Below are 101,017 nucleotides of genomic sequence, written 5' to 3' on the forward strand. Positions count from 1 at the left end.
CACCTTTTGTTTACTGTAGTTGTTCTCTGTCCTCCCCCAGAGGAAAGAGTGACCAGAGAGGTGGGTGGGTGGGTGGCTGAGGACACCCATACCAGTGGCATCCACAGCTCAACAACAATTGAGGGGAAAGGAAGACCAAGTGTCTGTTTATAATTTCCAAAATAGCATCTTGCTGCAGGGGTAAGCACTGGCGCTGGGTCTTACTGTGTGGCGGGACGCTTCATTCGCCTTCAGCAGCCCTAGAAAGCAGGGTCTTTATTCATTCAGCAGATGCACCATCTCTGGTAGTTTGTTAGGAGACCCCAAGCTGGGTGCTTGAGCAGCAGACTGATTGTGTCTTACAGCTCTGAGCTTGGAAAGCTGAGATCAGATGAGGCTGGTTTCTCCTGAGGTCCCCTCTTTTGCTGTGTAGACAGTCACCTTCCTCCAGTGCCTTCACCTGGTCCTTTCTCAGCTTCTTAACCTCACCTCCTAGAGGGACACCGGTCATCCCGGATGAGAGTGTGCTGTGCCTTGACGTCCCCTCTAGTGTAGCTCCATTCCTAGGTACCGGGAGTCAGCGCTACAGCTTGTGAATGTGTGGGAGGGGAACACAGGTGGGCACCTCACGCTGTCACACGGGGAGCTGTCATGAATGTTGTGGCCACACCATGTACAGTTACAGGTGCGATCCTGGGGCCACGTGTGCCAACGCCACTGGGTTTGACGTGGTGCTGCCCTGAGACATTTGAACTGAGACCTGAGAGAAGGTGAGGTGAAGCAGAGGAGGGAGCAGCAGGCCAGGCAGAGGGAACAGGTTGTGCCAAGAGATGCTAATACCTGAGGAGCCCGAGAGAACAGAAGGCGGCCAGCAGTGCAGGTTGTGTGAGGAGGGAGGACGTGCAGGGATGGTGCAGCCTTGCACCAGATAAAAACCACCCTGTGCTCCCTGAAAATGACAGATCCCAGGCCACACTCCAGGTCTCTGAGTCAGACTCTCCCAGGGGAGGGGGCTCTGGAATCTGCATTCTTCCCCCGAACATTTTTATTTGGAAAAATATTAACCCTCCAGAGAAACTGAAAGCAAAGGACAAGGAGCACTTGAATACCCTTCACCCAGATTCACTACTTGTGAACATTTTGGCACCTTTACCCTTTTCTTTTCCCCTCCTCACCCTGTCCTCAGCACGCATCTCCCAAGGGTAAGATGTGCACCTTTTTCTTTGTCACCACAAGACACACCATATCTCAGAATAGTAACATGAACTCATCATGCCGTCTCACAGACAAGCAAGAGTTCAATTCTCAATGCTCTACAAAATTTCCCTTATACCTATTTAATTTTTCAAGCTAGGATCCAATCAAAAACCACACATCAAGGGGCCTCCCTGGTGGTGCAAGGGATTAAGCATCAGCACTATGGAGCAATCCACAGCTACTGCAGCATGGGGCTGGCCAGGGAGCTACCCACATGGTGCAGCAGACCTCTCCTGTCTCACCCATTGCTCCCCTCAGCAGTGCATTTCAGTCAGTCTGCCTGTTTTGCTCCCCACTCTGTCTCTGGTGAATCCTCTCACCACCCCCCCACCCCACACCTCTGGCCTGTACCCCAGCTCTTATATGCACAAATAAATAAATTTAAAAAAAAAACCCATACATATCGAAATATGTTTGTTATGTCTCTTTAATTTCTTTTAATCTAGAATAACTCCCCATTAAAAAAATAAATATCAACTTTTTAAAAGAGTCCAGACTCTTTTAAATGACCCACATTCTAGATTTGTCTAAATTTTCCTCATGATTAAAATCAGGTTGAGTATTTTTGGTGAGACTATGACATAGACGGTGGGGCGTGCCCTGCTCTGTGTCCCTTCCAGGCTAATGTCAGGGACTCCCACTCTTGGGCCTGCTGGGCTGGCCACGGAGTGAAGGTGGAGATGGCTGGGTCACTCTGTTGTGGAGGGACACTTCCCCTTTTTAATTAGTAAATCATCTGTGGTGCAATATTGTGAGCCAGGCAAACATGCTGTTGCATATCCACTTTTCACGGAAAGCTCTAACATCTGTTAATGACCCTTGTCTCCTCAATCAATGATTATATTGGTGATTGCAAAATGGAATCTGCCCCAGGTGATTTTTCTACTCAAGGAGTTTGGGGAACCCTGGTTCAGGCACATGTGGGGACACAGGAGAATGAGGAGCTGCTATCAAGTTGGCTGGGGGTATTGTGCATTGGAATTGTGCATTAAGATGCATAGTCGTAGGCTCCATACTGCACAAAGAAAGAGAAAGGTGCTAAAGACAGGCCTAGAAGGCAATGTCTGCATGCTTCCTTCCTCCTCCCCTTCTCCCAGGTGAGATTCTGTGCTTCCAGAAGCTCGAGAAACACAGACTTTGGTGAGCTTAGTCTGGCTACACGTTGTATTTTCAACTTACCTGGAGGGCTTTTGTGATGTGCATCTATGTGTGTGTGTTTCAAAATAAGTACCCACTGCTGGACTCTGATCCAGTGGCTGGGGTGGAGCTGGGCATCAACACCTTTTAAAGCTTCTTTTAAAAGCTTCTTTTAAAGCTTCTTTAAATGGTGATTCCATGTGCTGCCAAGATGGAAAGATGAAGCGTCACAGGCTAGCAGGTTCTCTCTAAGCTGAACATAAAAACGAAAACCCATCTCCCCAGCTTTTAGTGACCTTGAAACTCACAGCACCATCACCGTGCTGTTCTAGGCCCCCAAATCTGGTGCCCCATCCAAGTCTCAGAGGGGGGTCCCCACTGTGTGCAAACAGGTCTGATGGTGCTCTTTGGGGGAGTCACAAAAGAGGCCAACGTAAGGTCACTTCCCTCAAAAGCGTGGGGACGTGGGAATAAACACACACACACAAACAATGGGACTTTAACAGACCAGGAAACCGATACTCTGGAAGGGAAATGGCTGCCCTGGGGCTTCACCACAGAGCCAGGGCCCCTGCCCAGATGCCTGTCTTCGGCTGCATTCGTTTTATATGAGCCCACACTGTACCCTTGGCATTTCCTGTACTCCTGGGGGTGGGGCCTGGCCCAGAGCCAACGTCTTCACCAGCAGCACCAGCCACCTTCGAGGCTCCCTGGGGCCAGGCAGGGATTCAGTAGTTGTTGGTGAAGCATCGCAGCTAGCCAAGCACCTGCAGGGATCACGTTCTGTGAATGTGGCTCCCTCTGAGGCCACACTGGCTCACCTTTTCACAGACTCAGGCGTCTGTAGACCTTCCTTCTTCTGGACCTCTTGCCTCACATCTCAGCAACCTTATAAATCACCCAAATTCTACCTTTAGTATAACTTGGATGAGCTGACATGAGTGGCAGTTGACTTAGTCAACCCAAAATTATCCAAATATTTATTTAATTCTATAGTTATAAGCCTCAATGTTTCTAATTTTATATGTTGGGGCCAATCCATTTATCTTCAGGTTCTCAAATATTTTCCGTAGCCCATTAGCATGTTTGCTGGTCTTGGGTGTTATCTTAATGTCTACTGGCCCATAAATGACCAAATGGAAATAAAGGGAGGAACTTACCTCCCTGTGGATAGGAGAGAGGGCTTGGAGGACATGGTGAGTGTTGCTTTTGTGGGCCACATTACTGTCTAGTTTTTTTTTTAAATAAAAACTTAATTGAGATATAATTCATATACTGTATGACTCTCCCATTTAAAGGATGGAATTCAATGTTTTTCAGCGTATTCCCTAAACATGTTTAGTATTCAGGCCGTAGTTGTGTGACCACTACCACAATCAATTTTAGAATGTTTTCTTCATCCCCCAAAAGGAACCAATATCCTTTATCAGTCATTCTCCATTGGCCCCAACACGCCCCTCTCAATTCTAGACAACCACCACTCACCTACTTTCCATGTTTATAGGTTTGCCTATTTTGGACACTTCATACAAATGGAATTATACAATATGTGGTCTTGGTCTGACTTCTTTCACTTAACATGTAGTTTTCAAGGTTCTCCCATATTGTGGCAATTATCAGTACTTTATTCCTTTGGTTGCCAAATACTATTGATTGATATGGCTATTTCACACTTTTCTATCTACTCACATTTTGATGGATATTTGGGTTGTCCTGGGGAAGGCAATCCAAAGACCGTGTCCACCTGTTGACCTGGGAGCCTGACTGGCCATTGGAGCCTCCTTGCCACTGCCCCCCAGAAACGTGCTTTTTACTTGTCCTCCACCCTCCTTGCCCCCCTGATCTGAGGAGCTGCCCAAATATATATCCCAGAGATAAAATGCATTGCTAAGACTACCTGGGTGGTGCGTGTGATTAAACCCACTTAAAGCCTCTATCTAAACTTTTAATCTTGGGGGGCAGTTGTGGAAAACTACTTGTCTTGCAGTCATGCAAGACAGAGGTGCTTAAATGAGCTTCCCTGGCTATCAGAGCTGTCACCTACCTGTATGTCACCTACCTTCTTCTGTCCCTTGCCCTGAGGACCAGGGCCAGTTTCAGATCAACATCTTTTGGTTTATTATGAATGACACTAGCATGAGTCTTGGTGCACAAGTGTGTATGGGTGTGTTTTTATTTCTCTTGGGTATATTGTATGCTGGATCATACAATATCTCCATGTTTAATATTTTGAGGAGCTGCCAGATGTGTTTTCAAAGCAGCTGCACCATTTTATATCCCCACCAGGTTTTCAGTTTCTCTACATCTTTGCAGCACATCTTATCACCTGTCTTTTACTTGCAGCCATTCTAGTGAGTTTGAAATTGTGTTTTACATGGTTTGGATGTGCGTTTATTTTCTTATTGGCTTATATTTAGTGTCTTATGTGTTTATTCATCATTTGCATATCTTCCTTGGAGAAATGTCTATTCAGATCCCTTGTTCGTTGTTTAATTGTTATTTGCTTTTTAATCATCAACTTGTAAGAATTCCTTATGCATTTTAGATAGAACTCCCGAATCAAATAAGGATTTGCAAACATTTCCTCCTATTCCATGATTATTGTATTCATTTGCTAAGGCTGCCATAATAAAATACCACAAACTGGGTAACTTCAACAACAGAAACTATTTCTCATGATTCTGGAGGCTCGAAGTCCATGATCAAGGGCTTACTGGGTTTGGTTTCTCTGGCGTCCTCTCTCCTTGGACTGTAGTGAATGTCTTCTCCGTGGGTCTCCACGTGGTCTGTCATTTGAGGGAGCACCCTTGGTGTCTTTTCCTCTTCTTACAAGGACACTAGACATATTGGATTAGAACCCACCCTAAGGACCTCAGTTTAACTTAATTGCCTCTTTAAACACCTTCTTTCCAAATACAGTTCATTCTGAGGTATTGGGGTTGGGACTTCAACATTGTGACTTTCAGGGGCACACAATTAAGTCTTCTTTCTTTCTTTCTTTCTTTCTTTCTTTCTTTCTTTCTTTCTTTCTTTCTTTCTTTCTTTCTTTCTTTCTTTCTTTCTTTCTTTCTTTCTTTCTTTCCTTCTTTCTATCAATTTTTTAATTTTTTTACATCTTTGTTCATTTTTAAACAATATTTGCTTCCCCCCACCCCCTCAGGTGTAGTCCCATAGAGTTTCCTTCCCCAATGCACCTGTGCACCATCACCTCAGTCCCCTGTGTGCCTCCCTCCCTCCCTCTGATCCCTCTCCCTCCTCCTCCCCTGCAGGATGTCTCTGATTTATAATTGTCTGGTTTTGCTTTGTTGTGTTTTGTACTGTTATTATTTTTTTACGCTGGTGTCTTATTTGGTTCCCCCTAATGCCCAAAAATAGATGAATGGATCAAGACTATGTGGTATATATACACAATGGAATATTATTAAGCAATCAAAAAAGATAAATTCATGCCATGCGCAGCAATATGGATGGAACTAGAAGGAATTATGCTCAGTGAACTAAGCCAGAAGGAAAAAGAAAAATATCGGATGGTTTCACTTGTAACAGGAATATAGGAGAACCAAATAAGACATCAGTCTTTTTTTATTTATTTATGCATATAAAAACTGGGTGTAGGCCAGAGGTGCAGGAGAGTGAGAGGATTTCACCAGAGACAAAGAGGGGAACAGAAGAGGTAGATTGATTGAAATGCACTGCTGAGGAGAGCAGCAGGGTAAGGCCAGAGAGGTCTGCTGCAGCCATGTGGGTCAGCTCCCCCGCCAGGACTTGTGCTGCAGTGGCTGTAGATTGCTTCACAGTTTTGAGACTTAACCCCTTAATGCTACCAGGGAGGGCTCTTTTCACTTCTTGATGGTGCTCTTTGAGGCACAAAAGATTTAAATTTTCATGAAGTTCACCTTATCTATTTTTTCCCCTCATTGCTTTCACTTTAGATGCTATATCTAAGAAACTCTTACTCCAAGGTAACAGTGTATGCCTATGTCTTCTGAGACCTTTACAATTTTAGCTCTTAGATTTAGTCTGATCCCTGTTGAGGTGATTTTTGGATGTGGCATGAGGTGGAAGTCCAACTTCATTCTGCTTGTGGAAGTCCAGTTATCCCAACAGCACATGTTGTTAAAAAGACTCTTCTTTCTCCATTTAATTACCTTTCCACTATCATTGAAAATCAGCTGGTCATAAATGTAAGGGTTTCTATCTGGACTGTCAGTTTTACTCCATTGATCTAGGTCTCTCCTTATAGACACACAACACTGTCTGGATTACTGTGGCCTTGTAATAAGCTTTGAAATCAGGAAGTATGGCAAGGTATACCATTTTCTGAGTGTACCTTAACTCTGGGTATCAAACACTGTGAGATATGAGTAAACAGCACAACCTGCGGGTTTGGACCCACGCTCCCTGTTATGGGAACACACACTCCCGAGTGCTAGCCATGCCTTGGAGACATGTATTCCCGCCCTCTCAGCCCACAGCTCTTCATGACAAATCAATGGAAGCATTCTACAGAGAACAATGATCCCCTTGGGTTATTTTAGACATCTCTTTAAGTCTTCCCCACCTGCTCTGCTCTCTAATTGCTCTTTCTGAAACAGTGTCATTCACAGCTGGATTATTAATGAACTCAGAGGAGCCAGAAGGCAAGTGGGGCTGGGACTTGGGGGGCCTGGGGGGCTGGAACTAGCCCAACTGGGAGGTTTTCATTTTCCTGAGAGATGTTCCTGAGTTTCCTTAGCAAACAGGAAATCACTAACTCAGCATATGCTGTCAGCCCGAGAACACTGCTGGCTAGTACAGACCCAGAGCTCTTCAAACAAGACTGCTGGGAATTAAATTGACTGGGTAGCGCCCCAAACCCCCAGACCTAAACCTTGTCAACCCCTCCCCCCTGCCTAGGGCTGTAATCTGGAGGCTGAGAAAGCTCAGGAAACAAGGCCCTTTGTGGAGAAGAGAACTCTATTGTGTTAAAGCCAATGTTCAGCCAGTGTGGATTTCAGAGAATGTTTTGGGGTGGATTTTCCCCCTTTGTTAACTTTCTCTCCTGGGTGGTGGTGGTGGGGCGGGTAGGGTCCTCTCAACAATAACTTGAAGATGCTTAAATGCATTGTTGTGTAAAGAAAAGATGGAGCTGGGGAACCAGAGAGCCAGGCCTCCAGATTTGGGGGTGGGGTGGGGGACGACTTGCCTTCGCTGATAGACGCCATTGGGTGTGTTTGGCTTTTATTTTTAGCACTAATCTCAGGGAAGCAGCCCCTTTCTAGATCTTGCACTTCTCAGGCAGTGACACAAGTCAGCGAAGGTAGACCACTTCCTTCCTTCTTCGCTTCTACTCCTTTCTTCCCAGAGAGAGGAAATGATGTGAATCCACATCGAAGGCCACAGCCCTCGCTGACTGCTGCCTTCTCCCCAGCAGGGAGGCGTCTGTCCCCACAGACCTGTCCCCAGGTCAAGGCCTGGCCGGCTCCTGCGCATCTTAGGAAAGCTTTGGGTCGAGTTGCACGGGCTCTCAAGGTAGGGGACTCCAACCCCTGGCACAGGTACTAGTTCTGCGTGACCTTCAGAGGGTTACAAGTCCCCTCTGGGCTTTATGAGGCCAGTCCGTTAAATGGGGGTAGCAATACAGTCCTGGGCTTCCCCATTCCGTGGTGGGGTTGGGGCAAAGCTTAAAGAAAACTCTTCCAAAGCCTGGCCGCGTCCCACCCGCCTTCAATTTTCTACAGCTCAGAGGAGGGGCCCCACCCCTAGGCGCTGGGACCCTTCCCGGCGCTCCCTCGCCAGCCGGAGCGGGTCGCGCGCCCGCCCCCTTCCCGGGAGCGCAGGCCCCGCCTCGGGGGAGGAGCCGCGGGGCGGCGCGGAGGCTCCCGCGGAGCAGAGCCCGCTCCTGTGGCCGCACCGGCAGCTGCGGCTCGGGGACCGGCGGACGGAGCAGGGCCGGGAGCCGCCCGGGGCAGGGCTGGGAGAGCGGGTGAGTTCCCCGGCGGCGCCGCCTCTCTCCCGGCGCTCTGCGCTCTGGCAGGGCGGGGATGGAGGAGCTCGGCCGGGTGCTGGTCCCAGCTCCGGTGATCTGGCTGGGGGTATAGGTCGGCTTGGCCAGGGGCCGGCGGTTTCAGATAATGGAGGGGGGCATTGGAAAGGCGGGTACCGGGGGCGCAGGACCGGGCAGTCGGGCTGGGGTCGGGGCGCACTCGCGGGTCCTGCGCGCCCATGACAAGGCCGGGGTAGGGGTGCCTATTGACAGGTTGTCGACTGGGGCCGCCAAGGCCCGATCTGGGCACAGGCAGGGGGCCTTAGACTGGCTGGTTTGGGGCTCTTGGGTCGCCGTCTGCCCGGGGGCGCCGTGCGCGGCCGCGGGAGCTACAACCCGCACCGAACACCCCGGGCGCTCAGCCTCGGGTCGGACCTGGGGGCGCCGCCCCCTCGCGTGGCGGCGCTGATTCCCGGGCTCGCAGCGCTCCTGCCCTGGCGGGAACGGTCCTCAGGGCGAGCGCCCGGGCGCGTGGACCCTTTCGGTACCTTGATCTCTCTGACAGCGCCGGTCGGTGCCCGGGAGACGCCGCGCGGGGTTGCTCCCGGGGTGAGGCGCGCGCGTCCTCGCCGAAGGGCCGCTGCGTGTCTGCAGCTGAGCCCCGGAATCCCGCGCCCCCACTCCCTCCCGAGGAGCGCGCCGGGCGCCCGGGGTGGGCAGGAACCGCAGCCCGCACCCGAGAGGTCGCGCGGAGGGGTCTCTCCAAGGTCAACCGCGGTGCCGGGGCTGAGCCACCCGGAGCGCCTAGAGCGCAGACCCGGGCTGGGGAGGCGCTCGCTGCTCTGCCGGCCTTCTTCCCCGATGCAGACTCCCTCCCTCCGCTCCGCCTCCCCCAGTCCGGACCCGGCTTCTCTGGGGATGCTGATGATGCAGCTGCCAGCCCGGGCTGACGGCGGAGCCTGGGGGAGCTTTGACTGGGGCGCTCCCAGGAGGGCCCGCGCGCAAAACGTGGGACGCGGTGCTGCCTGGCCCCTCGCGAGCGGAGGGAGAGAGATGCGGCTGCTGGAGTGCTCCTCGGCGCCGAAAGCGAGAGGCTTGCGCGCCCATGTGATTGGATTCCACATAATGGGCCCCTGTTCTCGCTGTTAGAAGCGCCCACCAGCTCCCCGAGGCCCCGGGCACCAGGTGCCGCCGCTGAATCGCCCTCTGTGGACCCGCGACCCGGAGGTACCATGCGCCCTTTTCCGCAAGCCTCCCTCGGGAAGGGGCCTGCCAGCCGCCAGCCGCCTCGGCCCGCGGGGGTACTCCCCGTGCGCCCTGCCATTTCCTGCGGCTGGTGAAGTGCCGAAGAAAACCCTCCTTCTGGGTGCCCCCGCCCCACCCCACCCCCGCCTTCCTCTAGGTTGGTAATAAAGCTTCTTAGCTCTGTCAGTGACTGCTGCCCGCCCGAGGGCAAGGCACTTGGCCTCTCTGGGCCTCCACTGCCTCTAGGAAATGAGGTTTCTAATCTGGCTGTGGGGAGATGTGAGGGGACCCCTGGAAGCGGCTTGGTGCAGTGGAGCTGGGCGGGAGGGCTGCTTCCAGGGAAGCGCGGGCGCCTTTAACGCAGGGTTCCAGCGGGGCGTGTCTCTCTTAGACTCGAGCAGAAGTGGAACCCTGGTGGGTGGTTCTGCAGGGCCTGGGGGAGTTTCCACATCTTCCTCCCTCAGCTCTGTCCTAAAGAGCCAGCTTGCAGGCGGCTGGTGGGCGCCGGTGAATCCTTTCAGCCGGCTGCCGGCTCACAGGGCCTCCCACACAAGTCCCGCAGCCCCTCTTCTCCCACCTGCCACCCAAATCCCAACTTCTCACCCCAAGTCCCTAGGATTTTGGGGACCAGCTGTCAACCAGGCTGCCCTGGACCTTCAAACTTTGCACGTTCCTGGCTCTTGGAGCAGACCCAACAGTGTCCTCCGTCCTGGGATCTGCCTGATCCCTCTCCTGGTCCAGCTCTTCCCAGCCTCTGAAATGTTTCTTTCTACCCCGCTGTGCTTCTCTGCACTGTGACATTCATCTGTATGCTCGGGGCTCCTTCATCCTGGTGCTCTCTGGATCTTCCCTGGCCTGGAAGGACATGGGAGGGCAGGCCCAATGGATGCTCAGACTTCATTCTCTCTGGAAATTGCTGCTGGAGTGGAGGTTCCATTCTATTCTAGCTGTGAAGTCTGTTCAGGAGCTGAGCCTCAGCGCTAAGAGGATGCTGATGCAGGAAGATGGGTTTTTCCCAAAGGCAGCCTTTCTGTTGAACCACTTGAACCCTTTGGAAATGAAGTCTCCAGGTTCTTCCCCCAAACCAGTTCCATGCGCAGAGTGAACTTTCTCTGACCATAGGGAGTTGCGGCTAGCCTGGTTCCGCAGATCACAGAAGGCTCACACCTGGATTTCTATGCCTTGCTTGGACGCTCAGGGAGCTCACCTGACCCAGGCCACCCCGAGCCCCCTAAGCTTGCCTCCCATCCCCCAATCTAACTGTTCCACTTTCACCCCTGCCTGTACCAGGACTTGAAGCACTTGGTATATAGTGGGTCCCACATGGCATTTCTCCAGCAGAAACCAGGACAAGCTTCTTTATCCCAAGAACACCTTAGAGAATGGCTTCAGGAGACGCTTAGAGAAAGTGACAAAGTATAAAAAGTCAGAACGTTAGACTGGTTTAGTTGGTCTAACTAAATGATAGGTCTAGACTGGAAAGCTCTGCAGCCCTGTGTAAAATATTCACTCTCTCTCTCTCTCTGAGTCCTGTTTTTCTCTTCTGTAAAATGGAGCAAAAGTAGCGCCTACCTCAGAGGGCAGTGAGGATTCTGAGACCATGTTTCGTAGGAAGCGCTTCGTGCAGCCCTTGGCTCAGGCAGGGGTGCAGGAAATGAGACTTGTCGTTACCACCATTTCCTCCTTTGTACTGGCTCTCAAAGGTCCCACCACCCCCAGTTCCGGGGGCCTGTAACTATCAAGACAGGGAAAGTCCCTCAGCTGGGGGCCCTGGCTCCTGGGAGTTTGAGTCCAGTATGGCCCTGTCACCAAGATGTCTGCGACTTAGCCTTTCTCAGCTGGCTGCCATTCCTCTGGAGTCATTCAACAGACCTTTGCTCTAGTCCAGATCTTGTGCTTAGCAAGGGATTTCCAGATGTATTTCTTGCTCTCCGGGAGAGGGAGGCCTGGAATCAGACATCGAGGACACGCTGGGTTAACAGCTTCCCTGGCAAGAAGAAGGAGTGAAGAGGGCGGTGGGTGAACAGGTGGGCTCAGGTCCACCAACCCAGGATCATTCCTGACTCTGCCATCTCATCACTGGTGGTGATAGACTGGTGGTGATGCCCTACCTCCCAAGCAGATAAGCTCCCTACTTTGGGTGTCAGGGTGAGAAAAAAGGAGAACACATAGGTAAACAAACAAACAAACAAACAAACAAACAACACAGCTCAGTGTTTCTAGATATGTCCGTGCTGGCAAATGTTTATTGCTGTTATTATTAATTATCATGACCCATAACTGGTGGGCAAAACTTGCTGCGGGAGAACATTTGAGCCCTTCAGAGACCACTTTCCAGGTGGTAGTTAAGGGAGGGGTGGGCAGCCCCAGCAGAGAGAACAGCTTGTGCAAAGGCACAGAGGCTTCAAAATGCTTGGTGCCTTTGTGGGTGGTGGGCAGGAGCTGCAGCGGGAGCACCCCCCACTCCAAACCAGGGCGAGATGGAGGCAGGGGCTGTGGGCAAAGCCAGGGAGGGAGGCAGAGACCATTCTGCCACCTTCTTTTGTTTGTAGCACCCAGAAAGTCCTGGATTAACTCCTGTGTGGGAGGATGGGCTGGCCACCCGCGCTTGCCAGTATATCAATACAGTAACTCTTCCTTCCTCTCCTTTCTGCCCTGGAAGCATAGGGGTCCCCTCCTTCTTTCTGAGATGCTTTTTCTCCATCTGCACCTGTTGCTCTCTTCCCGGGATTCAGGTTTCTCATTTGAGGGAAGGGGATGTGGACAGAGGAAGTAGCCGGGTGCAGCCGCCTGTGGGTCCTAATATTGTACCAAGTGCTTTTCTGGATGCTGGTCACTGTCCAGCCACTTTGCTTGCATTACCATTGATTGACCCCTCACACCAATCCCCTGAAGTAGATGCATCTGTCCCTGTTGCACAGAGGGAGAAACTGAGGCACTGAGGGTGAGGCATTTGCTAAAGGGCATGCCTCCTTTAAGTGGCAGGCACTCAGGACTGGGGCACCCCGGAGTTGCTGTGTGCTCCCGTACCAGCTCACTCACTCACTGTGAAGATCTATAGCTGACTGCAGACTGCCTGGTTTCTTTTCCCCTGTGTCCCCTCAGACACTGGCAGTAGGCACCTTGGAGATGGGTCACAGAGGGCTGTACTCTGTTTTTTGGGGTGGTCCGTGTGCAGGCCCTTGGTGGGGGGAGGTGCTCATGGGCATCTCAGATTTCGAGGCTTCACTCCTTAGCTGGCTAGTGTTTCATGTGTGTGCTGGACACTTTGCAGCTTGATTGATGGGGCAGGTGGCTGCTGAGCTCCATGGTGACCCCAAGAAGGAATGAGTCTTTTAGGATGGCTGGTCAGAGCATCATGTGACCACATACCCTCCCTATTTACAGAAGACATCGAAACAAAGGCTTGGATTTCCTTTTCCAGGGGAGGCAAATAGGACCAGTGTTCAAATTCTGCCTCTAAGAGCCACTGACTTTTGGGTGTTGGGCTTTTTCTTCTTCCTTGACTCTTACTTTCTGGAAATACAGACATATACCACACGTAACTAGATAGAGAAAAGAGAGATACCATTCAGAGTTGTTATAAAGATTTGTAATCATGCATACAACACCTGGCTTCCCAATCATAGGTAATATTGTGTTATTCACACTATTCTCTTCTGTGGTAATTATCATAGTTGTCATTGTATGGTTATTTGCAGTCATCACTTTTTTAGGCTATTTCACCCACTAGGCCAGTGGGTCTCAACTGGGGACAGTTTGGCCCCCCAGGGGACACTTAGCAATGTCTGGAGGTATTTTTGGTTGTCACAACTGGGGAGGTGCAGTTGGGGGAGGGAGCTACTGGGTAGAGTTGAGGGATGCCTCTAAATATCCTACAGTGCCCAGGACAGAGCTCCCACCCCCCAATAAAAAAATGAATTGGTCCCAAATGTCAGTAGTGCAGAGCTTGGGCAAGCTGGCCCAGGGTTCTAGGCCCATAAGATCAGTGAGTATGTCTGCTATATCCTTGTCCCCGATTGCCCAGCACGATGCCCAGTACATGGGAGACAATCGATATGCATTAAAGGGATGAATGAGGACTTGGAAGGCCTTTCGTCCCCTGGAGTCCCAGAGGTTTGGCTTGAGGGACACTCTGAATGGACAGAGGAGATTTAGGTGAACCTGAATGATGAACAGTCAATTGGTAATTCAGGCCAAAGAAATTCAGACCAAGCGCTGCTTTTCCTTCCCAGCAGGTGATTGGGGGCCAGAATGATCTGATTGTGGCTGTGAGCATTTCTGCATTGCTCAGGTAGATTCCAGACCCACCTTTCTGGGCAAGTGGGCTGGAGCTGAGGAATGTAGGTGCTGACAAAAACGCCCATCAGCTGGGCTCCTGAGACTTGCCAAGTGGGGCGCAGCTGCTGTGAGCTTCCTGTTTTTTTCCCTTTCTGGTGGAATGAAGGAAACCCACTGAATGGCTGTTTTCCACTGACATTTACAGCAATGTGATAGGCCTTGGATTAATGAGGTCAAGCTACAGTGTGAAATGTGCCCGATAACTTGAAGCCCGGCCAACAGGAAAACATCGCTTGTTTTCTTTGGGTCATTTGATGTCTTTGGCCAAGGAAGCGGGGGTCACAACTCTGTACTAAAGAAGGGAGTGTTTTATGCCCTGGAGTTATAAAGGCTGCAGTTTTTGTCTCTTTTTCAATTTATTTTAACCTGGACTTTGAAATAAATAACTCGTCAAAGCAAAGGTTCACTGTGTGCCGCTGCTGAGTGTGGATTGTGGGAGGATCGTGAGGTTTTTCCAGGTCTCTTTGGGAGTTGGAAGAACAAAGGTATTTGGACAGGTTAGAGGATCCCATTGGTTAGCACTTATTCTGCTAGGGAGGTGGGATCTAGGACTAGGACTTGTTCAAGAGTTATCTTGGGGTTCCTGTGAGATGTAGAATCAGAATCAGTAGGTCTGGGCCCGAGTGTCTGCACTGCTAAAAAACTGGATAGCAGAGGCATTCTACTGGCTTGTGCTTTGAATAGGAGGGGTCTGAAGAACCCCAAGTCTACAAGAGAGGGGTCCCTGGTGCCATCCACTCAATAACAAAAGCAAACCTGCTCGCCTTGCCTGTTCACACAGCCATCTGCCCTGCTAGCTCGTGGAGTCGCTCAGTCCCCAGCGGCGTCCGGTGGTTCTCAGAAACTGCAACTTTCTTAAACAAAATGACTTATAACAAAACAGGCCCTGATGTTCCCTTCTGCTGGGAATAATCATTTCTCATAAGGAGGTGAACAAAATGACTTTATGGCGGGCCTGCTGTATTGACTGTGTCCCTTCTCTGTGTGTCCAGACCTGGAAACATGCTTCCAGAAATGAAACTCAGTGTTGCTGGGTCACTTGGTTACCCGGAGTTGGTCAGACAGATCCCTCCAGTCTTTGTCCAGCTCACCTGTGTCAGAATTGGCCGACATGGGGAGTGGGGGGTGAGGGGGGTAAACTTGGGGGTGGTGGGGGTGGGGGCGCTGAGAATCTGTATTTTTAAAAAGTGTGCCAGGTGGTTCTGATTCACAGCCAGGCTGGTGGAAGGAAAGCTGGGAGGAAGAACTGGAAGCCAGTGGAAGTTAATTGCTTGGCAGGGCCTCTGTGAGGTCCTCCCCTTGTCAAGCTCTGTACCCTGCAGGGCTGCATCTGCCGGGAGTGAAGAGTGCTTTTTTTTTTTAATATTAATAATAATTGTTACCATTTGGTACCTATTATGAGCCAATTGCTGTCTATTTAACTCTTCTGGTCTCCCAGCAACTCTGAGAGGTGCTGTTATTGCTGCCCTGATTTTACTGCTGAGAAAAGTGAGGTGCAGGGAGGCTCAGTGGCTGGCCCTGGCTCACATGGTTAGTAAGTGGTGGCAGGGAATCGAATCCAGGACATCTGGCTTCCAAGTCCTTGCACGCAGTCATTACATTCTCTGGCTCTTTGGGTGAAGTGCTGTTGTGTTTCATGGGTCTGTCCCCATTCTAGAAGAACTTCCCAGTGGCGGGGAAGGCTACCAGTGACCTTGACTGACTCTGGAGTCAGAACTGGGTCTGATCCTTGCCTGTACCACTTACTGTAACCTTGAGCAAATTACTTGCTTAACTCAATTTCCCCTTGTGTAAAAAAGGAATAATAATAGCATGAGATGATGTGATTAACCATTTAGCCTCTGCTTGGCATGAATTATCAGTAAGTCAGCCCTGGCACTCATGGATGGCTTCAGAGCAGGGGAGAGAGGTGAGCAGATGTGTCATTATGTCCCTGGGGGCTGGCTTAGTTGTTATTTTCACCAGGTTACTCATGTGTGTTGCTTGCCTAGGCCTCCCTGGCCTTTGCTTCTTGGCACTGGTTAGAGGCTCCTGTGTCCATGCCAGTCTAGTGAGTTCTCAGAATTGCTTGATTCTCAGAACGCTTCAGTGTCTCAATTAGAACTGACTTTATTACCTGACACCTAAGAGCAAGTAAAAGACACACAGTCTCACACTTATTCCTTTCAAGGCTCTTGGCCCTTCTCAGTAACTATCCGTATCTTCTGGAGCTCTGTCACCATCATCAGCTCCCACAGGGGCTGGACAGGAAGCAAACATTGCCTTATAGACATTGCTTATTGTTGTTCAAAGAAACACAGAAGATTCTCCCCCAAAATTTCATTCTTTTTTTCGCTTTTGCCTGTAAAATCAAGCTTTGTTTTCTTACTGCAGTATTTTATACTTTTTAATTATAAGAGAATACAAACTCATTATTAAAATTCAAACAATGGAAAGCAAGATTTCCACAACCATCATCCCTAACCACTTATTCCCTTTTCCCAGAAGAAATCCCTGAATAATTTAGGCATTTCCATAAATTTCTTATACACATACAACCCTGTAGGCTTTTACATGTTTATTTTTTCTTTTTAGCACATCTACATTCTACTCTTCAGAAACTTCGTTTTCCATCTCATTTAGCCTAACACACATCAACACGAATAGATAAATATGTGTTGTGTGATTGTTCAGTTATAAAAACTTACTGTGGTTTATTTTCTAGCTCTTGCTGAGAGTAAAGATTGTTTCCAGTTTTTTTTTTCCATTTCAAAAATACAATATGGCAAATCCTTGCTTGTACTGAGAGTATCTGTATTCTGGCGTGACCTTGTCCATAAGAAAAATCCCCCGCAGTGAGAACTATGACAGATATTTTCAAATTGCCCCCCAAGAGCCCAATCCAATTTCTGTTCCCTCAGAGTATGTGTGAATACCTGTTTCCCCACTCCCTGCACCAATGCTAAGTATTAAATAAATTTAGTTTTTACCATTCTGATAGGAATAAAATAGAATGAATGTTTCCGAGTGAGGTCTGCAGTAACTCAGATTTATGACCTTTCAGATTGTGCTTGAATAGAAATTGTTAGATAGTCCAGAACTACATGTTATCTGACTTTATGGAATTAAAGATATAAAATTGAACCAGTTCTGCCCTCAGGTTGATGCCTATTTCCTGGAGGGAGCAGACATATGGACAAATAAAATAAAGGAAGGTGGTTCACATATGCTAGAGGATTGCATAGTGAAGCTCACTTTTATTTGTTCACCTGTCTTCATGACTGTCACAAATGGGTGCCTAGAATACAGGAGACATGATATTCCCTGGGTGGAGGAGAGAATGCGTACTTGAAATCCTCAAAAGAAGACAACGTGATCAGAGGCAGAAAAATCATGCAGCCTACCCCTCGTGGGGGCAGCAGAAGGGATGGGCAGTTGGGAAGGAATATTTGGAATTTGTCTCTTCCGTGGTTTCCATGTTTACTAGTGGGAGGTGGTGCAGAAAACCAGCTGAGTTTGCAGCTGGTGCTGATAACTGGTTGCTTATACCTGGGCACATTTGTACATTAGTCTAGAAAGCGTGAAGACAACTGAGGAGAAGGCTGGCTTTAAAAATCTACCACCTTGGAGCTCATAGAGGTTGGGTGTGGTTGGCATGAATAGGTGCTTACCCTGGGGTGGCAGGAGGTGTGGCAGAACAGTGCCCATTATACCGAGTAGATGCACAGAATGGGTGTTCAATGAATGAATGAGCGTCAGAAGTGTCTCTGTCTTGTAGAAGGGCCTCTGACTCACAAAGAATAGATCCATTGAAACAGGGGGCATGGTCACTTGATCTTCCCGCCTGTGGGGAGCCACTCCTTAGCTATACATATTCTCAGGACACCTGTGCTGCATCTCTCTTCTTTCACTTAGGATATCTTGAGAACAAAACAAGGCAGAGAGCAGTTGAATAATGGCATCTATCATTTTGCAAATAATTGCTTAAGCAGGGATGCAATATTTAGAGCCAATTGCAAAGCATACAGAGTTATAAACAGCCAGTAAAGCCAATCCAAACCAAACCCATTATTTCATGGAAGACAAGGCAGGGCTCAGGTGAGTTGTGTCCTGTGTCTGGCCCCCATCCAAGTGCCCATCCGCTCCCCCCCCCACCCCGTCCGTCAGATCTACTTAGTTTGGTTTGATACTATAACTCTGATACCAAGTAACTAGGACAAGTCACTCCTTGGGACAGAACTGATGGAATAATCTCATTAATTTTCAGTCTCTGTCTCCTCCTGTATACCTCCTCTTATTTACTGAATGCCTACCTAGTACTGGGTGTCTCTATGGCAGGATGTATAGGTGAAGACCTTATATCCTTTGTCTTTCAAGAGCATCTAGTCCAATCGAAGAGGCAGATCTGAAACTCACGATCATGACAGTTTTGAGTGCCACAATAGAGAGGTGGTCAAATGTCCTGGACTGGAGAGGAGAGAGAAACCCATTTGGCACAGGGCAGATAAAGAACAAGGGCATCACAGGAGCATTGCGATGTTTTGTAAATGAGATGCAACAAGTCAAATGCTGACTGTAGGGCCTGGAAACAGCATAAGTAAGGTGAAGAGTGTGGTATAGTGAACTGTTTGGACTTTGTAGTAGAGAAATATGGGTCAAATCCTCATTCTTCCATAGTTGTGACTTTGGGAATGTCAAGATGAATCTCCATTTCCTAATTTGTGAGTAAGGATATGATACTGTTTCTAAAGGTTCATCATGGAGATAAAAGTTTAGTTGTGTGTAGTACCTGGTTCATACTAGAGTTTCAGCAGATGGTGGATAGCATCTTGGAGATGTGACACCATTAGACCTATTTGGTGTGGCTGGAAAATGGAATGTTTAATGGGTTAGGGGTGGAGAGGGAAGTTAGAATGGCTGGAGATAAAGCTAAAATGTCAAGGTCAGGTACTGGATGGTCTGGACTGCTAGGCTGAATAGTTTACACTTGACTCTGTAGGCAGTGGGGCAGTACTAAATGCTTCCCTACACGAGACATATAGGATCAGACTAGGTTTAAGATTGGGAATTCTGCCAGTGGTGTGGATGGTGGGTTGAAGGTAAGAGATGGAAGTAAAGAAACCACCTTGGAAATGCTGTATTCCGTGTTTCCATCTTGGAAAGCCACAGCTCACATTAGCCTAGTTAAACCCTACAGTCAACTACTACCTGGAGAGACAGATTAGAGGAGTGGTGAAGAGCATGGGCCTCCATGTTAAAGCCAATGTGGATTTGAATCCTGGCCCTGCTGCTTACTGACTGCATGACTTTGGGCAATTCCGCCACCCCACTGAGCGTTAGTTCACCCCCCTATAAAATGAGCATTAATGGTACCTTTTTCATAGGCTTATTATGCAGACACGATAAATGTGATAGTGTAGATTAAATGAGATAGTGTAGACACAGCACTTACTTACCTTTAGGAATGTAATAAATGTCCAATAAAAGTTGATCATTGTAATAAAAATATTTATTTGACCACGGAACCCCTTTTTCCATGTAACACCTATTAACCTCCTCTGGAGCTACTAGTGTTCTACAAATTACATCCAGCTTGAGATTTTCTGGAGAAACAGCAGCACTTTCTGCTCCAAGAAATAGTAAAGAGGTTGCCAAGTTTTAACACAGTGGTTCTTGGATGCACATTAGACCCACCTGGGGAGCTTCATAAAATTTCAATGCCTGGCTGCACCCCAGACCAATTAAACAACAATCTCTTGAAGTATGACCCAGACATCAATACATTTTTCTAATAATTTAAGGCAAAACATATATAGAAAATTACACATTTCCTACATGAATGGATTTTTATTCACAAATTGAAGATGCCCCTGTACCCATTTCCTGCTCCACAACCAGAATATTACCAGTACTCCAGAGCCCCTCTTCTCTCCCCTCCTGTTCAGCCCCCTACCATAGTCCTGATTGAGAGGTTTGTTTGGTCTGTTGTTGAATTTTACACAAATCAAATAATATTGTGTGTGTGTGTGTGTATCTTTTTTTTTAAAAAAAGATTTATTTATGCATGCAAGAACTGGGGTACAGGCCAGAGATGTGGGGGTGGTGGTGAGAGGATTCACCAGAAACAGAGTGGGGAGCAGAATAGGCAGATCTTTCTGAAGTACACTGCTGAGGGGAGCAGTGGACAAGTCAGGAGAAGTCTACTGCGCCATGTGGGTAGCTCCCTGGCCGGGGATCAAACTTGTGCTGCAGTGGCTGCAGGTAGCTTCATAGGTTGGGTCTTAACCCCTTGTGCCACCAGGGAGCCCCTGTCTGTGTGTGTCTTCTTTTGGTTAATACTGTGGGAGTCCTCGATATTATTGGGTGTGCTCAATCTCACTGTATAGTGTTCCCTTGTGTGAATGTACTATGTTTTTCCCCCAGACTGCTCTTAGTGGGCATTTTGGATAGTTTATGCTTTGGGACTATTACGAATAATGCTGTTAACATTCTTGTAAATATCCTTTGGTGAATGTATATAGAAATTTCTGTTGGGTATATTCCTAGGAATGAAATTGCTGGACTATAAGGCATCATATGTTTAGCTTTAGAAGATATTGCATTTTTTATCGCTTCTTGGCCTTTTGGCTAAGATCAAGTGTAGAAGATATTGCATTTTTTTACAATGGTGATACCAATTTATGATCCCCCTCAGTGTGTAAGAATTCTTGCCAACAATTGCTATTTTCCTTCTTTAAATTTTTTTGGCCATTCTGGTGGATATATAGTAGTTTTTCCCTGTGGTTGTAATATATGTGCCCAGCATCTCCAGGTGATTCCAATGTGTAGCCAAGTTCAAGAAGTTCTTTTCTAATCAGGTTTTGAAAAAGCAAATCACCTGTTAGTGGAACTGGAAAAAGATGTTATAATAACAAATGGCTCCCCAATGACTCTTTTGGAGGTCTGTACCCATAGTTTTTTATAGACCTGATCTGTTTAATAAGCCAGTGGAGGTTGTTTTTTGCTGTGAAAGGAGAATGTGGAGGTGTATTAAACTTGACAGCCTGCCCCTCATTCCTGTGTGCTTTATGTGGGACTAATGGCTCGTTCAGGAGTGATTTGGGAGCTAACATGAGGAACTATGAAACCAGGTAAGAGGCCACAGCAGAACTTTAATCTCTTCCTCCAAGTTAAGACCTGGAAGAGAAGGGAGGATATTAAAAGTGACCAGCGGTCTATATAGGTATTGTAAGGTGAAAAGATCTGAGTCTTTGGGATTGGAGTTTGAGATTTTGTGTCATATTTTTGCTCCCAACGCCAGCCCAGCACCTGACACTTAGAAGGTGTTAAAAATGGTCATAGAAGCCAATATTAGCATGATTGTCCCTAGTGAAAAGCATGACTCCTTTGGATGCAGAGCAAGGTGTTGGTGGGAATTTAGGTGATCTGATTAGTAGTGTGGGGCTTTCTTTGTAAGCTGAGATTTCCCATCTGTTTATTTATTACAGGCATATTTTCATTTTCATCCTTAAGTAACATTATAATAGCTGCTTTCAAATCTTTATCTGTTAAATCCAATATCTGGGTCATCTTAGGGTAGGTTGCTATTATCTGCCTTTCCTCTTGAGTTTGGGACCCATTTCCCTGTTTATTTTTTAAAAAGTTCTAGCAATTTTGGGATATATCCTGGACATTGTGAGTGAGACTTGAAGAGACTCTTGATTCTATTATGTTCTTCAGAAGAGTAATGAATTTTTTGTTGTTGTTTAGCAGGCAGTTAACTCAACCAAACTCAGACTCTTAAACTCAGTTTCCTGCAGGCAACAGCCAAAATTTTTCTTATGCTCTTTCAGCCTTAATTGGGCTACTTGGAGTCAGAATATGGGGCTACCATTCTGTGAGTCTTTTCTGTGATGTGTCTCCTTGCTTTCCAGATGTAGTTACCTGAAGTCTTTCAGAGAGTAAGAATAAAAGCTTCTATCCAAGTTGTAGCCACCATGTACAACATTGGTCAGAGCCTGCCCTTGGTTAAAAAGCTTTCAAAACACAAAAGTCACCTGGTGCTATTTCTTCCTTTGCTATTTCTTCCTGTGTTGCCTCCCCTCCAGTTTCTGTCTGCATGTAGAAGGGCAAAGCTAGTGCTTTCCAGTAGTGTATGTGTGTGTGTCTATAGAGTTTACAACAGTTATAAATAAAAGGGACAGTACCAAAAAAAGCTCCTCTGCTAATAGTAGGAGAACCTTTCTGATAATAGTTTTGTTCATTGTGGGACCCAGAGAGTCCCCCTACTTCACTGCCTAGCACATAGTGGATTGTGAGAGGTACCAATTGCTTAAATGAATGAAGTTTTAAATTAATAGTGCAAGTGAACTAGGGGAGAAAATTGCCAGAAGTAAACCCTGAAACTAGCTACTTATTGATGCTATCAGGTATAAAATAGAAAGGGTGTTCAGTAATTTGCTGGGGAAAATGATGAGTGAGAGGATTGAAATGACGAGAAGGCATCAGAGATCTACATGTAGACTGAAAATAGCTAATACAGGGAACTTCAAGATAAATTCAGTGACAGCAATATCACTTTCATGAGATTAAGTCTGTGACTTATGGAGAATTTACCGTGTTCAAGGGGAATAAAGCTGGTCAAAGGGGAAGCAGGGGTAAGCTTAGAGTTCTGTACACCCAAGGGCAGCCGAGGGGGGGGATCAAGTGAAGAGACTTTGGCTGGAGATGAAAGAGGGGCGGAACTGAAGTAACATAAAGGCAGTCTACTAGAACTGGTTCCTCTGCACGATGACCTGGAAGGTCACAGACCCAGTACTGTGAGACTTCAAAGCCTGTGCATTAGATGGAAACTTCATTTAGCAGGATGCAGAGCATCTGGAAACTTTCTGACTTATTCTACTGACCGTTTCATCTCTCAGAACAGAGAGGACAGTCGCTGTTATGAATCTGCTTTGGCAATTGTAGGATGAAGTGAAAAAAAAAAAGAAATTGTTCACTCAGAGAACACTGGTCACAGGGGGTTGAATCCACAGGGGCTTAAAAGGCAGATTTTATGAAATTTAGGATGAGATACATATATTTCCTGCCCAAGCCTCTAAACATAATGTCGGCTCCAACAGTAGGGGAAATTATGACTTTAATCAAGTATCCCCACTCTGTATAAAATTTATTCTCCTACAAGGATGCCTTGCTTCCAGTCCTGCTTTCATAGGCCATCTCCCCTGTCTGGCCTTTTTCCTTTTATTTTCAAACAATGGAATATTAAAAATATTTAACCATCATAGCATAGACTAATCTGAAGAGATGCCAGCCGCAAACAACTGGAACATCAGTCCTATTTACCTTAACATCTTGGAATCTCAGTCTCTCTTTGAAATGGGAAAAATACCTACATGGCAGAGTTGGTCCAACAATTTCAAGAGATGTTTCATGTAAAGAACCTGACACCTGGGAGTTTTGCTGGGCACAGAAGCTGCTGTAATCAGCCTGGGCTCGTTTCACCTACACATTTCACAAGTTCTATAATGCTTGCCTTTTGTTTCATTAAGCATATGTCTAAGTCTGGACAGATTTCAAGGAGTATTTGTTCTATTATGAATTGATCTGTCTGGTTTCTTAGTTGAAATGTCTTCTTATTTCCCTGATCATTAACACTATGGATTTTCTGAAATCTTGCATTTCATGAGGAAACTCTGTTAAAGCACTTACGTTTCTTTAAGAGATTCCCCAGTTCAGTCTTCTCCTTTTATGTACATAGCCTTTGCAATTAGACAGACCTGGATCTGAATCCAGCTACACCGTTACTGTCTGTAGTTCAGCGGTATCTATTCTCTGCATTGCCTTAGTCCTTCTCTTGCTCATTCTCCATCCTCCAGTGTAGGACTTTCTCCTCCAAGTCCAATGTTCTTATTTTGATTGTCCTATTTCCTTGGAATTATTCTCTACACCTCAATGAACAAGTGATTTTAAAAGCTTTCTAAAATTCCCTTCCAGCTAGTTCAGAATTGGCTAAGAACATCCTTGGCATAAGGCGAGGAGACGGCTTGCTAGGGATGTCTTTGAGGTATCTGAAGTCCAGAGATGGATCATGTTAGGAAGCAGCCCACAGCCCCCTTCCTTCTTTATGTTGGCAATGGTGTGGGACTATAGGTACTTGGAATGGGTGAGATGCAAGGGTCCCCAGATCTAGATGGAGATGCTGGTTGTAGTAACTTTGGTGCTTCCCCTTCAAGAAGGGACCCCATCTGGTTATAAGAAGAATGCTTATCTCCCTCCTCTCCAGGGACAGGTTTGGAGAGGCGGCAGGCAGCTGCAGCGCTTGCCATTCTTTGCTTGTGTTGGCTCAGCATACTGCTTCCTAAAACCTGGATGCAATCAATTGAGAGGAATTGAGTAATGATGTATCTTTCTTCATTCTACTCATTAGGTCAAGTTGTTGGAGAAATTCCTATTATGACCTAAGCTATTCTTCATTTTTATCTACCACTGAGGCCATGGTGATTTTTGTGGTACTCTTTGGATGATATACTGGGATTTGAGGGACCCTTCCACACATTCTGATAACTTTCTAGTTGCTTGTATTTAAGATCCAAATAGGACACAGGTGAGTATTGAAATCCTGGTTTAGGCAAATGTAATGTAGAAGAATTGCCTACCATTGTATTTGTAGCTATTCCTTGTCATGCAGACATTACTTATCAATCACAGCACGCATGCCTCCTCTTATCATACATAGCCTCATAACCCCTCCCTCACAGTGCTCCAAGTAGCCATCACCAACTTAAGAGCTGGCACAACAGAAGAAAGTCTGGCCAAGGATGTCATGCTCAGAGAAGGAAGCAGAGGAGGCAAAGATTTCTCCAGGCTCAGCCATGGGAATGGCCAGCCCTGTTTTTTAAATATGTAACCTAGGTGGGTGTTCTGTGGCTACAGGTGGCCTCCTTTGGAAAACGATCCCTCCAACAGCAAAGGGAGAGTTTTCTTCTTGCAAAGGTTGGGGGTGGACCACATTCCCCCAAGCCTAGAGAAACAGTATGTGTAATTGGACTCCCATTTCCCTGTGTTTAGCTATTACATAAGCTTCTTTAGAAGACTGGCTGTTCAGTTTAGCACTGTGACTGTGACTGACTAATATGTAGACATCATGTCAGCTTTGTATGTGTCCCATCCTTGGCACCTTCATTCTGTCCCCAGCGGCCTCCCCCACACTGGCATTCATTCCCGCAAGTGTGTGGGCCTCTGTGGGTTCAGGTTCAGGGGGAGAAGCTCGGTGTGGAAGACTGCTATGTTCATGTTTTTTTTCACCTGTTGGAGCTGTGACATCCTTTGTTTTCTTGGAGCTCAGCCTGAGAAAGCTGTTTCATACTCACAGGCAGAGTGAATCCCAAACATCATCAATATCTACTTGGAATGGTCCTCACAGGCTGTCTAGCCTGGTGGTTACCAGATGCTGGACTGCAGACACGTGGTAGCATGCTTGCTTCTGTCTGCCAGGCTCCCTGCCTGCTGCCCTGCATAGTGGCCACCTCACAAGTGGCCATGGAGGTCCTGGGGGTGAGGACCTTGGCATTGTGCCATGGCTGGACTTTGTTGAATTGTCAACATTAGACAGTTTTTCCTCGTGCCAGGTTGCTCCTGCTTCGTCATTTTGCCTGCCTGTCATCCTAAATCTGCTCAGAACAAAACTATTTCTTTCCATCATGGTTTTTGTGGAAACCTTATATTCTCATTAAGGTCCAGCCTGTTGAGACGGAAGTCAGCTGGGCTATTATGATTATCACCCCCATGCTGGTCAGGTCTCTTCCTAAGAGAGCTCAAGATGCAATTGATGCTTGGTCGCTCATTGTTCTTGTTGAATTGTGGTTCTTGAATCCTGCTGTCCTCCCTGGCCCTTCCCCCTTGAAAGTCTTTTCGAATTGGGTCATAGTAAATGTGCTTCAGGAGACAGAGATACAGCTAGGAGAGGAGAGTGAAGTCCTTGGGACCTGAGACCCACCTGCAAGCCTCTGGTCTTGGGATTTAAGACCCGGATGTGTATCTGCAATGAGTGTCACCAAAGTCCAGAGGCTTATCCCAGGAGGCACAGGACAGTCAGCTCCACAAAATCCCATGAGGACGGTGTGGAGGGTGACCAGGTTCATTTCTAATTCAGCTATTTGGAGCACCAAACGCCCCAGAAATCTCTTTGCTCATGAGCATCTTTGCACTGGGATGGGAGTGGGGGCAATAATGTCGTTATTTGAAGAAGTATGTTGTGAGAGGGGCGTGTTTGCATCTGTTAGGAGAGAAAATGGTCCGAGTGAGATCCAAGGGGGCGGGGAAAGCCAGTGTTGTTTGTTTTGCTTTCCTTTCCCGCCTCGTGCTCAGTGGTACAGGAAGCATGAGGAGAAAGCACTCGCGGCCTTCCTCCAGGCTGCTGCCAATATTGTGTGGAGAAGAATAGCTGAAGAACATGAAAAAATATCTTAACATTTTCTTTTAACAGTGTGAACTTTGAGACACTGTCTGACTCATGTTTGAAAGTCTCTTTAATTTGAATTCACCTTCCTTCGTGTTGTTTTTCTCAAGGCGCTAGGCTCCGGTCCAAAAATGTGTCATCTAGCTCTTCCCCTGGGATTGAAGAGTGGCAAGACCTGGGACCCTGCTCTAGCTCAGGGGTGGGGCTGCTGTGGGAACCCCCTTTGGCCTTTCCGCCCTCCCTCAAGGCTGACTCTCAGCGCGGGCCTAACAAGCCATAGCGACACTGTACAGAAGCCAGTGGAGGTCTCTGGTAATATGCCCCAGCAAGAGGCCACTCACCTTGCTTCAGGCAATGGTTTCTTCTTGGGGTTCCCATTCCTGTATCCCTAAAATCATCATTGTCTGCTAGTGTGCTTTTGGCTACAAGTAATAAACTTGATCTAATTGGTTTAAGTAATATAGGTGGTTTTGGTGGCTAACACCTTGTTTCTCAACTCTGACTCCCAAGTATTGGATTCATCCAACTGCAAGCTTCTGGCAAAGCTGGTGGCAAGATGGTCTCCAGCAGCAACTAGGGTTCATGCTTCTACTTCACACAGTAGGAAGAGAGAGCTTCTGATTGGGCCAACTTAGGTCAGATGTCTTCCCACAACCAGTCATTGTGGCTGAGTTAGGCCATTGCTGATGGGCTTTGATCAATCAGGACCCTGCAGAGTGATAATGGGGAGCTCACACAGGTCAGCATCCACCTGTGTCTTTCATCAGACCTATGCCTTTCCTCCTCTCTTATATTCTGCCAGAGGCATACTCATTCTCCAAATAACATTTGCATAGTCTTCTTTTCATTTTGATGGGGGAGGGGTTCTGTAGTCCATCCTGTCCACACACCCCACCCCCACCTGCTACCCACCCCCCAGGACTTTCTGATCCTTTCCTCTCAAGACTCAGCCTTGCCCTGCACAGCCTTCTTCCCCAGGGGTACACTGGCTCAGTTTCTTCCCTTTGGGGGCAGTAAGGGTTAGTGGGTGTAGCAAAGGGAATCAAGCTTAGGTGCTCAAGAAGCAACCAGCAGAGAATCAAGGCTCACTCCAACTGTCTGTTTCCCCCACACTGAGGGTCAAGTGCCTTGACCTCAGGCTTTCTGCTGCCCCAAATTGGGCTGTTTTGGTTCAGCTACCTAGACCTCATAGAGCCATTTGTTGGAAAAATTAAGTACCTCGTCCCCTTTCCACTTGATTTTGATATCTCATGTCCACATATTTCCGGGACCACCTTACCTGGACGTGGCCTCTGGAGACTCCTCCTACTCCTGCTGGGAAGGGCCAGCCCTCCAATGACTTGCAGCCCTACATGCCCTGTTTACTGGAGGAAGATCCTTCAAGATGTTCCTATAACACTCCACGTTCCATGTCTCCATGGAGTTGGTTTTCTCCAGATGGGTCCTCCTTGGGGATCTCCTGGAAGTGTTGGTGATGGCATTGCTCTTCCAGGTCCTGGCAGTTTGGGTTGTGCCCCCATTACTACCTGGACCTTTCTTTGAAGTGCAGACAGGTGCGCTGGGGTCTGCACACAGGGGGCCAGCCTGAAGCCTACAGGAGTCAGGACTTCTGTGGGCTGCCCCAGCACCCAGGCTGCTGCCCTATTGGGGGGCTGCCCTGCTGTTGTGTTAGCAGTACAATGCAATTCTTTAATTAGACCAAGCAGGGTTTTCTCAGCTGGGGGTGGGAGGAGGTGTGTGGGTCTATTGGGGGAAACTAGGTCACCTGAAAATCAGCAGTCAAGAGGGAGCTGTCCTGGAGCCCCAGCTCTAGGGAACCCAGAAGGGTGAGGCGGGAGGGGCCAGTAGGGAGAACAAAGTCAGAGAAAATGTTCTCTGGCCCCTTTTATTGGCCCTTGGGAGGTACTGTCCTCACCTTTCTCCAGGGGGCTGGGCAACTGCCCTTAATTCCTTTGCCGGGAGTAAACAGCCAGAACCAGTGAGGGCACTGCAGAGTGCCTTCTGTCTGTGTGGGGCCTGGCACCGAGGTTCTGGGAGGGAGCACTGCTTTGGGAGTCAGGCCGAGGGTTCCAGTTACCACTGATTCTCTATCCTCTTGTCACCACTTCCTTTACCTCTGTTTTGTCATCTCATCAGTGGGCAGGGACCATACCTGTTCTGCCTTGCAGTGTCCCTAGTTCTTAGCACAGTCCTGGCATGTGAGACATGCCCAGTAAAGATTTTTCAGATGAAATAATGAGCTCATATGAATGCTTCCCTTCTAAGACTGTTGCCATTGAGGATCTTGGCAGGTGGGCTTCCTAGATGTCCATCGCTTAGAATTTTTGCCAATACTAAGTACCATAATTTAAAATTTATTTTTTTTACCCCCTTTTCCACTGAAGTAGACAGAATCTAAAAGGAGATTTTATATCACTACCATAAATAAACAGTAACTGTGAAAACAAATCCACAGAAAACAAAACAACGTTATTCCTTGTATCCTACACATTTGCTTACCCAAGGCATGAGTGTGAGGCTGGTTTTCTTTGTTTACTAGGGAGACTGACAAGGTTATAAAGATGTTAACAGACTATTAGCATTGAACTGACACTTTCTTCTGGAGAAAATCTGATAGATTAAAAAGGAAGTAAAAAGGGCACGACTTACTCAGAGTCCATGTTATATGAAGCCTGGGTGTCCTGTAATTTTGAAAAGTCCCTTGGAGTGGCTTCCTCTGCCACGCTTAGGGAAAACACGTGCTGGGATGGTAGCTGGGAAGTTCTTTGAAGAGGATTAAGTACTTTCATGAACAATGGCAGTAATTGGGATGTTTATTCTTATCTTCCGTGTTAGCTTGTTGTTTGGTAGCTCTCACTGAATAGGTAAACAGTAAATACTTGATAATGAAGAAATGAGTATCTATGTAGGAATCTCAGGACTAAAAGGAATCTTACAGAATGTTCAGGTCCATTTGACGTAGTGGAAATTTTATTCTCCAGTGAGCAATGGAGAATTGGTCATCTTCTGAGACAGCTACTGGACCACAAACACGTTCAATTGCTTGTTGCATGATCCTGGAGCTTGGCTGTCTGTTCTTCGGGTGTGCACTGATGCTTCCCTGGACCTTGGTCATGTTCAGCATAGGGCAGACTTACAGGCAGTCTTCTCTTTCCTGTGCTGATCGGACATGGTGATATTTGAAGACTGCTGTCTCATTCTGTCTAGGACAGGACTTGCAAACTCAGGTGATCATAGCGGCAAGCGATGCTGGTTAGTGAGGAAAGTCAGGTGGAGCAAGGGAGGTAGTGGGACTATGGTAAACTAGAGGGTAAGTGCTCCATATGAAGGGGCCAGTCCTACTCCACACCTGCTAATTGTTGCCATGGGTACCCAGCGTGGCCAAATACTGAGATGTTCTAAGAAAAGCTGAAAATCCTATTTGGATATAAAATCTTCAAGTTTTAAATGTTACCAATGGATTCCAATATTGCAAAATATTCTTTGGACCAAAATGTGATGTGGCTCACAGGGGGTGCTTTGGTGAAGTCTGACCCACAGCCATGAGTTGCTCACTGCGGCCCCTGAGACTTTTTTTCTCTTTGGGTCAGAGGATTCATCTTCAAGTCATGTTATGTGTGTTGTTCTCCAGCATTCCTTCGTGGAGGGCAGTCCCTCTGCAGGCCTTTGATGTAGGCCAAGCTCCTTCTCAGCTGTTGTCTGCTGCTCTCACCTGGTGAATTCCTGCTCACCCTTGAGAATCAGGAAAACCTATTCTGGAAAACCTTTTCTGATAACCCCAAGCAGACTGACTTTTGTATTTTTTTCAGCAGTGTGATGTTGGGTAAATTGCTTAAACTTTCTGGGCTCAAGTTTCCTTACCTGTAAAATGGGGATGATAACAATATCTACCTCACTATGTTGTCAGGAGGATTAAATGAATATATAGACACATCCACAGACTGACAAGGATTTCCTAGAAGGCAGTGCTGGTCCCTGATTCTTTTCTGAATCAAGTACCCATGAAATGTTTGATCCTTGAATTGGGGGAAAAGGAAATATGTCCTCTGTTGACTTCCAGTGAGTTCTCACCATCATGAAGATACAATGTGGCTATGAATTCTACTTTTCTGCATTCCTTATTTTTAAAGAGGCAACCAAAAGTCTACCTAAAAAAAAACACAAAACAAAACAGTGACAACAGCAAATGCTGGCAGAGAAAGTAGATCACTTACACATTGCTGGTGGAAATGAAAAATGTTCCAGTCACTCTGGAAAATTGTTTGACAGTTTTGTATAAAACTAAACATGTAATTACTATACAACACAGCGATTGTACTCTTGGGCATTTACTCCAGAGAAATGCGAACTTCTGTTCATACAAAAACCTACACATGAATGTAATAGCCCCAAACTGGAAGCAACCCAGACATTCTTCAAGGAGTGACTGGTTCAACAAACTGGAGCATACCTATACCATGGAAAACTAGTCAGCAATAAAAAAGAGTGAGCTATTGATATCCAACCACTTGGATGAAGTCCAGGGCTATTCGGAGTCCCTCTGTGATAATGTTACACAGATGTAGAACCTGGGCCAACTTTCTCCATCATCCAACAGCCCACAATTATCCTCATGCCTTGCCTGTGGGGTCCCAGATGTGCTGCATTTACATGGTCCTGCTCTTCTTTCTCTGGGCTTGTTTCTCTTTTCCTACTAGGCATATAATTTTTGGCCTGTTCTTTTTATTCCTTGAATAGCCTGGGAGGAGGAGACAGCATTTTAGGTGTAGGAAGTCCAGGGCTATTCGGAGTCCCTCTGTGATAATGTTACACAGATGTAGAACCTGGGCCAACTTTCTCTATCATCCAACAGCCCACAATTATCCTCCTGCCTTGCTTGTGGGGTCCCAGATGTGCTTCATTTACATGGTCCTGCTCTTCTTTCTCTGGGCTTGTTTCTCTTTTCCTACTAGGCATATAATTTTTGGCCTGTTCTTTTTATTCCTTGAATAGCCTGGGAGGAGGAGACAGCATTTTAGGTGTAGGAAACCAGGCTTTGGAATGTTCCAGTTGTTCCAAATCTTTTTCTCTGCATCTGCGAGGTTTTAGGGTCTGTGCTGATTTGAAAGCAGAGACCAGTTGGTTTCAGATTTTGAAAATCTGTCCAAGAATTAGATAGAGTAAGAGATGTGACTTTTTAAGGTTTCCAAAGAGGAAAACTTCAACTAAGATTTTCTACTCAGTTTCGGCCATTATCAACCTCAATACTCTTAAAAGTTAAGGACCCCAAACAACTTTTGTTTATGTGGATTATTTCTTGATCAATGTTTATCATTATAAATAAATGCTGAGAGGTTAAAAATGGCATTAATCCCTTTAAAAATAATAGTAAACCCCTTATATATTGTAACAACGTAACAATTATAACAGTATCACAATAAACCCCTTATATGTTATAACAACAACGTAACAATTATAACAGTATTACACTAAACCCCTTTTATATTTATTATACCAATAGCACAATTAACTCTTTATATGCTGTAATAAAATAGCAATTATAACAATATAACATCTTATAACAATATCACAATAATCCCTTATATGTTAGAACAATATAACAGTTGTCACAACATAACTCCTTATATGTTCCAGCAATATCACAATAAATTCCACATATGCTATAACAATACAATATAACAATTGTAACAATATAATTGTTATATGTCATAACAATATCACAATAACCCCTTTATGTATTATCATAATATGACACCCTTGTGTGTTATAACAATAGAATCACAGAACAGGGAAAATTTTATGCCCCATGGAGCTGTTGGCTAAGGCTACAGTGGCAATCATCTGGAAATACACAAGGGTATCACATCCACAGGCTGTGCACCTTAAACTTACACAATATTATAGGTTAATTATATCTATTTTATTTTATTATTATTTTAAAAATTTATTTATGCATACAAGAACTGGGGTACAAGCCAGAGGTGTGGGGGGTGAGAGGATTCACCAGAGACAGAGTGGGGAGCAGAACAGGCAGATTGCTTGAAATACACTGCTGAGGGGAGCAGCTGGTGAGGCCGGAGAGGTCTGCTGTGGCTTGTGGGTATCTCCCTGGCCGGAGATCCAACTAGCACTGCAGAAGCTGCGAATTGCTTCATAGTGCGGTGCTTAACCCCTTGCGCCACCAGGGAGGCCCAATTATATCTATTTTAAAAAAGAAGAATAAATATGAAAATAGAGAGGGAAAGCATTTTGAATCTGGGCCCCGATGACCTAACCAGACCTGAGCTTTGATGCTGACAGGCCTGTCCATCTGTGTCTCTGCTCCACAGGCCCCAGGATGAGGCCCCATGCCCACAGGAGCCCCCAAGCGCCCCTGGCCCCAGGCGCCCCGTGCTAGCCCCCAAGGCGTGGGGAGGCGCGGTGGTGATGGCCAGTCACGTGGACCTGCTGACCGAGCTGCAGCTGCTGGAGAAGGTACCCACGCTGGAGCGGCTGCGAGCTGCCCAGAAGCGCCGGGCCCAGCAACTGAAGAAGTGGGCCCAGTACGAGCAGGACCTGCAGCACCGCAAGCGCAAACACGAGCGGAAGCGGAGCACCAGCGGCCGGCGCAAGAAGGTGTCCTTTGAGGCCAGCGTGGCCCTCCTGGAGGCCTCGCTGAGGAATGACGCTGAGGAAGGTAGGCCGCGCTGTTCCTTTGCTGCCAGCTGCCCTGGCCGTGCCCCTCCTGTGCGGGGTCTGGCTTCCAGTGCTGCGCTGTGGAGTGTGAGCAGGGTGGGGCTGGCACTCGCACAAGTGCCAGCCTTGGGCCTCCAGTTGGGCCTCCCCAAACATCTCAGAAGTGGATGTTCCTAGGGAATGCTCTGCATGTGCCGTAGGCTTTTTTGGGGGAAACAAAAATGCCAGCTTTTGGCTAATGAACACTATGACAATGTTCCTTCCCTGTCAGAAATATTTACTGACAACCTCCTTTCATTACTACACCGGTTATGGTGGCCCAAGTTGGATCTGGGTTCTCCTGGCCAAGAGTTCAGTACTCATAGGATCCTGTATTTCCTAAGCCCCTTCTCTGTGCCAGGGCACCCCTTTGGGGCTGTCTGTATCTCTTCATTTTATTGAGCCTTCACTGCAGGCATAGATGGTTTAGAGGGGGCTACCTCCATGAGCTGGAAAACCAGCTTTGTCAGACACTCCTGCCGTGGCTTATATAAACATTCAACTAGATAAAACTGGAAAGTTCTTAGACATGGTCCCTCAGACTGTGCAAATAGTACAATAGGCTTTATTTTTATATTTTTACTATGTTTTATTTGATTAATTTCTATATTGAAGTTAATATATATAGGGTAGAAACATAGATGCATATATGCAAAGTTGTCTGGGACATTGTCACTCTGTGAAACAAATGAAAAAATATAAACACATATACACACTCATAATTTGTTTCCAGATTTGATGGATATCCCATATTTGTACTTTTATTGAATTATATTATTACTATGTGTCCCATCATCCAGCTATCACAATATCCAAGAGGCAGGTATAATACTATCCCTTTTACAGATGGAGAGCAGAGTCAAGGTCAGAAGCCTCAGGCCTTGTAGGTTTGCTTTGGGATAAAAGAATAAATGGAGGAACTATGATGGGGCGGGAGGCTTTTCTCTGATCATGCTCTTAGGGGTCACACCTGCTCATCCTGCAGCCGAGCTATGATGGGTCCTGTGTTCCCCTCAGCAACCTCTGGTCCCTTCTGTATGTGAGTCCTCTCTGGCTGCCTTGATGGGCCTAGCAGTGTTTCCTGGTGCCTGTGGCTTTTTTGTCTCTGCACACCCTCCAGACACTTGCTGCTAATGCAGCCTGTGAAAGAAATGAGGGTTAGTAACTCTTACAGTTATTGGGTTTTATGTATGTTGCTCCTCAGATTCTAGAAGGCTCCATCTCTGGCCTGGTTACAGTGCTCTGGGAAATGAGCTCTGGAAATGAGAAGCATCCCAGAACCACTCAGCTGGAAACAGCTCAGCCCAGAACCCGGGGTGAGCAGCCCCCGTGAGAGAGGCATGAGTCTCAGGCTTGGGGACATGGCCCTGCCAGGCTCCTGCCCACGTGTGATCTGCAGGGTGACGTGGCGGGCCCACCCCACTCGGTGGGCGGCTCATCATCATGTCTAATTTTTGCGGTGGGCGTTGGTTCATCAGCTCTTCTTTCACCACCTTTTACTCTCCTTCCCTGACAAAGCCCCAATTTCCCTCCCAGAAGGGGCTTTTCAGGGGCTTTGTGAGCCCCTGTGCACATTGGTGCCCCCCAGCCCCTGCCGGGACCCCACTCTGCCAACTCTCTGAGTCTGGTCAGGACAAGCAGTGGACTGGAGCCCTCAGCCCTGCCATTGACCTTGAGTGGCTGGTTTTACCTCTCAGGGTCCAGGTTCTTAACCTGCGCATGGGGTTTTGAACTTGCCTTGTGGAAGGCGTGGCAAGATTTAGGCAAATTTCTGGATGTGACAGCTCTTTGAAAAGTTACTCTGAACCCTGCACTAGCTCGCATCATTTTAACAAACTTTTCCTGTGTTTTTTTTTAGCAAACTTTAATGTTTTTAATAACTCAGTTATACAAAAGCATATTCATGTAAAAATCAAATAATAAAAGTGTTCAGAATAAAATTCCCTCCCTCCCTCCCTCCCATGATGGTTAGTTCGATGTGTTTCCTTCAAGGCATTCTTCTCACTTAACTAGGTATTTGTGAACTTGGAAAAATATGGAGTGAGTTGTGTTTTTGGTTTAGTGTTGTCAGCAATGACTTATTAGATGTGCTATCCTGCAATTTTCTTCTTTTTCACCCAGTAATATATTTGGGGAGGCACTTCCATGCTAGTTCATGTACAGTGGAAATAGTAGATCTGCATGGTCCCCCTTAACAGCTGTGCAGTATCCAATACTGTGGATTCACCAAAGATTTTGAACTAGTTCCTATCAATGGGCATGGAAGGTTTTTAATTAGTTTTGCTTTTGCCACTGTGAATATTTGTTGATCTAGGACAGGTGTGGGAAAATGGAAGAGATGGAGTCAAGTGTATGTGTATTATATTTGAATGAGAAAAGTGCTAGACCCCATGGGCTGATCCCTTGGCTCTGGGGACAGCCAAGTTAGGGTGAATGCCAGGGGTACTGTGGCCTGTACCAGGCCATGAGGGTGGGGTGAGAAATGCCTCTGGGGGCCATAGGTGGCTGGGTTGGAGTAAGGGGTGGTGAAGCTGCCACCAGTCAGCAAGCAATCTGGGTGGGGTGAGGCTATGCTCAGCTTTCTGGCAGGACAACAGTGCCTGCTGCTCCCAGCTGGCTGGCATGGCTTCTGCGTGCTGGCGGAGCTGGTGTTGGGGTGGCTGCTGGGGCGTTAGCTCACAGCGGGATGGAAATGTGGGATGGCAGCTCCCCCGCTCCCCTAAGCTCACAGCAGCGGCTGAGTCAACCTCCTCCACCTGCCAGGGCAATGTGAGTCGTTTCAGAGAAAGACTCACTCAGTATCCTTCCCTGGTTCTGCACTGCCTTTAGACTAACACCTGGACACTAGGACCCTTGTTGGCTCTGGATCTGCCTGAGGTGCCTGCCTGCCTGGCACCTCACCCCCACATCCTCACCCCCACACTCCAGTCCTCCAGCTCCCCTCGCTTCTTGTGTTCTCTTGTCTCCCCACTTTTGCAATTGCAGTTCCCTCTGTCAGGGACACTCTTCCCCGGACTAATATCTATCACCCTGCAGGTCTGGGTCCTGTGCTCCCTCGTCTGTGAGTCTTTACTATACCCCACTCCCAGCACTAGTTAGAGCAGTAAATCAGTATACAGCTGAGAGGCAATGTAGGGTCATGGCGAGGAGCCTGGACTTGGAACTATTTCTCCAAGATTCCAGTCCCTGCTTTGCTTTATGCTAGCTGAGCAACTGCAGAAAAGCTACTTAACTTTTCAGCACCTCAGTTTCCCCATCTGTTAAAATGAGGATGATGTAACACATCGCCCTCAGAAAGTTGTGCTGGAGTTAAATCAAGTTGACAAATGTTGAAGTGGTTTAGTAATAATTATATAAGTGATATAAATTGTTATTCTGCATTATCTATTATTTTATACTTATATAATCTATTATTATATAGATTCTGATTATCATCATCATTATTACTTACTGGTATAAAGTGCTTAGTATATACCAGGGAGCAGGATTTATAGCTGTTATCTCAGTGAATCCTCATAGTAGCCCTATGAGGTCGATAGATCAAATTCTGTTTTAAAATAGCTTTATTAAGGTTGAATTTACATATCATAAACCCACCTATTTTAAGGGTGCAATTCAGTGTTTTTCAATACATTTACAGAGTTGTGCATCCATCACCGCAACCCAGCTTTAGAACATTCCATCACTTCAAAATGAAATGTCATGTCCGTGTGTAATCATTCTGGCTGCCATCCCATACTCAACCCCAGGCTGCCACTAATCTATTTTCTGCCTCTATATAGTTGCCCTTTCTGGACATTTTGTTTACACAAACTCATGTAATTAATAGGTGATCTTTGTGGCTGATTTCATTAATTTAGGATCACCTGTTCAAGATGCATACTGGTTATGGTATATCCCAGGACTTCTTTCTTTTTTTTGTCATATAGTATTCCATTATATGGATATACCACCTTTTTTTAATCCATTCACTGGTAGATGAACATTTGGATTGTTTCCATCTTGGGTTTTGACGAATCATGGTGCTAAGAAGACTTGTGTGCAAGTCTTAGAGTGGATATATGTTTTCATTTCTCTTGGGCAATTAGCTAAGAAAGGAACTGCTGGGTCATATGGCAAATTTATGTTGAACTTTTAAGGAAACTGCTAGATTGTTTTCCAAAATGGTTGTACCATTTTATATTTGCAAACCTCATTTTATAGATGAAGACCTTTGCTTTGCCATTTGCTAAGATCTCACAGATTGTGTCAGACCCAGGACTTGCACTCAGATTGGTTTTCTCTGAAACCCATGCTTTTCACTACACTGGACCCTGACCCTCCTGCTTTTGTTTTCTCCTAGAAAACAAAAGAATCCTTCACTTGTGGTTCTGATCTATGTCTCTTTGGGCCCTAAGAATCCCAGGGTTTCTGCTCACCTCTGGGGCTCTTTGTTTGTGCCCCCACCTCCCTGCGGGACCCTTCATCCCTAGCTGTAACTTCTTTCCAGTGATAACTTCTTTTAAAACCACTAGTTCTCAGAACGTGTAGAGTCTTCTTTGTGGAAAATGTTCACATTAAAAAAAAAATGAATGATTCTTCTATAATCTAAATTTAACTCTTCAATTTATTCTCATGGTAAAGGTTTTTAAACTTTTTTTAAGCAGTGGAAACTTTTCTTAAGTGAAATATGCAGAAACCCAATATGTAAAACAGATGAAAGAGCTATTCTGGCTGAGGTGGGCTGGGGACCACTTGTCTCCCCACCCCCACACACACATACACAAACCTTTCCCTGAGCCCCAGGTGCATTGGCGGACACCTGGGCTCTTCGAGGCATGCTCAAACCATTGACTCATCCAAAGGAAACCAACTCTGACTTTGGCTGATTTTGAAAAGGGAAGTTTCTTTTTTCCTTATAATAAAACTAAGGCATTCTTGCTGTAGAAATTTTTTAAAGTACAGAGAAAAGAAACATTTTGGAGAAAATAAAATCACTCATTTCTCCCATCAAACAGCAAACATTGACAGCATTTTGGGTCCTAACAGGAAGTTGTTGGTGCTTTCATGTGGGCTAATTTGAAGAAAGTTTAATAAAGAGGCAATTTATAGAGTTTAGAGCAATTGTCCTCAAATTTTTATTTGAGAGCTGGGCCTCTTTCTGTTCTTTTTTTTAAAAAATTATTTTATTTTATTATTATTTTTTAAAGATTTATTTATTTATTTATACAAGCACTGGGTATAGTCAGAGGTGCGGGAGGGTGAGAGAATTCACCAGAGCCAGAGTGGAGAGTAGAACAGGCAGAGTGACGAAGTACACTGCTCAGGGGAGCAGCGGGCGCAGGTGAGGTCTGCGCGCCATGTGGGACCCTCACCTGGCGGCCGGGGATCGAACCCGGGGGCGGGGGATCTAACAGGCGCTGCAGAGGTTGCGGGCAGCTTCGCAACCAAGGGCTCCACCGCTGCGCCACCGGCGCGGCTGGCCTCTTTCTATTCTTAAGAACTGAGAACCTCTAAAAGCTTTTGTTTAACTGGGTTCTCTCTACCCATATTTGCCATATTACATATATATTCACTCATTGAAATATACAGTAAATCCTTTCTCTGTTGTATTGGCTCTCTATTGCTGCATAGCTCATGAGCTCAAAATTTAACAGCTTACAACAATAAACATTTACTGCCTCACATAATTTCTGTGGATCAAGAACCCAGGAGCGGCTTAGGTGGATGGTTCTAGCCTAGGATATGTCACGATATTTTGGTCACCTCAAGGTTTAACTGGGACTGCAGGACCCATTTCCAAGATGACTCATTTACATCACAGCTCTTCACAGGGCAGCTCAGCTTCTTGCCATGGGAGCTTCTCCATGGGACTGCTTGAGTGTCCTCTCAACGTGGCAACCAGTTTCCTTCAGAGTGCATGATTCCCCACCCACAGGCAAGGAAGAAACCTTGCCTCTCATGCCCTAGCCTTATAAGTCATATGCCATCACTTCTGCCATATTCTCCTCCTTAGAAATAATACACAAAGCCCAGCCCACACTCAAGGGGAGGGGAATGAGGTTCCATCTCCTGAAGGGGTAGAATTTGTGACTACATTTTAAAATCACCACACGTGTTAACATAAAAATTTTTATGGAAAGTAATTTTTTTAAAACAAAAATAAAACCCCAGGATAATAGCCTTCGTTGAATTTTTTGCAAATCTTTTAAGTCTGGCTTAATAGAAGATAGCTGGATTCTCATATCTCTTCCGTGTTCAATCCATTGTGATGTTATTTTGCTTGAAGTAAATGAAGAAAATCTTACCTCACACAGATATGTAGTTGGGAAAGAGAAAATATTTTAATTGACTTTTGAGATAATTGTGGATATTTTTTGATACCACAATCAAACTCAACAGGTGGTAGTTTCTTGAAGGTTAATTGCACTGTGGAATCTAAAACTATGTCAAATTTTAGCTGCTTTTACTCTGTCACATTTAAATTTATTTTGTGTCTGTCTTGCATTTTGAATGGCTCTTTACCCATTCATTCATTTTCAATATAATGTGTTCTATTGGAAAATATTTTTTTGATATAACACCAAAATATAAGCAAAAAAAAAAAAAAAAGCAAAAATAAACAGCTAAAAATGCTGTGCAGCAAAAGAAACAATCAATAAAAGGAAGAGACAATTTCTGGAGTGGGAAGAAATATTTATAAATCATATATCAGGGCCTCCTTGGTGGCGCAGCGGTTGAGTGCTGGGTTGCAAAGCTGCCTGCAGCCTTTGCAGCACCGGTTCGATCCCCGGCTGCCGGGGAAGGGTCCCACATGGTGCGCAGACCTCTCCTGCTGCCCGCTGCTCCCCTTAGCAGTGTACATCGTCATTTTGCCTGCTCTGCGCTCCCCTCTGGCTCTGGAGAACTCTCTCACCCTCCCGCGCTTCTGACTGTACCCAGAACTTGTATAAATAAATAATCTTTAAAAAAAATCATATATCAAATAAGGGATTAACATCCAAAATATGGAAGGAACTTAGTCAACTCAATAGCAAATAAACAAAAACCAAGCCAAACCAAAACAAATCCAGATATCCCAGTTAAGAAATTGGCAGAGGACTTAAACAGACATTTTTCCGAAGAAGACATACACATAACAAGCAGGTACATGAAAAATGCTCAAAATCACTAAGCATCAGGGAAATGCAAATCAAACCCACAATGAGATATCACCTCACACCTATTAGGCCAATATTAAAAAAAAAAAAGGTTAAGTGTTGGTGAGGATGTGAAGAAAAAGGAAACCTCTTGCGGCTAGGAATGTAAATTGGCACAGCCGCTATGGAAAAATTGAAGTACCCTGTGATCCAACAACCCTACTTCTAGGTACATATCCAAAGGAACTGCAACCACTACCTTGTAGCCATATCTGCATTCCAGGGTTCATTGCAGGACTTTTCACAACAGCCAAGTGATGGAAATAACCTAAATGCTTATCCACAGATGAGTGGACTAAAAAACAATTTATATGTGTACATAGATTACACACACAGTCATGGGCAACTTAACAATGGGATGTGTTCTGAGAAACACATTGTTAGGTGATTTTGTTATTGTGTGAGCAATATCGAGTATAGTTACACAAACCTACTGCACACCTAGGACTGTCTATTGGGACTGTTGTCCTGTAAGTGGTCCCTTGTTGATTGAAACATCATTTTATGACACATAATTCTATGTGGCATATCTATAGAAATCCTATCATTTACAACAGCATAGATGAAATGTGAGTTCCTTATGCTAATTGAAATAAGTCAGAGAAAGACAAATACTGTATGATTTCATTTATTTGTGGAATCTAATAATGCTTAACTCACAGAAACTATAGTTAACAATAATGTATTAAATGCTTGAAAGTTGCTAAATGGTCTCATCACAGAAGAAAAGCTATGATTATATGAGCTGTTAACATGGATGTGTTAACGAACCTTGTTGTGGTATCATTTTGAAATACATATGTATATTGCATCATCACAGGGCACACCTTACCATCACACACAGCGATATATGTTAGTTATACCTTAATAAAACTGGTGGGGAGAGAAATACAGTGAGTAATGCAGATCTTCTAAATGTTGACATGTTTCATTATGTAATATAAAAAATTTTATAATTTCAACACTAATCTCACCAGAAAATTCTTCAAGTACTGGGGAACTGTAAGCTCCCCAAGTTTTCTGAAATTAACTTTTTGCTTAAAAGTTCAGTTTCTATCGGTGGTAACAAACATTTTCAATTGTGACTCTCCCTGTTCATTTTAGTGAAAAAAGCCAGATAAATAGTGAGGTCTAAATAACCATTGTTTGTTAATCACTCTTTAAATAAAGTTGGTATTTCATGAGAGAGGGGACCAGCTTAGCACACAGTTTTAAACAACTGCTCAAATACTACAGATTGACATAATGATCACACTTTATGTATAATTAGAATCATATAGTATGTAGCTTTACCACATTGACTTCCTTCACTTAGTAATATGCATCTAAGGTTCTTTGGTGTCTTTACATTACTTTTCTGTGCTAAATAATTTTACATCATGGATATAACATCATTTATTCATCCATTCACCTAATGAAAAGCATCTTGGTTGCTTCCAAGAAGCAAATTATTCATTATTTTGGCAATAGTGAATAAAATTGCTACAAACATGTCTGTAGGTTTTTGTATAGATGTAAGTTTCCAACTCCTTTGGGTAAATATCAAGGAGTCTGATTGCTGGATTGTATGGTAAAAGTATGTTTAGTTCTGCAGGAGAGGCAGAGGGATCAAAACAGGGGAGGGAAGAGCACAAGAGACTATGGTGATGGTGCATGGGCAAATTGGTGATGGGAATTTTACGGGGACTACACCTTAGAGGAGAAAGCTTACACTGTACAAAAAGGAAGAATGATATAAAATACATATACAGTAATTTTTTTAAAGGATATTTAGTTTTGTAAGAAAGCACCAAATCATTTTTCCAAGTGGCTGTACCACTTTACATACCCACCAACAATGGATGAGAGTTCCAGTTGCTCCACATCCTCATCAGCATTTGGTGTTGTCATCATTCTGCATTTTGGTCATTCTAATAGGTGTGCAATGGTTTCTTGTTTTGATTTGCATTTCCCTGATGACATATGATATGTGCTTATTTGCTATCTATATATCTTCTTGGTTTGATTTTTTTTTTAAATTGTGCCTATGACACAGTGAATATAATGATTTCTAGCCAGGTCCACTGGACTGACTCTGCTAAAACAACAGTGATTTTACCCACCACTGCTTTTGTAGTTCAAAAGCATAACAGTGCAAATGTCAACACATGGAAAAAAGCAAATAACATCTTTGTGTTAGTCTGAAAATAGTTTTGACCTTGTGAATACTGTCAAAGTGTCCTGGGAATCACTTTGAGGACTACTGGTTGATAGGGACCAACAAGGACTCATGTCATACTCTGGGGCTAGTAAAAATGAGGAGTTATTGCCCACTTAGGCCTGAAGGGGCCAAGGGACGGGAACCCTACTGAGGGGCTGTACGGAGGGGGCTGCCTAGCAGGAGCCTGGCTGTCCTCCCATCCTCTTCCCATGTTTCCCATTACCAGAGCCAACCAGGAAGCAGAATGCAAGGAAGCCTTTGATGTAGTCCAAGTGGGTGGGCTTCCCCAGACCAGAAGAATGGTGGATCTGGAGGGACAGATGGGGGCACACCCAACCCAGTTGTCTTCTGCTCTTTGTATCCACACACAGGCACAATGTGCTATGTATTTAAGAAGTAAGTTTTGCCCTAACATTCATTTGTTAACTCCATAAAATTAGGCGGCTACTCTGTGCTTTGAAGAACCTGAACAAAATAATGTTATGAGTGAAAACTGGAGTGGGAGACCATGGGTGAGTTTTGATGTCAGGGAGATGTCTCTGAGAAGGTGATTTCGGCTGAGCTCTGAATGTGAAGAAAGATTCAGCCACACGGGAATCTGGAGGGAGTGTATAGAAAGCCTGGGATGGGAGGGAGCTTGCTATGTCTGAGGTTAGGAAGAAGATGGCCAGTAGAGCAGGAACCTTGAAGACTGGGGGTGGGGAAAAAGGGGGTAGGAAATGTGCCTTTAATGGGGTTGAGATAAAAACCCAGCAATGGGTTTTGAGTAGGGAATCGTGATGAGTTATAGGTTGTGAGAGGATTTTCCTGGCTGCTAAGTGGAGAATAGACTGTCTGAATCTATTCTCATGGGAGCCTGATGGGAGCCGGGATCTCATCAACAGCTGTGACAGTAGCCTAGGTGAGCGCTGTGGCTGTGGCCTTGGAGATGGAGAAATGAGGAGGTAGAGCTGGCAAGTCTTGCCAGCGGCTGATGAAAGTTTTGTATTAGCTCATCTAGGAAGCAATGTAGATAGAATAAAGTAGGGCCCCAAGAGAGAGCCCTGGGATACCCCAGTAGCTACATGATGAGTGTAGAAGAGAAAAGGAGACCAACAATCTTCTAACAGGGTGGGAGAGAGAAAACTATGATGGTGTGGTATCTCAGAAGCCTGGGGAGAAATTTTTAGAAGGAAAGGCTGTCAAATGTTGCTGAGAGGTCAACTATTTTGTTTTTATTTAGTCTTTGGAAAAGAGATTTTTGATGACTACTTTATACATTCCTGCCTGAATGTAATGTAACTTATGGAACCACTCCCATATTGAATTTTGAGGTCATTTCCAATATTTGCGAATATGTTATGCCAGGGTGATTATCATTGTATAAAAATCTTTAGCCATAGCTTTGATTATTAGAGTAGATTCCAAGTGGTTCCATAGATATGAGGACATAAACATTTTTGTAAATTTTTAGTATAAATGACTTGTTTGGTCACTAGAAGGGTATATCAGTTTATTCCTCCTTCAGTGGTGTGTACCAAGCCTGCCTCGCCACTGTCTTCATCAACACTGGACCATGGCACTAAAAACGCACCTTTGCTGAAAAATTTGACATTTGGAAAATAGTCCTGTCATCTTCATACGCATGCAACTGCGACCTTTGAGCTTCAGAACTTACTCATTGTACTTTCTCTGAATTGTCTATTTGCTTTTGATTTTTGTTTTATTTGTGATCAAATGAGTTATCTATTTTTGGGTCCATTTTTTTCTACTAGTGTGTTTTTTTTTTATTGATTTCAACATCTGTGTTTGTGTGTGAGAGAATGAGAAGGAGAGAGGGAGACAGTGAAAATGGAGGGGGAAATGTCAACCCTTTGTGGTCATGTGTACTGCCAATATTTTCTGCATTGTGAATGTGTATGCTTTGACAATTTGTTTATAGTAACTGTTTCACATCATTTGGCCATTATTTTCCATAAGTATGTTGTCAAATTCAGTTTTCTATACACTGTGGTGTTCCATTTTCCTTACTATTAGATGTACGTATTTTTAAAAATTTATTTTTATGAAGAAACTAAATATTTCCTCAAAAAGATTCAATTTATTATTGTTCTCTAGACAGACCTGAAACAAGCCTGATCTAACTTGACTAACTCATTTAAATACCTTTGCTCAGTGACAACTTGTCTAAAGATACAGTTACATAATTCTATCATACAGAAATATATTTTTTAAATGCCCCGGAGTTTTAAATGTTGTATAGTCAAACCTAATGATAGTTGCTTTTTTCCATTACTTTGTTCTTTGCTTTTACCCTCTAAAACCCCTCAACTGTAAACAAACAAACAAATAAATAACTCAGTAGTCAAAAACTATGCTGGAAGCCAAATCTTCCCACCTTCTATTTTTTTTTAAATAAAGTTTTATTAGAATACAACCACACCCATTTATTTGCAGGTTGTCTGTGGCTACTTTCACCTACAATGGCTGACTTGGGTAGTTGTAACAGAGACCAGGTGGTTTGCAAAAATGAAAGTATTTACTCTCACCTTTTTATAGAAAAAGTTCTCTGACTCTATCATGTTTCTAGTGGCGTATATTACCTGTCCTTCTGGATTTTTTGTGACTTATTTTAATAAATTAAACATTTAATCCTTTTGGAACTCATTTTAGCATAGAGTAATAAGTGAAAATCTGTTGGTCTCTCTTTGGTTTCCAAAGAGTTATCAGAGGAGGATGCATTCCTCTTCCCAGTGCATTTGTGATGCCACCTTCATTCTCTGGAGCCTTATCTATAAAGAAGGGTAACTTGCCAAGCTCTTTATTCTGTGCCAACAATCTGTTTTTGTGTGTTACATACTGTTTTGGTTCTGATAGCTTTATGTTGTGGCTTAATATAAGATAGAACAAGTCTTTTTTCATGTTGCTCTTCCCTTTCACAACGTTCTTGGTTATTTTCAGCTGCTTACATAATATTTAGGCCCTTTTGGTTAAGTTTTTCCTCCAAAATTGTTGGTGTTATCATTTGTATATAGAGTTTCAGTTTTTCAAGGTAAAAGAATTCTGGAGATGATGATGATGGTGATGGTCACATAAATGGAATACCACTGAACTGTATGTTTAAAAATGGTTAAGATGGCAAATTTTATGTTATATGTATTTTACCACAATAAAGGAAACTGAAAAAAATTAGGCAGGGACTGGAGGGAGGGGAAAATGGAAAATGATTGTCTATTGATGCAGTTTGAGAAGATGAGGAAGTTCTGGAGATGAATGTTGGTTATAGTAAGAGAATAATGTTGATGTACTTAATGTGAAAAATGGTCATTTTTATGCCATGTTTATTTTGCTTCAAGTTTTAAAATTTGGGCTAAACTGGTATCTTCATCATAATGAATTTTCCTGAGCTGGCAAATGATATATGTCTCTATTGGATTTTTTTATGTATTTGAGGAAATTTATATTTTTTACCCCCCTATATAAGTCCTGTTTAAAGGAGAACTTTAAGTTTTTATATATTAAAATTTTCTATCAAGTCACTTTATTGAATTCTCCTTTATCTCAATTTTTTGGTAGCTTCTTTTTTTAAAATTTATTTTCTTATCTTGTTCATTTTTATATAATAATTGGTTAGTTTTTTGAGGTTTTCTGTATGGATTTGCAGATAAGCTTGCAGATGATGAGGTTTATTCCAGTGTTCACTGAGACTGTCCTGCCCATATCTTATCTGCTCTTCTCTTCTCTTCAGATTAACTACTCCTGTTCCTTTTAGTGACTTTATGAGATGTGGTTTTGAGATTTGTGAACATCCTCTGTTTTGCCTGTATCTTTCTCAGAGTTGGGTCTGTCTCACCCCAGCCTGAAGGAACTGTCAGCTTGTTCACTCTTGAGGCGATCTATTAGAATGGCCCAGGCTTCCCATGGCTCTTTGGACAGCCACTGTTGACTCACACTGAGCTTATAAGAAACTTAAAGCCCTCAAGTCAGTTCCCCATGGTGCAGTTATATCTCCTCCATTCTGTCCTTATGCAAGTGATTTTTCAAAAAAGCTATTTGTTGAAGCACATATTTCAGACAGAAAAGGGCAAAACTGGTTGCATTTCCATGTGTTGAGCACAACCATCAAGAGAACACTTTGATCAAGAAACAGAACATCATCAACACTCTAGAAGCCTTCCTGAACATGCAGGTGATTTTCAACATTGAAGTCGAGACTCTAAATTCATCTTGTTGAAGTTTGAGTGCATCATCCACCTGTTCACATAATTTTGGATTCTTGAATGATAAATTAAGACTTCTGTGTTGCCGGTGATATGAATCCAACTCAAACTAACTTAAATCTGTGTGGATACAGGAGGCTACTAAAAAGTATCTCTGAGTGGATGACTGTCCACATCTTGAAGTGGATATCCTGCCCTTCTTGTAACCCCCCAAAAGGAATAAATACTCTTCTGAATAGTGTCCCAAGTTCAGGAAGATCAGAATTGATCTCATTGGCTAAGGTTTGCTACATACCTACCTCTGAGCCAATCACAGTAGCTAAAGCAAGGATATAATGCTACGATTGTTCTGATCTGAGTCCACTCCTGGAGTGAGTTCCTCCCAAAACACTTGGACTGATACTTTGGAGATATGTTGTGTCTACTCCAATGAAAATTGGGGCATTGTCACCAGAGGAGGGAACATAGATGCTGACCAGGCCATAATTAAAGCTGTCCACCTCAAATGAAATGTTCATTAGCAATTTCTACCCCATATCATTCATAGGTGTGATGAACATTTACCTTCTAAAACAAAGTTATTCACTAGAACCTTTTTCTGATGATGGAACTGTGCTGTTCAATATGGTAGCTGCTAGTCACATGTGATTACTGACCACTTAAAATTTGACTAGGATGACTAAGGAACAGAAGTTTTCATTTTATTTAATTTAAAATAATTTAAGTAGTCGACAGTGAGAGGCTAGAGGCTATTATATCAGACAACACAGTCCTGGGCCATTATTCTATCCCTGATAAAAGTATTGTGTAGGTCATGGCCAAAAATAGAGCCACGAACTCATATTAATATGTCAAAGTCAATCATTACACATGGGGTAGTTGTTAATTGAAATGAATTAAACTATAGTATTATTTGCATTTGGTTTGTGGGAACAAAATGATAGTCTTCATTATTAAAAAAAAATAGAGCCTTTCTTTCCTACAAAAACTTGGAAGAAGATTCCCCTGAGGATTGAAGTATAGCAAAACAACAGCTCTCATCCCAAGAGTGCCCGCCTGTGTCTATGCAAATGTCTCTTTTAAAGTGTAGCAGAACATGTCATGGAAAGGAGTAGAGATATGTGCACAGATATTCATGAAACACACATTGGGCACCTTTAGAGCAGCACTGGTGATTCAGCAGAGAACAGCAAGCTGGATCAGGCCATGTCGGCATTGAGAGTCTTCAAAAGTCCCTTGGAAGAGTGCACTGCATTAACATGCTTAACATTGGCTAATGTTATTATGAAGAGAGTCTGTCAAGAACAGATGCCTAGGAAAAAGGAGGCTAGGGGATCACTTATGAGCAATGCTATCTAAATAGTGTCCAGGGAGAAGACAGCATGACCAACAACTTTGAAGATTACCATCCTGTTGCTAAGGACAATCTGATTATGGAAAAAGAGACTTCAACCTATCTTGACCTAATACCATTAAACATAATGATTATGTACCTCCGTGCAATATTCTGATTATCATTTGGCTTCTCAGCCAGGTCTGCCTACAGATGCAGAATGAGTCAACCATGCTTAAATGAATTTCTAGCATGCAAAGTAATTCTCTCTCTCATATGAAGAAGCCATGGTGATTTTATTCAGTCTCATATGCTTGGAGAGTATGAGACTGCTCTTGGGAGAAGAAACATAGGTTGGTAAACCATGGTCAGTCACCAAGATGATGTTATCCTGGGGGAATCAGCCAATTGGAGCTCTCTGGGAACCTCCTCAAATCCAAAGCCCATGACATTCAACCAGCATTTATTCTTTTTTTTTTTTTAATTTTCTTTCTTTTTAAAAAAAATTTTTTTTTAACCAGCATTTATTCTTGCTGTCGGAGTCTAGAAAGTCTTGTTTCCTGGAGTCTAGAAAGTTCCTATCTTCGATACCTCTCAGTCTTGTGACCCTCATGAGAAACGAGAGGAGTATTTCTGGCATGATTTATTGTTGCTTGACTTCTAGAGATCACTGATACCCTTCTAATAGAGTGAGAAAGTGGTCAATATTTCTGTTGAAAAAACCCAGAAGCTCTTTAAATGCCTGAAACCTAAATCCTTCTCTCAATAATCACCAAAACAAAGTCATTAAACAACCATGTAGAGGAAGGCTGGAGTTTGAAAAGTAAGAAGAATGTTCCAGAATTTGCTCAGAGTATTGCATTACCCAACATTTCTATCACATAAATTGTGCCAACAAACAGAGCTGGTGCCACCACCAGGATTTCTGACTACCATATTTGACTGATGAAGTTGTGTTTGGAGTAGAAGTGGAGACTAAGAAAGGAGAAATGTGAAATCTTCTAAGTCAGGGAGAGGGAGATGGTACCTTTGTCATTTACATAGGAACAGCTAAATGAAACTCGAAGCAGGAAACCAGCGTTCTCTGTCCTCCAAGAGAAACTCTAGGACACAGGCTTTTTGGCTTAAGGACCCCAAATTCCCTGGGCACTCCAAGAGTGCCAATGGCAGTCCTCCACTGAGTCATTGTTGAGAACTATGCTATAGTGTGTGCTTGTTGTTGCATGAGAAACCACCCTGAACCACTTAGTGGCTTAACACAATTGATTATTTCTCAATGATTCTTTGGATTGACTGGGAAGTTCTATTGTGGATTTTGCCTGGGTTTATGCGTGAAGCTGTAGTTAGCTGCTGGGTGGGCTGGTCTGGGTGGTCCTTCATCCTGGGCTTCACCTAGCCTGGTCTAGGGGTTTCAAGAAGTCTGCTTCAATGCACAAGCATTTACCAAGACTTTGCCAGCACCATATTTGCTAATATCTCTTTGGGCAAAGCTAGTTGCATGGTCAAACTAAGGGTGAATGTGGGAGGAGTCTATCATCACCAGGGTATGGAAAGGCAGGATTTGTGGGGTCATTATTATTACAGTCTGCCATACATCCTAGACTTTTGATTGATATGGGAATTCTAACAAGCCAGTGAGATTACCCTGGGTATGTTGTGTGGATCAAACACTCTGTTTAGCTGTTGATGTCTCTGGAATGTCTGGGATGTATTGTGTGGACGAAGCACTATTACCAGACTCCTCTGTTTGGGAATCCAAGACCCCATGTTGGCCATGTCCAAGTTGACTCTGGACCATGTGGCAGTCAGAATTCAGTGTTGGGGGATGGTGCTTATGCTATAATTTCATTGCTTATTAGCTGCATAGCCATGACGGTGATTTATGTGATTTCATAATATTATGTTGACCCCTCAGTAATTGGGGTTAAAGTCTGGATCAATGTTGAAACAGAAACAGGAATAGAAAAATAATCATCAGCCAGATGGAATGAATTATTAGTTCACAGATGCAATGTGCTCAATAGATAAAATCTTTCAAAACCTGGATGACAAAGGAGAAAGTGAATTGAAGGGGGCTCTTGATGGAAAGGGTGGGAAGTTGTGCAGAGAAGAGTAGACTTTGGAAATTAAGAACACAGAGTCAGACAAAACTGAAGTTTCAATCCCCATTTTGTAACCTTGGGTGAGTTACTTCGTCTCTTTGTGATCATATTCCTTATCTGTAGAGAATAGCACCATGGCAAGGGTAGGTGCCATGAAGATTTATAGAGAACGAGGCTGGCAGCAAACATAGTCAGTGTAGCTATTACTCTCCTTTGCCATGAACCTTAGTTACAATGGGCTAGAGGCAAGGTGAGCATCTCTTTCTAATCTTTCTGCTTACCCTGACTGCCATCACTATCCCATTTTTTTCTATTTCTGTTTACTCAGTGCTAGCCTATCAGTCATTTACATAGGATTGTAGTCACTTACAATTTAGTGTGAAAAAGTTAAAACTTTTTCTATAGCAATTTTCATCGCAAGCCAGTGGGAAGTAAAAGGCTTTGGTTATCCCACATAATGTACTACTTATAGCCTGTACTTGGGGGCCCTCTCAGAGTCTCTCAGACAAAAGGACCTGTTCCCTGAAAAACTTCTATTAGACTATTTATTGAGACCTTAGAACTCAAGGTGCCTGGATTTCCTGGTTTACATGTATCATCTCTTAACATAGCTACAGTATCCATTTTGCTTGGTTTGAATATTTAAAACCCATCTATAATTGTAAAAACCTTTTGGAGGAACCCTAATTAACTTCTTGAAATTGCTTTCTCGAACCTTTTGGATTTAATATGATCTGTTCCCTTGTTATTAAAAACAAAAAACAACAGTTATTTCACAGAACTTCTTCCAAGTTTCTTGGCACCTAACTTTTTGTCAAGGAGACATGGTGGCCAACCTTCCCCTGAATGGGCTTGGTTTCTACATAGTCATTCCTTCCGGCTCATGACTTTCTTCTCCATTTTCTGCCCACGGATGCTGAAAATAACTTGTTTTTTGGCAAGCTTGGGATGAGATTCCTTATGATTTAATCAGATCCATAATGAAACTCCCAACTTTTAGGAGAAAGCGTCATGAACTGCAGGGACGGTTAAGTACAGGACCCTGAGGAGGAGCCTCTTGCCTCAGCGTCACATCTGGAACCAGGAGAGCTGCCACCATACAGTGCCCCCCAACCTGCCTGGGCCTCCAGCATGGTGGTGCTCCTGACTCTGCCTGGCAGTTTCTGGGCCTTGGAGCATGTGCACTGTGCCCAGACCAAAGACCTCAGAGATAACAGACAGGAAACATTCCATCTTTAAACATCAGCTGCTTGGTCCAGGAAGACAGTTTCCTGCAGAGATGTGTATATATAGACAAGGACAAATCTGTCCCAACGAAAGCCAAACTCTTTTGTTTGTTCTAAACTTGTGTTAAATTAGAAGATAATAACTGTGGATAAAATGAGGGTGAGAGAGAAGCTGGGGCGTGGCAGAGTAGCTGGGTGATGAGCAATCATCTGAGTGGGTGACGGGGAGTTGGATGGTGCAGGAGCAGGTAAGGTGATGGGAAGTAGTTGAGAGAGAGGAAGTAGCTGGGCAGGGAGGGAGTAGCTGGAGAATGGAAAAGTAACTGGACAATGAGGCACAAAATGGCAGCTATGGTGTCAGGACAACAGACACGTCCCAGACCTGGGATGGGAGGGTCAACCTGCCTTACTCCAGCCTCCTTCTCTCGGTCACTTTCTTAGGTCTTGCTGGTGAGAGACAAACTCAGGTCAAGTCTGTAAACTAGTGAGGTGACTGTCCCTGGAATGAAGACTGAGGTTGTGGCCGTGGTGGGTGGGTGAGATCCTTCCCGTTAGGGAGGGGCTCTCTCTTCTCTCAACCCTGCAGAGTGTGGGTAGGTTGCCTGGCAGAGGTCTTGGCAGAACTCACACATGAACTAGCCCCCCACTGCCATGTCATCACCATCATTCTCTCTACCACCTCTCACTTTGCACCAGGCACGGTGCTAAATGTCTTTGCAGGCACCATCTCATTGCATCCTCTCGACAGTGTTAGGAGAGAAACACTCTTGGTGGCCCCATTTTAGAGGTGGATAGGCTGCACCTTAGAAAGTTCTAGTGACTTGCCTGGGTAAGAGGCAGAACCAAGACTGTCTAAGATCACAGCCTGTTTGCTAAGCCTATGCCACACTCATGGATTCCACCCACATGGAGCATTTGTCCCCCTTCAAATGCCCAACCCTTCCCATTCCTCATTTAGCAGCACGTAGCAAGGTCTGGTGCAGGTAGAGCACCTTGCTTGAGTAAAGAGCCTGGGAAAAGAGCCCAATGCCCATGGCCCTCACCTGAGGGTAGATGCACCCACCTAGCAGTCATGTTCTACACCTATTCCCAGCAAGGTCTGTCAAATTAAGTCCCAATTTAGAACCAGGCTTCCTAGGGTGCACCCGCCACTGGCAATCAGACCTCGTTTGCATGGAGACATTTATAGTCGGTGGTGAATTTCCATCATCTGTATAGGATGAGACATAGGAATAGAAAGCTCCTGTGTTTGGGAAGTTTTCCCTTCTGTGCTTTCCAGCATGTCCTGGGACGGATGCCTTGTCAAGAGGTATGCCCAGCTGGCGTTTTCAGGAGCTGTTTCTGACACTAGGTGCTGGGAAAACATTCCATGACAATAATTTCAGGCTGCAAAAAAGTTTTTCAACTCAAAAAAGATTTACATTTGGGTCCTGAGGAGCCTGACTGTTCTCTTTATCTCATGAAAACAAGGCAATCACGTTGTCATATGTGACGCGGTGCCTGATTTAATAAGCGGCTGGCTCTAAGATAAGCCATTCACTCCGGGAGGCTCTTGGTTGGTGAGATTGTTTTCCGCTAAAAGAAGCTGAAGGTTAAGTGCTAATTAATGGAGGGGGGTGGATTTTATACAGATAGATCGGGAGGTAGGTTTGGGGACATGTCAAATACACCATCTTTGGCTCTGCAGCTGAAAATATATTCATAAAGCCCACACAACTCTGTAGATTTCTTAAAACTCCATTTTTGGCAAGGGTATTCTGGTCTTGGTGTGCTCTGGCTAATGGCAGCTCTGACTCACACACTCAGTGCCTGATGTGGCATTGACCCAGGTGCCTCTCAGGGCAGAGGGGATGGGTCCAAGTCCCCCCCACCATTGATCCCACTGGTCTTTCCTGGGGACCACAGCTGGGGGACCTCAACCAAGCATAAGGGCTCTGTCTTAGTCAGCTCAGGCTGTCATAGCAAAATGCCACAGACCAGGTGGCTTAAACCATAACAATTTTTTTCCCCACAATTCTGGAGGTGGAAGTTCAAGTTCAAGATCAAAACCACTAACATGGTGGTGAGAATTCTGTGAGGATTCTCTTCTGGTGAGGATTCTCTTCCTGACCTGTAGATGCTCATTTTCCCATCTGTCTTTACAAGGGAGGTGGAGAAAAAGGAAGTGAGTTCTCAGGTGTCGCTTTATACAAGGGCATTAATCCCATCAGTCCTGGGCCCCTCCCTCATAACCTCATCAAAACATCTAATCATACCTTTCTCCAAATACCACCTTCTCCAAATACCATCAGATTGGGGCTTCATCGTATAAAGGTGAGAGAACATAGTCTGGTCTAGTCCACAGCAGGCTTCTCTGTTGTCAGTCGAGGAGGCGGGCTGCATGGGGAGAGATGTGCACTTTGAAGCAGTGAGGCCTGGCGGCCAGTTCCAGTTCTACTGCTCACCTGCTGTGTACCTTTGGAAAAATCACTCAGCCTCTTTGAGTCCCAGCCTCTTCCTCTGCAAATGGAATAATCAGAGATATTGCAGGACATTGGCCTCTGCCTGTCCTGGTTCTGTTCAGCTGCAGGTCAGAGTTCACCTGGTACCTGAGCCCATCTAGACCTGGGCAGGTCTTAGGGGAAGTGGTCTGTCTCACTGAGGGGGCAGAATTGACCTGCCCAGTTTCAGTCAGTGAGATGCCTGGGATGGGCTGGGACAAAGGTTCCTGTAATGTCATGGCTCACCTGGAGGGCTAGACTCTGCCTCAGTTTCACTCCTCAGTTTCAGCTCCTAAGGAGTTTGCTTAGAAAACCTTCAGCCTGATTTTGATCGGGACTGTGATCTTCCTGGGGGTGGAATGTGCCCTATGCTCAAGCTTCGCTCCCCCTCCCCTTCCCAGCCAGCCTGCATCCACCCTGTGGGCCAGCTGGGCACCAGGGCTGTGGCCCCTGGCTGCTGCAGTTCCTCCTCTGCCATGGGACACCTCCTGGTCTCATTCCTGGTTCAGGGCACCCTGGAAGGCTCATGCCAGCACTGGTCAAACCCAACCCTCTTGGAGAAACAGCTTCAGCCAGCCCATACTGGTAGGGCTCCCAGCGTCATGGCCTCCCACCCGTGGCTTCCTGCTCTCTCCCGCAGGGCAGGCTGTGCTGTGCTGACGCCTGAGGCCCCAGAGAAGTGGTGGAGAGTGGACAGTAAATGTCAGGCAACCAGAGACCCTGAGCCAGGGTCTCCATTCCTGCTGCTCAATGGAGAAAAGAGTAGTGTTAGCTCTTGAATGTTGAGCTGGGCCTGTGGGGCCCAGCTGTACAGCGGAGGACACTACACCCATTTTACAGAGGAGGAAACTGAGGCACAGGGAGGTTCAGGGACTCACTCAGGTAAGTTGGATTTTGATTCCAGATCAAATGAATGTCAATATCTTAACTATTGCACAATCACTTTAAAAAAGGGGAAAGATAGGAGAGCAAATATATGGAAGCTATACCTGGTACCTGGAGGAAAAGTGAGGTGCCCCTGTGACTCAGATGTAAAATCACTGTCTGACTCTTTGTCTAGAAAACTCTTAGTGTAATTGGTGAGACTAAGAGGGCAGGAATAAGTGAGTGTTCAAGGAATCAGAAGAAGGGTGAAGAGGGTGTGCATGGTCACAAGGGTGGACTTGGCTCACTGGCAGACAGTTGGTCTGGGCCTGGGCTCTGAGTGCTCTTGGGGTTCCATTCCCCACTGTCCTGCCTCCCCCAGATTCCATCAGATGTGGCCTACAGAGCCTGTTTGCTCTGCTTCCTGGCTCTAATTCAGCCTCCCAGGTGTCCTGCTGTTCAAAAGTGGGAGTGTGGCCGGTGGCCCCTGGGAGAGGCGGTGCTTGGTGTCAACAGATACCAAGGGTCTTGCCAGGGTCTTGCCAGTTCCCTGGGCCTTGGGACCTCTGTGGCACTGGACCTGGAAGCAGAGAGTGTTTCTGGGCTCTCCTGGCTGCAAACCAAGCCTTCTAACTATGGTGATCCCCAGAAGAGCACCAAGGTGTTTCCCTGGATGCAACTTGCCTCTCTTATTCTTATAAACCAAAGCACAGAATATGAAAGGTGTGGAAAATGAGAAGTTCTCAGAGGCGACTTCCTGGTCCTGACCTAACCCTGGTCTGACCACAGAGACCTGTCGCCTCTACTTCCTCTCCGTCTGTAAGGGGGCCTTGGCTGGTGCTCTCTGCGTCAGCCCAGACGTCCTTTGCCCACAGGTCTCCCTGCACCTCAGGGAGCTCTGTAGAGCAGGGTCCCACTGTGTTAGGCTGAGCTGAGGGCCCAGGCTGTCCATCCTCCCCCAACCCTAGCCCATACCCCCTGCCCCTGTGACTCGTGTGTGGATGAAGGGGAGACCCAGACTCTCTCCAGCCTCATGACCTCACTCTGCCTGTTAGCTGTGACCTGGGCAAGCTTCTTTCCTGTTTGCACCTCAATTCTTCCATGTAGACAGAAGCAGTAACCATCATAGTCACCTCAATGAACTTGTGAGAATTAAACAAAGTTGAATTTGTGAACATAATGAGAACAGCAAATGGCATATAGTAGCTGCTCAATAAAGACATTTCCCCGTCTTTTCTGTACAGTGACACCAGAGTTTTTATTGAATAAAAACTTACCCAACAAACCAGCAGTTCTATGCCCAGGTATCTGCCCAAGAGAAAGGGACACATATCCACACAGAACGTGTGCGTGAATGTTTAAGCCGTGTTATTCTAAACAGCCCCACAGTGGAAATGACTCAGTGTCCATCAGTGATGACTGATAAAGCCAGATGTGGCTCACGTGGACTATGGAATGTTGTACCATAAAAAGGAATGACCTGTGAACAGCAGGATACTCGGTGTATGATAGTTCATTTTTTCGTGAAAACATGAAAAAAACACACCAAGTGAAAGAAACCAGACATAAAATCCACATATTGTGTGAGTCCATTTGCATGAAGTGTCCGTCAAAGGCAAGTCTGTAGAGACAGAATGTAAATTAAATGTTATCAAGTACCTGGGATGAGTGTGGGGGTGAGGAGTCAGTATTCATGGGGATGGGGTTTCTTTTCAGGGCTGTAAAGTGTCCTCAAGTAGATTGTGGTGATAGTTATACAGCTCTTAGGTACAGTAAGAAGCAACAAAAACTCTTTAAATCATACACTTCAGGTGAGTTGTATGGTATGTGAATTATACCTCAAGAATACTTAAAAATGAAAAATTGGGAAGGAAAAAGACTTTCTGGCACTTGCTCTGCGCCGGGCACTGAAAGTGCTTTGCAAGTACACACCGCTGACTCCTGATCTTTATGAGAAGTGCTGTTATTATGCTGTTTCTGCAATTGTGGAAACAAAAGCACAGAGAAGTAAAGGAACTTGCCCCAAATCAAGTGGCCGACCTAGGATCTGAACTCGCATTCTGACTTGTGCCTTCACCCCCACACTAAGTTACCCCCTTATTGTAGCAATCAGAGGTGGGTCTGTGCAGAACAGAGAGGGAGTCACAGGCCTCCTTAGCCCAGACTTGTCAACTCCCGGGTAGGCTGAGGCAGGGAGCAGTGCCAGGGGCCCTGGGTTCTCACTCACTCACTCACTCTCTCACAGGAAGACATGCAGACTGCACTTCTGGTGTGTGGGGAGACAGAGGAGAGAGGACTCTAACCCATCAACACCTGACCAACACTCCTCGTTATACTTCTTGAGTTTCCCGTCCCTACGTGCCCAGCCTTCTCTGCCAGCTCTCACTTTCACTCACCCTTTCACCTACAGCCTCTCCCCACTTGTCCTCAAAGAGCAGCCTGTACCCTCAGCTGGCAAAACCCCCTCAGCAAAGTGGAGGCTTGCCCCTGGGGTTCTCAGGTCACCCTCACCAAAAGTTCCAGCTTCATCGGATTCCTTGGACCTACGAAGTCCTCTCGGGGCTTCTGGTAACTGTCCCCTGTGGACACGCCAGGAGGCTCAGCCTCAGTGCGTCTTCCTTGGTCAGACCCCTGAGATGAGGGGTCCCACAAACACAGATAGCCCGCTCCTGTGTCTTGGCTCCCAAGGCTCAGTGCGCCCGACTCAGTCATGGCAGAATCCAGGCTTGGGGGTGCCCCGGCAGCCTGCTGGCTTACCCTTGGATGTCCCCAGGAGTCAAGAGGCAGATTAGCAAATGGTGGAAGACTAAGGCTTGGGAGGCCTTCAGGCCCAAGGTCCATCAGTGGCTCTGCTGTGGCCGTGGGTAAGTCGCTCTGTCTCTCTGAGCCTCAGCTTCACCACCTGCAAAGTGGGACATTGTTAAGATGCTGCAAACACCTGTAAGGTGCAGGGGCACCCTTGCTGGCACACAGCAGGCCCTGGTGCACAGAACATTTTATTACTGTTACCATAGCACCAGCATCTGTCTGGGCCATGGGCTTACGTCCATGTGGCCCCACTGCCGGACCTTCTGGCTGGTAATCTCTAACCCCCGGCGTGTCACTTTGCCTTCTGTTTGGACTTTGTTTGGAGCTTGTTCTTTCTGTTCTCACTGGTGAGCTCAGCAGGTTCTGCTGGGCCCCATCCATGAGTTACCCAAAGGCCTTGACCCTAAGCAGTGTAGAATGTACATGAGCCATGATATGCGTGGCCAAGCCCTCCTGATTTGCCCCCTCCCCACCACCAGCTGTTACTCTGAGCTCACCCAGTCCTCTGAGCCTGGCATTGTGGGGTACCAAGGGACTGGCCTCTCCTCAGAGGGGTGCAGTGCCTTTGGGGTGTGCTGGGTAGTTGAGAGTCAAACCTTGGGCAGTCACTGTGAACCAGGTACAGGCTGGGGAGGGGATGGGGCCTGGATGTACTAGCAGAGAACCAGACTCTGAGATGAAGATAAAATGTGGGTGTTTCTGGGGGACTAATAGTCTCTGACCCAGTTTGGGACTTCCTGACCCCTCCCTGAGCTGGAGCCACAGAAATCGATTTGTAGATGGGCACATTCCACTTAATTAGCATGGCCTCCTTCTGGCTGGGAAAACACCATTAAATGGGCTGGTTGCCCTGAAATCATGCCTGTGACCTCAGCCCCAGTCCCACAGGGCTGTCTGTCCCTTGGGCTCTGTCCCCTTAGCCAGGCTGGAATTCAGAGTTTCTGATTTGGAGTGAGAGACAAATCCTCCCACTTCCAAATCCCTGAGTCCAGCAAAGCCAGCATGAGATGGCCTGGGGTCTGGGATGGAAAGGGCCTGGAACGAGAACAGAGGCTTCACCCCAGCATACTTGGCCATCCTGGTACCTTGGCCTGTGTTCTGCCAGGACACAGATGATTGACTACCTCCCCTGAACCCTGCTGCCTCCTTACGATACACCACTGCATACCAAAGCCCTGCAGAGTGGCTCTACTTAACAGATGAGGAGACCAAGGCTGAGAGAGGTTGTCCTTTCCCCAGAATTCACACAGCTAGACTACAATGTCCGGATTCATCCTCCAGCTCTCCTGGGTCGCGGTATGCTCTCAACCTGCCTGTGCTGGGCCTGGCTTTATTTTGAGGGCAGTACTCATCACTTGGGGTTTAATTCCTGTTCCTGGTTTTAGACACAGGATGGCACAGGCTAGGGGCCCTCAGGAAACAGGGTACTCCCAAATCCTGGGGGTGCTGTCTTCTGTTGGCTTAGTTTATGTGCAGCACGAACAGGGGTGGTCACAGGTTTCCACCACTTACTTGGTAGGTCACCTTCAGCAACCACCTTGACCTTGACTGCTCTTTTCCTCATCTGTAAAATGGGGGTAACAGCAGCACATATGTCAGGAAGGATTTGTCACTTTGTAAATGTCCTGCAACTGCTGGCAGCCACCTTGCCATTACTCCTGCTGGGGTTAGTTTCGCAGAGCCTAATGCACAGGGGGAGCTGCCTGTTTTCCCTTCACACTGTGGATGTTTGGGGTATCGGGTAGGGGCTGAGACAAAGCATGCCATTCCCAGAGAGAACACAACCAGGCACGCAGAGGCAACCTGGGATGGAGGGTGGGCCTCCCCAGCCGGGAACACAGGCAGATTTCCCTGGTTATGTCAGGAATCAGCTGTGCAGTAAGTATCCTGCAGTCTGGGAAGGGCTGTAAAATACACATACCATTTAAAAATATATTATCCATGGCATTTAGCACAGTCTCAATGTCCAGCAACAATCGCCTAGCTCCAGAGGCTTCCAGTACCCCTGAGGAGGCCAGTACCCATTAGCAGTCACACCTTATTCCCCTTCCCTTCCACCCCCAGCAACCACCAATTTGTTTTCTGTCTCTGTAGATTTGCCTGTGCTGGATATTTCATGTAAATAGAATCATACACTATGTGACCTTGTGTGTCTGGCTTCATTTGCTTAGTATATGATTTTCAAGGTTCATCCACTCTGTGGCGTGTCAACACCTCATTGTTTTTTATGGTTGGATAAATAGTCCAGTGTGTAAACAGGCAACATCTCGTCTGCTCATCAGTTGATGGAGAAATTATAGTTTTGAAAAGAGGTTGAAGAGAGATCTAGGCTGGGCCCAGAGGGACACACACATGCACCTACCCACACAGAGCATACACACATGTGTGCACACACACACACGCATGCAGGCTGCAGCCCACCCACAACCCCTGCAGCCTGCAGTCGTGGTCAAAGGGCACTGTGGCTCCTCGGCCTTGTCAGCTCATTGCTGTGCAAACATTCCCCTGGTGCCAGTGGGGGCGGCAGGGGAAGTGGTTCCAGGGGGTGGGGGCAGTTAAAGATCCACCAGACACAGGTCAGCTTTCTGTGGGATTTAATCGGACTCGCCAAAGTGCATGGTTCAGACCTGGAGCTCTGGAGCTAGACCGTCTGGCAAATCCAGGCTCCCTGCTTAGTGGGCGGCCTTGGGCAAATCACTCAGCGTGTCTGTGCCATGGGTTCTCTTTGGAATGAGAGAAAAGGTTGTTCTGAGGACCGTATGCAGCCCTACAGGTTAGTTTAGTTGTTGTTGAGGTGAATTGCACGTGCCATAACATGGACCTTTGCATAAGATCCAGAATGTGTTAGCTATCAGCTGTCATCATCCTTTGGTTATGTCACTGGCCTTTTGTCCCAATGTTGGCATCTGGGGGCTGCACTGAGCCTGGTGGGGTGGGTCCCAGTGTGCTCTCCTGGGATGCCTCATCAGGGTTGTTTCCACCCAGTTGAGGTTGTCTTGATCCTGAGCATCCTGTGACCCCCATCAAGCAGGGACCAGATCTGGTCTGGCTTTGCACAAACCATGTCCCTGGCTTGTCCCTTTCTTGCCTTTTAGCTCAGGAGTCCTAGATCCTGCCAGTGAGGGGAGTTCTGGCTTTTTCATTTTGAGACAGGATAAAGATCCATATGCCACTTACAAAAACACTGAGAGATCTTCCTGCCCAATTTACCCCCATGGTAACGTCTTGTGAAACTGTGGTATTCTATCAAACCAGGAAACTGACATCAGTACTGCTCCCCTCCTCCAGATTATGCCCATTTTCATGCGCTTATTTGTATGTATTTTGCTGTATGCAACTTTTAAAATCACAGATACTGATTTGTGTGATCACCGTGACAGGTAAGATACAGAATTAATTTTAAAATACTATGTGCTGAAATGATACCATTTTGACTATTCTTGGGTTAAATAAAATATATCATTAAAATTTCACCTGTTTCTTTTTTAATGTTGCTACCAGAAAATTTAAAATTGCATATGGCCCACATCATGTTTCTACTGGACTTGTGCTCCAGAAAGTTCTCTCAAGCCATTCCACTCAATCTTCAGCCCTCCCCCAGCCTTCCCCCTACCACTGCAGGTTAGTTTTGTTGTTGTTTGGTGAATTGCACATAATATAACATGAGCCTTTGCATAAATCAGTGGCATTGAGTATATTCACCACCAATAGGAGAACAAAAAGGGGACTCTATACCCATTAATTAGCCACTCCCCACCTCCCCCTCCCACCCCCTCCAGCTCCTGGGAAGCTCAGCCATCTGTTTTCTCTCTCTATGGACCCACTTTTTTTTGACATTTCCTGTAAATGGAGTCATACATATGTCACCTTTGTGTGTGGCTTCTCTGACTTAGCATGATGTTTTTAAGGTTCATCCACATTGTAGCATTTGTTGGTACTGCACTCCATTTTATAGTTGGGGAGTTAATATTTCATTGTGTGTGTGTGTGTACATGTGAGTGTGCATGTGCCTGCTCGAGTTCCTGTTTCTCATTATTCAGTCTATACCTTGGGATGGAATTACTGGACCCTAGGGTCATTCAGGGCTTGACATTTTAGGGAATGGTTAGATGGTTTTGCACAGCAGCTGCACTATTTTTCATTCCCGCCAGCAGTGTTCCAGGGTTGCAGTTTCTCCACATCTTTGACAACAGTTTCTCTGCTTTCTGATTATAGCCATTCTCGCATGAAGGGTAGTTTTGCTTATTCTAGAACATCAGGCAAGTGGAATCACACAGTGTGAACTCTTGTGTCTGAGGCTTCCTTCGCTCAACCTGTACCTAAAGGTATTTGAGGTGTGTGGTTTGAGTGCCTGAGAAGTCATGTCCTGGCCGGCAAGGACATAAGATACTTTAAGGCAAAGATGACTCTTCCTCCCACCCCAACCCACCTCCTGAAATCCCCTGCTATGAAGAAACAGCAGTGTGCTCTCACAGGGGGCAAAGGACTGAGATGATTTAGTGAGGCCCATCAGGGCAGTTCTCTCTGAGAAGGGAAGCTCTAGACCTGAGGGCTGAGGAGCCTGTGTGCTGAAAGATGGAGGCTGGGCCAGAGGAGAAGATGGAAACAGAAATAATAGTGTGAGCAAGGGTCCTGGGGCCGGGAAAGCCTGGTGGCTCAGCGCTAAGTTGGGGTAGAGAATGAACCCAGTGGGGAGGGCTGGGGGGGTGGGTTCACTATTGGCTGATGGACTGTGGTGCAGGGGCCACACCTGGTGTTGTGAGTGGGGCCCGGGAGGGGACCAGGCCAGGCGCTGTGTCAGCCTTGTCCTTCCACTTTCAAGGGGGCAAATTTGCCAAGATATCGTGGGCTCATTGTGGCATCTTGTTGCCTCTCAAACTGGAGGACAAGTTGGAGGGCGTGGGGAGGAGTGTGTTCAGGGTGACTGAGTCAGAGATCCCCAAACACAGGCCTGGGATACCGACAGTGACTTGCCCAGACCCCGAAGCAGGCTTCAGAGCCCAAGTCTTGCTTGGTGTCTCTCATCCTCCCAGGCCCTGGGGAAGATGGCTCAGCCTGGTGCCCTCCCCTTCCTGCAGAGCTGGGCGCGAAAGCTCCAAGCCTAGATGCACGCCCTGGCCAGCCTCCTGGAGTTTTGAGAACAAAGTGTCTTGCACACAGAGTCCTGGCCCCAGGGCCCGAGTGCACCTGAGCCCCACAGGCAAAAGGGAAATGGACCCCAGCCCCGAGTTACGTAAGGCCATCTTTGGAATTTGGTACCTTTTGAAATGAAATGGCAAAAGTACACCGAGACAAGCAGGTACGGGGAATTAAGCAGGAGGAAACACCCTCTCGGTCACCTTGGGGTTGGCCTGATTTCTCGTTCATTCAGCAAACGTTGGCACCTGCTTTGTGCAGCTTCCTGGTGGGGGCACGAAAGCCAATGTCCAATAAATGTTTGTGGGAAGAAGGAGAGAGGATGGTGGAGAGAGGAAGAGAATGAGAAAGGAAGGGGGAGCGAGCGGTGCGGGAGGGAAGGAGGAGGATGGATGTGTAGAAACGCCCTCATGAAGCCCGGGGCTGTGCCGTGGTCCTGTGACGAAATATTTACCATCTAGCTCGGTGCTGTTCAGCAGAGAAATATGAGCCACATATTTCATTTAAAATTTTCTAGTAGCCACATTAAAATAGAAAAGAAACAGGTGGAATCAATTTAGATATTTTATTTAACTCAATATGGCCTTTCAGCATGTAATTGGTGTTAAAAAATGATTAATGAGATCATTTCCAGATCTTTTTCTGATACTGAATCTTCAAGATCCAGGGTGCGCCTTACACTCACAGCACATCTCATGGGGTGTACCCCCACCGCCGCAGGGGTGCATGCCCTGGGTGGCAGAGAGAGCTTCATTCAGGGTCAGGGAGATGCGCTGAGGTGGTACATTTGGTGGCCTATTCAGCTAATGCCCCCTGCACTGGTGTGGGCCTGGGCAGGGGTTTGGCTGGTGGGGAGAAGGAGAAATACTCCAGATGGAAGAGAGGCAGACTGCAAACTTGAAGAGGTATCTGCCTTTCCCACTGCTTGAGAGCCCTAGAACCAGAACTATCCAGCTAGCCCGGATTCCTGGTTCACAGAACTGTCAGATAATACATCTGGCAGAGCTGGTGCCCATGTTGGGGGGCAGAGAGGAGAGAGGTTGGGGTTTCTAGAGTGCAGGAGAACCAGGAAGCGATAGTGAGAGATGAGTCTGGAGCATCAGAGGACTGGTTACCCCATCGATGGTTGGGCCCTTCCCCAGACCTCTTATTTTAGTAGCTCTTGGCTCCAGCCACAGGATTTGAATTTCTAGCAAGCTGCCAGGTGATACCATTGCTGCTGTCTACTGTGAGCGCCACTGGACTAGCTCTCAGACATGTGAAGGCCATGGGGAACCTCGAGGAGTTGAGCAGGGCAGAGGTGCATTCAGGTCGGTAGGAAACTGGAAGTGGCTGCTGGGGCCAGGGCTTGAGGTCTCCTCGCCACCTCTCCCCAGCCAAGTCAAGTGAACTTTTAGCCCAGGAGGGTTCCTCAAGGTCTGGTCCCATCTTCGCACAGTTGGGAACCCCAGTCTGTGCCCCCAAACAAGAAAGATACCCAGGTGATGACTTACATATGTTCCGCACTGCGGGTGGAAACAGAAACCCTTAGTCAGCTGTTGGCTCAGTGAAAAATTTCCCTGGTTACTGGAAATTTGATGACTTGGGGGCAGGGGGAGGCTGAGTTCTGGGGTGCCTAGGAGGCAGGGGCTCTTCCATCCTCATGACGTCCAGCTCAGAGCCGTGTCTTCAGATCTAAACCCTCTACTTCTGATTGAAGCTCTTCTCTTGTGGATCGTTGTGTATGCAGCATGAGAAATTACCCCAAAGTGTCTCGAGTAACAACTCAAAACAACACTCATGTATTATCTGACAGTTCTGTGGACCAGGAATCTCGGGTATCTGGGTGGTTCTGGTTCAGGGTCTCTCAATGTGGCAGCCAGAGCTCCATCATCTGAAGGCCCAACTGGGGTTGGAGCCCTGATTCGACAATGGGCCCCTCACACAGCCATTGGTGGGACACCTCAGTTCCTCACTGTGTGGCTTCTCCACTGCCGTCCCCCAGAGTGAGTGACTCACCGAGCAAGATAGAGGACACTGTGTGTCGGATGACCCAGTCCTAAGCCCCACTTGATCCTGCAGTGAGGCCTGTGGTCAGCCCTCGTGAGTGTGGATGTGACTGCAGGAGAAGGTGACTCCTCGGAGGCAGGGTGGCAGGCAGCATCGTGGGCACTGGCGGCCACAGCCTCCTTACCCTTTGGCTCTGTCCTGTGGTCAGCCCAGATCTCCTAAGATGCCCACTGCCCGGAGCCACTACCAATGTATTGTGGCTTATAGCCAGGCCTCCCCATTCTTGTGGGAGGCCTACTGGTATCTGTTTTCTGCTTCCGCCTCTGTCTGGCTGAGTGTTGAGGACAGGCAGGTTGAGCACATTCCACTTCGTCTATTGCTGAGCAGATCAGCAAGTGATCCCCACGGGCCCAGCACTGAGGATATTCCCGGCAAATGACTCCTGCATCCCATACTCAACTCTGTCTCTAGCTGCTGCCCTGGGCCTCCCTGAGCCAAACCGTGCTAAGAACAGTAGGTTCTAGAAACTCTGGAAAAACCTTCGACTCATCCCTCCTCCCCCGGCCCAGTTAACTCCTCTCTGATATGAGAGTGGATTTTTCCATTTCCTGAAGCTGAAATGCTCCTATCCCCTGTGCCCGCTATCAGCCCTGGTTTCCGCTCTGAGTGGCAGAAGATGGGTGTCTGGACACCCCAGGAGAATGAATGGTGGCGGGAGGTGAGTGCCAAGCACAGGGGTCGGGGCAGGTGGCCTGGTGGCTGGTGGCATTCGTAGGAGATGGACATCTCTGGTTTTTGAGACGAGGAACTCAGTTCCCCTGTTCGTATCAGAAATGACAAAACCAAACACCAGCAAACAACCTCCCCCAGCCAGCAAACAGGAAGCAGGGTTCGGATAAAAATACCATCCTTTTTGCAGCTGCAGCCTCCACTGTACAGGTTTCAGAAGGTCACGCTCTTGACAGGAAATGAGAATGCTTTTGGAGGGGAGAGGCGGCTGAGCCGGGGCTGGGGGTGGAGACGGTGGGGGAAAGGTGAGCGGTTGCCTGCGCTCTGGGGTTGGGGCCCCCTTCTTCCTGGGCAGGTGAAGAGATGAGGCCGGATGTCCCCACGCTCCTCTGGGCCACGGCCGGCCATCGTGGGCCACACTGATTTCTTCCTCTCCTACCTGGGACCCTGGGACTTCTACTTGTGAGAGTAAAATGGCTGTGGTTTTCAACATGTTTTGTTAACTGAAAAGTGCTACCTTATGATGAACGAACTTTTTCTTGAAGGATCAAAAATATCCTGTAGAGGATCAGAAAAAAGAAATATAGGTTGTGTGGCACAGAGGGGCTCTGATGCAGAGAAGGTGGTGTTTGCAGCCATGAATAAGTGAGTGTGTGTTGTAACCGATGAATGATTATATTTGACTTTCTTACCATTTTCCCACCAGTTAAGCATATAGAAACCATTCTTGATTTGCAAGCACTTCAAAATTAAGTAGTGGGCCCAGATTTGGCCTGCAGAACCTGTGGTCTGACCCCTGCACCACGCAATTAAAGAAGTTATTATTGTTGCGATTGATCTTCCATCCAACACAGGAATCCCAGCTCCAGTGCCTCTTTCATGGGGTCAGCCAGCTTCAGCCCTCATTTCCGCACTAGAAATTCTTAGCAGAAATATAGCTCTCACCCCTTGGCAATCATTCTGGGGAGCGACTTTGTTTTTTAGTGAAATTGGAAATTTCTGATCATAAAGCAGTATGTACATATTTTCAAATATTTGCAAAATCCTGGCAACCATAAAAGAAAAATCACCTCTAACCACAGTTACTATCTTAATTTTTTGTTTCCGATGAGAAGCGTGTGCTGGTGTGGAATGCACTTTTCCGTTCCAGTTGAGATAGCACTGAATGTATAGCTTCATTCCCTGTGTTTTCCATTCTACGTTATAATCTAGCATTTTCCTAGGTCATTAAAAATTCCTCAAAGATCCCAGCTGCAGAATATCCCATTATATGACAGTTCGCAACTTACCTAATCAGTCTCCAATTGTGTAGACATTTGGGTTGCTTCCAGCATCCCTCAGTTATTAAAAGTGTGTATAAACACTGCTGATGTGAACATCCGTGCTATAAATCCTGCCCCCCCCCCCATTATCTGATCTTTGTGGGGTGTGTGAACTGGAGAGTCTTAGGAAAAACTGTTTTTCTGCCTTTTATACTGACAGTTTTCGTTTTACTGAATTTTGCTTTACTGGTGATGCAATTTATAAAGTTTTCTAGCTGATAATGACTTCCTTCTCCCCCTGCCACCGCTAGCCCCCAGCAAGCACTCATCTGCTTTCTGTTCATGATTTCACTTTGAAATATCTTTTAAAAAGCAACCTAAAGTTGCTTACCTCCTCTTTCTGCCCTGAATTCCATTCTGCATCATAGTAACTTCCCACCCCCGTTTCTTTGTGTTTGCATTTGCCTGTTTTATATTTGAGCCTCCCTTTATTTTTAGTCTCTCTGTTATTTTGTTAGGATATATCTCTTCTAAGCGGCACGCAATTCAATTCTTGCCTTGTTGGCCACCAAATCTTTACTGCTTTATAGGAGAGGATAAATGATTTCATTTATTGTTTTTTTTTTATACAAGAACTGGGGTACAGGCCAGAGGTGCGGGAGGGTGAGAGGATTCACCAGAGACAGAGTGGGGAACAGAACAGGCAGACTGACCGAAGTACTGCTGGGGAGAGCAGCGGGTGAGACAGGTTCCCGCCATGTGGGGCTCTCCCTGGCCGGCCGGGAATCAAACCGGCACTGAAAAGGCTGCAGACAGCTTCACAGTGCTGTGCTCAACCCACTGTACCACCAGGGAGGCCCGATTTCATTTATCGTTATTGAAAATATTTGGGTTTTGGTCATCTTGTCTCATACTTAGTGGCATTTATAGTTTATTCGTTTCAATTTGTGACTTTACTGAATATTATGTTATTCGATTTTATCTTTTCCATTGGTGAGGGAGAGAGAAGTCCTGGTCGCACTTTCTCAGTTGATTACCTTTAAATTTCTCAAAAATTTCCTCAGTCAGACAGGTGGAAGCCCAGAGAGGGATTCGCCCCTGTCCCCGGTAACACCATGCTGAGGGAGAGAATCCAGGCAGTATTTTTGTGAGAAATCAAAACTGAGAGCCAGGGTGGGAGAGGAGCTGGTTATGAGGCAGCAGAACAGGACTAGGGAAAGCAGATGAATTGTTCAAAATGGGCAGGTGAGAGCTGGAGGAATTTCCTCTTCCTTGGCAACTTGTTTTCTCTGTCTAGATATTGCTAGGAATGGCCTTTATTTTTGTTCATATTTGGGTGAGGATATCTTGTTACTAATTTTGCCTGAAACACCAGTTATGCCCAGATTCACCAAACTAGATGAGTCTCAACACTTACTAGCTAAGTAAGCTTGAGCAAATCATGTAAGTTCTCTGTTGAATGAATTCCTAAATCATAGGGCTGTTGGGGGGATTAGCTGGGATGAAACCTGTAATGTCTTAGCCTTGTCTCTCATACTTGAGAAATATTCTCGAAAAGTTAGGTATTATAATGGCTATGAAGCTATTGTAGTGTTTTGTGTCTGCAGCTCCTACCTGGAGAACTGGGAATATTTTTATCTATTACTTGCCTGGAGATATGAAATAATTGGGCTATTTTAAAACTGGGGGAGAAAAGAATTCAAGAAGAGGAGTGTGGAGCATATGGGGAGAGAGGGGCACTGGGATTCTACCAGATACCTTGGAGAGCTCCCGGGTGGCCATGCTCTGAAGGCTAAAGGGAGATTAGGTTCCTGGGTCTACAGGGAAGCTGCAGGGAGAAGTAATGAGAGAATTCTGAAGACAGTTAATGACGCACAGGGACCTGCCCAGTTGGAATCGATGTGTTCATGAGCGGAGTAAGGAAGTCCCAGAGTCATGTGTCTGCACAGTTCTGCCTTGAGCCCCTCAGAGAAACCCTTTGGGGGAGGTGAGATCCCTATGGGTGCAGTGGGGAGACATCATGGAATGGAAGGGGAGGGCGGAGGGAGAGAGGGAACTGCACATGAGCACAGTCTTCCAGTTTGTTGGAGAACCTTACAGACCCACGTCTTTTCCACATTAGGTGAGTTAAATGCAGTTCTCCTTCTCTTTGAGGAAATTCCAGTACATAAATGTCTGCTTGTACGTTAGGCAGTGATTTCTTCCCCCAGCCCCAAGTTTCAAAGACACTATGCACTTTTCAAGAGGATTAGCTATAGCTTCTTTTGCATATAGGTTTCCCTAGTTTCTTTCTGATTGATTGTTAAGATTTAATTTTTCTTTAGAAGAGTGGTAACTGTTCTAAAGCAAAAGTGATGGAAGGTTCAGAAATTTTCTATATAGCCCCTGTCCCCCTTCATGCATCATCTATACCCCCATCACAGTGATGCATTTGTTGCCATTGATGCTCCTACATCGACACATTGTAATCATCCAAGGATGATTGTTCACATTATTGTTCACACTTGGCATTTTATATCCTATGGATTTGCACAAAGGTATAATGCCAAGTACCCACCCTCATGGTAGCTTACAGAAAATCAGAGTATTTTCACTTCCCTAAAAATATCTGCCTCCCGGGCCTCCCCGGTGGTGCAGCAGTTGAGCGCTGGGTTGCGAAGCTGCCCGCAGCTCTGCAGCACCGGTTCGATCCCCGGCTGCTCCCCGGCCACCGGAGGAGGGTCCCACATGGCGCGCAGACCTCTCCTGCCGCCCGCTGCTCCCCTCAGCAGTGTACTTCGGTCCTTCTGCCTGCTCTGCTCCCCGCTCTGGCTCTGGTGAATTCTCTCACCCTCCCGCGCTTCTGACTGTACCCAGTGCTTGTATAAATAAATAAATAAATCTTTAAAAAAAAAATATCTGCCTCCCCCCAACTCCTGGCAACCATTCATCTTTTTACTCTCTCCATCACTTTCCTTTTTTCAGAATATCATATAGTTGGCATCACAGAGTATGTGGCTTTTCCACACTGACTTCTTTCACTTAGAAATAGGCACTTAAAGTTCTTCCATGTTTTTCCATGACTTGATAGTTCATTTCCTTTTATCAGTGAATAATGGTCCATTGTTTGGATATACTATGATTTATCCCATCACTGACTGAAGGACCTCATGGTTGCTCCCAAACTTTGGTGATTATGAATAAAGCTACTATAAACACCATGCCAGATTTCATGTGGACATAATTTTTCATCTCTTTTGGGTAAATACCAAGTGTAATTGCTGGATTATATGGTAAGAGTATATTAAATTTTATAAGAAGCCACCCAAAATGCCTATACCATTTTGCATTCTTGCCAACAATGGATGAAAGTGGACTTCATGTGGATCTATTTGTGGCCTCCCAATTCTGTTCCATTGGTCTTTTTATCTGTACTTTTACCAATATCACACTCTGTATCACTTTAACTTTATGCTAGGTCTTGAAATGGGGTTGTATTCACCCTCCAACTTTGTTCCCTGTATTTTTGTTCTTTGTTCTTCAATATTGTTTTGGCTGTTCTGGGTCTTCTGCTACTCCACATAAACTTTAGAATCAGTTTTGTCTGTATTCATAAAATAACTGGCTGAGATTTGGGTTGGAATCACATTGAATCTTTAGAACAAGTTGGAAAGAACTGACATCTCGACAATAGAATCTTCCTATCTATAAACATGGAGTATCTCTTTGTTTATTTCTTTGTCTTTGATTGCATCCATCAGAATACTGTAGTTTTTTTCACATAAAATCTGCACATGTTTTGTTAGATTTCTCTGGTATATTTTCCTAGAAGAAAAACAAATTTTTATTTGTCCATTCTGTTGACAAATATTTGGTGAGCTCTTACTCCAGGTGCTAGGTCCCCCAAATAAGAAGGGCAAGATTTTCTGGCTAGATCTTATATTCTAAAGGGGGGAGGGTCAGCAGTCACTTTTCCCGTACACCGAATACTAGATAAAAGTTACACTTGTGCAGAAGCACCTGCGCTGATGCAAGTCTCTGCCAACTCCTCCTATCCAGCACAGCTGTGTCCTGGGCATGAAGGTTCCGGAAAGGAGATTATACCTCCAATCTGGTGTGCCCTGGCCCATCTTGTCCTGGTGGTGCTGAGTGTCTGAGAGGTGCCAAGAGTGAAACTGGCCCCTTTGTGTAGGCAAGGGACAAATATTCTCTATGAGGCAGGAAATTCTGTGACTCAACCTGGAGCATTTCTGTCCAGAAGCAGCAGCTTATCTCAAGGGAGGATGCTCTGGTCAGTTCTGAGGCTTGGGTGGAGACCAGCCAGGCTTTATTTATTCCTGTGGTCATCAGACACTGACCTATGCCACAGAACTGTGTCACAATAGCTAAAAAGTTTGTGGCTTCTCTCCCCAAGCCCTTCCAGAGGTTATATAACCTCATAAAGTCACAGACAAATCAACTGCATTGTAGTGTCGAGAGTTCTTGTGGAGGAAAGGAAAGTGCATGAAAGTACCTGGCCAACCTTGGGGCATGTAGGGTAGCTTCACAGAAAAAGTGACATTTAAGCTAAGACCTGAAGCCTAAGGAAAAATTAAGCAGGTAAAGGGAAGGCAGAGAAAAATAGGCAGAGAGAATGTCACTTGAGAAGGCAGGGGGGTGGTTCTCAAAGGATCCATGGCGGTTAGGAGGGATGATCCAGGAGAGGTGAGCAGAGACCAGATCAGGTAGGGACCAGAAGAGGCCAAGTGACCAGTGGCCTCCACCTTCCATTAAGTAATGAGCAAGCACCTCCTGAGTACAGGGGACTTTCCTAGGCACCACAGGTAAAGTAATGAACGGGACAGATGAGGTGCTAACCTTACCAAACTCCCAGGCTATCAGAGGACAAATGCTTAGGAGGATGCTCACGGTCCAGCTTGGAGCCCCTGCTTCTTCAGAAGCCCCTGCTTCTTCTTTTTACATTGAGACATTATTCACATTCCATCAAATTCACCCTGTTCAAGTGTGCAATTTGTGGTCTTCAGTATAGTCACAGGATTGTTCAGCTATCACCACTGTTGAATTCTAGAACATTCAAAAGAAAAGTCTGTACCCCTTAGCAATCACACCCACTGCCCTTCAGCCCCTGGCAACCACTCATTTCCTCTCCACGTCCACGGATGATTGTTCTAGACACGCCACATGAATGGTTTTCCGCTGCAGTGGCCTCTGGTGTCTGGCTTCTTTTATGTAGAGAGGTGTCTTTAAGCTTGACTCATGTTGTAGCATGTGTCAGCACTTCATACCTTCCAAATAAATGGTATGGATAGTTTATTTATTCTTTCCTCCATTAAAGGTCATGTGGGTTGTTTCCACGTTGGGCTTATTGTGAATAGTGCTGCTGTAAACACTCAATACTAACTTTTGCATAGACCGTGTGCTCCTTCCTCTTGAATATATAGTCGGGGATGGCCACACAGAAGATGACTGTCCCCATAGGCTGCAGTAGCCACCATGTGTCACAGGTTAGCCCACTTGGGCTTGTGTAATTATGATCCATGGGGTTCACACACAGGGAAATCACTTCATGAGGCTTCTCTCAGAATGTAACCCCACAGTAAAGTGACACATGACTGTGTCTGTATCAAGTGGTAGAACCACAGGGGCATGTGGTCAGTGTGTATTTACTTTTAGAGGGGCCGCCAGACTGTTTCCCACTGCAGTTGTACCACTTTACATGCCTACCTGCTGTGTCAGATGCCCCAGTTTCCCCACATCACTCATTACTGTCAACCCCTCCTCTTCTCGAATGGTCCTGGAGTGAGGTTACCTTGGCTGGAGCAAGGGCTGGCTCTGGACTTGGAGATATGACTTTTAGGGAACCCGTGTGTTTCCTGCCCACCCTCCGCAGTGACTGAGTCTTCGCCTCCATCCTGGGGTGAACTGCCTGGAGGTGGGATGGGCTGCACCAGCCACTGCAGAGCCACTGTTAGGCTTGACTGAGTCCCCACCCCCAGCCCCAGGCACTGGGCTTCCCTGGATGAAGCTATTTCTGGCTGTTTCTGCACAAGGGAGGAGCATTGGTGGGTGGAAAGGTTGAAATTGTTCGCTGGGATGATTTTGGAAACACAGTGCATTGAGGACCAGGACAGCCTTAACTTAGAAGAGAATCAAGGGGTGGCTTTCTGGGAGCGCTGGTCCTTCAGGCATTGTCAAAGCTGAGGACTGGGCCCCCCGCAGCCTGATGCACCTCGAGGAGGGGGAAAGGGAAGGGCAGACCAGAGGAGCTGGTTTGATCTGGCTGCCGGTGCTGGACCCTGTTAGAGTCTGGGTGGAGCACACCTGGGGCTCAAGGAAGAGTGGATATGGGATCTAGGTAGGCAGGATTTTCCAAAATAGAGGTGCAGCCCAGTGGGTGGGGTGTGGCAGATGGAGGCAGGGTAGTTAGAGTCAGGGCTGGGGTACAGTCTACCTAGAGTGGAGATGTGGCAGGAAGACACAGAGGAAGTGCTGGAGCTTCAGTTCTGAATGAACCCCAGATCTGCCACTCATTTGCCACAGGGCCTCGGGCAAAGTGTTACCTCTGTAGCTAACTGTCCTAGCTGCAACCTGCACAAGCAAGGTTGCTGCAGACTGTGAGGGACCACTGTCTTTATTATCACTTGGTTCTAGAACCCTGAACTATCAGCAATGGTCTTGACCTTTCTTTTAGCTTTTTGCTGTCTATGTGGCTGTCTTCACTCTGACATCTGCTGCCCACATGCACTTCTCTGGGTCTTTGTTTGGCACAACTTTAGCAAAGTAGTTAAGAACCTTTGGAAGCAATGAGACTCCTGCATTAGAATCCCAACTCTGCCATTCTCAGCCACGCAATTTTGGGCAAGCCCTTTCACACTTGAACCTGAGCCTCCACTTTCCTGACTGCAAATTGGGGCAATAATAGCAGACAGTAAATGAATAATAGCAGACAGTTAATGAATAATAGCAGATAGTTAATGAATAATAACTGAATTAGCTCATCAGTTTGATGAATGTGAAAAGCAAAGCCTGGCACACTCAGTCCTGAGTTGGAGAAAGAATAGCCATGGACCCAGGGCAGAAGGGTGAGGACTGGGGTCCTGGGCAGGAGGAAATGATGGTTGCCCAGTGCCTGGCTGGGGCATGGGCTGAAGGTCTTCTCCAGGTGGCTGCCCAGTCTGGTGGCATTAATGATGGAGACTGGGGAGGAGGGCGTCTGGTCCTTTATTCTGTGCAAAATCCATAGCAGTTGCTCTTTAGTCCTTGGGGCCACCTCCTGGTGCTTGTGTCTGCAGGGCAGTGCCCATGTCCTGGGAGGACAGTGTGTCCCCAAAGCCCCTGGCCCCAGGAAGAGGCAGCTCTATGGGTCCCCAGACATTCCTTCCTTTCTCCCTCTCTTCCTGCCTTTGTCCACTCACACAATAGATAGTTCCTTCTTTAACCATTTAAAATGTTTATTTATTTATTTATTTATTTATTTATTTGAAGATATATTTATTTATTTATACAAGCACTGGGTACAGTCAGAAGCGCGGGAGGGTGAGAGAATTCACCAGAGCCAGAGCGGGGAGCAGAGCAGGCAGAAGGCCCGAAGTACACTGCTGAGGGGAGCAGCGGGCGGCAGGAGAGGTCTGCGCACCATGTGGGACCCTCCTCCAGTGGCCGGGGAGCAGCCGGGGATCGAACCGGCGCTGCAGAGGCCTCGGGCAGCTTCGCAACCCAACGCTCAACCGCTGCGCCACTGGGGAGGCCCTAAATGTTTCTTTTTAATATAAATGGTATATATTGAAGGTATGCAATACAATGATATAGATACACATAGTGAAATGATTAGTACAGCCAAGCTAATTAAGTTACCATTTTGGCAAGTATACAAAGGGGATACAGTTGCAGTTGTAGGATGGATGAGTCCAGAGGTCCAATGTTTAACTCGGTGACTCTAGTTAATCATGATATTGTGTTTAATCCTAGATGTTTGCTGAGAGTAGTGATAGCTATTTCTTGAGCCCTTACTGTGAGCCAGGTTCCATGCAGGCCACTGGGCTCACCAGCCAATGAGAGGACATGTCCTTGACCTCAGGGAACCCAGCAAACAAAACACCTAACTATTGAATTAACATATACCAACTTATCACCCTGTGCTCACAATTTGGGATAGGTACTGCTGTGAAATGCAAGGTACTGTGGGAGAGAATAATTTGGGAAACTCATTGCGACTGGGGCAATCAGGGAAGGCCTCTCATAGGAGGTGGTATTGTAGTTGGAGTCTGAATGATAAAGAATTTGCTGGCCTGAGTGGGAAGAAAGTGGGCTCCAGGCACAGGAAACATTTTCTGTAAAGACCTCGATGCTGAGATCTCAGTGTCTGTCTTGTTTTGAGATCACAGAAGCCGGTGTGACTGAATCAATGAGCGATTCAAACAGTAAGAGGAGGGCTTGCGGGACACGTACCCTCTGAACTCTCTGAACGTGTGGGTGCAAGTCTGGTGCAGGGAATCCAGGGTAGATGCAGATGCCCACAGTCCCCCTCCAGGGGGCGGATACCTCTGTCTTGCTGTCCCTGTTACCCCCGGCCAGGAGCAAGGACCACACCCGTGGATGCGTCACTGACCAGCTTGAGGTCAGACGGGTTGCCTTGAGATGGCAGAGCTGATCAGGTACCAAGGAAAACACAAGTTTGTCAGCAGTGGTTTCTCCCGGCAAAGGCAGCAGCCACCAGCTTCCTGCCGAGATGGGCCAGTTCAGCCTCTCTCGCTACAGCTGGAGATGGGGAGGAACAGATGGTCCCGCTTGGCCCAGATTCCAGCCAGATTGCTGGGGAGGTGTGGGCGGAGCGACAGGGTCAGCGCCAGGAGCCCAGCTACAGAGGAGAGGAGGCGGGGCCAGCTCCTTGTCATGTCAGTGGGGTCCTGCCAGTATGAGGGACAGTGGGGACCTGCACTGTGGTCTCACTCTGCTTCCTGGATGGAGCTGGCCTCTATTTTGACAACCAGGTGGAAAGTTCTTGAGAGATGCCAGAAGCTGATGGCTAAATCCTCAGTGCCTAGCACAGGGAGGGACTAGGCAGGAGCTCAGTGGCTGCTGTTTTGTTTTGTTTTTAAATAAGTGATAGTGGTAGCTCTCAGGTATTACCTTACTCGTCACAGCAAGCCCACAAAGGAGGCACTGTTGTGTGATCCCCATCTTACAGATGAGGACACTGAGGCACAAAGAGAAGGAATGCCTTTCCAAAAGTCACAGCTGAGCACATACAGGAGAATGGGTGGGTCACTCTGACAAGCTGAGAGCCAGACTTTGGGGGCAGGGGGCGCACCTGAGTGTTGGCAACCAAGTGGCACAAGGCTGGTTGGAGGGCAGAGCACCCTTCTCTTGTCTTTGTGCTCCCTGAGCCCCTGTTTACCCCTCGAGTTCCCAGTCAGCTTTCTCCACTGTGCAGTGTGCTTAGAGAGCAAGAGCTGAGCCTGGACACATAGGGGGAGAGAAGTCTGCTGGGTACGGCTGAGCAGGCTGCACACTGCACAACTTAAGAACAAGCCATTTACACAGACTATGATGAGAATGGTGCCCCCGGGACTGTGCACGTCAGTAACCCTGCAGGTGGGACCACAGCATGTAGCACCTTGAAGACTGGGGTCTGCAAACCTGTCTGTAAAGGGCCAGATAGTAAGAATTTTAGCATATGCAGGCCATCCAGTCTCTGCCGTAACTACTCACTTCTTCTGTTGTGGGGTGAAAGCAGACATAGACAATCCGTAAATGAATGAGTATGAATGTGTTCAATAAAACTTCATTTACAGAAACAGGCTGCCTGCCAGATTCGGCCCACAAATCATAGTTTGCCAACCCCAGTGAAGGCCATGGAGGATTTCGAACTTTTCTAAGAGCAATGTGGAACAGGAAGTGAAGGGAGGCCTACTTATGTGTTTCTTTGTCCTATTGGAGGATCCCAAACCCTTTTTTCTGCAAGCAGAGATGCGGCCCAAAGCCTGAGGGTCTCCAATGCTTACAGAGCAGAGGTCCCTGTTGTCCATTCCTCTGTCACCTCCTCCCTGCATTAGCTCTCAGTGGTCACTCAGCAGGACTTAGCAATGCTGGTTCCCAGTCCTGACCTGGGGGGCAGAGGGGAACAGCCTGTGGTCCACGCCTGGGCTTTGACATCAGAGAGCCTGGTGCCACACCCCAGCTCTTTCATCTGGCTGGGTGAGGCTGAGCTGTCCTGACTCTCTGCCTCCTCTTCTCCATGGGGGGATTATGACAGACATGAACCCATGAAAGAAAATGGTTTTGCATTGACCTGGGCACATAGGGTGACACTAAGCTCATAGCTCACTAAGAAGACACTTGGTGTAGGCATAACATTTCTCACTGAACCCAGAGGCAGGAACACCAGGTCACACACAGGAAATCGGGTCTTTGTTACAATGAGCTGTGGCCAGAGTCGGCCCATGGACTACCGGCCAGAGCAGAAGTGGAACTGCTGAGTGTGCTGGCTCATGCATCCTGAGGGCCCCTGGGTGATGGGGATGATTTGTCCCACCTCTTGGGTTGAAAATAACTGCCCAACTTTGGAGTAATTACATATCTTAGGCTCCCACACAGCATGGAGAACACCCCAATAATTACCACATACAAACACTGCTTTTGGCAGCTGATGTTTAATTTTTGTCTCAAAGGCCATCTCCTGGACAGGACGCCAGATCCACCTCCCACCTTTGCCTCATGTGAGCAGAAACTTCTAGAAATCTCCCCTGATTGGGTTCATAATGGTCACTTCTACTCTCCTGAAGGCTGACTGCCAGGTCCAGGGCACACCAGCGCATGGACAATCTGGGCCTCAGGGATCAGTGACCTTGCTATAATCTCCTCACATGACCCTGAAGTTCAGACAGCTACCTGGCCATCCATGGTTCTGCAGGAGGCACCCATGGGCCCTGCTGCAGAGTGCAGCCATGAGCCATCTGGGGCCAGCACCAGAGGGTGGTCTGCTTTGCTCAGAGTTGGAGAGGCTGTGTTCTCAACCAAGCTAGGAGGCTGATGGTTAGGTCATAGTCCTGGTTGTTAGTTATTGGAAGGGATATTGAGGACTTCCAGTGTTCTAGGCTTTAGGAAAAGAACAGTAATTGCCAGGTCACCATTCTGTCCTCTTGGAACTTAGTGTCAGACAGACCTGAAGCCCTTAATTACCCAAATATTTAAGTATAGTTGCAATCACAAAATTATAAATGATGGAACAGCTGTGGGTGTACATAACAGGGGTCTTACCCTTGTCTAGAGATTTTGAGCTTAGACTGAAAGGATGAGGAGTGAAGTAAGGGTGTGTGTGTGTGTGTGTGTGTGTGTGTGTGTGTGTGTGTACTAGAGAGGGATGCATGGATGAATGGATGGATGGATAGTGTATGGATGTGTGTATGGATTATGGATGGATGTATGGATGAATGGTGGGTGGTGAATGAATGGCTGGATGAATGGCACATGGATGGGTGGATGGATGGATGGGTGGATGGATGGATGGATGGGTGGGTGGTGAATGAATGGATGGATGAGTGGTGTGTGGATGGGTGGGTGGGTGGGTGGATGGATGGTAGATGAATGGATGGATGCTTAGATAGCTGCATGAGTGATTATGGATAGATGGTGGGTGAGTGGATGAATGCATGAACAGATAATTGAGTCTTCCAGGTAATGGGGCAAGGTTAGGTAAAAGCACAGAGCCATCTGTAGCTGATGACTTTGTAGCAGACAAAAGGCCATCCTGTAAGGTTTTGGAGATGAGACCTGCCGAGGTAGGCAGGTAGCGGCCCTGTGTACAGCAGAGCTGTGTCCTGCACTCCTCCAGGGGGTGCTGGCCTCTCATAGGCCGTGATGTGAGTGGCATGCCCTGAAATTGTGCAAGATGGAGACCTGCAGGCTGGATCCCATCAGTCAGATGTGTGTACCACAGAAGGGTTTTGGACTTTGCTCCCAGGGCAGTGGGGGGTGATGGAAGGGTTTTGGCAGTTTGTGATGGCACTAATTTACATTTATCATGTCCCAAAGCAGCACTGTCCAATAGGACTTTCTGTGAATAGAAATGATCTATTTCTGTACTTTTTAAGATGGTAGCCACACGTGCCTGTTGAACATTTGAAATGTGGCCAGAGTGCCTGAGAAAGTGAATTTCAAAATTTTTTTAATTTAAATTTAAGAAACCTTAATCATAGCCAGATGTGTCTGTGGTTCCATATGGCTCCAGAGGATTTGATGGTACCTGGGCACGCCTGGGCCCTGGCAGCAATGAATGCCTCTTGGGCAAGTCTGTTGGATATGTCACCTCTTGCCAGGAGGCTGGACTGAAGCTCAGCCTCCCCTTCATGCTGGGCTGCTGTCATGTTCAGGCCAAGGGTGCCCGGGACTGTGGGTCCTGGAGCTGGGCCTCATAAGGATGAGCTGAGGGGCCACCCAGCCCCACTGCTCCTGGTACCCACTGGGGTTTGGCTAGAATGGCCTTCTCCCCACCCTTCACAGCTCAGGGATACAGCGTCTGCAGTGGGCATTAGGACGTATGGACTTGGGCTCTTCCTGAAGAAGAGAAATGTGGTGGGATTGGGAGGGGGCCGGGAGGCAGGGCTGGCCTGCTCCTCCCATTTGCAGAGCCCAGATCCCTAACCCTGGCTTTATCTGCACCATGAGAGCCTCACACACAGCCAAACACGTCACTTGCCCTGTAAGCAGCCACTCCTTGGCTACCCCTTTCGCCCAGAGGTGTACTTGGCCACGAATTGCACAGTCCATGCCTAGAAACCGATCTGGGGTAGAGGCCCTTGCAGGCCTGGAGCCATTTGGTCAGGGATGGAAAGGACAGACCACAGGGGAACCTCAGGCTCCAGCAGACTCATCCTGTTGTCCCCATGGCCTCCTCGCCCATGGGAGGCTGGCCGATGTGCACCTCCTAAGTTCAGGGGGCCAGAGCAGGGGTTCCAGGTGGCAAGACCAGAAAGGGAAACTGCGGGCTGGTGGGGGGAACTCCCCTTTCCTTCCCATTGCACTTGAATGGGAAACCCTGAAGGTGGAGAGGTGGTGGACCAGAGGGGAGAGTCACAGTGGTAAGGGGCAGGGGGGATCCTGAGCAAGAGGGATTCCAGGCTGTGGTTGAAGTTCCCTTTGGTGTCCTCCTCCGGCTCCCTCTCCCACCCGCCATCCCTGAATGTCCCCCACAACACACAATTACATAAGGTCTAGGGGTGGGATTGGCTAAAGCCCCCTGCTGTCTGCGATCTCAGCTGAGTAGGGCCAAAGAAGGGGCATACGGTTCTCAGGGGTGAACTACCCCCTTGTGCGGGACCTGCAGAGTTAATAAAAATCTTAACAGCCACCAGAATAATCACTCATGTTCACACCATGTGCCAGATACTGTGCTGAGCCCTGGCCTGGCTCTCCAGTCATTGCTTATGGAGCCCCTGGGAGGGAGGGTTCACATCATCTTCATCTTACAGATGAGAAAATCAAGGCACAGAGAGGGAATGTCTTGACTGGGTTTGTACAACCAGTGAGAATGGCACTCACGTTTGAACCAAGCCATCAGACGCCAGAGCATGTGCTTCCCTAGAATATTCTTCCCCTGGGCGATGAATTTAAATTGCTTAACTCAGGGCCTGGCCCACAGAAAGTGCAGGCTGATCCTTCACTCTATTATTTTCCAGAAGAAGACAGGGGATCCCACGCACCTCTTGGATATCTTAGTTTCCTCATCTGTGAAATGGGAGAGGTGTTGAGACCTCCACACACCTGCTGTAAGGGGTGAACAGGCAGTTTGTTTCAGGACCTGAGGGAGGGAGGGTCTTACCTGCCCACTCCCCACCCCCATACCCTCATGCCCACTGTGACGGACTCTTTCTTGCCTCTCTGTTGCAGTGCGCTACTTCCTAAAGAACAAGGTCAGCCCTGACTTGTGCAACGAGGATGGACTCACAGCCCTGCACCAGGTAAGACCAGGCTCTTGGGGGTGGGGGTGGCTCCCTGCTCCCCCCTGGACAGGTGTCCTATCTCCCTGCTTTTTCCTGCCCAGAACCCTCAGGGTAAGGGGAGGGAGGGCCAGGATCCCCAGCTGGCCCATCTAAAAGGCTCTTGTCGGACCTCCCCTGTGGCACAGTGGGTTGAACACAGCGCTGTGAAGCTGTCTGCAGCTTCTGCAGCACGGGTTTGATTCCTGGCCAGCCAGGGAGATTCCCACATGGCGTGGCAGACCTCTTCTGTTGCGCCCACTGCTCCCCTCAGCAGTGCTTTCAGTCTGTCTGCCTGTCCTGCTCCCCACTCTGTCTCCGGTGAATCCTCTCACCCTCCTGCACCTCTGGCCTGTACCCCAGCTATTGTATAAATAAAAAATAAATCTTAAAAAAAAATTAAAAAAAAAGGCTTTTGTCTGCTTCGGGGCTGCGTGTGTCAGTTACAAACACACCCACAGGGGCCCTGAGCACGTGCATGTGGCACCCGCATGGCCTTCCGACACAGGGAGCCTTTGTGTGCTGCCTGGTCGCTGCCCAGCCAAGGGCTTGAACCACAAAGCAAATTTGTTTGGAGCTTGACAGTTTACAAAGCATGTTCACACCCACCCACGCCTCCACCCTGGTGACAATGGTGACCTGCAGGGTCTCATGGGACCTCAGGCAGGTCACGAATCCTAACACACAGCCTTTCTAGGCAGTGTGAAGGACTGGGCTGCTCTCTGAGGAGGGGCTGCTCTCGCCATTCTGTTTCATCTGGGTGCTGCAATGGCTTCCTCATGGGTCCCCAAAAATCTGTCTGGCCTGCCACGGCCATAGGGCAGCTCAGGCCACAAGTGTATTGATTTTACTAAATTGTACTCGTGTGTTCCTGCGATGCTGGGGGCTGGTGCCTGCAGTGCCCTGGTTCTTCCTGGCTGGGGTCCTTGCATGTACTGTGCTCCTCTCCATTGCACTGACCGCTGCACTCAGTCTGCAGCAAGGGGTATGAGCATATGTGCTGCTGTATATATATCCTTTCCTGCTGAGCATCACTATTATTTGTCAAATTAGTCATTAGCATGATTTTTTGATTGGTCTGTGCCCCAGATTCTGAGCCGCACTAGGGCACAGCCCCTGTGTCTTGCTCACCAGCATACCTCCGCATCTTTCCCTGTATTGGCATGCAGTTGGTGTTCAATATGTGCATGCCAACTTAGTGAATGGAGCCAATGTCACCTCCCTGTGCTCTGACCCAAGTTTCTGGGGGTGGACTTGGTGCAGTGGGTGGGTGAGAAGCCAGGCTGCCAGAGCCAGGGCTTGGTGGGGGGGGGGGACAGTCTCTCCACCTCCTTGTGAGGGCCAGATGGGATGACAGACTCCCCACTGCCCTGACCCAAAGACCCACCCTCAGCCATCACCCCCTGGTTTTCTGGGTGTCCTCCCAGCTTCTCCTGTCCCTTCTTTTTTAAAAAAGATTTATTTATTTATGCATATAAGAACCAGGGTACAGGCCACAGGTGCAGGGGGGCGGGATGAGAGGATTCACCAGAGACTGAGTGTGGATCGAACTTGACTGGCTGGGGATCGAACTTGAACTCGTGCTCCAGAGGCTGCGGACAGCTACACAGTTTGCGCTTCACCCCTTGCGCTACCAGGGAGGCCCTCCTGTCCCTTCTGACATCCACAAATTCTAGCTGTGGCCTTGGACAAGTTACTTAAGCTCTTTGTACCTCACTTTCCTCATCTGTAAAAGAGGGATGATAAGAACCCCCCTCATCTGTTGTTCTGGAATTAAATAAATGCCTATTACCCTGCAAGCGTCACCTGACACAGGATAGATATTGGATATTGTTGTTGTCATTAAAATGTACCACACACCCACTGCTCTGAGAACCACTTATGTGGTGTGAGAGCTGATGCTACGACATCGTTGTCCCTGTTTCATAGCTCAGGGAGCTGAGGCTCAGGGATAGCACTGTCCGGGAGAAGTTTCTACAGCGGTGGAATGTTCTGTGCCTCTCCTTTGCCCAGCATGGTGCTTCTAGACACATGTGGTTGTGCAGCACTGGAACTGTTCTAGGCATTAATCGAGACAGCGTGGGCCCAAGGGTTAGCTAGGCTCGCCGCTCCTGGACCACCTTGGAAAGCGCTAGCTGGTGTTTGGGAGAGTGGGACATTATTACGTTGTTGTCTGGCTGTTGTTGTGATTGTCACTGCTGCTCTGACACATGAAGCATTTTGCACGCCACTGAAGCAGTGTGGGTTTCTTCTCTTGGCAACAGGAAGCCTCCGAGGTTTGTAAACTGAGAGCAGCAGGACTGGAGCAATGAGGAAGCCTGTGGTGGAGGGTGTGCAGGGGGAGCAGCAGGGAGGCGGGAGAGATGGGGAGCCTCCACCAGGCAGTGGGGATGGGGCAGCGATGCAGAGATGGGATCCACCCCGTGGTAGGGTGGATGGGGCAAGTGAGGGGGTGGAAGGAGCCAGCCAGCTGCCAGGTGCCAAGTCCTACGGTGGGGGAGGTGGGAGGAGAAGTCAGCCCCCTCCTCCAGGCACTGCCCACGACGGGCAGCCCTGCACCTAGCCCATGCTTGGGCCAGGATTCCCAGGTGTTGGCTGGCCCAGCCCCCAGGAGCCCTCTCACCCAACTAGAATCCTGGGTGCACTATCTCCCCCGCTTTTGACTTGAGGTTCCCCTACAGTCCTCGTTTTCTGCAGCCTCTAAGAATGGGTTTTCTGATCTCCCTGTTCCATGACCCCAGGGGCTGGGCAGCTCTTCCTCTCTCCCTTCCGCAGGGGTTCCCCCACCTCTCTCCACGTGACAGTCTGGGATCCTGCACTTGTTGCCACTGCCTCACTCTGGTGCCTTTGGCGCCCTCTGCTGCCTCTTATTGCCACTGCCTGCTTCTCCTGATGACCTGAGGCAGTGCCAGGTCTCGCTGGGTCCCCTGTGGACCCCTGTACTGGGATACGCACTTAGAGCCAGCCAATGCCAGGCTAGCTGGTATGGAAAGAGAACCTGGGTCTCTGGCACCAATTGTGCAAATGACTGTTCCTTCCTCACATGTCCTAGTGTCTCTGAGCTCTGACTTCACTGCTGATGGGGGTGGGGGTTATGGCATCACCCATCCCCATTCCCACCTGCAAATGCACCCCCATCCCTTCTGCTGGCACCCAGTCACCTCTCCCCATGCTCACCATCACTCCTGTAGGCCAGGACACTGTCATCTTATAACTGGGTGCCTCTAAAACCCTACTCCGAAAGCTGTGTGCTTGCAACCTGCTCTCCACATACAGGCAGAGGATGGGTTACAAAAGATGTTTTAAGTCTGATCATGCTGCTCCTGTGAGTATAACTCTGCAGCGCCGCCCATTGCACTGAGGACCATGCCCTCAGGAGGGGCAGCGCTCAGCACAGGTCCTTTGCTTCCTTCTCTCCTGGCTTCTCCATCCTGCAGTAAAATGTGACTCCTGGCTTCTCTCCTCTGTCCTGGCTTCTCCCTCGCATGGCCCTGGGTTGAGGCTCCTCTGTCCCCTTGGGATCCTTCACTTACTGTCCCTAGAGTTTGTGGGCTCTCATGGCTGCTGGAGCCCTGCATCTCTTCAGGGGGGCTGCAGGCTCCTGACCCTTTCTCTTTTTGTGGACAGGCAGGAGGATGAACATGGCTGAACACGGAGTCTGGGCCCCCTGGAGCTCTCATAAAGAGCAGGTTCTTTGAGGGGGAGGCTTGGTCACTAAATCCTGGGTCAGAAATTCCTAAATCAGAGCTTTCAAGCTATGATCCAGAGACACTGCCTGGAAGGGGGACCCCAATCACTGCTCCCCACCCTGGCCAATGACACACACTTGCTTTAATCTGAGCAGCTCTGCTTGAATTTATTGTATATGTAAGTTCCAGTTCTCCATACAATTTTGTTTGAAGAAAATCTTCTGAAATTTAAAAGAAAAAAGGGCTTAAAGCTTCATTTAAAATTATGTTCCATTCCACTAACACTTACAGAGTATTTTATAGCTGACTTTTAAAATATTATATTTTTATGTTATATTACCAACTCAGTCACAAGAGAACAGGCTCAGAAAGGCTTGGTGACGTCCCAGGATCATGCAGCATTTAAGTCACGGCACTGGATTCCAGCTCAGGCAGTTTGGCTCACTGTCCTCATGGAGGGGGCCCCAGTGTGTCCACTCCAGAAGTCGGGCCCTGCTGGAGCTGACTCTGCCTGTGTCCCCTCACAGTGCTGCATCGACAACTTTGAGGAGATTGTCAAGCTGCTCCTTTCCCATGGTGCCAACGTGAATGCCAAGGACAACGAGCTGTGGACACCCCTGCACGCCGCAGCCACCTGTGGGCACATCAACCTGGTGAAACTCCTCGTTCAGTAGTACGTCCCCCCCCCACCCCAGAACAGCCTCCTGCCCTTCTATTTCACCCAAGTTCTTTTTTCACTGTTTCCTCTTCCGTCCCTTCCTCCCTCCCTCCCACTTAGTGCCCACAAACTCTCTTCTCTTTCCCCCTCTATATCCTCTCTTCGTCTCTTTCTCTCTGTTTCTATCTCCTCCTCTTCCTCCTAATACCCCTTTTCTTTCTCTATCGCTGTGTGTCTCTATCCTTTTCTCTCAATCTCTCTCTCTCCTTCACTCTTGCATGTACACACCATTTCTTCCCTTTCACTTTCTTTTTTATCTCAAATTTTGTTATAATAAAAGACACAGAACATAAAATTGACCATTGTAGCCATTTTTAGGTGTTCAGTGGTTTTCCTGTGCAACCATCTCCACCATCCATCCCCAGAATTCATCTTCCCAACTGACACTCCATCACCATCAAACAATAATGTTCCATTTTCTTCACCCCAGCTCTTATAACCACCATTCTACTGGCACAAATTTGGCTATTTAAGGACTACATATAAGTGGAACCATATAGTGTTTGTCTGTTTGTGACTGACTTAGCATGTTCATCCATCCTAGAGCAGGTGTCAGAATTTCTTCTCTTTTAGGGCCAAATAATACTCCATCATGTGTGTCCCATATTCATCTATTGATGGACACTTGGGTTGCTTCTGCACTTTAGTTATTGTGAGTACTGTTGCTCTGAACACATCTCTTGAAGACCCTGCAGAATTGCTGGATCATATGATAATTCCACTTTTAACTTTTTGAGGAACTACCATATTGTTTTGCACAGCAGCTGTACCTTTTTATAGTCCTATCAACAGTGTACAAAGGTTTCTAGTTCTCTCAGATCCTCACTAACATTTATTTTCTGGTTGTTTTTTTTTTTTCATAGTAGCCATCCTAAGGCTACAAAATCACAGCTCATGTAGTTTTGACTTGCATTTTCCTAATGATTAATTATCTTGAGAATCTTTTCATTTTCTTATTAATCATTTGTATATCTTCTTTGGAGAAATGTCTATTGTCAAGCCTTTCAAATATGGGTTTTATTATGTTGTTGTAATTTCCTTCTATTCCTAGTTTGAGTAATTTTTATAGTGAAAGGTTGTTGAATTTTGTTGAATGCTTTTTCTGTATTTATTGAGACGATCATCTGGTTCTTTTCCTCATTCTCTTAATGTGTAATTACATCAGTTGTTTTTCATGTCTTGAGCCATCCTTGCATTCTAGGAACAAATACCATTTGAACATCATGCACGCTCCTTTTAATATGCTGCTGAATTGGTTTTTAGTATTTTGTTGACAATTGTGGCATCAGTGTTAATAGAGCTATGGGTGTGTAGTTGTCTTGTAGTGCCTCTGTCTGGCATTCATATCAATGTATCATTTTTTTAAAATCTTTTTTTCAGTGTCCATGAGTCTATATTCATTTCTTCCACTTTCTTTGTGTGTACTTGTTATTCTTGCTATTAAAAAAACAAGCAAACTTCCTTGGCCCTGCCCCCCAAATCCTGTCTACATGCTTTTCTGTGGGGCAGAATTTGCTTTGGGTGTTCCGAGCAGCAGGTCTTCCCCAGGAATAAGACCATTTCTATGTCTACAGCTCTGATTGGTCTTTCCTGCCCTGAAATTCTTTCTAGTTTGCTTGGGTTTTATAAACACACAGAAAAGGCGACATTCAATTTCAAGTATATTCAGCTGCATTCATCTGATAATTAGCTCAGGTACCTGAGCTGGTCCAGGGCTGGGCACTGGGCACTCAGGGATGCAAAAGTCCTCAGGAAACCAGACATGAAATCAGGCGATTTCAGTAGCAGAGCTGAGACAAAGCAAGACCAGTAGACTGGGATCCCAGGAGACAAAGGAGAACCTCTGAGTATATATCGGGAGTTATGAAGAATGGCTAAGACAGCTGACTTTTAGCAGAGGTCTTGGCAGAGCAGCAAGAGCCTGTGTAATGAGGGGGAAGGGAGGATGAGATGACAATACTTCTGCCCTGGTTCAGAGAGGTAGACCAACTTGCCCAAGAGCACAGGGAAGCTCAGAGAGGCCACAGTGGAGGCTGTTTGGCTCAAGGATTGCCTAGTAACCCATGCCTGCCCCTCTGATGAGAACCTGGGTGTGGCTATGCAGTCTAATTAGTGATAGTGGAAAAAGAATGATACCAACCTGGCACAGTGGGCCCCCATGCTCATCTGTACCAGTGGGACCTGGGATTGGAATATATAATCCTGAGCCCCACCCCCAGAGACTGCTTGGGGAGATCTGGATTGGATCCCAGAAATCAGTATTTTGATGGCTCCCAGGTAATTCTGCTGCAGGGCATCCCAGCACCATGTTTGTGAATCACTGACCCAAAGGGTAGACTCTGCCAGGGAGCCCCATGGTTCTGTCTTATCCATGTTCTAGTCAGTCTTTTGGACAGAAACTTGGAGGAAGAAGTGGAGGGCCACCACAGAATCTTTTGTATGTAGGCAAAGATGGAAATAGAATGTGGAGAAATGCAAAGATCTGGCATGAGAGATACCAGGTTTGAGTCTTAAACCCTACCATATCTTAACTGTGTGTCCTTGGACAAGTGACTGGATCTATCTGAATCTGTTTCCCCTTGAGTGAAATGGGATGAACAATACTGACCCAAGGGAATTATTAAGAGACTTAAATAAGATGATGTACGTGAAGGACTTAGATCAAGCCTGGCTCTAAGCAGATGCCTGATACTAGTGTTGCTGCTGTTAATGTTATTTTTGTTATTGATACCAGGGAAGGCTTTGACATCCATCCTAAGTTCCTGCCTGCTGGCTCCACAGAGCAGGAAGCTGGGGAGGTCTGCTGGGCTAGCCCTCCTGGAATTATGGCCCCTCATAATTGGGGGTCCTGGATCCTGAAGCTGCAGTCTTTGTTGGGCTATCCATGGTGGGCTGGTGGGGGGCTAGGAGGATAGGATTGCACAGTCCTAGGGGGGAGGGCCTGAGAGCAGAGGCAGCAGAGCAAGTCTAGCCACATCCACTTGGCCCTCACACTGACCCTTTCTGTGCAGTGGGGCCGACTTGCTTGCTGTCAACTCTGATGGGAACATGCCCTATGACCTCTGCGAGGATGAGCCCACGCTGGATGTCATCGAGACGTGCATGGCGTACCAGGGTAAGTGTGGGGCAGCGGCCATAAAGTGGGTTCAGTGGGGGTGTTGTGGTGTCTGGGGGAGCGTCCCTTAAGTCAAAGCAGGTGGACTGGTCTTCTAGCCACATGCCTGCCTGCCTTATGCTCAGCGCTCAGGACATGGATGGCTCCTCATTATTACCGTTGTCTGTGTGATGAGCAAGATGAGGACACAGAAGGCCCCCATGCAGAAAGAAGGTACCGTTCTTGTCCATGTCGCCCACACAGGCAGGTGGCCTCATCTGGCCTTGTCTCCTCATCGTCAGCTGCGACAATTCAGTAAACATTCACGATAAAGTGATATATTCCCATTTGGGAAGATAAAATGTCCAGAACATTAACCGTGCCTACTCTGTGCCAGGCACTGCGCTGGCTGCCAGGGACCCAGATAAACAAGATGTGGGCTGTTCTCAGTTCACAAATGAGCTTCAGAGAGGAAACAAATGTGGCAATCACAGAGACCTGCCCGCTCCTCTGTCCCCACCCCCCCGCCCCTCACATACACTTCTGAAGCGCCTCTTCAGAAATACAGCTCAAATTCAGACCCGGGCCGTGCCCCAGGCTGCTGTGCCAGGATGGCTGTGATATGTGGATGAGGTCTCTCCTGCGTCCCCCTCCCCCCAAGGCTTTTCCTGCCTACCTCCTGCAGAAGTTCTTCATCTGGACCCCTTCTCAGTGTGATGTCTTGACATGTGGTTCTCCGAATTATAGGATTATAAAGAAAACCAATTATATTAAAATACAGCTATCAAAATATTTTGCAGCGTGTAATATAGACTTTTTTAATCCATGAAACATTAAGATAACGTGATATGACTGTGCCTACTGTTTCTGTTGATGATGAGGCCACAGGCACTGCTGAATTTGTGGGTTTTGTTTGAATGGAAGGAAATTTGATTTCATTTAAAGGTTAGTGAAAATAAACATGTCATTTTTTTTCTTCTTTCAAGTTTACAGACCTCCCCCAAACTCTCTCCATGAATGCTTGCTCTTATAGACCTTTTCATAGAGCATGTCACTCTCCTTAAATACCATTAGTAGCTGCTGGTAACACTTAAACTTTTTTGGCTATCAACTATATTTCTGAGCCTATCTACTACAATTTATTCAACTCTCCATTTAAAAGTTCTATATTCAGCAATTCGTCCATTCACTGAGCATTGTGCCTGGGACTGCAAACAAAGCCACGAATGAGACAAAAAAAAAAATCTAATAGGTTCAGACAGGGTGGTGAGGGGAGGCCAACTTGGGGACAGGGCGATGGGGCTGGAACTGAAGGATGAGATAGAGCCAGTGTTGAGCACTGGAGGAAGACAGGTAAATGGCAGGGATTTCAGGTATAAGAACAGCATATGTAATTGATGTTAATAGTGTCCACTGGGGCCCAGGTTGGAATGGGCCTTGTTCTAGTATATAGTTTGTGTTTATCAGGCCTGGGAGACAAGTATCTATCCACTCCCTTGACTGCCAGGGCCTGGGGAGCAGGAGCCTTGCCCCTCCATCTGTCCTTCCTTTCCTGGGAATACTGAATGAGTCCCCCCTTTTCCACTGCAGGCATCACCCAGGAGAAAATCAATGAGATGCGGGCAGCTCCTGAGCAGCAGATGATAGCAGACATCCACTGTATGATCGCAGCAGGCCAGGACCTTGACTGGGTAGATGCCCAGGGTGCCACACTGGTGAGGAGAGGGGCCAGGCTGGTTTGAATTCAGGGCTGGGGGCAGGGGTCATTATCAGAACCTGCAGCAACTAAGCCAAACTGGGCCAGCCCCCAGTAGAGGTCAGTTCTAGACAGCTGAAGTCTGTTTGTGGCCTTGGACCTCCTCCAGACTCCCTTGGGGCCAGGGTTGCCCCAGAATATGAAGTTAGCAGAGCAGGGTTCAGCCTCTTTGAGAACCTGCCACTCTCAGTAGGAGACTGGCCTCTGCTGTCTACCTGTTCTGTCTTCTTTACCTCAAATTCCAGGTGTCCATCCTCAGCTCATTATTTCTCCTCTTCCAATGATATCCTTCCCTTCGGGACTAGTGCCACCATTTATAAGCCCACCCATGTCATCTTGCTTTGCACCGGTCCATTCCTTTGCCTCAGTGTCTCCCCTCCTAACCTTCTGCCTTGCCCCATCAACAATCCCTGATATTGCTACGGTAGCCTCTCTTTGGGCTCCCTGACTTGAGTCCAGACACTGCCAGCCAGCCAGCACACAAACACATACCTCCCTAGTGCCACCTGCATTACTAGACTTTGGAAATAGGGAACAATTGAACCTTCTCTCTTAGATCTGCCCAGTTAGCTCCACTCATCCTATCTGTTCGAGTGTCCTTGACTAGGGAATCCTGTCCTCTCTTTAGGCTCTCACAGCGTAAAGCAGCCCAGTGTTAGGGAGATCTTCTTCTGCAGCCTCTAAACTGAAACTGAGTTTGGTCCCATCCCACCCCATGGCTGCCCTGGACTTGGGCTTTGGGCTGGTCATCAGTACCCAGGGAGGGTCTTGGGATTTTTTTTTTTTTGTGTGTGGAGAGGTATCTAAATCTGGATTCTATGGATAAGAGACACAATCACATTAGTGATATTTTTTACTGCCTAAACAGTGAAACAAAACACTACAACATTATAAAGCATTCTATAAAATTCTGGCACTGATTGGTGATATTTTAGCCGACATCCTAATGTTCTGTTACTGAGTTGCTTTAATAGCATCACAGTCTGTGTCCTATTACTGACTTCCACGAGCAGCATGAGACAGCTGGGTGTTTGTCGCGTAGGCCTAGATCCGCGTGCTTTACCATATAAATTGCTATCCACAGAGTAGCTCATTCTGATGAGATTCACCTCTTTTATTTTTAACAAATAAAAAAGGTATCAACAGACTTCATGAAGCATAATTAACAGGCTAATCGAAAATACAGTACTACACAGGTAGTGCTTGTCATTGTACTTTTTTGGTCTCCCCAGTATTTAAATACATCTTGGCAGGACACAACAGTAGTTATACAATGCCTTTGTGATCATTGTACTCAATGTTGTAGATCACATATTTTGAAATTCCCCCCTTTGAATTACAAAAATAGCAGCAAGTGAGTGTAGAGTTGGTTTGTGTTGAAAATGAAGGACAGCTTTAGAAAAAATGACAGAGACATGAGAGCACACAAGTAAACTTTTCCATGTGATTTTATGGGTGAAATTCACCTACTAACTCTTTCTGATGCTATTTGCTGTGGCGACGTCACAACAGTCTTGCTAGTTTCTGATGACCCGTGTGTATCCAACTTCACTTGAACCGACAATTATCTTAGAAAGTGAAATAGTCAGAATTTTTGCTTTTGGTCTTGGGATCTTGAGCTCATCAGGCAGGGCTCACTGAGTACCCTCTACACCCTCAGGCCTGAGCTGGTGGTCCAGAGGTGACCACTGGGCACCCCCACAGGGTTCCTGAGCCCTACTCTCATGCCCTTTTCTACCAACTGGGTCAATGCTCAGATATGCTCAGCCCAGTGCTCCAGGATGGAGTCCAGTTGTGAGAGGGAACTGCAGTGCTAAGTCAAGACCAGGCCATAACAGCACATCATCCAACCTGCTGGTGCTCCTCTGGGGTTCACTGGGCCCTCCAGGGCTGTGCTTCTCTGTCCCATTGGTTGGGGTGCTGCTGACCCCGAGCCCTCTGGTTGCCTCTGGTTTCCTCCCAGCCAGTCTTCTGTGGGCCTCCAAGGGCTCTGACCTCTCTTTCCCACTTGGACTGGGCTCTGACTTATCTTTGCCTATCTTCTCGTTCCTTCGCTCATTCCCTGGTGCTCCTTGTTCTAACCTAGGGGCCTCTGACTGTCTGAGATACCATGTCAGTATCACTTACTGGATGCTTATCCCATATGAAGTATTTTATGTATTTTCTGGGAAATTGAGCAAGTGGAACAACCAAGCTCTGCAGGTGGCTTCATCCCCAGAGGCCTGAACGGTGCAGGTAGATTGGGACCTCAACATGGGACTTGCCCTTATTGGATGTATTGGCTATCTATTGCTGCATAAGATGCCACCCCCAAACTTGGCATCTTTAAGCAATAATAAACTTTTATTATCTTACCCCATTTTCAGTGGGGTAGGGAATTGGGAACAGTTTAGCTGGATGGCTCTTATTAGGGGTCTGTCATGAGGTTGCAGTTGTGATGTTACCAAGGGCTGCAGAATCTAAAGAGTGGACTGGGCTGGAAGATCCACTTTCAGGGTGGCATACTCCCGGCTGGCAAGTAAGTGCTGGCTGTTGGCTGGAAGTCTCAGCTTTCACCACCATAGGGCCTCCCCTCAGGGCTGCTTGAGGGTCTTCACAACATGGTGGCTGCCTCTTCTTACAACGATGGATCCAAGAGGCCAAGAGATTGAAGCAACAATGCCTTTTAATGACCTCACTGCAGAAACCACATCCAGCCATTTCACGATAACCAATTAGCTGGAAACTACTCATTTATTCTGATCCACATTCAAGAGGAGAGGAATTATTCATCTTTTGAAGGGAACTATGTCAAAGACTTTGTAGTCACATTTTAACACCACCATATTAGACCATAAGACCCCCTTCCACAGGTCTTGGTGCATAGTAAGGAATTAGTAAGCTCTCTTGCCTTAACTGCAGGGGCTCTAAGATCAACTAGAGGGGAGAAGCGCTTACCTCTCTGTCTTACCTTCTAGGTCCATAATTGTACACTTAACAATCCTGCAGTGTGGATGGTATTTCCATCTCATTCTATTCCATGCTACTCACACCCAAAATGATCTGGAACTTGGGTAGGGTATGGGCAATCCTGCTTCCAAATGTGGGACCAGCCCCCATCAGGAATGCTCACTTCTTTCCTTTCCTGCAGCTGCACGTAGCTGGAGCTAACGGCTTCCTGCGGGCAGCGGAGCTCCTCCTGGACCATGGAGTGCGTGTGGATGTGAAGGACTGGGATGGCTGGGAGCCCCTGCACGCAGCTGCCTTCTGGGGACAGGTAGTTCTCATCCACAGGACTGAGGGGGACAGCACAGGGTCAACCTGCTGCCCTTTGGACTGGCAGTTGTTTCATAAGAACACAAGACCTACTTCAATGTTGACTATAGCTGGTTTGTGGGATATGAAAAGGTTTAGGGAGCTCCACAAAATGATTGAGACATATCCCAACAAGATGATAATGACATTTGCCAAATTAGAAAATTCTCCATGTCTCTGCTTTGAGTAGTTTCTCCATTGGTTGCCCAGATAGAAAACTCTGATTGCACCTTTTACAACCACTCCTTAGCTCTAGACAGCTCTAGAGTTACGATTGACTCCTTCTTCTGAACCTTGGCATGGCCCAGGTGTGCTGGAAGATGGTCAAGCCCATTGCATTTGCTAGGATTCCTGGCTCTAGGATTCAGAGCCTTCCCTGGAAATCACCTTAGCTTCCACCATTCTGGGATCACATCCTAAGAGTCCTTGGGCACTCTATCCAGCTCCTACACTTTCTGAGCATTGGGCAGGGAAACTTGGGCATATTCCTGTATTTCAGATGCAGATGGCAGAGCTATTGGTGTCCCATGGGGCCAGTCTCAGTGCTAGAACATCCATGGATGAGATGCCAATAGGTGAGTCCAATGCAGCACCTGGTACACAGTAGGCATTCATCAGTTTTTGATGGTTAGTGGGATAAATGGTTGAATATATGACTGGACACATGGCGGATTGGTGTGTAGATGGATAGAAGGATGAATGAATAAATTAATGGATGATAGATTAGTGGATGAATGGATGCATGGATGCGTGGATGAATATTCAGGTGAGTGGATGGATGGATAAGAAGAGGGTGGGTAGAGGATGAATCTGTGGATGGATGATTAGATCACTGAATCAGTAGGTAGATGAATGGAAGGATTACGTGGTGCGAGTGGCGAGGAAGATGCGGATTTCTCGGCATCTCCACATAATGGCTTGCTGGGTCTCCATGGGTACCTGCTTGTTTCCTTGATACTTCTTGTATCAGTGGAGAGTTGATGACTCCACTTGGAAATTCTCAACTCTCAAAGGTGTATGACGCCTTTGTTCATGGCTGGGAAACTTATGAGTTGTAACTGTGCATGACCCTGGACCTTCTGTTCTAACTCCCCTTAATGGATTGGGGTGTACCCCTGGGAAATAAGGCTGGCATTATTTTCTCCCGGCATGCCCCTTAAAATACTAGGAGTTTCAGTGGGTTGGGGTGGCAGCTCCCTTGATCTGGAAGACCCTTGGAGGCCACAGGCCCCTGCACCGACCCCAACAATGCACTCCTCTGCCCCTTCAGACCTGTGTGAGGAGGAGGAGTTCAAGGTCCTGCTGCTGGAGCTAAAACACAAGCACGACGTGATCATGAAGTCCCAGCTGCGGCACAAGTCGTCCCTGAGCCGGCGGACGTCCAGTGCCGGCAGCCGCGGGTGAGTCGATGGTGGGCCAGCCGGGGGGCCCGCAGTCTGTGTCCTGCTACTGACTTCCACGAGCAGCATGAGCAGCATGGGCCAGGGTGGCACAGCGTCCCAGCAGCCCCTCTCTCCCCCCAGGAAGGTGGTGCGTCGAGCCAGCCTGTCGGACAGGACCAACCTGTACAGGAAAGAGTACGAGGGGGAGGCCATTCTGTGGCAGCAGCGCAGCGCGGCGGAGGACCAGCGCACCGCCACCTACAACGGGGACATCAGGGAGACCAGGACGGACCAGGAGAACAAGGACCCGGTGAGTGGCCTCACGCTCTGCCCCAGCATCAGCCACCACTTCAGGAGGAAGATGGGCCTGGCCTGGCCTCACCTCTTCATCTCAGAGCCTCCGAGGGAGGCTGGTGGGGATGAGCCAGGACACAGGGGAGACAGCATAAGTGACCGAAACCCATCTGAAACCACCTTACACCAAAAAAGGGCTTGGCTAACTTGTGACACTGAAAAGTCTGGGCCCCCTGAGTCCTGGGGCTACAAAAGCATCAGGATACAGTCTCTCTCTCTCTCTCTCTCTCTCTCTCTCTCTCTCTCTCTCTCTCTGTGACAGAGTCTTCCTTTGTGTTGGCTTCACTGCCAAGCAGACCCCTTGAGTTGGCGCCCAGCCTCCAGCTGACATCTTTCTTACCTCCCAGTTGCTAGAGAAACAGGATTCTTTCCCCTAATCATCTAGCAAACATCTGAGAACTGAGTTTCACTGAACTAGCTAGTCAAGGATCCATCCCTGAACCTATTATGTAGTGAGCCGGTTGACTGTCTAGACCTGGAGTCTCGTCCAGCTTCTGGGGCAAGCATGGGGCTTGGTCTGCTCCACTGGAGCACAGAGCTTGTGAGTTCCCCGAAGGGATGTGGAGTATTGGTACCCAGGCAGGGAACACGGAGAACAGGCCTAAACAGTAATGCCCTCTGCAAAGGTGCAAGCGGATCGTGGCTTCAGCTCCTCTCGCTGGCTGGTAACAGTGTCTTTCTCCCCCTCAGAACCCCAGGCTGGAGAAGCCCGTGCTGCTCTCTGAATTTCCGACCAAGATCCCCCGAAGTGAAATGGATGTACCTGTTGAGAATGGGCTCCGGGCTCCAGTCAGCGCCTACCAGTATGCGCTGTCCAACGGGGATGTCTGGAAAGTGCATGAGGTGCCCGACTACAATGTGGCCTATGGCAACCCCGGGGTGGCCGATGCCACCCCGCCCTGGAGTGGCTACAAGGAACAGAGCCCCCAGACGCTTCTGGAGCTGAAGCGGCAGCGGGCGGCAGCCAAGCTGCTCAGCCACCCCTTCCTGAGCACCCACCTGGGCAGCAGCATGGGCAGGACGGGCGAGGGCAGCAGCGAAGGCAAGGCCCCCTTGATAGGAGGCAGAACTTCACCGTACAGCAGCAACGGGACCTCAGTGTACTACACGGTCACCAGTGGAGACCCCCCGCTCTTAAAGTTCAAGGCCCCCATGGAGGACATGGAGGAGAAGGTGCATGGCTGCTGCCGCATCTCCTAGTCTCTGTGTGATGGAGAGAGTAGGGGGGAGGCGGGTGTTGCTGGAATCTAGGCCAACCCAGCAGCCTTGGCTGGGGAGGCTTCAGGGGGCAACTGGGGTGGTGGGGGGAGGTGGGCTCAGCATTCCAGAGGAACGCTGAGCCCACCTCTCACTCAGCGGCCCCGTCGCATCTCCACTTCCCATGGTCTGCTTCCCACTGCATTGTCTCATCAGAAACCAGGCCCTTGGTGGCTTCATGACGCCCCCTGCTGTTAGTTACGGAAGGGCAGGCTGGCGTTCTGGTTCTGATGTGCGTAAGGGCTTCTTTGGACCAGTACTCGCATGTCACATATAATTAACACACACACGCTTGATCAACATGTGCAGGAATGACACAGCTGGGCTCATGGGAAGCAGATGAGACTGGGAATTTGTAAGCTATTTCTAAGAGGATCAAGGTGAAGTCTCAGAGTCTGATACCACTGCCAACATGTCTTTAGCAGGGGAGGGGGCCTGCTAAACTGAGACCCAACGTCTTGCCCAGAGTCTTACCAGGATTTGGGCCTCCATCCACAATTGACAGGAGCAGAAAGTCCTCTCTGTGTTCAAAAGGAGCCATGAACCCACATGGGTTAGATGGGATGGGCACAGGCCTGCTCCCCTCAGCCTTGCTCATGTTGGGACTCACCTGTGGGACTGCCCAGATACCAGGGTGGGAAAACAGGCCATTGCACTCCTGGAATAGCTCCAACCACATTTTTCCTCTTGGGTGCAAGTATCAGAAAATGGAGGAGAGGAAGGGGAGCAAAGTTAGTGTTTCCCAAGGGGTATTTGATTAAAAATCTATTCTAGGCTGTAAAACTCCAGGCAGGAAGTAACTGCATTTGCTTGCATTCGTGGATTGTATCCTGATCATTAGGTTTTACTGATGGGTATTAGAACGAAGCTGTGTGAGAAGCTGCCTTTGGAAAGGCTTTCTAGGGAGAGGGGTGAGTTCATGTTGTCAATTTCGACAAACATCTCTGGTAACCAGAGATTAATTTTCAGACTGTTCCAATCCAGCCTATTTTATTCAACCGTCCGTGGACTGAGCCATCACAGTGAGGGGCTGCTGGGGCCCCCACCCCTCCCAAGTGAATGCTCAAGACCCTTGGCCCAGCTTTGCCTTTCTGGAATGATTGGTGAAACCAGTTGGCCAGTTGGTCCTTGTGGACTCCTCCCTGGCCCCAGGGCTGCCAGCCTGCTTCTGCTGCAGCAGTGATGCCCCCATGCCACAAATCCAAGGTGCCCATGGCAACACCCTGCACAGCACTCAGTAGAGAGGTGGTGGGTCTCCCTCTGGCCCTATAATTTCATAACCCCAATCTCCCTGATGCTGGGAAGGGAGGGCCATGAGGGGCAGGCTGCTGACCCCTCTTCACTGCATTCTCTCATGAGCCCCTTTGAGTGCACAGCCCACGAGCTGGTGCAGTCCACAGGCTCGGCCAAAACCCATTGGTATAACTAACAAGCTGCAGGTTTATTCCCTGCCCTGTGCGCCTTTTATTTGTCCTAAAACTACCTCCTTGGGGCTCTGGGATTTGGGGGACAAATATGTGTTCCCTTTAGCCCTCTTTTTCTGAGACTATGAAAATTTCCCCTGAGGGCACCTGGGCCAGGGGCTGGGACTGGAGGAGATGCCCCTCCTTTGTGCCACGACTCTGGCTATGGGCTCTGTCTTTTGTCAGCCTCCGTCCTGCACTGTTGCCCTCATGGCTCCTGGAGCCAAGAGTGGGAGCTGGGTGCCAAGGGACCTAACTAATGTTTTACCAGGTACAGGGCTCCTGGGCTAGAGAGCAGGGGCTCAAGGCAGCTGCTGGATGCAGAGTCACAGCACAGGCCATCCCATCCCGACCCCAGGACAGATCCATTCTAGGATCAAGGGGCAGGTCAGGAGACTGTAGACAGGGGTGCATGACTCCTGACCTGCCTCTGTGGTCTGGGGCAGGCTCTCCGTCATCTAAGCCTATGGCCAGAGCAGGGTGGAGTTCATCCAAAAACACATACCTTTGGCTTTAAAACAGTGCTTAGATCAGACTAATACTGAAATCCCTCTTAAGCTGCAAGTTGGGGGCTGCCGAGGGAAGCCACACACTCCTAAGACCTGTGCAGGTTTTTGGATCTGTTTGCTCAGGGGCCAGAATTGAAGGTATTTATTGCCCACTCTGGGCCCTCTGGCCTTCCCTCCCCACTTGCATCCTCTCTCCTAAGTCATTCCTTGCTAGGGAGGGTGGGAATCCCAGCTCATTCCCCAACAGGAGCCAACTAGAGACTTGGGCATTAGCTCATGTTTTCAGTCAGGGATAAACCATTCCCCATTAGGATTCCAAGTACCTGGGGAATTTTCCCTGTGGGCCTCCTGGGTTGTCCCTGGAGGGACAAAGCTGGGACAAGGGCCATTCATTTATTCATGCATGTCATTCATGAATAGCTGTGACATACCAGGCACTATCTTGGTACCTAAGGATGAAGGAGAAACAAGACAAAGTGAGAAGAACTGCTCTTTACAATTTCCATCCCTTGCAACCTCAATAACCCCATTCACTGCACCTGAGACAGGCAGGATAACTGCTTCTAGGTCCCGCATCCCTTTGCTTTCTAGCTCACAGAATCCTTAGAGCAGTAAATCCTTTTTGCCAGGAAACCATTGTCATGATCCTCTCTGGATAACATTTGCCACTAAATACTGATGCTGGTTCTTGGGTTCCAGACAGATGCCATCCCATCTGGAACTTGCAGGGACAGCTGCTTTCAGACCAGTATCTTTGGGGCACTGTATAATAGCAGTGTGAGATTAGTGACTAGAAGAGTAAGGAGTCTGGAATTTGCTGCCAAATGCCTCTCAGGTTCTGAAACTCATTGCTTCTTGCTCATTTTTGCTCACTTATTCCATAGTCCTGCTGCCCCACCAATAGCTGGGAGGAAAGGCGCTTCTCCTTTAATATTGAAGCATTTCCTCATGAATCTTTATTCTTTTGTTAGGTGTAGATCAGGAAGCTGGTAGAAATCTGACTAGTCGACCAGATGCCTGGCTCCTGCTGAGATACAGGTCTGGTGGCAGTTCCTGGCATGTTAAAGGAAGTTACTTCTAAAGCAGGTGCCACCTGGCTCACTGTGAGCTCTGGCCCTTTCTTCTACCCTGTGCCCCCAAATAATTGAAACTTGGTGGTTATCACAGTGAGTTTCTGGTCAGTAGCTCAGGGCTGCTAGACCCAGGTCTACTGAAGACAGCAGGATGTCATTCTTCATCAAATGCGCAACATTGGCCAAACTGCTCTGCACTGTTTGATCGATTTCAATAGGCTTAGAAAAAGCTAACAAGGATGTGTCTCCCATCTCACCCCGCCAGTTTGCTGGTTTTGTAATAACATAAGACCATTTTGGTTATTGGTGTCAGATACCTTTTGACCTTGAGCTTCTCTCCCACCTGCTTTCCCAGAGCAGGATCCTGGGGCACTTTCCAGAAGGGTGCGCCTTAGAAGTTTCCCAGAAGGACTGTATATAACCCTTGCTATTGTTGCCTGGATAGCTCCCCTCCCCCGGGACACCCAAGAACAAAGGGTCCTGTGGTCAGTGGAACAGATTCGTAAAAGTGACTCCCTTTGCCAGAAGCTGTCGCCCTCTCCTCCACAGGAATCTCTTGTTGGCCAGAGGGCCTGCTTCCTATGGGCATTGTAAGTGCCACAGTGCGGGGCCTGGCTCTGCACACCCAGAAAAAGTCTGCAGACCCCCAGCCCTCCGCAATAATTCACCAGACCAGAAGCCACTGATGTACAGAGAATACTCAAGAAAAATGTATTTTATGTGAAAAAAGTTAAAACTCTGTATACTGTATCAGCAGCTTTGTGTAAAAATGGCAATCAAGAGAGTCTAATATATTTAAAACTTTTTTTTTAAAAAAAAACCCTCGCGGATCTTTGATATTGTATTGAAGTAACTCCCAGGTAGCTCCTTACCCGGCGGAAGTGGCAAGCCACCTGGCCAAGACTGTGGCTCAACCACACCCCAAAGGGGCACACCTCTGGAGTTGCTTCCAGCTGCCAAGGCCTGTGACAGAATTCGCTGTTAAGAGTTTTTAATTAAGATTATTAAATTCCTTTTAATAACACCTGCTAGTGTGGCTGTGGTCATTGCTGTGAGTTCCCTTGAACTGGGTTGACTTGAATTCAACAAGAGGTAAAGCCTGGGATTGCAGGTCCTCACCACAGTGGGCATTCCTGGGGGGTGGGGGTGGTGAAGAGGGCGCTGCAGAGGTGACACTGGGATAGACTGTCTTTCCGTACTGGAAATGCTGAAACCTGATGAGTTCAAGCAAAGATGGGTGGATGGGAATGACTTTTAGTCTGTCAGATGTTCCCTTTGGGATCAACATGGAGCTCCTAGGTATAGATGATTTTTCACACTTTCAAAGGTAGTGTGATGACACCTTGCTATATAACAGGTCTGCCCTCTCCTCTGTTCTGTTCTTGGCATGCTCTGACCTGCCCTGGCCACTTCCCCCCATCCACCCCTGTCTTTCCCATCATAGAACTTATAATGGGGAAATAAAATACTGTGCCACACTTTATATTATTATGACAAGTGAACCTGCTTATTCTCAAGGGCAAGCTATATTCTGTCCCACACCATGGTCCTTGTTTCCTGTGCCCACCTGAACACTAGATGCCAGAGCAGGGACACCTGGAAGACCCCCAACACAGGTTTTAGAAACTTTACTAACAGGCTGGGAATAGGGAGGCACGGGAAGAGAGAGCAGCAGGCATTCATCCATTTAAAAGGTTTGTTGGTTTGTAAATAATAATGGTAACAGCATTTAGGAAGTACTTTACACATCTACATTGATTTTCTCATTTACACAAAGAAAGTGAGGTCTAAAGGTGGGCTATTGGGTTTATTGGAGCTCATGATGACCTGGAGGAGCGAGGCCATGGTTGAGCAGTGGAGACACGGGAATGCTTGGACAGGGCTGCAGAGAGAGGGGAGGAGCTCTGGAAA

The 101,017-nt window shown here is 47.2% G+C and overlaps 1 protein-coding gene across 1 annotated transcript; it reads left to right on the forward strand.

Annotated features, from left to right (window-relative positions):
- The first annotated feature begins 7,873 nt into the window (after positions 1-7,873).
- Positions 7,874-100,083, forward strand: PPP1R16B (protein phosphatase 1 regulatory subunit 16B). Its single transcript, XM_037498755.2, has 11 exons — positions 7,874-7,884; positions 32,672-33,018; positions 80,429-80,499; positions 84,734-84,879; positions 87,936-88,039; positions 89,609-89,733; positions 92,905-93,030; positions 93,568-93,643; positions 94,339-94,468; positions 94,592-94,760; positions 95,495-100,083. The coding sequence occupies exons 2-11, from the start codon at positions 32,769-32,771 to the stop codon at positions 96,002-96,004; spliced, it is 1,707 nt and encodes a 568-aa protein (XP_037354652.1). The 5' UTR covers positions 7,874-7,884; positions 32,672-32,768; the 3' UTR covers positions 96,005-100,083.
- Positions 100,084-101,017: the final 934 nt, after the last annotated feature.

The sequence above is a fragment of the Talpa occidentalis genome, unplaced genomic scaffold (genome assembly GCF_014898055.3).
Source record: "Talpa occidentalis isolate TD23 unplaced genomic scaffold, MPIMG_talOcc4v2.1 talOcc4.10, whole genome shotgun sequence".
NCBI lineage: Eukaryota > Metazoa > Chordata > Mammalia > Eulipotyphla > Talpidae > Talpa > Talpa occidentalis.

Coding starts and splice junctions, on each gene's coding strand:
- PPP1R16B (XM_037498755.2), top strand. CDS start 32,769: ATGGCCAGTCACGTGGACCTGCTGACCGAGCTGCAGCTGCTGGAGAAG. Junction 33,019..80,428: donor GAGGAATGACGCTGAGGAAG/GTAGGCCGCGCT, acceptor TCTCTGTTGCAG/TGCGCTACTTCCTAAAGAAC. Junction 84,880..87,935: donor GTGAAACTCCTCGTTCAGTA/GTACGTCCCCCC, acceptor CTTTCTGTGCAG/TGGGGCCGACTTGCTTGCTG.